Raw genomic sequence first — 121896 nt, forward strand, 5'->3', positions numbered from 1 at the left:
GGCAATTGAGATGGTAGATTCTTAGAGTCAGCCCAAAGATAGTGGTCCTGGATCTGGGAAACCCCTTTCATTTTCATCTGTTTTCCTGAAGCCTGGAGGGTGCTTGTCCCCCCCGTCCCTCACGCATATACTTCTTTGAGCCTGGAGACCTACATTCCTCATCAGGGAAGGCTTGTGGCCTTGGTGTGACAAGCTACCCTTCCTCTCATTTCCCAGGCCTATGCAGAGGAGAATGGACCAACCCAAACCCAGTGTCTGGTGAGGAGAAGGAGAGGCTCATTGGTTCTGCCAAGTCCTGCAGCATATTTCCCTTGATACCTTTGCCTTGTCACTTCTGGCCTCACTATGCCCTTTAGTTCCAAGGCCCTGGAGATGCATCTGCAGAGAGAGCCTGCAACCCAGCCTGGTTTGTCTGCCTGAACTTGGCACTCATCCACTGTCGGAATAAGGCCCCGCAGCCTGGGGTTTGTGGGGTGTGTGTCTGTGTTGGCTTGAGGCTGGAATCAGTACTCAGGATTCTTGCAGCCAACCTTACAGAGTCCCCTTGTGTCCTGGTCTCCACCTTTTTTGACGCGGGCCTCATGCTGGAGTCTCGGTGAAACTCCTGGCTAGGAACAGGATGAATTTCAAGTTCTTGCTTTTATAAAACAGTAGCAGCAGAGCAGTTGGGTCACTTCTGCTCAGGGCTGAGGTAGGAAGTGAGACACTTTGGTAGCAAGAGGAAACCGCGTGCTCAGAGCCGTGCAGGAGGCGGGGCAGGGGGTTGGTAACTGAGGTTTATTCCCATTGCAGCTGGAAGGGAGGAGGCTGGCAGTGAGAGGAGGGAGCAGACGACCCAGAATAGCAAAGGAGACAGAAGCTAAGCACACCCAGAGCTGCTTTTAGCTGGTAATGGTAAGCCTGGCTCTAGGAGCCTTACTTCTGACCTCCCCTACACACATTTTCCCCAGAGGCCGGGCCTCTGACTGTTATCATCAAAGAAAAAAGTAAAAAGGTCTTCATCAGAAATCCTCTCTAAATACCTTTCAGTTTAGGGTGGCCCCAGACTACACGGGTTTACACGAATGTTTAGACAAGTGCACTGACTTGGAGAAACATTCATTTACTACAGATTTATTAAGGATCTGTTCTGGGTTGGGCATTGTGTGAAGCTTGGAGGATACAGAGGTAAAGAAAGGATTCACAGTGTGGTCTGGAAGGTGTATGGGCAGTTGAACCAATTTTAATAGAACCTGTGCTAGATCATAAGCTTCAGGTGAGCACATCTGTGTGTGTCGTGTTCACTGCTGTGGCCCCGGTGTGGGGTCCTGTGCTCGGCACATGGCAGGCACACACACGTTTAATTGGCTGACCCATCCCTGTTTGGTGTGTGTCCTGGAAATGTGCAGGAGGGATCTGAGGAGGTAAGTGGAGCAAGAGAGGAGCTCACGGCAGCGTGTGTGACAAATGTGGGCAAGGATGGACATACCTGGACGGACTGGTTATGCGAGTGCTGTTAAGGAGAAAGGATGTAGACGGGTTGACCGTGTGGGAATGAGAGATACCGTTGGCCTTAGGACAGTGAGAAAGGAGGAGAATGACCTGGTACAAGGAGGTGGGTAACCAGCCCCACATCACTGGATAAAGCCAGGGGCTGGGGAAGAAAGAAGAACCAGCCAGTGGCAGGGAAGGTAAGATTGAGTCGGGAGAGTAGAAACCAGCATGAGAGGAAGCCTGGAGGCGTCTCAGGCCCAGGGTGGAAGCAGAGCTGAAGCAGGTGAGTCCCAGGTGAAGATGATGACAGTGACTGTCAGCTCTGTCCTGCAGGTCTCCTCCGAAATGACCATGTCCAGGTATGACCCAGAATACCACATTTCCCCGCACTGGGGCAGACACAAGGAAATTAACTGAAGTTTGAGATTATGGTTATTCTCCTTTCTAAAATTCTTAGTATGGAAATTTTCACATATCTATGACGGTAGAGAGAGTATAAGAAACTTCAGTGTTCCCGTCACTCAGTTTTATCTTGTAATCAACACATGGCCCCTTTTGTTTCATTTGTACATTCATCGACCTTATTCCTTACTCCCTTCTTGGATTATTTTACAGCAGATCCCAGACATCATATTTCATCCATAAATACTTCATGATGAGTCTCTAAAAACGTAATACATTTTAAAAAACATAACCCCAGTAGTAGTATCACCCCCTGCAAAAGCACCGTTATTCTTAATGTCACCAATCATCCATTCAGTTACGTTTCCCTTGCTTGTTGCCATTTTTTTTTAAAATACTTGGTTTTGTTTGAATCAGCTTCCAAACAAGATCCACATGTTTCATTTAGTTCATGATTGATCTCAACGTCTCTGTTAATAAAGATTATGCTCATTCTGAAAAGAATGATGCTTTGCAATTCTGCCTTTTAGATTTACTTAGCTGCCCCTGCTCTATCTCCAGTCAGCTGCCATCAAAAGCTTTCCTGAGTTTTGTTGAACCATTTGGTGATTTTTGAGCATTCTTCATTATTCCTCATCTTTGTGGTTTAATGTAACTAGTTTTTACCTTCCTTCAATAAATATTTCTCGGGAGCCTCCTGTGTGTCAGGCACTGTACCAGGCACCGGGCATACTGCTGTGAAAAGACAGGCTGGGCCCTGCTCTCAAGGAGCTTACAGTCTGACCACGTGAGAGCTGTTGTGGGTCTGCTTGTTGTCCCCCACCCCATGTTCATCCCAGCCAAGTTGGGTGACCATGACCATCACTTCTGTGCTGACACATTTGCCACGTCCTAGGGCTTGGTATTCATGTTCTCATGCTGTCCTTTCATGTGGTTGATAAGTGGTGTCCCCAGTACTGATGGAGAAGCCAAGTGTGGTTTCTGTGGCAGGTCCCTGTTTCATAGCCATGCCCATGGATTCTAGCAGTGTCACCAACTGACTTTGCGTGTGTCCATGTGACACTCTTGGGCTTGAGCCTTTATAACTAGGCGAGTTCACGTGGAGAGCTTGCTTAACTGGCGGATTGTACAGGGGTTGAGTAAAAACATCTGGAAGGTGCTCAGAACTGTTAAAGAGCTCAGCGCATGCCGCGGTGCTGGTATGTTCTTTGAGCAGGTCGGATGTTTCTGTGTCTTTGTGGACTTCCGGTTGCTTTGGGGCTTTTGCCCATAATGATTAGGCTACCTGCCTAATTAGGCCTGATTTCTCGACCTGCTGTTTTTTTGCCAAGCAGTACGGTATTGGGTGACTGTGCCACCTCAGTAGCAGAATCTAATGGTACAATTCAGGCCTGTCTTGTTAATAAGACATTTCACTGATTTGCATTTCTCTGTGAATAAATAATCAGACTTATTTGGACACTGTGACTTGATTTTGAGAGTGGTCCATGATTCTTATTGTATTTTTCCAGTTCAAATGCAGCTATATTGCAGTTCCTGGATTATAGTGTCTGAGCCTTTTAACAAAAAATCTTAGTTAATAAAAATGAGTATATTCCCAGATACAAAGACTAGTATTCTTTCACCTTTCCTAGGTCTTTTATTCTATAGTTAAAATAATAATACAGAATATATGAATATGCCATGATATACATGTCCTGTTACTGAAGGCTACATAGTTTAGAGTTTGGTGTTATGTTTTTATTTTCTTCTAATTAAGTAATCTTTAATTATTTTGATTATGCACCGGTGTTGGCTAAAACTTTTGAACAAGTTTCCTTGCGCGTGTGTGTGTGCGCCTGTATGTATACAGCATCGCTGTGCTAATACATTATATACATTATAAAACACAGAAAGTTAAAAATGGCTGGATATATTGTATTTCTGTCTGAACTACTTACGGTCCTGTGGGAGCCCCTCTTCTTTGCACTAAATTTCAACCTGAGACGTATTCAGGACGTCGCTCCAGCACCTCCCTCTCCTTCTTGCATCACCATTTCCCCCCTCTCTCCTGGATCATTTCCATATGCTGCTGTTTTTCTCATCTTAAAAAAGGCCTTCTTTGACCTCACCTCTTCTAGCTACTGCCTGTTTCTCTGCCCCAAAGAGTTTCCAGTCCTTGCTCCCTTCACTTCCTCTGTCAGATCCCTCCAGTCAAGCTAGTCCCAACCACTCTGGACAGCAGCGGTCTTGCCAAGGCCAGCGGTGACCTCCATGTTACTAAGTCTAGTGGCCCCTTCCTGGTCTTCATCGAAGTAGCTTCAGCAGTATTGACACAGCTGGTCATACCCTTTTTCTTGAAGCTCGTTCTTCACTTGACTTCCAGGGCATATATTTCTGGTTTTCCACCCGTCTCATTGGCCGTCCCTTCTCAGCATCTCGTCTCCCTGACTTCTAAATGTTAGAAGGCCCGGGGCACCTGCTGTCCATCTTCTTTCTCTTCGTGATCCTCTCCCAACTCATGACTTTACGTACCACCTGTATGGATGTTGTCTAGAATTTACTTCAGAGTAATCCCACGAGATAAACAAGACTGACCATGAGTTGATATTGGTTGAAGCTGGGTGGTGGGTACCTGGGGGTTTATTCTGCTGTTCTCTCTAGTTTTGTTTATGTTTGAAATTTTCCATAATGAAAAGTTAAAAAAAAATCTACATGCTGATGACCCCCAATTATTTTTCTCAAGCCCAGCTCAAGGTCCTGAAGTACAGTCCTATGTGCCTATCTGCCTACTTAACATTTCAACTTGAATGTTAATAGACATTTCATACTTAACATGCCCAAAACTGAACTTCTGATTTTTCCATGCAAATATATTCTTCCTGCAGTCTCCCATCTTGGTTATGAGAATGCCAACCTTCCCGTTACTCATACAAAATGCCTATGGTCATGCTTCACTTCTCTCTTTTATGCCCTTCATTCAGTCCATCAGAAAATCTTGTTGACTCTACCTGCAAAATATACGTAGACTATGACCAGTCAGAACTGCTTCCACTGCCATCACCACGGTCCAAGCCACCATCATCTCTCACCTGCTTCTCCTTTGCCCCTTACAGGCTGTAGTCCTCACCGTAGTCAGAAGGATCCCACGAGACATAAGGGGATGCCTGCCATGCTCAAAACCCTGCTGTGGCTTCTTTCGGCACTCAGTGAAAGCCATGGTTGGAGTGGTCTGCAAAGACCCTGCAGCTTATGAACACTGTCCAATAGAAATATAATGAATTACACAGGAGCGCCACATGTGTAATTTAACAATTTCTGGTAGCTAAATTTAAAAGGAAAAGGAAGTAGGTGAAATTAATTTTAATAATCTAACCCAGTATGTCAAAACTGTTTTCATTTTTGATGTGTATTTCGTTGTTCTTTTTGTACTACGTCACACCCATAGCACATGTCAGTTTGGACCAGCTACATTTCATGTGCTCCGCAGCCTCATGTGCCTAGTGGCTGCCTTATTGGGACTGCAGGCCTACCTAGTCTGGCCCCACTTGGTTTCTGTGTCCTTCCCTCCTACTACTCTTCCCTTCTTTCACTCTGCTCCAGCCACACTGGCCTCCGTGCTGTTCCTCAGATAAACCAGGCATTTCCTGTGTTAGGGCCTTTACACCTCCTATTCCCTCTGTTTGGCATACTTTTCCCCAGGGAGCCCCGTAGCTGACTCTCGCTTCCTTTGGGTCTGTGCTCAGATACCACCTTCTCAGTGCCCTGCCTACCCACACACGCTTGCTAGCACTTCCTGCGTCTCTTCCCTGCAATGTTTTTTCTCCATAGCACCATCACCGTTTAACATAACCGTGCACTTCTGTTACTTCATAGATTTTCTCTCTCTCTCCCCACTGGAATGTGAGCTCCATGAGGGCAGGGGTTTTTGTCTGTGTTCCCTGCTATATTTCCAGAGCGTGGAACAGCGCCTGGCACATATAAGAGGTGGATTGATGTTTCTGAGGAATTAAATGAAACGTATTATTGAGAATGATTCTTTTTTAGTAAGAACCATGCAATTGAGTGTATTTTATTATTTCAGAATATCATGGGTCATATTTTGCAATATGGCAGTTTGAAGGTCTGGTTCAAGTCACGGTGTTTTGAAAGAGTCCTCTCTATAAAGATGTTATTATGGGTTCAACTTATAATTTAAATGGATTTAAGACTCCTGAAATACTGTATTTCGTTCACTTCATTGAGAGATTTGAAAACAAGTTGGTGTATCCTGTCTTATGGGTGTTCACAGGTACAAGGTTTTAGAAACAACGCCTTTCCGTCAAATTTGGTAATATCATCATGGAATGGTGGAAATGATTTCCAAATACCAGTTTTTGAAATGCTCTTTCCGTGACGTAAGTCTCTTTCAAAAAGTAAAGGCTTTCTTACGCATTTTTAAAATGTCACTTTACCTTAAAGGGACAGATTAAAATGTCACTTTACCTTAAAGGGACAGATTAAATATTTATTTGTTTGTTTAAAAAATAGTCATTAATCGGCATTCTCCTGATAGGCACTCATTACAGAAGAAGTCAGCAAATTTTGGAACCTTGTTTTCCAGTTTAAAAGAAATACAATTTCTGTTTAAGTTGAGCCACTCTTTCAGGTCTTCCACCATGAGATGATCATGGCAGTGTGGTCCAGTGCTTTGCAGATCCCACCCTCTCATTGCAAAGGAGTCATTTATTGTATTGAAGAGGATATCCTTAAAGTTGCTTGACTGGGCACATGTAAACCGTACTCAAGTACACAGACAACTGGGCTGCCCTTGTCCACCCTTTGGTGTTTTGTGTCTCCTACCTGGACCCAGGATGCAAAGGTGGTGGCACCAGCGTGTTGTGAGTTAGGAGGTAGGTGGTTGTGCTCAGAAGCTGCTCTGGAGGTGAGCATAGCAGGGATTGCTGGAAGAGATGGCCAAGGTAGCTAGGGTAGCTGGCTGTCTTCTTCTTCTTTTTTTTTTTTAATTGAAGTATAGTTGATTTACAGTGTTGTGTTAATTTCTGCTGTACAGCAAAGTGATTCAGTTATACATACATTCTTTTTTATATTCTTTTCCATTATGGTTCATCTCAGGATATTGAATATACTTCCCTGTGCTATACAGTAGACCTTGTTGTTTATCCATTCTATATGTGATAGTTTGCATCTGCTAACCCCAAACTCCCAGTCCATCCCTCCCACACCCCCCCTCCCCCTTGGCAACCATAAGTCTGTTCTCTATGTCTGTGAGTCTGTTTCTCTTTTAGAGATAGGTTCATTTGCGTCATATTTTAGATTCCACATATAAGTAATATCGTATGGTATTTGTCTTTCTCTTTCTGACTTAACTTCCCTTAGTATGATAATCTCTAGTTGCATCCATGTTGCTGCAAATGGCATTATTTCCTTCTTTTTTATGGCTGAGTAGTATTCCATTGTACATATGTACCACATCTTCATTTTCCATTCATCTGTCGAGGACATTTAGGTTGTTTCCATGTCTGGGCTATGGTGAATAGTGCCAGTTATCTTCTTAGAGAGAGAGGTGGTATGCCTTTGAAGCATTGTGCCACGTCTTCCATCCATTCACCTATATATGGAAAATGCTTGTGCAAGTACGCTTTCCTTCCATTTTGACAGTCTAGGAGGTATGTCAGCTGGATATGTGCACGTGGAGTTGTTTTTCCAGCTGCTGTGACCAGAAGTGCGATTTAAAAGATGAGCAGCTGGATTGAGAACTGCAGCTCCGGCTGGGAACAGAGGCCCTGGTTACTTTCTGCTGCACTAGAGATCATCTCCCGCGTGCCCTGGACCCGGCATCGATGAGCAAGGCTTGTCTCCAGTGGGCTGGCCTTTGCTACTTAGACCACCTGCCAACCCGTCAGCTTCTCTTCTTGCCACACGTTTGTACAGGGCCTCCTGTGGAAAAGGCTCTGTGTTTCTGGATGAAGTGGGGTGGGCACAGGAAAGGAAGGAATGTGCAGTGTGAATGAGACCTGGTCTCTGTCCTCAGGGAGCTAATGCTTAATGAGGGAGATAGACACCCATGCTAAATACAAGACAAAGCATAAAAGGGACACGGATGGAGTGTGAGAAAGTGTTCTATTAGCCAGAAGTGGGAATTGGAGGGGTGGTGAGGAACATGAGCAAGGAGATTTCATCCATCTGTTCGTGGCTGAATCCTCAGAGCCTAGCACAGTGCTGCATCCCTATCGGGTACTCAGTAAATGTGTATTTGTTAATAGCTGGGTGTTGAAGGAATGGGGCTTCACCCCCAGGGACGAAGGAGGAAATGTCTTGTTGGGAGGAGGTGGCCATGTGGCCTGAGTGGGTGTGTGTGGCAGGAGAGGGGCTGTGTTCTGGGAGGGCCAGCCTCAGGGCAGGGCACCTGGACCAGCTTTTTCCAAGAATTTGATTTCGGTGGTTCTTAACCTCTTTTTGTGCCAGTTCTTATTAGGAATTGCATGGAAACTGTAGTCTCTTGCTCTAAGAAAAAAAAAATCATGACAGCACATGATTTGACATATACCATCAGAGGACTCACAAATCCCAAGGTATAAAACCCTGCCATAGGCTGGGGAGCCGTCAGTGCTTATTGAGCTCTTTAAACACGGATAAGACACTTTTTTTTCCTGGATTCTTTGGGAATTGACGCAGATGAGTATATACCATGTAGGCATTCTGGGTTTTAAGGACATTGGTAAGTGACAGCCACAATAGTGGCCCTGATGAGCTTAAGGAAGCAGTGGGGAATTGGAGCCGGGTGGCGGTTGGCGGGCTCTGTGTACTGATATGGAGAGATCCAATGTTTGCTCCACTGAGCAGGGGATGAAAAAATTTACCTGAGAGAAGATAGAAAAAAATTACCTTTAAAACTTACTAATTCAGGGACTTCTTTGGCGGTCCAGTGGTTAAGACTCTATGATTCCAATGCAGGGCGCATGGGTTTGATCCCCGGTCTGGGAACTAAGATCCCATATGCTGCTGCATGGTGCGGCCAAAAAATAAATAAATAATTTTTTTTTAAGATTAAAAAAAAAAATTAAACTTACTAATTCAGAGTATGGAATGCTTATGCTAGTTTTTTTCTGTTACATGTTTTCCAGCTCAGATACCCAGCCAAGCAGTAATTACAGACACAGAGAGGCAGCGTGTTGCATTTCTGGGAACAGGGAGAGTGGAAGGGAGTTATTAGAGTTTTATATCACCAAGGTATTGGGTTCAGAGAACTCCTTAGCAATCCTGACCCATCAGGGAAGGCTGCCTGGAGGAGGAATGTGGCAAGATTTCATGGGCCCCTTGGAAAAGCAGAAAGACTGGGCTGAGGACTGGGCTTATTTTAAAATTATATGGTTTTTGTTTCTGTTGTCATAAAAATTCCTATAGAGTATCTGTATACCTTCAGTTAAAAAATAAATTAAAAAACCAAACTTTCTGTCCTCTAGGAGTTTGTAGTGTATCTGCTGTACAGATAGGCTGTCTGGAGAGTTAAAAAACCCAGTATGGGCGGCACAGTGTTGCCATTTCTTCCTTTGTGTGTCATAGGTAAGTTCATTCATGGAGGGGTGAGGTTGAGGGGTGGTGAGGCCATGCTTTGTCCCAGGGGACAATGTTGATTGAACACTGGCCCTGTGCCAGGCTGGGTTAGTCGCTGGCCGGCACCGGAAGGCACCGCTGCAGTGGGAGGGGAGAGCGCTTGCGCTCCTGCACCCGAGTGTAGCAGGGGACAGACTCGGGGGTCTTGGGAGTCGCATTGTCCGAAGCATATGGCGGGGAGAGGACTTGGTGGTTGCTGTGCAGGCTCTTCCACCCCTCTGCTGACGTTCCCCACTCATGGGATTTTGCTTTGTGGGAAGGTTAGTCTGTGACAGAGTTTTAAAAGTTCTTTCGAAAAGAAGAACCCCTCCTGTTTTCCCCAGAGAGGTGTTCAGACTGCAAGACCAGACACCTTAACGGGTGGTGAAATCAATTTAGTGGGTTGGGACCAATGTGGAAAAAAAAAAGACTGTAACAGAAAATATTAGATTGCATAGTGTGTAGTAAAGATGAGTATGATTTCATGAAAGTCTCAGTCATATATATATATATATATATCTATCTACAGATATATGTATCTGTATACACACAAGTGCACATGTATGTAAGTGCCAGGCCACCTTGTAAACTTTCTTTCTTACTGTGGGTTAGGGTCCAGAAAGTTTGAGAAACAAGCACTTGAAGGGTTTCTTTGCTCTTAGTGTAGAGAACGGGTTCCAGCCGCTTCCCCAGAGGCCATCTCTGTGGAGACTTTTTTTTTTAAGAGCAGCAGAGTCAGGCTGTCACAGCATGATCTGAGGTTTGTCTGCGGCTGCTTACCCACTCCTGCCCCCACTTCCCTGTGCCTGGTGTTTCCTGCTGTGGCGAGCTGGGGAGAGAGGCCAGGCAGACCTCACCGGGGTGGGAACAGAGGTCGCCTCCCCTCCCAAGTCACCAGGTGTGACCCCCTGGAGTGCAGCATCTCCAGCCCCATGCCTCTTCTCTGGCTTCTTGACTTGATTAGCTATTTCCATACCAAGGGCAGGGAGAGGAAGGCCATCCTGACTTACTACATTGCCCCGTCGTTCTCTGTTTCTCAGGGGCGTTGGGTGGGGAGGTTAGAGTTCACACTATCTGGGAGGTGGATTCCTGGTAGGCTGAAGTGAGCCAGCTCCCCCCTCAGAATGACCACTTAGCTCGGTAATTCTCTGGCTCCATCTTTCCCACAGAGGAGAGGAGCCTTTCTCGGATCGTAGTTACTTCTTCCATCAACTGTGCTGACCGGCCTGCAGAGCGCTGACCCACTTGTGGTACCTCAAATAGAGGTTTAAATTAGGACCTTTAATCTGTAAGAGGCTTACAGCCTGTTGGGTGGCCAGCTGCTCTGGACTTCTCTGTGGGCAGAGCTGGGCTTTGCCAGGCTCTTGTTGGGTTGAGGGAATCATGGGGGTCGGTGGCTTCCTTGCAGGAGTGACCATACGTGTGGCCTCACTCATGGAGGCTTGGGAACAGCAGGAGTCCCAGGGAAGCAGAGTTGTTTGCCCAACACTCCTTTCGCTGTCGGCACTTACACACACAGTCCCTGGGAGTGGGTGGGTACTGTCTCTGGTTATGGGACAGGGTGGTGGTCTGTCCTTGTAGTGATGGAGTGGAAAGCCCAGAATTCCATGGGCCTTGGGTGCTGGTGCTGCTTCTTCTGGGCACTGAGCCTGGCTCCTTGCCGATGTGCAGTTAGCTCTGCTGGCTCAGTGTGTGTTTCCATCCCAGAGATGCCTATTAACAAAGAGCTGTGTGTCCAGTACGGTGCTGGGTGCCATAGGGGCACACAGAAACATGAGACTTGGGGCCTCCCCCAAATCGCTCATTGTCTTTTTGAGGAGACCCGACTAGTATACATCAAAGCATTCATTTGTCCCACAGACACATACTTACTTGGCTGGTAGCTGTTCACAGTAGCAAATTATAAAGTTCCAAAGTAATAGGCTTGGGGGGACGTTCTGTGGGAGGCCTGGGAAGGGAGAGAGCTATGGGGTCGTGAGAGCTGGGCCTGAGTGGTGGGATTTAGCAGGATGGGGAGAGGGGAGGTCGTTGAAGGTGGGAGGAACAGTGTGAACAGAGGCCAGGAGAGTGCGTGGTCCTCCTCTAAGTGCAGGTCGGTGGAGCCTCTTCCTCCCCTCCCGCTTCTTGAAATAGTCCCAGTTTCAGTCCTAGAGACTCTTACTCCTTCAATAAAGTAGAGACGGATCTCAGGTTCCCTCTTTTTACTCCTGTTTATCATTATAACAACAATAATGACTCCTGACTTTTATTGAGCGCTTACTGCATACCACTGTTCTGTGTGCTTTACGTGGATGGTCTTATTAAGTCTTCCCAGCAATGCTCTGATATCACTGTTACATATTATTATGTGCATTTTACAGTTGATGAAACTGAGGCATAGAAAGGTTAAATGACTTGCCCACGGTCACATAGCAAGGTTGTGGTTGGGTCAGAAGTCCACCTGAGGCAACCTGAAAGCACAGGCCATGCTCTTAACCCGCTGGTTCCCAAACTTGTCTGAACATTGAAATGACCAGGGAATCTTGTAAAATTTCCAAAGCCCCAACCAATTACATTACATGCAGACCAGTTACATCACAGTGTCGGGGGCGAGGGGGTGGGGAACTCTGGTATGAGTAGTTTTTGAAGTTTCCCAGGTGATTGCAATGTGCCAGGTTTAGAAACCACTATCTTAACCTCTGAGTTTTAGGGCCTGTGAGTATTTGATTGAATACATTTTTTTTTAAATTTTTATTTAATTTTTATTTTATTTATTTATTTATTTATTTATTTATTTATTTATTTATTTATTTATTTATTTATTTATTTATGGCTGTGTTGGGTCTTCGTTTCTGTGCAAGGGCTTTCTCTAGTTGCGGCAAGCGGGGTCCACTCTTCATCGCGGTGCGCGGGCCTCTCACTATGGCGGCCTCTCCCGTTGCGGAGCACAGGCTCCAGACGCGCAGGCTCAGTAATTGTGGCTCATGGGCCTAGTTGCTCCGCGGCATGTGGGATCTTCCCAGACCAGGGCTCGAACCCGTGTCCCCTGCATTGGCAGGCGGATTCTCAACCACTGCGCCACCAGGGAAACCCTGATTGAATACATTTTTATTCTCAAGGCAGAGGGGCCTTCCCCCAGGCCTGTATCACCCACCATTCCATAGGGAGTAACTCCAGCTTCTTGTCTGAGGGAGCAGGACCCCTGTCACCCCACAGCATCTGGGACTCCCCAAGAGTGAAGCCTGGGTGGGCTGGAGTGGGCAGAGGGAAGACTGGTCGCTTGGCATCAGTGCCCCCTTCCCCCTCTGAGTGCCGCCTTGGGGCAGAGACTGCTTTCAGAGCCCTGGAGACCTCCGACCGTGGTTTCTCACGTCTTCTGCTCCCCTGGGCCCCTGACTTCACTGGGGAAGGGAGAGGGTCACATGAGGGCACATCGCTTCTCGACAAGTCTCGCTCCTCTCTGCCTGTCCCCGGGTGAACCTGAAATGGACACGAAGTGCAGAGTCCTTTGGGTGACTGGGAACAGCACTAAATTTAGCAAAACTGTAGCTGGTGGGTGGCCGGCCTGTAGTGAGCCAAACCCAGCCCCAAGTGGACTAGATTTTATAGTCAGCAACGCAGCCAATGTAGTCTGTGCTTGGGCAAGTCTGTGGTTACACGGGGGGATCTTTCCATTTCTAAGGCCCGGCAACTTGTCTGCCATCCTGCAGGATCCCAGGCTCTGCCTGTGCGAGACTTGGGTCCACCCCCACCCCCCCTTGGGACTGGTCTTACATCCGTCCCTCCCTCATGTGTCTGGAAGTCCCACTCCAGTACCTTTGCCTTGGCCTACACGTTCTTCTAGGCCTCTTGGCCAGTGTTGCCAGCCTTCATTCCCAAGGCCCTGGAGAGCAGGACCTGAGCTTCGGTCAATTTTTCATAGGATATCTGGCATCTTAGGACACTTTTCGGTCGGGGTTGTTGAGTGGAGGTAAGGAAAGAGCTGGGATGGTTAGTTGAACAAGGTTGTGAGGGACTGAGATGTTCCTTCCTCCCGGAAGCTCAGTCAAGTACATGACCCAGAGTGAATTACGATGTGGAGTGGCTGTGGGTGGGCTTTGATGCTCTTTGATGCTTTGGGCTCTCTTTGCTTGGCTCAGTCTTCTGCCGTGTTGTGGACCATATCTGGGAGGAGGTGGGTTTTGTGGAGTTGGGGAGTGGAGGTCTGCTGGTGACAGAGCATCTTCCCCTTCTGGGCCTCCTCCTCCCCTGTCTCAGATCTGACAGTGGTGGCTTGCCTGGCGGTGCCTCTGTTGCCTTCACGTCCTAAGAAATAATGAGCAGGCTACGTTTGCTCAGCCCTTTCCAAGGCGGACCATTACACTTTGGCCAGGGCTGGGGTCTTGTCTTTGTGACATGATTTGTTAGTATAAGGCAGCGGTTCTCAACCAGGGGCAGTTTTGCCTCCAGGGGACATTTGGCAGTGTCCGGAGGCATTTTTGGTTGTCACGGCTGAGGAGCAGGAGGGGTGGTATTGGTGTCTAGTGGGTAGAGGCCAGAGATACAGCGAAGTACTGTATAATGTACAGGGCAGCCCTCCCCACAACAAAGAATTATCCAGTCCAAAACGTTGATAGGGCCGAGGTTGAAAAACCCTGGTGTAGGGGGACGGTCTTGTAGAAATGGCCCGAAGAGGTCATTTCATCCAGATCCCTGCTTCCATTGGAAATGACTTGAGACCAGGAGCTGTGTAGACATTGCCTTCCCCCTTTGCCCCCCATCTCCCTCTCTCCTCAGCATGTACAGTGCCCTCTAACAATTGTGTTCAGGAGGTTGTTTCCAGGGAGTCGCTTAAACCGCATAATGGCCCAGTTTCCCATAGAATCCCACCGTTAAGCACCCACGTGCTCCAGGTGGTCATCTGGGAGGCTTGGTGCAGCTGTACCCTTGGTGCGCTTGCACGAGCTCTGAGATGAACTTCAAGCACACCAGGGAAGCCATTCCATGCAGACATCACGTGTGAGTGATAGGAGTCTATCCTGGAGCTGTTTTCCTTCACTCTTCTATCGCTCTCCTTCACTCTCTGCCTTGCAGAACCAAGTTCCACTTGCTAAAGTTCTCTTAAATGCAGGAAACACATACTCATTGCCCTGGAGAACATGATGTTGCTTCCCAGATAAAACATCCAATCTGTTGCCAGATACCTCAGCAGCCCAGTGATGGCTCATCTGCCAGCACCATCCTCCTGTAGCTGGCAAGGCTGCCTTAAGGCCAGAACGGGGAAGTGAGACATCCCCCAACGTGAGGACCTTAGCTCACTCTACATGATGCAGGGAGGGCAGCTGTGGGTGGATATGCTGGCTTTTTACATTTCAGGACAAGCCTCAGGGTTCTTCCCATGTGACTTCACTGCCTGGACTCTTTAGTTGTGACCCCAGAGAGTGAAGGTATGATGTGGGGGAAGAAGTGGCGGAGGAGATGGGAAGGGCAGAAGCCAAGATAAGGCCAAGCAACCAGGGAGATGTACAGATGCTCTCCTGAGTGCATTTGACATCCTTGCCCCAGTCACTTCTCAGTGTTGTTCCCCTGCCCCTGACACAGTCCCTCAGTTTCCATGAGTTCAAGGGAGACCAGCATATTTTTGGACGGGCTCAAGCGAAACAGTGAGGAAAGTAATGCTACTTAGTGGACTAAATACCAATGATGTTGGAGTCACCTGCTTTTGGTTGTTGTTTTTTTGTTTGTTTTGAGTTTTCTGTCTCCTTTTGTTCATAGAAGTCACTTGGGGGATGGATTATCTGATAAATCCTGGTGTTCTTGGAGTTCACGTTCACTGCTTCCCTTATCCTCATATGAAGGACTAGGATGATGATTGTGGGCTCCGGAAACATGTTCTAGATTATTGCTGTCTGAGCCAGCAGCCAGGACAGTTGAAACCAAAAGCCTCTGAAGTCCTGTTCAACGATGGTAAACATTTGAAATGGATTGAACGGATGACTGTGTGTATATTTAGAGAGTCACACCCAGTAGAGAAAGAACCTCCGGGTAAGCCCAGCTTGCTCATCCCAGCTGCAGGTCTGAGCACACCCAGGGTCACATCCTTTTATTCCATGATGGGCTGAGGTCACTTCCTTATGTACCCAGGGCTGCCCACACCCAGCCACTGTTTCCTGCACTGGGTCAGGGCGTGCACTTCATTCTCCTCATAACCTCTTCAGTGGCTTATCGTCACCTACCAGCCTTCTTTGGCCTCAGTCCCTGAGTGTCCTTTCAACTTAGTTGCCATCTTGCTCTAGGTCCTGAGCATGGCTTTGAGTCTCTGGCTTCTGTGTGGACTTCCTGGCTCCTGGGCCCAGAGCTACCTCAGTGCTCTGGCAGCCACTGGACACGTACGCCCTGGGTTGCTGATTTGGAGCCCAGCTCCAAAATCAGTCTCAAAATCAAAATCCTCAGTCGTCTTGGTCTTCACTCTGTCAACCCTGGCCTCCACCACTTCTGTCTCATTAGAAAATCTTGTTTCTCATAAAAATTACTCCATATTTCAATATGCATCTAAAAAACCCAAATGCATTTTCAAACTCAGTCTCAGAACATGAAACTTGACAAATTAATTTGGAGTTTTGAAAACGTGTTTATTTAGTATGGTTTTGAAGTGTTGTAGAGTAACATTTCTGTAATTTATTAAAAGGCAATAGGAAAGTGATCAGAAACGTATATGTATCTTTTAGATTTCATGAGCAGAGATGGCAGGCACTGAAATCTGTTGGTGTTGGGGTGACCCCCCATTTGGATAAAAGTCCATTGTTCTTAATTTTTTTTTCTCATTAGCTATTTTTTAAGGAAATTTTTAATTGACATGTAACACACATACAGAAAAGTGAGCGTATCCTAAGTATTAGGCACAAAGTGCCCCCAGCCTGTAACCAGCACCCACGTCAAGCAAAGGAGCAGAATGTACCACACCCCGTTCCAGAATATGCCTTGTGCTTCTTTCCAGCTGCTGACCGTGCTTCTGAGGGTAACCACTATTTTGACTGCTAAAATTACAGATTAGTTTTGCCTGCTTTTCAGCTTTATATGTATGGAATCACACAGTATGTTCTCTCTTGTATTTGCCCTCTTTCACTTGTCATTTTATCTGTGATGTTCATCCTTGCAGTGTGCCGTTGTAGTTTCCTGTTCTTGTGGCTGTATAGTATTCCGTTTTATTAATAGAACACAGTCTATTATTTATTGTATGGTTGATGCATGTTTGGGCTGTGTGCAGAGTTTGGCTGTTTCAAACAGTGCTACTATGAATATGTTTGAATATATCTTTTGGTGAATGAATGTATGCACATACACACATATGTCTGAGTGTATGTATGCATAATTTATGTGTGTGTTTCTGTTGGGTATGTACCTAGGAGTGGAACTGCTAGATCATAGTTTTAGCAGATAGTGCTAAACAGTGATACCAGTTATACTTCCGCTAGCAAAGTAGGAAAGTTCTGGTTGCTCCATGCCCTTGCCTGTATTTGGCATTATCTTCTTTCTTCATTGTACTCATTCTAGTGGGTATGAAGTAATATTGTACTGTGGTCTGAATTTGCCCTTCCATGATATTGACCATTTGGGTATGCTCTTTTGTGAAGTGCCTGTTCAGGTCTTTTACTCGTTTTTCTATTGAATTGCCTCTCTTTTTCTTATCGGTTTGCAGGAAGCTGTTCATACATTGTTGAATATATGCATTGCACATATTTTCTCCCTTCCATAGCTTTTGATGTCCATACCTTTAGTGATATCCCCGAGGTTAATCCACATGAAAGCAGTAGGATTATATGTAATACTTTGCATGGGGATCTTTTGTTCTTTGTTAGTGATATTGAAGTTGGGGCTGCATTCTTTCAGTACTTGTCTACAAAGGCACTATTGCGGTATTAGCTGTGTAGAGTGGGACAGGGACTCTTGAAGTTCTTGGTGTATGTAGGTGTTGGCACCTTTGAGATCACATAAAAATAAAAATTGTTCATATCCAAGTGCTTGCTGTCCTCCATATACTGTTCTAAGCTTTTACATGGACAATCTCACTTATTCCTCATACATGCTTATCAGTTGTCACTCTTTTTTTTTTTTTTTTTAGAGAAAGTCTTTTATTTATTTATTTATTTATTTTTATGGCTGTGTTGGGTCTTCGTTTCTGTGCGAGGGCTTTCTCTACTTGTGGCAAGTGGGGGCCACTCTTCATCGCGGTGCGCGGGCCTCTCACTATCGCGGCCTTTCTTGTTTCGGAGCACAGGCTCCAGACGCGCAGGCTCAGCAATTGTGGCTCACGGGCCTAGTTGCTCCGCGGCATGTGGGATCTTCCCAGACCAGGGCTCGAACCCGTGTCCCCTGCATTGGCAGGCAGATTCTCCACTGCGCCACCAGGGAAGCCCCAGTTGTCACTCTTATTAGACCCATTTTCAAGTGAGGAAACTGAGGCTCAGAGAGGTTTTGTAATTACTGAAGGTCACATAACTGGGATTTTGGCTGCAAAACTCATGCTCTGTAATCAATTGTATTGCATAGAAAATTGCATTTCCTAAAATTGGTGTTTTATTAGAATGCCTGGCATAGTGCCTGGCACATAACAAGTGCTCAGTAAATACCTGTTGAGTGAAAGGATTTGACAGTGGTGAGTTGGATGATGTCTTCATTGAGTAGGGAAGTTTGTTCTGGCAGTGGGATATGTTGGTATGAGAAACAGTTGTTTTCCATCCTGATGGATCTCTTCACTGATGTATCTCGTGATGATGTCACAAGTAGACATCATAGTGGACATTTGTGGAGTGAATGACTCAATCTCAGACAGGTTGTAAACCCTGCTTAGCGGAAGGGGTACATTCAGAGGACGCTGCAGGGAGGGCCTAGGGCCAAGACAGGCACATGAGTAGGGGCCATGGCCATGGCCCAGGGAGAATTCAGAATCCAGCTAGCAGCATCCTGGTTGTATAGCCACAGGGTAGCCCAGTTTGTGGAAGCAGAACAGGGTCCAGTGTCAGCAGGCAAGGCTGTCCCAGTTACAGGCTGTCGGGTCAGAAGAGGTCCCAGCAGCAGTGCAGGGCTGGCAGTCTCCAAAGTCAGGTAATCCAGAGTCACAAGGTTGCAAGCAGTAAAAGTTCAGGCAGGCAGGAAAGAGAGCCAAGGAGCGCTTGCAGGGAGCCATTTCCCGGTCGGCAGGTATTTATTGCAGGGAGCCATTTCCTCCTGAATGAGGCCTTTCTTCTCAGGCCACTGAGGGCCTGTGAGGAATACATCAGACCTCAGGCCGGGCCGGGTGGGGTGACCCAGAGACCAGCCTGTGCTGGAGCCAGAAGGAGCTGTCATGAATGTCTTGTCAAACTCTTCATTTAACGGGCGAGGAAATTAAAGCTGAAGTGTGAGATTACTCAGAGCCAGGGGGAGAGCCAGCCTTGGAACCAGGCACTGCAGAGTGTTTCCTGCTTCCTCATGTTTTCCATCAAAAATTAAGAGGTGGAAGGAAGAAGGACCATGGTGAAAGCCCTAAAGAAGAAAGATGGAGAGTCCTTGGATATGGGGGGAGAAGGAGGAATCAAGTGACTACAGTACAGAGCTTGGGCGAATGGCAGTTCCAGTGATGGGAAAGTGGGAAGGAAGCTGGCTGGATGATGATTGCGATCTCAAGTCTAGAATGTAAGTTCCAGGAAGACAGAGGTTTTTTCATTGTTATTGAAGCATAACATACAGAAAAGTACACAGAGAGCAAGGACTTTTTTTTTCTATTTTTTTTATTGTGGAAAATACATATAAAATTTACCATTGTAACCATTTTTAAGTGTACAGTTCATTGGTATTAAGTACATTCATATTCTTGTGCAACCATCACCACCATCAGAATTCTTTTCATCTTGCAAAATTGAAACTGTACCCGTTAAATAGTAACTTTCTATTCCCCCTCCCCCCAACCCCTGGCAAACACCCATCTACTTTCTGCTACTCTAGGCACCTTATAAAGTGGAATCATACAGTATTTGCCTTTTTGTGACTGGCTTATTTCACTTAACATAATGTCTTTAGGTTTATCCGTGCTACAGCATGTGTCAGAATTTCCTTCCTTTTAAAGGCTGAATAATATCCCATTGTATGGATATACCACATTTCATTTATCCATTCATCTGTTGATGGACACTTGGGGCAAGAACTTTTATATGGTTTGCTTACCAATGAATGGAGTAGATCCTGGCCTTAGTATGTGCTCAACAAATAATTGTTGAATGAATTTTAGTTATGTTGAATGTGAGCTGACAGTGGGCTACCCAGGTGGGCTGTCCAACAGGTGTTCCAAGATGACTCAGGACTAAAGGTGAGGTGAGGGATGAGGCCAGCGGTGAGAAGGTACTCCCAGGGCACCGGGGCCGAGATGGGAGCAGGGGCCTGGGCTCAGTACAGGTGGGAGCAGAGCAATGAAAGATGCAGGAAAGGTGGTCTCAGGGAAGGGCCATGTACTTTAAAACAGGAGAGAGGTTTTAAGAAGGGGCTGCTGAGCACCGTCCGAGTCAAGAAGGATGGGGTCTGAGGAAGGAACATTAGAGCTGGCAAATAGTGATGGAGCCAAGATGAACTCGGCTCTGTCTGATGTCATTGTTGGCCTCGGAAGGAAATTTCTGTAGCGTGGTGGTGGAGGTACAGGCCAGAACATGAGATAGGGGGAACACATGTGAAATAGCCAGAGCTATTAAATGCTGGGCACTAGGTAAGGCACCAGGATGAGCAGCAGGTGAAGCAGCAGCAGGGGAAGATGCATGAAGCACAGAGCGTTCTTAGGCTTCATGGAAGTCTTGAACTTGAGTGTGGCCTTGGACTTGGGCTCTGTGCAATAAAGAGGAGCGAGAAGGGCATGCCAAGTAGATAAGCAATGAGGAAAAGAGCTTGATGGAAAGAATGGGGGCATGCATGGGGACAACAAGGAAGCCAGATCGATGAGGCAGAGGATATGTGGGGAAAAGTGGGAAATGTGGTTGGCACTTCTACCCTTTCCTCCCTTTTAAAGTTAATTAAGAGATAGCCATTGGGAAGCTTGAGTAATCTACATCTAAACACTACATCTAGCGTAACTTAGCAGTCACACTTACAATTACTGGACACTAATCCCCAGGACAACCCCGTTACCCTGTAAGTATAATAGAAGATTTCATCATGGACACTGGTAGTTGTAAAGAATTGGTTGCATGTGACAGATACACCTGGCTCAAATATGAGTGTAGCTGTTTCTGAGTTGTGTACTAGAAAATCAGAGCCTCCATTCAGTGTAACTACTGTTCACTAAGCTCCAGCTGACAGCCGTGCCTGATACTAGATGCTCAGATGTAAAGACAAAAAGGTTGAGATCTAAAAAGTAAGACTTGAGCCTGAACTGTGGCTAGACTTAACCTGAGTCTTAAAGGCTTTCCTTTCCGCAGAACCTGGGGAGATGTTGAGCTGAAGACTGAGAAAGTAGATGCCACATCTGCCACCATCTCACTCTTCAGCAGTTCCACACAAATGCTGAGCGGCCACTACTCTTCCCTGGGACCAGGCAAAAGCCTGTACTCTCATACAGAGCCCCCTCTGAAAAAGCAGTTTGGTAAATTCTTATGTACACCCAAAAGGTTGCCCCAGATCTCAAGGAAATATTTAGAAATGGTTTTTAAAGGTAATATCCAGCTAACTCCCCCAAATCCAGGATCCCTGGAAGCTATTTATCTCAAGGAAAATGCCTAGAGCATTCCCATAGGAGATAAATGAAGGATCCAAGTGTGTGGGAACACATATCCTCTGTACAGGGTACCAGTCAGATGCCACCCCCGCCCCCCGCCCCCAGTGCAGGAGCCGAGGCAGAGGGCGTGAGGCAGGAGAGGCCAGAGTCCTTACCTGTTTCTGAGTACCAGAGTTTTCCTGGCAGAGCTGGGAAGCACGAAGCATCTCCCTACCTGCCTCCAGCTCTGAGTTGCTGAAAGGGAAACCAGGACCCTAAAGGAGGTTTTTGGATCTCTGCACGCTTGGCCTGCATTATCTGTGGCACCACTGCTTACTCCAGCCCCATAGCAGGTTCCCTTAGCACCCAGCCTAGTCTGGCCTGACATGGGTTTTAGGGAAAGTGGGAAACAATAAAATAATAATGATAGCTAAATTTACTGTGTCCAGATGTGGTTCTGTTTTCTATGTATTAGCTCATTTAAACCTTATAGTGACTCTGTGGGATAATTGCTATGTTTGACAGATGAGGAAACTGAGTCACAGAGAGGCATGGTCTCTTTCCTGAAATCACTCAGCTAGTAACAGGTGGAGGTCTAAATTGAACCCGTGTGCCTCCCGAGCCTGTGCTCCTCAGGGAAGACGGCCCCTGTGGGATGTGTAGGAGCCACCAGAGGTCAGAGCAGAGAGGTCAGCTGCTGACCAGTCAGACTCCGAGATCCGGTTTCTCCCTGTTGGAGCTGACTGCCTCTGCTGCTTCAGGGAGGGGACTGCCCTGTTGTATTACCCAAGTTTGCCAGGAGGATTAGCCTCTTCCTCGTGTCAAAACAAGCCAAGCAGGAAAAAAATCAACAAACAACTCATGACTTCCAGCAGAAAAAGCTCTGCAGCTTCTCCAGCAGGAGGGAGATCTCTGCTGCGGAGGCTCAAATGTCCCAGGTTACGTCCTAGCTGTAGGCGTGTGCCGAGAGGGACTGAGACCCTTGGTTTTACAGGTCAGTGCCCTGAGGCCCGGCCCACTTGGTGCTCAGTCCCTGCCAGCAGCCCTCCTCCTCTGCTCCCCGTCACGCTGCGTGATTTGCTGGTGTCCTGTCGCTGAGCCTGACTGGTTCTGTTTCCATGCTTTTCTGCACATCATTCCTTGCCCCTTGGGTTGCCTTTGCTCCTCCATTTTTATTGGAAGTTTTGGATTCTTCAGAGCCCCCTTTAGCTTCTGCCTCCTCCATGGAGCCTCTTTGCCTCCAGTGAATCCTGCCCCCTCCAGGTTCCTGTTGCATTTATTAACTCTTTTAATCATTGGGATCCCCAATACTGCCTAGTGGTGGCTTCAAAAAATTTATGTGTGTATGACATTTGCATATTTGTGTATGCACACATCATATATTTGCATACACATTTGCATGTATGTATATATATATATGCATATTTCTTATTTATAAGGTGGGTGATGGTAATGCATGCCTTCCACAAGTAATATTTATTGAGTGCCTGCTATATTGCAGGCACTATTCTAGGCTCCAGGGATTTAGCAGTTTACAAAGCAGACAGAAGTCCCTGTTCTCATGGAGCTGACACTCCAGCCAGTTTCAGGAAGAGCCCCCGCCCCCTCCAGAGTTGCTGGGAGAAGAGGAGGAGGCAGAGGGTCCCTGCTGATTGGTCAGAGGTGGAACCACAACCTGGGTGGGACTGCAGCAGGATGGAGGCTGCTCTGGTGGCCTGCACGGGGCACAGGGACTCCCAGGGTGAGATTTCTGCCGTGAAAGAAGAGGAGGAGGAGGAAGGGCCACCTGGGTTGCCCTGAAGGGGCAACATATCTCTTTCCCCCTCCCCAGTCATAACCCGTGCCTGACACTCCCACCCGCTCACACAGCCCCAGTGGGCAGGAGGAGCGGCACCAGGTAGAGGCACCCTGGTCTCAGGGCTGCAGCCCCAGAGCCCTGTGCCTCAGAGTTGTGCCACCTTCCCCGCTCCAGCCCTCCCATGTGGTGGTGAAGGCTTACCTGGCACAGAGGCAGCCTGGCTGGCAGGGGCACATGGAGTCCTCCTGGCCACGCAAGGCCACTGAAAGAAGAGGTCATTCGACAGACCCCAGAGACCCCCCTCCCCAGCTTGTGCCAGAGGCAGGACTCTGGAGTCACTGAGCCCCCAGCAGATCTGGGGTCAAGTTTCCCCACCTAGTGGCCTGGGGTAAATGTAGATGTTGAGTGGATTTGCCGTGGATTTGGGCTTCTCATCACCTCATGCTGTGACCATTGGCTATTGCTCATGCATAACATCCCTTCCTGCTTTCTGCTTTCTTCCTAGGATGAGGGAGGGCAACCTTGAGTGATGTTTTATCCCTCCATGCATCTCTTTTCCATGTGGGAAGTACCCATTTCCAAGGTATCTTTGGGAAGTAGAGAGAGGGGGCCATGGCTTTGGCCATCCCTGCATTTGGCTCTACCCATGGCTCTGGTCACCTCTGACTGCCCTGCTGGGCCTCAGAGCCCACACCAGCCTCTCTGTGAGGGGGAGGGTGATTTTGAGTAAGTTTTACTTGACCTTTGCTTTGCTTCAGTTTCCTCATCCATAATATGGGACTGGTAATAACTGCACGTACCTCATGGAGTTATTGAAGGGATTAAATGAGCCTATAAATGAGCTTAAAATAGAGTCTGGCTCACAGTAAGTGCTCTATGTCTGTTAATCCTAGCTTACTCACCAGTTTGTGAAGTGGTGGTGGGCTTGTTTGCTTAGCTCTGTGACCACCAGCTCACTGTGGGCAGGACATGTCTTATGTGTTCCTGTAGTCTCAGTGCCTAGAGCACCCAGTGCCTGGCACATGGTAGGCATTCAGCAAACATGTGTTAAGAGAACAGTGACCTCTGGATTTGGGCCAAGGTGAAGGGCAGACTCAGCATATGTGGAGGCATACAGGAGGGAGGCCTATGGAAGGGCAATTAAGCAGGATCAGAGGGTGCAGAATGGGAGAATGTGAGAACAGGTTGGAGGGATGGATTGGGACCAGATGCGAGGGGGCCTGGAACGCTAGGAGAAAGCCCCGGCAAGGCACTGGGGAACTGTGGAAGGTTTCAGAGCAGGAGAGGGACATGCAGGTCCAGGATTTCAGGGAAGATCCTGGTAGAAGAATCTAGACTACACTGGAGAAGAGAGAGCCTGGAGCTAGCAGGGCGACCAGTTAGGAGGTGCTGGGGACACACGGCTGAGAGTCACAAGCCATGTGGGCTGGCGGCATGCTATCTGCTCCCCTGCCCCCCTGGCCCCCGGCGCCACGAGGAACCAGGCCAGCCTGTTGTGACCTTCTCCATCCAGCCCTGACTGTTCCAGCCCTGGTGCTTGTCTATTTGCAGCCTCCTCTCTCTGACACACCTTGCGCAGGTTGCCAGGTTACGGCAGCCCGTGCTGCGCAAGTCCTTGTGCCCCAGCTCCGATGCCACTTGCTTCCCCCTCACTCTCCAGCCTCTGGATATCGGTGTTTATTGTTTTAATCTTAAAGTGAGAAACAGTGAGGTTGCTGGAAATAGGCCATGTGCTTTTATTTGTTCTTCTAACCAAGGACAGGCATGTTTCCCAATCCCAGGAGCAGGACCTGGAGCCCAGGATGGAGATGCAGGCAGAGTGCGGAGGATTCACCAGGGAGGGCCGAGTGCTCTGGGGGTCTGGACCAGGCAGTGACTATTTGGTCCTGTGGTGGGAGCCTGTGTCTGCCTGCTTGCTGGTCCCAGAACAGGTCCATCAGGGCAGATGATGCTGTTCAGAGCCACCATGGCAGGGCTGGGTCCCAGCCTGTCCGGCGGGAAGGCACAGGTCTTGGCCATTGAGGACACTGGCTTATCCTTGCGACCTGTGCCCTTGAATCTGGGCCACACTCTTATGAGGTGCTGGCTTGTGTAAGGAAGTTGCTTGTAGCCAACCTGTGTTAATAAGCACCTGCTGCATAAGGTGTTGTATCTGGTCTCTGCTGTAACAGCCACCTGGGAAGCCAGGGGACACTGCAGGCCTGCCTGGGCAGTGGAGTGCAGTGACAGTCCCTGCCATCTAATGAGCGTTTACTACGTGTTGGCCATTGCGCTGAGCACTCCGCATACATTATCTCATTTAATCCTGAGGTAACCACATGTCACAGTTGTTATTAGCACTGTTTTTTGGATGAAGAAACTGAGACAAGAGGAGGTTAATTAACTTGCCCTGGGTCACACAGCCAGTAAATTTGAGTTTCCCTGAATCAGAGCCCCTGCGGTCGGTCCTGATGCTCATGCGATGGGCACCTAGAACTTGGGGCTTATCGTTGGGAAGACCTAGGGTCAGTATTTTGCTCTGCCTCTCCGTTACTGGCTGGACGATCTTGGCCAGCTCCCCTCACTTTTCTCATTTGCCCATCTGTAAAATGGGAATAACTGTGTATACTTCACAAGGCTTCGAGGGGGGATAAAAATGGCATAATTTGTCATAAAACTTGTTTGTGCACAAGAAGGAGTTATACGTACATTACACCTCACTTAAATGAGTCGATAGTAAAAACTTAAAACTACTTACAGAAAAAGGTACATGTTCACGTGCCTTTTTTTTTTTTTTTTTTTAAGGAAATGTGGTTGGTCCCACCTTTGTCCCTGGAGTTGTCAAGCATGAAAATGGGGAGGAGTTCATCAGGGAAGGACAGAGTTCGGAGGAAGTCTCCTAAGAGGAGGATGTCACTAGCTTGCCTAGCACAGTGGTTGGGAGTCTGGTACTGGCTGCATCCCCTGCACAGGCTCCTCAGCCCCTAACCTGTAAAGTGGAGGTGATGGTCATCCCAGCTTCCAAGCGCTGTCGTGAGGACCGACGGAGCTGTGGTACACGCATGGGGCCGGCACTAGGCCTGATGCGTGGTGAGCGATTAGTGGATATTGAGGTCCACGTTCATGATGAGGCGGATGCTGTTTGGACAGGTAAGAGGGAAGGGACGTCCTGGTTTGGGGGCTTAGCCTTATTTGAAGGCTCTCTCGAAGGGGGACGGGGAGCACTCATGTCTGGTGGGAATGAGGACCCAGGCCCCAGAGCAACCTTGAGAGGAGGCCAGACCCTTGATAAGGGCTCTAAGCCAAATGGAGGCTCTACGTCTCCTACCCCTCATCCCCCAAAGCTGGGGTCAGTGGGGGTCAGGGCTGTGGGAGAGCAGGTCGCAGTCCTGCAGGCAGCGGGGAGATGGCCATGTCCTAGAGGTCCCCTGGCCGGCTTCCAGCTTGGGCCTGAGCAGGTTACCAATCAGCGGGAGGAGGGATGCATTCCACGGTGTAGCTTGGCTTTGTCGTCTCAGCCGAAGAACAAAGTTTATTCACAAAGGGTTCCTGCCATTTTTAAACTTGTTACTTGGTTCTGTGTGTGAGAGAGTGAAAGGAGACGGGAGGGTAAGAGTTGGGGTAGGAGTGAGAGGGAGGTTAACGTTGGAAGTGACCCGCTGAGGCCCCTTTATCTCTTTCTTGCATGAAGGTGATGTAGTAACTTTGGGTGTAGCCTAAAGGTACACAGTGGTCAGTTAGTATCTGGGCATTTTATGATTTAGAAAATGAGAGGTAAACACTGATATTTCAGGTATCTAGAAGTAGGCCCCGAAGAAGTTGTACTGTGTTTCCACTCTTGCGTTCACTTGTTCGTTCGGCCAGCAGACGGTTACTGGAAGTGGGTGTGCCATCCGTGGTGGTGTGAAGAGCTGTGAGAGGCAGTCCAGGTCCACAAGAAGCTTCCTTGCAGTCAGACTGTTTTATAACTGTTCCCAAATCATGTTAGCTCTGGAATCTATTTTAGGAACTCCTTTGGTTATGAACCATATCTTATATTTAATTTTGATTCTCTTTCTCCTCCTGTCCTGGATTCAGTAGCCTCATCCACGAACACTGTGTGCCTGGCGTTATCATAGGTATTGGAAGTATTTAGGAGAAGCAGAGATACTTGGTAGGAACGCGTTAACTAACTAGAGCTGCTGCCTAGAATGGCCTCCCGAGGACTTTAGGCCTTCTCTGTGCAGTCACCACTTCTATGTCGCAGAGGACCCTGAAGCCCACCAGTATTTGTGAGATGCCTGGAGCTGGGCATCAAGGCAGAGGGCGTTGCTCCCCTTTTCTTTGGTTGGTGAGTGTTCATAATGATAGTAGGAATTCCAGCCCACCCCAGGGGGCGCCTGAAGGTAGGTGAGGCTCTTGAGATCTTTCTGCCTACCTCTGAGGGCTGCGATGGCCCTCCTTTGCTCCTTTCTCTTCATTTGTTCCTGTATCTGGTGAGGATGGCGTTCTGCTCAGGTCTACAGTGAGTAGCCACGGGGAGCTGTTAGAGTCTCTGGTCTTTGATTCTCTGGGAGGGGGTGGGTTTGACAGTGCCTTCCCACCTCTGAGATGAGGACAGCTGGATTCTATCTCCTCCGTCCTCGGCATCACATGGGGCCACACCGAAAAGAAAACCTCATGACTGATCCCAAGGTCCAGAGTTGACACTGCACTGATTTCAGCCCAGAGCAAGCCACCCTTAGCATCCTCCGGCCAGAGGGTGTTTGTGAAAGCACAGGTCGGGTGTCCCTTTGACATTTGCTTGGGGAGCCTTTCCAGAAGCTGGAGTAAGAGGAGTAAATTCATGTTTGACAAGCCTAGATCACGGGAAGGAGAGAGCAGCAGGAGCCTCACAGGACCAGCGTGTGCAGGGAAGGGGCGCAGACCAAGTGAACCCGTTTCCGGTGTGTTTGTCAGGGACTTAGGGTGGTGATGTTGACAGGGAGCCTGATCAGCCAGTCAACAAGCATAGATTGGGTGCCTCTGGGAGTTTCGATTGGAGAGAATGAAAGAGAATTCTAAACCTGGCACAGGCCTTTGAAAAGTTCAGACTCTAGTGGGAGGCACAGATGAGCACACGTGACAAGACATGACAGTGCATTATGAGGCTCTGGACTGTAACACAGGGTTACACATGCTGTTGGCATTTGGAGAAGGGAGGACAATCATGGCCATCTCTCCTGCCTGGGAAAGACTGGAGAATAAAGGTAGATCCAATGCTTCGTCTAGTAGAGACCGTGGGTCTCTGGTCCTAGCCCACATCAGCAGTGTCAGCACGCCTTCTCATTGAAGGAGCTTGGTCAGGTGGAAAGGATCCAGCCAGGGAGCACTCAGGACAGGGGCAGGGAGCTCTGGGGTCAGAGAACAGGGTTCTATTCCCAGCTAAGGAAAATTGAGCAGATTAGTGGACATAATATATGTGAAAGCATCTGGCTGAGTGTTTTTCATGTAGAAATAATTTAGCAAAGGTTTGTTGATATATTCCTAAGATCACGACTGAGAGATTCCCAAGGAAGGTACCACAGCAAGGTTTAAAAAAGAGTGTAGGGGGTGAGGGTGGGAGTGGAGGGGTGGGCCAGCTGTACTGGTGGAGAAAGCAGGAGGGAGGGAGGGAGAGGTCCTGTGGGAAGAAGGTTCTGCTGGAGGTCAGTCTGCTGTCCCTCCTGCTCGGGCCACTTTTGGAGGGTTGTTCAGTTCTTGATGCCAATGAGAAGGGAAATGTCAAAGTAGAACGAGTGCAGAGGAGGGCTGCTGGCATGTGAGGAATGGTTAAAGCATGGGCATATATACCCCAGAGAGGGGAAGATTTCAGCAGAACGAGTTTGCTGGGCAGAGTTTTGTGTATTGAAAGGACTGTGACGTGATGTGGGTGTCAGGCTTACTCTGTGGCAGTGACAGGGAGGCCGATGTTGATGCAGGGAGCTGGGTCATTGTCCCTCCCTTTGAGCTGCGAAGCACTCAAAGGAGGAAAGATGGGTGGCCCTCTGAGGTAGTGAGCCCCTTCAGCGGCGCTCTTGGTGTTTACAGGTAAGCTGAATGGCCACGATGCAGGGATGCTAATAATAAAAAGCCGTAATAGTTGCCACTTCCTGAATGCTTGTTGTGTACCAGGCAGTGTGACCCAGTGCTTTACTTGTATGGACTCACTTAATCTCCTACAACACTGGGCAGGGGTATGAGTAGCTTATTAGCCCTACTTTATAGATGAGAAAACTTAGCCTGAGAAATGAAGTAACCCACCCAAGGTCCCATACGTTGGCCTCCAGCCCAAGGCCAGTCTTCTTGTACTGGTGAAGGCTGAGGCCGGATGACCTGTAGGGTGCCTTGCAACACCAGGTTTCTAAGTCTCCATCTGGTGGGTCATCCCAGCCATTTGGATGGGGTTGGGCAGCTCTCTTGGGTCCAGGGCAGGAATGGCGGTTACTGCTCTCCTGGTGACCTCACTGGGACTGGGAGGTCAGCAGGGGTATTCTGTTGGCTGTTAGGAACTGGCCTTGCTGGGGAAGTGGATGGGGAGCCCCCAGGCTTATCTGAGCATCCCAGCTCCTTGCATCCGGTGTCCTCTAACCCTCTGGCGACTCTGGGCTCTCGGAAGCACCAGTGGTCCTTTTTTGTGTCAGCTTCCCCAGAAGCTTCTTGACTGTGTTGTCAGCACAGTCAGCCTGCGGGTGTCCCCCCACCCCTTTAGCTCTGTCACTGCAGAAGGGCACAGAGTGATGTCCAGGGGCCAAGACCTACCTTGTTTTGGGGGGCCAGAGTGGGATTAAGGAGCCAACTGTCCTCCTACTGTCCTAGTTCTCCAGGCTCTGGCAATCAGGGAAGCCCTTGCTTCCATGGGCAGAGTTCCCAGAAGAGGGCCTAGCACCAAGCCTGACACATAGTCAGCCCCAGGCATGTTTTTTTTGGAATAACAAATGTGTAGGACTCACCTGCCTTCTCAGTGCTCCCCCTAGGCCCTGAGGACTTTGGAGATTTTAGAGGGAGGGTGTTGGACGGTGGTTGGCTGCTCCTCTCACTCCACATTAAATGGCACTGGGAGAAGCTTCTCAGCATCATCCTTTGTGTTTTAAGGCTGTTACTGTTTCTCTGCTTCTGGGGCAAGAACACTGACCTTCCAGGCCTGAACCAGATCCTAACCTGAGAATAACGGCTGCCCGCCAGGCCCAGAGGCCTTCAGAGAGCTGAACCTTCATGTGTTGTTCCAACACCTTCCCTCTGTAAATAAAACACTCACAGGACTGCCCTTTATCCCACGGTTCTGGTCATCAGCCCCTCCCTACTCTTGAGCTCTCTGTATGCATAGGATGTACTCACATCATCAAAAATTTTGTGGGACCTTACTTTTGTTAAGGCTTAATATTATGAAAATAATGGAAAACGCATCCCCGATATCACCCCCAAATATGACATTAAATATTATGTTTTAGACTGCCTCAACCCCTCGCCCACCCGTCAGATGAGAGCCTTGTCCCCGCTCCAGCTCTCCTGACAAGGCCGGCACTTCGCTGAAAGTCCAGACCTGTGCCCTGGTGTGCACGATGGCTCCGAGGTCTTTCCTGTCCTTCTCAGGCTGTGGGCAAGGTCATGGGCATGGGCATGACCCCTGTGTGGGGGAGAAGGCAGTATGGAAATTAAAGCGCAAGTCAGAGTTGTTTGGGGAACCCCCATCCTACTTGTGTTTGTGACAACTGCTCTCTAGTTCTGACTCAGCTGAGTGAAGCAATAGTTGGTTCCGGGGCAGGAAAGAAACTCCATTTTTGAGACACATGGCACTCATGTGGTCATGCAGAGGTCAGTACAGACCCGTGAAACGTCAGTTGCCTAGGTTCTCCATACCCTAGATATGTCTGCTCTTGCTTAGCACTTCCCTCTTTGATCAAGAACCCCAGGAGCAGCAGTAACATCTAAGGGTCCTAGCCTGTGCCTGGAGGGCATCTGGCCAAGACCCCTCATTTCCCAAGTTGCATCTGGCCGGTGGCACAGACGGCAGGGTCCGCCGTGTAGGGATGGGGTAGAGCTCCCTTCAGTCCAACTCACGTGGCCCGGCCACACTCCATCTCTCTGGAAATTATTTCCATCCGTTGACGGCCAGGATTTCAAGAACAGCCAGCCAAGAGTTGCGTTGGGTTACTCCCTGAGTCCCAAGAAGACTTTGCCCCCTGCATTTCGGGCAACCCTAGAAGCCCCTGGTTCAGGGGCTTTGGCTAGTGGAATGACCATGTTTACTGAGCCCCAGCCCATTGTCAGAATAGTAGGTGCTCATCCCATTGCCAGCCTGGGTTTTGCCTGAGGCTGAGCCATGAGCCCTCTGGGGCAGTAGCTTAGATTTAATGATCAGTGGCCTAGGGTAAGGCAGACATTTTGGCCTTACCCATTTTCCCAGGAGGTGGTGGGAGCCAGCTTGGGCAGGACACTTTGGAGCCTGGATTTTTGGCCTGAGAGGCAGACTGACTCAGTCTGCCCAGAAGAAAGCATCTACTTATGAATAGGGCATACTGGTCACAATATCTGCCACCCTAGGCCTGACCTGCCCCCTAAACAAACATGCCCTGTCACTACACTGCCCTTGGTGTATTCCACGCGGGAGGCTCTGTCGGTGCTGGGGCTCACTTCTGCTTGTTAAGGAGCTGACTTGGCCCTCACTCATCTTCTTTCACCCTGTAGTCAGGGGATTCCTGTGTTCTCAGGGCCAGCATCTGGCAGGCCACTTACTGTCTGCTGCCTGGTTCCAGCTCCCCGCCCGTGGCGGCATTCTGTGTCTGCATCTGCACCTCACCTCTGCCAGGACCTCCCCTCCAGCACAGGCTGTCCCTAGCCCTTGTCTCTCGGATTTTCACTTGGCACGTGGTGCTGCATTGTGTCCTTGGAGTGTTTGTTTTCACTGCTGGGGCCTTGTTTCACTTCAGCTCAGCAACCTGGGCAGAAGTGCCATGGCCCTTTGGGTTGGGAATTTGATGGGAAAAACTCCTCAGTGGTTCTGGGGTAGCTGTTTCTGGAGACTGACAAGATGCGGTCTTTAAGGCTGTTAGACGGACCACATCATGGTCATTATTGTTGATCGAAGCTATTAACGGCACGGTTCTTTCAGGAACCTTTTCCCCATGGATAACATCAGACGTCTAATCTACAAGTACCATTTCTGACACCCCCCCCCGCCTCGACTTGGCACATTTTCAGACTTTTTCTAATTACATACATTTATAGATTGTGTGGTTTTATTTCTTCTTAAGGTTCCCTGAGATTAGAATTTCCTTACCAGGTAGTTAACTGTCCCAGCAATTTGGCTTTTACTTGGCTCTCAACCTTTTTCCTCGAAGCCCCTCCTCTGTCATCAGCCTATCACCTCAGCATACTCCACCTTGTCTACTTGGTCTTGTCAGTATGAAGCGAGGTGTGGTTGTGCCTGATTAGTACTTGGTTGAAAGACTGAGATTGCCAGGTACTATAGGTCTCTTGAGGTGTTACCAGGCCTTTTCTTCCAGTGCCTGGTATGGTACCAACCACAAAATCATCACTGTCCATCATCACCATCATCATCATAGTGATACTGGTACCAGTTGAACATTAACTCTGTGTTGGGCATTGTGCTGAACGCTCCTGTATCTCATACCATCCTCACCAAGAAAACCCCTAGGAAGTATGGATGAAGCTGAAAATAGGAACTTAGGAAGGTCAAATAAGTTGTTCAAGTCTGTATAACTAGTAGAGGCTGTATTAGGATGCACATTCAAACCTGTCTCACTTTAGAGTCTGCGTTTTTCACCACTATCTGTATTATCCTTGTTTAGTAGTATGTACTCATGAAATGTTTGTTGAATGGCAAGATTGTTCCCACAGTCTGGCTGGTCTCTGAGGTATCACTAACCATGATGAGGATAGCACCCAATATTTTTGAATACTTAGATTGCTAGGCTCTGTAATAATGTGATGTAAGTGACATACATCAGGTTAATCTATGTAATCTGCAGAGCTCAATGAGGAAGATTTCCCCTGTTTTGCAGATTAGGAAACCGAGGCTCAGAAAGGCTGAGTTAACTTGCTCAAGATCACACAGCTAAAGAGTATATAAGTTGGGATTTGGCTGCCAGTTATCTCTTGAACAGTGTGAGTCTCTTCTCTTGATCACCATGTTATTGTCTACAAAAAAAAGATTAATTTCTTCCTCTGTCCCTTTCTTCTTGCTGCCCCCTTCCTTAGCTTGGGATGCTTTTTCTGTGCCTGTTTCTTTTCATCCTACTCTTTCTGAGAGGCCCAGGCTGGGCTCAGACTATGTCTGTCCACATTGAACGTTGCAAAATTAGTTCTTCGATTTATATTTTCTTAAACTTTACTTGTAGACATATCCTCACGTTAAAAATCACCTGATTTAAGATTGGTGCTCCATACTATAAGAGTAGATCTATTTGTCTATCTTATTTCTGACCAAAGGAATGGAACAAAGAGCCTAGTTATAGACCCCTGTATATCTGGACACCTGATTTATGACAAAGGGGACACTGCTGGGCAGTAGGGAATGAACGGTCATTTTAATAAAAAACAGTGCTGGGTCAGTTGGATGTCCACAAGGAAAGAAATAATCTTGACCACTACCTCACGTCATACACAAAAATAAATTCCAGAGAGATCATCAATCTCAATGTGAAAGTTAAGACAAAATAAAACTTCATTTACAAGGTCACATAGAGTATCTTCATAACCTTGAGGTAGCCATACACTTTTTTAAAGAAGACACCAAGAGCACCAAAAATAAAGGAAAAGATTGATAAGTTGGGTGACATTAAAATGAGGAACTTCTCATCATCAAAAGACATCAATAAAAGAGAGAAAAGGCAAGCAGAGTGGAAAGGATACATGTAATACCTACAACTGGCAAGTGGATTTGTATCCAGAATACGTAAAGAATCCAACAGACACGTAAGAAAAAGAGCCCCTCTCCTCCCAAAAAATGGGCAAAAGAATATTCCATACTTATAAACTGAGTTGTATACAGTTTTCTTCTCCCAATTCCAGGTTTTAACCAATTTGTCCTGGGTCATTGGCACAGCCTGGTGGCTGGCCTTGGGAACTGTCTAATCCCCTGGCTCATCTTGACATTTTCTTTTATGTCTGGACTATGGACCCTTCCTTTTGCATGTCCTGTGTCACTCAGCTGTTTTTCTGCCACAAGTGCCTCCTTTCTCATGAATACATAATACATAGGTCTCTTCCTCTTTTCCTTTGGCTTGTTAACTTTTGACCAGCTATTTTAAGGCTCTTTCTCTCCGGCTTCTCCCTCACCATCCCTTCTGCCTCCACCCCCACCCCTATTTCGTTTCCCTTTTTGTACCTCCTTGTTTAGCCTAAAGACTTGTTGTTGTAATGGTTATCCTAAAATATCTGAAAGCCTTTGGGGAAGCAGGCTCGTACCGTGGGCTCCAGAGGCAGAGCGAAGACTTAAGGCGGGTAATTAGCTACCTTGAGAGTGATGTCATCTCAGTTATGTTCCATTGTCTGAGTCCTCCAGAGGTGGGCCGGGGGGGTTACTGAACGAAGTAGAGGCTGGGCAGTGCCTTGGTCTTAGTGTTGTTTATGGAGGGCCCTGTGCCTTGGATGGGCAGCTGGATTACGATAATCCTTTCCAATCTTATCAACAAAGCCCCAAATAGAGCCTTTGAGGATGCCCAGAGCAGCACCTCTCATCTGGGAGAAAGGGCTTGTGTATTGGAATGATTCTTTTGTCCTTCTGGTGGGTCAGGATGGGGCACAAATACTAGCACTCTAATGGTATCATTCATAGTTAAAAATAATTCTGATGTACCCCTCCACCTGCAGCCCTCAACATGGGGCTGGTTGACAACCGCTGACCTGAAGGGTAGGATTTCCCTTATTTCCTTCTGTGCCATTCTTTTCCTCCAATAGCAGCATCTGTGAGGTGAATCTTTTCGGTTATCTTCTTCTTTGTTTCTTTATTTTATTTAAATCCTCACTTGGGCAGTGCCTGCTCCTATAGCATATTTTGGACACATTACCACAGAGAAAACACAATGGAAACTCTGCAGGTATGTTTGGACTTTAAAAATTGGGGAACAATGTTTAAAAATCAAGAGTTTAATGTAGTAAATGTAGATTTTTGCCTTCTCCTGAAAAATTGGACGATCTGGGTCTCTACTCCCAGATGGCCCCAAGTGGGCAGAGTGGGGGAGGGGCTTGTCCCTGCTCCTGACACACTCCCTGCCCGTGGCTTGCATCCTTTGCTACCTGCCGAGTCCCCCAAGGCATTGGGGTTTGTCTCTTCCTGAAGTGGGTAAAATAGGCTTTTGTGGGCTAGCCTGGGAACCCAACCAGTACATTTAATATTGTTTCAGTGAAAAAATGAGTTCCAACTTTTAAAGAGCAGACTTTGGAAACGTCAGAAATGCCAATTTGGGAATGCTTGTAGGGTCCTCTAACAGAACCTGTATGTCTTGAGGTGATGGCCTGTGTCTCGTACTTCTCCTGTGCTGAATGTGGCCTTAGCATCTAGTAGGTACTTAATTGGTGATTTACCTCCTGGGGTTACTGAGTGCCCTTTGTCTGCTCCCTTCCAGGCGGTAAACAGAAACACCTCCCGGTGGACCCGAACCTGTCAGCGCTGCCTGAGACCAGACCGCTGCCTGATTTATCTAGAACACCCACTCGAGCCCTTGATACTCGTGTAGAGTTTGGGATCAGTCCCCTGCACAGAGCTCCCTGTCTTGAGAGAAATGACTTCTTTCCTGATGAAAGATCCAGCCCCTGTTCAGGAGGCCCTAATGAGGAAATGGGAGGACAGAGAGGCCCGCACTAAGCCTGCACTCTTGGCTGATGCCCACCGAACTGGAGTTTGTGGCAATTACACAGTGCTTGCGTTCCAAACCCAGGGCAAGGGCTGGGTAAAAGTCCAGCTCATCCCCTTTAAAGAAAAAAATTCTTCCTCTTTGACATTTCGAGGTTTTGACCCAGATCAGTCAGAGGCCACAGAGAGCTCGCAATGTCTGGAGAGTGTGTTTAGTTCCTGAGGCCTGGAGCTGCAGAGAAGCCAGAGCAAGGCAGTGACCTGCTGGGCTTGAGTTGAAGCCCTGCCTTTTCAAGTGTGCCCTGGCCCAGCCTCCCCAGACCTCACAGGGTGGACGGAAGGAGCCAGCACCTTCCCCTCACTCCAAAGTTATCTTTACCCCCTGAAATCAAACATCGCATGCAGCACCCTGTAAAACTGCTTCCTTGTAGGCTTGAGCGTGCTTGCTGAGTAAACATCCTCCCATGTTTTTGGAACTGAATCCATTTCTGCTTCCTGGTCATCCCACGTGGGTTTTTCTGTTCTGGGTGCCATGCAGAATCAGGTTAATAGAAGGCAGACCTAGAGTTGGGCAGGGGCACCTAAAACGACAGTTTCAACCTTAGTAAATTGTAAGGAGAGTAACAGGGTCATGGGAAGAAAGAGAAAAGACTTAGATGAAAAATGAAATGAAACAGTGCCTCCCAAACATAGTGCTGCCATAATGCTTTGCAAGTCAGAGTTGGTTCCTGCTGAGCCCTGAGATGGGGACCTTCCTTTGCATGGGCTCAAGCTCCGTTGTGCTGTGGTTGAACCACAGTCAGCCTCCGTCTGTAGGTTCTGTGGCTGCACATGGCCCTCTTGACCCTAACTTGCTCTTGCTCCGTCTCTCGTGACTTATTTGCCTCTTCTCTCTCACTTCCACCCACCCGTGACATCTCCATCGCCATGGCATTGAGCAGCCACGTCATTCACCAAGTTCACGGGGTGATGGGCCAACTCTGTGCTGAGCCCTACTTCCTTCTAGTTCTCCCTCCTGAAGCAGGAGGCTCCCTGGCAGAGCTCAAAGCCCTTTGTTTATTTGATCCTGGGCGTCTTGGATAAATCAGGAATGTCCTGACATGAACTTAGGCATGTTTTTCTTCCATGGAAAAGGAAACTACGGCAAATGGTATTTAAGTAGGCAGAGGACCATTCCGGGGGACTTGCGTTGGTGCCATCAAGGCCACATTCCTTTGGTCATCAGACCAGTAGGTGACTTCTTTATTGGCATGCTCTACCCTGGAGCCCAGAAGGTGTGAATTTGAAGCACTTTCTCCCCTGCTGAGAGCTTGGCACAGATGCTCTGGACTTCTTTTAAAGCCATGGAGTACCATGGTTGTCTTCCAAGTGGTCTTCGTTCTGCTGGATGAAACCTTGGCCCAGAGTAGTTGCTTGAAGAAGGCTGCTTGGGAGTTGGGGTACAGGATAAGGTTGCTGCCTGGCCTCTCATTCTCAAGCCATCTTGAAGTTGCAGTGATCTCGATGTGATATACTTTGAGTCAGCTGCCCCAGGACCTAAGTACATCTCTCACTTCCGATCAGGGCTAGGCTCTTGTGGTACAACTGGTCGCCAGAAACCTTTGCGGGTCTGCATTCTTTGGATGTGGCGTTGTGGGAACCCAAGACTTCCTGAGTCTGTCTAGGTATATGGGGTCCAGTGAGTTAGCATCTGAGTTGTTCTGGAACTTTTTTTGGGTCTGGGGGCAGGAAAATGTTGGGAGCTATGTGCTTTGCTGCAGTGGAGACCTGTCAGTATCCAAAAACAATCCCAGTCAGTCTCCGGAGCATTGGTAGGAAACCCCCCCCTCCCTGTGAGAGTTTCCAGGTGTGAATGCCCATGTGTTACCATGGCAGGGGCAGTGCAGGGTGGGCTTATGGGTGCTCATCTCACTTGGCCACCTGCCCTGGAGAGAAGAAGCCAGTCATTGGCCACTGCAGGTCCAGGCTTGGCTGCTGCTCTGTTTTGCTGCTTTTCATGTTGTCAGAGGATCTTCTTGGGAACAAATGACTCAGCAACCTGAATCTCTGGGACTGAGTAGCCCAAGTGCCTTTTGAGAAGTGATTGGACCTATCTACACAGGCCCTAAAATTCTGAGCCCAGGAAGAGTGGAGATCCGGACTGGTTTTACTCTAGATTCTTCAGGCTGCCATTCAATTTGGTTTCTCCAATTCCTGCCCCAATAGAAGGATCTAACTCATGGGGTAAGCAGGCAATGTTTTAATTATGCTTTTTGTCCTTAGGAAATTCCAGGAAGAAAAAAGATCCTGGTTTGTGGCCAAAAAAGCAGAAAACAACAAAAATCAGCTACAGCTGTAATTCTGGACTTGTCTGTGGCAGAAAGAGTTAATAGGACGGTGGTCTCAGGGTGGGGGCCATTATATTCTCGGGTCCAGGAGAAGCTCATATGGTTCAAGAAAAGATGACGCCACATTTAGTGTGGGACAGCCCTGTCTGGGTTCTGGGCGCTGTCACTCAAAGAGTTAAGCTAGTCTTATGGCTGGGGAGCCCTCAGGGAAGGCCTGAGCCTGTAGGGACCAGGCCCTCTATGCCCCAGAGCAGTGAGGTCTGGGGTAAAAGAGGGGCTGAGAAGTGTGGCCAGGAAAGCAGAGTGTAGGCCCAACTTTTTTTTGCCTTGTTTGACCAGCCTTGGCACTGCCCTCTGGCTCTCCAGGGGAAAAGCTGCAGTTCTGCTCTTGCAACACAAGGAGCAGACTGGAGAATTTAGATCTGCGTCACAGAGCTCAGAGAGAGAGAGAGAGGAGAGAGGGGAGAGAGAGAGGGAGAGAGAGAGAGAGAGCGCGAGCGCTCCGTCGATAGGTCTGCTAGCAACAGCCGTGCTGCAGCAGAGAGAGAGAGAGAAATCAAGAAACAAGTCATAGCAACACCGGGCACCAGGTTCTGCCAGCTCACTTGCCAAGCGTTCAGAAATCTGTCAGGGGCCGGAGGCCTCTGGGTAGCCTAGGCTAAGGAGATGACACGCAAGGTGGCACGGGCGGTTCCCGCGGGGAGGAGGTAGGGTGGCGGTGGGGGGCAGGGGTGGGAGCAAGAGGTTTCGGGGCGATGGTGGAAGGTTTAATGGGACCAGTTTCTGGAACATTCGGGACTGCGGCACCTTACGGCCAACCGAGATTTGGGTCTGCGCAGGCGACGATGGGTGGTCCGATGGGCTTCAGGACTTGATGGCGTAACCCCCGTCTTCCCCCACGTACGTATTTGCTGGGATCGGGGGCGATGTCTCTGCGTATGTGGGTGCTCTGTCTTTCTCACCTTCTTTCTTGCTTTTTGCTATTTTTTTTTTTTCTGAGGGAGGGGTTTTTTCCACTTTAATTTCTTTTCCCTTAGTGTCAGCTGCTCAAGCCCGACCGAGGTAGAGGAAAGAGGAGCAAGCCGTCCCTGGTGTCCCACCTGACCTCCCAGCCTTTGCCCCCATTTCCTTCTATCGGGCAGACAAACAGGCTGGTTTTCCAAGTTGTTTGGGTATCAGTGTCCGTCCGTATGGTTCTCAGGTAGAAGGTACGGAGTGAGGAGGAGAAGTGTTGAGAGGAAGGCGAGAGGGGCAGCTTTCTAGGGGTTGCCTTGTTGAAACATTCGGCCCTGGGAATCTGGGGCTGTTGGGGAGCAGGTGGGCAGGATGGGGCGTGGGCTGCGAGAAGTGGGGTAAAGCTGGTAGGTTTGTCACTGCGTAGTTGGGGAAAGTGGGGAATGGTGACGCAGTCACTCTTGGATCTTGTTAGGGGCTCTGGGGGGACAGGTAGTGAGGGTCCCAGGATCTGTAGGGTCAGCTGAGAGGGGTTGACGATGAGCTGAGAAGGGAAGCTAGCATTTAGAGATTAAATGTCATCCTTTTGGCTTTGGAAAGTTGTTTACCTTGTGCTCTCTGTGTCTCCATGTTGGCACCCTTCCAGTTCACATGTGATGGCCTTCCTTGTACTGCTGCATCATTAACTAAGTGACTGAGCTGGCCTTCCATTGGCCAGGGGAGGGCTCTCACTCCAGACACTTCCTCTGATTGGTGGGTGGACCAATGGCAGGTGAAAACCTGTTTTTGATTGGCTGAGGGAAGGGTATCAAATCTGAATTTGCATTTCACTTGCTTAAAGGGGAGGGGGGAGAAACCCAGCAGCTTTCTAAAATCTGTTTAGGGGTGTGCGTATGCTCCTGTGTGCCTGCTTCTGACTGACCAGTTAAAGCCTCTTCCTGTGCCTTTTTAACTTTATGCACTATAAGGAAGAGGAGCTGAGGGCTCCCCAAACTTTTGTTTTGGAGGGGCAGGGGTTGGGGAGATGGGCACGCAGAGGGTTGACCAAACTGGAAGAAAAGACTTGTTCTTTAGTGGGAATTTTCCGATCAGCCACACCTCAGCGTTGCGGCAAAATAAATCTTGGCTCCCCTGGAAACGCATGGGCAAGGTAGGGCAGAGCTGCTGCTGCTGTTGCCGCCACCCTGGGCTTCCTGCTGACTCCGGGCTCCTCCCCGGGGACACGAGATTTGCATTGACGTCCCAGACTGTCCAGAGCTGAGCCCATTATGGGAAGGACCTGCCTTCTGGAAGCTGCCGCTCCCCGGTGCTTGGAAAGGTGAGGACGGGAGCGGACCCCAGGACGCTGCTCAGAAACTGCGTATTTGGTGGGATTTCCGGAAAGCCACGGGGCCACAAGAGGCTTGGAGGTCCCAGGTTAGAAGGGTTTGTCATCCTGGGGAGTGAAGAGAGTAAGAGCAAAACTAGGGCAGCAGGCTGCTCGCCTCTGGTTGGGGGAGGAGGACTTGGAAAAATCAGGGTCCCAGCTCCCCGTCTGGTCCTTGTTGCAGGCCCCATGTCTGTGGGGAGGGGGTTTCCAAGCCCTGCACCTTGCGCAGTGGCCCCCGCCCATGACTGCGCATCTGGGAACGCAATGCGCTCTGGGTCTCTGGCCTAGGACAGCACCGCCCTTCTTATTACATAACGGAGGGCACGGCTGTGCCTTCTCGGCCCTTTCTTGCAACCCTATCTCCTGGCTCCCCAGGGCCCACGGAGCTGGGGAGGGTCTGGTGGGTGAGCTGTGAAAGACTTCACTCCCTTGGAGGGCTAGCTCTTGTCCAGTCAGCGATAGGGGCTGGGTTTGAAGACAGAAATGGACTGCTGACCCCCATCTTGGGATATGAAACGCAGAATGTCCTTCTGAATGCCCTATGTCACCTATGGCCCCCAGGACCTCTCAGGAGGATGGGATGATGCCCTTCTTTCTCTCTTATGCTTTCTGCTTTTTGAGAGGAAGTTTCTGAAGGGAAAGATGTGACAATTGTGAGAGTAAGGGTTTTGCGGGGGAGGGGGGCAGTTGGGAGGTGGTTGACAGTTCCCTCCCCTTGTCTCTGGCTTCCCTTTCCCTGGGTGGGTTGATAATATTTTTGGACTCCTTTTTATCATAAGGCTGCCATTTTGGAGGCATTTCTGCTGGTCTCCGACATGGTGGCGTTGGTTTTTCTGGTCCTGCTGTGCCAGTTCCGCAGAGTGGGCGGGGGGCGGGGGCTATGACGGAGGCGGCGGCGGCGAGGGGGGTGCGGGGGGGGCAGAAGCGCAGCAGAGGCGGGCACAGCGGTGGCTGCCGCAGTGAAGGTGGCCCCAGGGGCAGGACCGCCCAGTCCCACCCTCGGACACAGCCCTGGCTTTGCCAGAGCGTGGGCATTGCTCACTGAAGGCCTGGGTCTCCCATGCCTTCATCGGCCTGAGGCTTAGAGCAGTCCGGGGAAAAGCCGAGTTTGGGGCGGGAGGGTGGAGGCAGAGATACGGCAGCTCATCTCAGACGTGTCGGACCTGTGGTTTGTGTTCCCCAAATAGGTTCTGTCTCTGGCAGTCTCCCCGTGGGGACAGGGGGTGGGGTCCATGGCAGCTTTGAGGATTTGTTTGGATGGCCCTGCCTTTTTCCCGTTTTTTCCTCTCTGTTCCTCCGCACGCCCCCTGCCAGTGCCATGGTTCCAGCTGTCGTCCTCCAGTGAGGCTCCCTGCTGCCCGTCCCTCTCCTCTCCAGGCCCTTCTGCGTGCAGTGGCCATCTTGTCTTTCTTGCTCAGAAATTTAAAATGGTTTCTCATCGTTTCCAGAAGGAGATTCCTTCCCTTTAGCAGGATGCTGGAGGCTGTCTGTAACTAGTCTTGTCTTAGCTTTCCTAAACTCGGTCTCACCTCTCTGAGTTTCCCTACGTGGACCACGTATTCCAGAAAAACCAGGCGACTTACTTTTTCTTGCTTTTCCTATCTCTCTGTTCTCACTAGTGATATTCTCCACGCCTCCTCTCCACTGCACCCACCTGCGGCAGTCCCACCGTCTTCCGTGGACCTCTCCTGATTACCTGCAGAAGAAGCAGTCCTCCCATCCGGCCAGACTCCCATACGCTTCATGCCTCTTTTGTGCTACTGTAGATGTGCTGTGGTTCTTCGTGTATAAGTCTTATGTCTGTCACCTATTAGATTGTGAGCCCCAGGAAGCTCGGGAAGAGAAGGGAAACATGTACCTGTGTGGTGCTTTCTGTTTGCCAGGTACCACATCCATCTGGTTCACGACGGTTATTTCATTTATTTCTCACCGCAACCCTGCGAGGAGTGTCCCATGGCCGGTAAGTGTTCTGATCGTGATTAGAACCCTGGTCTGTGAAAGCCTTTGCATTTTTCTTTTCTCAGCCGTCAGTGTCTGCAAAATGCCGCTTACGAGGTAGATCCCCAAAATGTGTCTATTTAAGGAGTTTTGTAAGTCCCTGATGTTCTGTGAGAGTTTGGGTGGCTCATCTTCCTGCGCCCAAGGTCTGGGTCACTTGGCTCTTCCATGCCACCCTCCCTGCTGCCTCATTAACTTTCTCCTCTTTCTTTGAGGCTAGGTTCACCCAAGACAATGGGGAGTTTTTTGTAGCTGAAATTGATGGGCTAACAAACCTCAGTTTTCCTGGTCTCCTTCCCCTCGAAAGAGGAGGCAGAGGTGGGATAGGTTGTAGCATCTTCAGAGCAGGATAAGCTCCGGAATCCAGAGATCAGTGGAGACCATAGAAGCAGAGACATGGCGCTTGGGCAGACCTAGGTTTGCATCTTGACTCTGCCTCATCTTAGGTGGGTGGTTTTAGACAAGTTACTTGATTTTTCTAAGTCTTAGTGTCCTCCTCGGTCAGTGAGATGGAGCCTCTATACCTACTACACAGAAATGCCTGATATATTGCCAAGCAAATAGGTTCCCAAGAGAAAGTGATGCAGCTCCATTCCCCCTGCCCAGTTGTCTAGTGGGGACTTAAGAAAGGACCACAGCAGGTGGCTCGAGAAGAACTGGGGGAGAAGGAAGCTTATGTGCGTTCAGTGGTATCATAAGCAGGGGCAGGGGAGGAGGTAACCAGGCAGTATGCACCTGAAGCCTGTGAGGTAGTGCCTTTCCCCCACCTGGAGTAAATACCCTCTATTGCATTAGGAACTTCGGCATCAGGAAAACACCATGGAAACGCCATGAGCATTGGTGGTGGCGGAGTGAGGGTTAAACAGTGAGCCTTCCTGGGATCCTTTTGATGCCAGGTTAGTTTCCCTTCTTTCCGAACGCAGCAGTGGCTGCCTGTTTCCTGATGCTGTTGCATCCCGTGGGAGGGGAGTTGGGCACCCCGAAGCCCCCTGTCACCAGTTCCGGGGCTGCAGAGCAGAGAGTGACGACAGCCCGTGAGTCGTCAGCCGACGGCAGCGGGGACCCTGGTGACGGCTGCTTTGTTGTTTTTTTCCTCTTCGGATGATGACTCAGTGTGTCGGGAGCTGGGAGATGGAGCACTCAGCCGAGTGGCCAGGACGTTCTGTCAACATGAAAGCAGCAAAAACAGTTTGTCGGGGCTCAGCGCTGACCCTGGGCTGGGGTCATTTTCAGGAAGGGCTTGGCACACGAAAGACCACTGCCAGGCACGGGGGCGACGTCGGATAACTCAGTAGGACCCTGTAGACCCTTGAATTTTAGAATCTGAAAAGAAAATCAGCTGTTTATGTTTTATTAGATGAGCTTGGCAAACAGGATCACTTCTTGAATTCCTCTCACCGGTCCCCAACAAGAGACATCTTCCCAGGTTCAGAAAACCCTTTGGGATTTCTCAGTTGTGGCTTATTGCCTTGGATGGAGGGCAGGTCCCTTCTAGGGGGCAGGGGTGGGCCTGGCAGTCCTAGTGCCCGTTATGGGGATTTGGAGTCGTAGGTTCCCTCTGCTGGCATCACGTGAAGATGGTGGATCCACATCACAGGCCTTGAGCTGAAGACCGGCTCTTGGGCAGCCCACTTCAGCCTCTCCTTTCCTTATTATCCCAAATCAAAGCCTTATCTGCTCCCCTTCATCTTCCTCATTTCCTTCTTAGGCGCAGTAGTGGGCCTGAAGTCCTTGACCTTTGCGTCTGTGTGTGCGTCATCATGGCGGCTCAGGGTTCTAGGCTTTTCTTGAATCTGCAGCATTGCGCTTTGTGCGCGTGACACCCCCTGCCCCGCCCCGCCCGCCCGGCCGGCCCCGCCCCGCCATGCCTTCTTCGGAGCAAGAGAGAACATGGGCCTCCATTGCCACTGAATCTCAGCCAAACCGTTATCCCCAGCATCTGGCCTCCCTTCTCTCCTCCCCCGCTTTCGGCCAGTGTCTGGGGGTGGAGGAGCAAACAACTTGTGGGAGGGGATGGAGGGACAGCCTGGCCTGGGGCTCTCTGCCTCCTTTCCTCGTGTGCCGTTTTTCAGCCTCACGCTTTCCTGCGGATGGATGATGCCAGTACTGACATTTGTCGCCGCGCACCTCCTCTCCCCAAGGACTTCCCTGCGCGACTTTTTTGGGATCTGGAAAGAGTGGCTCTGGGGCCTTGGGAGCCAGAGGGGACAGGGAGACCCGGCCCAGGTCACAGCGGACTGTGCGACGGGCGAAGGGTGGGAGTTGGCCGACCCCACCCAAGCGCAAAGGCAGCCCCGGCCCCTTTGCGTCATATCTTTTTCAGCCTGAGTAGAGAGCAACTTGACCTAAAAAAATTGTATATATGTGGGTGTCGGATCCTTTGTGTCTCTTCGTCCAGAAGCTGTGCATGTGATGAGAGCCCAGGTTCTGTACTTCAGGGAACTGTTGTCCTTCAGGTTTGTTTTCAGAAAGATGTGATGGATGGGCCCTCCTTGATGACACTGTGTGCCCTCTGGGACTGGCCTTTCTCCAGGATGCTGGGCCCGGCGTGGTGTTTCTTCTGTCAGTGGATGGTGAGCCGCAGCGGAGGGCCATGTCTGGGGGCCCAGAAGGGACCCGGATTGGGGCCTGCATGTGCATTGCTTGGTTGGCCCTGGGAACTGAGCCCACCTTTCGCTTCTTCCCCACAGAGGACTCAGAGGAGTACAGCTCCATGAGTAGGTGACAAACTCCTGGAGACTCAGCTGATGGTTGTGCTGGTGTGCAGAAGACAGTTGTCATCCTGTGGGATAAGTGTGTGCCCGTTTGCATTTATTTGGAACAAAAAAAGGAGCTGCCTGGCAGCCTGGCTTTCTGCAGTAAGTATTTTTTTGCATTCTTTTATCTCTTCAAACGTCGGAAGTGGATAGATGTTTATTGAACCTAGCCAGCTGCTGTGCCTTCTCCATTCTTTCCTGCACACTGCCGCCCTTGGTCCTCCAGAAGAGAGGACTGGATCGATTTCCTCATGCTGCTGGAGAGCTGCAGAGAGGCTAGAACTCAGTGTTCAGCCCCCGCACATCCCCCTCACATTCAGGAGAAGTGGATTCTCCCTAACACAGAGCCAAAAGGCCGGGGCCCTCAGAGCAGGGTGTTCATGGGCTGAATGGAAGGGCCCTGCCTGTGCTCACTGCCCCCAGCAGGGAGGTGAGGCTCTCAGTTGGCTGGCTGGAGGAGCTGGGGGAGGGGGGTGGGCCTTGCCAGCATCTAGCATGGTTCTCTGCCAAGTTCTAGCTCCAGATCTCTAGGCCGCTAGGAACCTAGACTATATATAGCGTTGTGCTAAGCAATTCTTATCAGACGTGTCTGCCCTCCCCTGTGGGAGAGGAGCGCTTCTATCAGAGAACCAGAACCTGGAGAGTGTGAGCCATCTCCATGGGGCCTTTTATACTGGGGAGGGTGTGTGTGTGTGTGTGTGTGTGTGTGTGTGCGTGTGCATGCACACACACGCGTGCATATGTGTATCTGTGTATACGTGTCTGTGTCTGGTTCAGGGCTGCCAAGCTTTCTCTCCTTCCCCCTATTTCAGATGCTAGTAGATTCAAAATCTTGTGGAGGAGGGCGCTGATGTAGGCTGAGGGCCAGGAGGGGCTGGTGCTTCTTGAAGGATCCTGGATCCTGGGTTTGGAGGAGAGGCTGGGCACATGATGTGGCTGAAAGCACAGTGTGGCCTCCGGTGTGTCTTCCTGGTTTCCGGTTTGCCTTGCTTTGCCCGAGGATGTCTTTTGACCTCTCTCTTCCTTCTTTTGAACCTGCTGCCTTTCCTGCCTTCCTCCAGCCCTCCCTCGTCCTTTGATTTTCTTTGGGATATATGAGGCAGACCCAGCTATGGGCATCCGGGAGCTTGTCTGCTCCCCGCCCTCACCCTCGTTTGGGGCTTCCGGAAGTCTGACTTGACCGGCACAAGGGGCCAGCTGTCCTCAGAGGAGGTGGTGGTGAAAGAGCATGAGCGTGTCATGCTGGGAGGTACAGGGCAGAGTGGGCTGGGTCTTTGCCTCCTCCCTTTCAGAGGTGCTGTTGAGCCCCCAGTTTGTGTGGTTCTGTGACCACAAGTGCTGATGGATGTGACGCCATCCCAGTCTTGTCGGTGAACCATTACCAGGCTGCTTATTGGAAACCAGGTGCAGCAAGGAAGATAGGATTCAACGCCCTCCTTCCCTGCCTCCCAGGTAAGTCAGGTGTGGGCCACCCGTTCCGGGCCCTCCCCCACCCCCTGCTCTTCCCACAAGGGCGTTTCCCTTACTCAGTGGAGAAGCCTCAAACTTCTCCATTCAGAATCTCCCAGACAATTGCTCCCTTCTTTCTATTCTCCTCCTCCTGGCTTTTCTGTGAATGGGGTTAGTAACCAGCGAAGGCTCGGGGGCAGGGCAGCCAGCCTAAGCGATCAGGCACTGGCCATGTGGGAGATGGCTGGGTGTGGTAGTTGGCAAAACAGCTGGGCCTCCCGCAGTAACTGACCAGCCGCTCTCCCTGACCCCCTACGAATAGCATAAGATTCTGAGTGCTGATCCCTCAGAGGGGCTGGAGCCCGCCTGGGAACTGGGCCTTCTCTTCCTGTGTCGTCTGGACACCTTTAGCCTCGCTTAGTCTAGGGCTGTGGTCTGGAGCTTATAGACTGTGGGCTGGGCAGTGGACTTTGGGGCTCTTTCCCCCTACTTTGGGTTTTTCTTGTTTTGTTTTGTTTTGTTTTGTTTTTTTGAGTGAATAACTTTTTTCCTCTAGGCCCTCATTGCCTTTACTTTTAAGAAAAATCCTGGCTCAGTAAACCATTGCAAAGATCTCCAGGCAGTTTGACGTAGAAATGTTTTTTTCTCTGTGTCACCTGTTGCTGGTCACAATAATAGCGATCGTGATTAAAAACGATGAGGGCCTGCAGAACTGGGGAGGTCCGTCACATTACAGAGATGGTTTAGAAGGCAGACTGGAGGCACTTGCCACATTACCAGGAAATCTTTCTCCTATCAAGTAGATTCCTGCCACATTCTGGGCCAATAGGCCCGGTTGGAATGAGCTGACAGCAGATTGTCTGGGGTCTAAAGATAAAAGGGATGGTGCTGGGTAATTTTATGACGCTCTCGGCTAATGTCAGGGGGCACCTGCGGGATGCCAGCTCTCTGCCGTTGCCTCGTGGATGTGGCTGTTGTTTCCTCCCCACTCCCCCCGCCCACCCCTACCCAGGGAAGTCTGATGTACCCTGCTTCCCAGTGTTTCATCTTCTCCTCTTCCCATCTGAGATGAGTCTCTGAGTTGGCTGTGAGCAGCCTGAGATCCTCGCTGAGTGAGGAATCCAGGGCTGTTTGGAAGAGTCCGATGTCTCTTCCTTCAAGGAATTTGACAAGTCTCAGCCCCTCCAGCAGTAACGAAGGGAGGGATGGCTAGGGGTGTTGGACCTGGAACATGAATAAAGCAGACAGATCAGCCTTGGTGCAGCTGGGGAGATGAAGAGGAGCTGGCCAAGTCCCTCAAGATGTGTCAGCTAGAGTCTGGCCAGCACTGGCTGTCAGGCTGGAGCCAGATGGAGCTGCTGGCCATGCTCGGGAGCCTTTGCTGTCCTGTGTGCAGTGCGTCCCCGGGCCTGGCTCCAGGTGACCGCTGCCTCCATTCACAGCCCTGCCCTCGGCTAGATTGATATCACCAGGGTGGGGAAGTTGGTTTTGCTCCTTGAGATGTAGTAGCCTCTGTGGCCTCTGGTGTTCCCAGAATTGGGGTTGGTGCTCGCCTGCTGATTCTCCTACTTTTGTCCCTCATCTAGTTCTCTCCTTCCTGTTCACCAGCCTGGCTTCTCCAGACATGACATGGAACGTTATGTGTCAGAAGCCAGGCTGGCAGAATAGTTGGCATCCCCTGAGAGGGGTGCCAGGCGTAGCCGGCACTTCTTTCTCGACCTTTGAATCCCTGCAGTCTGGGAGCCAGGAGGCAGCGTGGCCTTTCCAGCTGGGGTCCGGCAGCGGTTAACAGAGCTGGTGGCACTGGAGCCGTGGTGGTGTGGCTTGGTCAGGAGGCATGGGGGAGGGGCCCTGCCAGAGGATGCGATTGGTCAGCACCTTCCTATTCCATTGAATCCTGGTGTGGTCAGGGCTGTGAATTGTTTAATGCATATCTTAGCTCTATCCCCTGGCACGAGTGCCCCCGAGGCTGCAGCTGCAGCTTTAGAGAGGATCTGTACCTCATGCTGGTCACTTTTTTGGACACGTTGCCTCCCTCTGAAATATGCGAGAGAGAGTGCCTTTTCCACTAGCCGGCTGTCTGTGGGAGGCCCGCATCTTGCGTTGCTTTTCTGGGACTTGGAGTGTCTGTGAGGAAAGCAGAGACTGGGTTTGGTTCCTTGGTAGCTCCTTCCACAGGAGCTGCTCGTGGGCTGGTAAGGCCAGAGAACGCCTCCAGGCCCCGGGCCTTTGCGGAGCCTGATGCAACAGTGTGGAGCCTGGGCAGGGGAGGAGCAGGGGGACAAGGATGGAGAGGGCCATGCGGGGAGGTGGTTGTACAGCGTCTGACCACAAGATCAAGGCCAGGAGGGGGTTGGAGGAGGTGTCCAGCATTCAGCCAGGGCTGCCTGCTGTGGCCTGAGTGAACACGTGTGTGCATGGAGCCCAGAGATAGGCATCAGAGTTCTTGGTCTCAGCATGCAGGCCAGGGAAAGGGAAACTGACCTTTGTTAGGGCCTCCTTTTGCTTATTTGATTTCATGCTCAGAACAACCATATGCAGTAGGTGTTACTTCCCTTTTATGGTTAAAGACACTGTGATTGTTAAGTGACTTAACCAAGGTCACACACTTGGTAGGTGGCACTACTGAGATTTAAACTCAGGCACTTCTGAGTCCAAAGCCTGTACTTTTTCTTCACCCCCTTAGGCTGAAGCCAGACATTTTTGGGAGCTAAGACCTTCAGAGGATAGGCAAATGATGTGACCCAGAGTGAAAGGCCAGATACCCAGGGGACTCTGCTGTCACAGGGATGACTGCATTACATCCCTTTTGAGGGAGGCAGGGCAGGGGCAGATACCCTTTGGTATCCGTGGATAGGCAGGCAAATACATTCCTTCTACAAATATGTCTTCAGCCTCTGCTGTATATATGCCAGGCACTGTGCTAGGTGCTAGGGATGCAGAATTCAACGAAACCAAGTTTCTGCTCTTGTTGGGTGTATATTCTAGCGTGGGGAGAGATCATTAATAATAATAAATAGAATTTAAAAATAAAGTAGACATATATGGAAAAGAAGGACACTCCTACATAAGAAGAGGCATCCAGATGTTGGTCAAGGAGGGAATTTGAGAGACAGAAGGACCTCGGCCACCTGGGGAAGCCGTATTGATTGAGCCTCCAAAGAGAATTGATACACAGACTAACCCCTCTCTTTTCCTAACAGCTGGGAAAATCCATCCAAGGTCCACAGAGCTCACAGGAACTTGGAGTGAGTCAGGAATCAAGGTGGCAGTAGTCTGTAGTTTCGTCACCAGCAGACTAGGGTTTTTTTCCATTAGCCGTGGCTGCTCCTGACCTTCCATCTCCCACCCTCACCAGGCGCCAGCTGGCATCTCCACCTCAGCCTGGTCACCATGGCCACCTCTGGTCCACGCAGCACAGGGGGACACTCGGGTTCAGTCTTTGCCGAGTCACTGGTAAAACATATGTCTGCAGGAGGCAGACTTCAGCTGAGCCTCTCCTGCCAGAACACGTGGTTGCGAGATTTCGCAGTAGGGAAGTGACAGGCAGAGGCTAAGGGAGGGGAGTCCCCTTGTATCAGATGCTTGGACGAGCTCTGTGTCTTGAGAGATCGGTGGCTGGGGACGGGGGAGGAGACATTTCCTGTGTGCAACTTCAGGGCTCAGGACTTGTTTACATGGTAGGAGTGCAGTGTCTGCTGGGCCCAGGGTGAGTCGGGCCACGAGATTCTCCCTCTTTGGTGCCATGGTTCTTGCCGCCTGGCCCACCCTGACCATGGAGACTGCCACCTGCTGGCAGGGGGCCGTGTGGGTCTTGGTGGCGTATGGTTGTGGGGGCCCAGGGAGCCTGTAGACGAGTCACCAGGCCTGGGTTCTGGCTCCCTTGGTAAAAACTCACTCACCCCCTTCACCTCTTTGGGCCTCAGTTTCATTATCTGTAAAATGAGAGGGTTGAATCAGAATCTTTTTGGAGGTTCCTGCCAACTCCCATTTGGGGGCTCCCTGGATGTTCATGGAGGTATTTCTTAGCCCGAAACTCAGGATCTGCATCACAAGAGAGGGGTGGGACCTTGAAGACCCGTCTGAGAGCAGCTGTAATCGTGTTTTCTGAAGGGACACTGTTGGCATGAATTAGGGCGGGTGGGTGGAGACAGTTTTCGAAAGCCCCCCGAAAGCAAGTGCGAAGGGTGAAGATTGCACGAAGGTGGCTGATGAGCACCCTCCAGGTGACCAAGGACGTGGACTCTGGCTCCCACCAAGAGGCTTGTCTGGAGATGGGCCATGTGGGAGCTGCTGGGGGCTTGCTGTGCTGCAGGGGGTGACTTGACATGCCGTGCCCCAGGAAAGATGTGCCATCCTTTCTGGCCCTAAATCCTGGAGAGAAAATGGGACTGCAGGGCCCTTGTGTCCTGTGCATTCCCTGAGACTTATCCTCAAGGTCTGTGCCCCTTTGCTGTCAGGAAGTTTCCCTTTATATTTAGCTTTCTTTTCTCATGTGGTTGTTTAAGCCCTTCTATTTAAAAAAACAAAAACAAAACGATAAAAAGACAAGACAAAAGAAAACAAAAACAGAAGTATCTCAGAGCTACCAGTTCCATTTTGGCTTTTTAGTCTTGAGTCACTCTTTAAAAGACAGCAAAAATGAAACACATACAGCAAAGCCCAGGGTCCCAGGCCCTTCCGGGCTTTTGTGCAAAGCCAGGCTGTGGCCAGGAGTGGCCGGGTCCTGGCCTCACTTCTCCATGACAGCCTGAGTCCCTGACGTCCACCATGTTTCCTGGGCTGCGTGGGTAGGAGCCCTGAGGCGGAGGCACACATCGTGCAACCCGCTAGACAGAATGCAGAGCTTTACAAATAGCTACATTTCTCCAAGATGCCGTCTGCTTGCCACTCTGCAGGACACTTACCTGGGATTTGTAACTCTGAGCCCAGCCTCCCCAGCTCCCACGAGGGTGGTGGGAAGAGGGATTTGGGCTAGGATGCAGGCAGGAGAGGAATTGACTAGTAACCATTGTCTCACATGCACCGTGCGATGTTTCACAGTTCTTTTCACGTTTGCGAGCTCTTTTGGCCTCACACAGCCCTGTGAGGGCAAGTGGGTGGTATTAGCCCTGTAGTTGATGACACTGAACCAGAGAGAATCCTGCCAGGGTCTAAGTGCTTGTATACGCTTAATTTTGGACACCCACCCAGGCCCCCTGACTCTGGTTGTCATTTCCTTGGGTTCTAGTTGTGGGACCCATGGAGCGGGGCAGGGATCGGGGTGGGTCTTGGGCAGTTGACTTGATCTCTCTAGGTCTTGATCCCTTCTCTATATATTGAAGGGGCAGGAAACCTCAGAATATCTGGGTTCTCCCGTTCTCTGTTCTTTCAACTTCTTGGCGCTCTTGTGAAGACTGGCTTGCACTCCTTGGCTGGGAAGCCAAGCATGCATCATGTGTTTCTGGTGAGGTTTCTTACATTTGGAAGCTTCTGGAATATGCAGTGCTTCAGACAGTTCTGACACGTCTATGGCACTTCATGCTTGTGCCTATGGTCATGCTTCTGCTAAGTAGCTCTCTTAGAAATGAGGCCTCACTGTGGGGTCTTTGAGATTTTACCATCGGATTTATAAGGTACACACGGAGCTTTGCCCGGGATGCACACTGTGTGTACGTTACCTGTTTGTTAGCTACTTAGTGTACAGCACCTGCTGGAAGAATTGGCTGATGTACAATGGTAAAGTAAGATACTGGAAACGCTGGCTTCAGCTCTGATTGTTTGAATCACTATTGACTTGACCAAGTAGCCCTTTCCCACGGAGGAGAAGGTGGTCAGAGAATTCTTGGTGGCAGTGTTTTCTGAATACTGAGCACAACCCTCACCCTTTAGAAGGGTGCTGAGGCAGAGTGAGAGCTGCGCATCTTCTTGGCCATGTGGCCCTCTGTGTGTGATCTTCATTCAAATAGGCCAGAACCTCTTTGAAGGGGAAAGAAGTGTTTATTTACAACACATTTAGCTACGGTGGCTTAGGCTTTATCCCGGGGTGTTCCTTGAAGAAGGATTGGGATTGGACGTTTGTCCATTTGTATCCCCTGAATGCAGCCTCGGCTTGTAGAGAAACCCCGTGATGGGGAAGCTACCGGGGGATTGTTTTGGTGGATGCAGGCTTCAGTAACTTTACGTGTGAAGATTTGTCATATCAGACCCTGTTTGCCTGGAGGTTGGGAAAGAGGATGGCTGAACCTGTAGCAGGGAGGGTGGCTTAGGCTAGACTTTGGGAAGGACTGTGGCATCCCCTTTGCTGAGGGTTCCCAAGGAAAGATGAGGCTTCTTTATCTGAGAGGGGGAAGCTGGAGGTCCTGGACAGGGGCCTTTGGGCCTGAGTCTGTGAACTCTGAGGCCACCCCAGAACAGCATGAGTGTGGGTATCAGGATCCGTTGCAGGCTTCATCTTTCCTTTCTGCCTCTGAGGCACGCCTGAGCCTGGGGCGGGGTCGGGGGGTGGGGAGGGACGGACACATGAGCATTGTTTCTCCTTGCAGAGAGAGCTCCTGCCACTGACCGTATAGGACTGATAATATTTGAAAATAAAAAAGGGAGAAAGGCACATTTCCCCTTATCCCTGGCAGGAAAGAGCCCTGAGCTGCTCTAATCCTGATTTGTATCACCCCTCCGCCCCCGCCAATTCCTCCTAGCCCTAGGGATCTTTGATAGGCATCAGAGATGTGAAGGAGCGTGCGCGCGCGTGCGTGCGTGTGTGAAAGAGAGAGAGGGGTGCATGAGGCAGGGCCATGCATAGTCGTTGGAGAAAGACAGGAGATGGAAGAGGAATATCGCAGGGCAGGTCCACAGCTCTGGGACCACCAGCATTGCCTGCTGTTCTAAAGGCACGGGTGTGTGTTGAAGTGAGCATACTACTTAGAGGTGACCAAAGTCCAAAGTCAACCAGTTAACGTCTAAATGAGGGTTGTATTAAATATGGAGAATCATATATCCTTTTGTATTGTTACTGCCTGCAGATTTAGCATCGAAAGGCCTGACAGGTCAGGAACCTTTCACTGGTTCCCCCTCTTTGTAAGATCATGCTTATTTTATATCAGCTTTCTATCTCCCTTCTTTTCTGTTTCTCACCCTCACTCACTCCTTAGGTATATGGGAATTTTTGTCCATGCGTTAGTGTTACCATTTCCTTGGGGTCCAGTTCTTCCCGTGTCTCTGACATCATAGAATGTATCACTTTTATTTCACATGTGAACACAGCACAGGCTCACTGCAGAGATGAACCGTTTCTGAAATGGGGCAGCTCCCCGTCTGGTCCTGGAGAAGGTCATCCAAAGCCCTGAGGAGATGAGAATCCAGGGTCTCCTTGCCAGGACCAGCTCGGCCCCATGTCGTGCTTCCTATCTGGGGTGGGAGTTGCTCAGGCATGAATCCCCCCCCAGCCCTGTTAGCTGTTTCTTCTTTTCAGCTTGAACCCTGAGTAGTGGCCTGGAAAGTCTGAGACCACATGTCACCTTGCTAGGTGAGGAGGGGGCAGAGAGAAGAGAGCGACAGGGACAGAGAGGAAGGGAACATGGGCTCCTGGCCACTGGCCTCTCTCCAAGACAGGTGAACTCTGCGTTCAGAAAGGAACTCATTTAATCTTTTGGCCCTAATAGCAGTTATTTGTGTTTTCTCTCCCTCTCTCTTTTCCCTCCTCCCTCTCCCTAACCTCCCCCCCACTGCCCCCGCCAACCCGCCTCCAAAAGAATTTAATCTGCTGGACAACAAACAATACTGTTATAAAACTTTGAAAACAAGAGGGCGCGGCCTCCCTGACAAGGAGAAGGGCATGCCGGGTAATGGGCGAGGGAGCCTGCCAGGCCCGAGATGGAGCCAGGCAAGAGCCCAGTTGGCTGGGCACCTGGGTGCCCGCCCCTGCCCAGCCCACCAGCCGTGCCATCCCCAGTCCAGAGGGGAAGGAACCGAAACGAAAGTGGGGGCAGCGGAGCTCTTGAAAAGGGGAAGTTGTACGTGTTCCCCTCTCCGATCTGATGGGAATGCACTGGACTGTGAAAGTACCTCCTCCCCCTCCCTCCCTTCCCCCTCCTCCTCCTCCCTCCCTCCTCCTCCTCCCTCCCCTCCCTCCTCTTCCTGCCTCCTCCCACTACGCACTGTTCCAGGTCCTGAGACTGGCAGACAGAGGTCCTGATAACAGAATGAGGCTGGCATAGCCGTGAAGGTACAGCCACCAGCCGGGCCAGCTGCAGGGGAAGCAGGAGAGAAAGGTGCTCCAAGCTGGCTTTGGACTCCAGACCTACCCTCTGTCTGCCCAGCCTCCCACCCCCCACCTAGGGAAGTGGAACCAGGTCATGGGCATGACCCGGTCCAAGTGCTCCGCCAGGTGTGTGCCCAGGTACTGGGTAGAACCGCCACTCGGAGGTTAGTGGGTACGCCCCGGGCTTCCTGGTGCCTGCCGGGACTGTGCTCCTGGGAGGATGTCTGACTTGGGGAGATGCTCTGCTCTCCTTCCAGGAGGAGTGGGGGCAGTACTGCAGAGGCTGGGCAGGCCTCTGGAAAGGTTCCTGGGGACAGAAACGTGCTTCACCCAGCAGGCAGGCATGCGGTCCTCTGAATGGGGCTCCTGGCGGCATACTGTGCCTACTAGTTACTCCTGGTGGCTGCAGGAGGGGGTGACCCAGCTCCTCCTTGGGAGGTGGGGAAGCCGGGCTCTGGGTGTCTCTCGCCCGACCTCCAGAGTTAGATTTCACCTGAGCCTGAAGTTTCACGTCTGAGTCCATCTTCACTGGGTCAAGTAGATGATTTGGGAGTGACAAGGGAGCACTGTTGGTGGTTTTTCTTTGGATCTGCGTTGGCTTGGACCTGTGAACTCTGGTGGACATTGCGTGTGTGTAATAGACCAAAGGCACACTCGCTTTTCCTCTTGTGGAAAGCACCAGCTTCCCTGAAAGCAGTTCAGGGCTGTGCCCATCCTCTGCCCAGCCTAAGTCACTCTCTGGGAAACAGGGAGGCGTCCTTGATCCCGTCTTCACGCCACCCCTCCTTCTCCCCTTTGCTGCCCACTGTCTCCTGCTACCCCCCAGGCCCCATGGCATCCCCAGGGCAGGATAGCCATGTGCATCCTCCCGGCCAGCCAGTCATCCCGATTAGGGCCTCCATGCCCTGTCCTGAGTCTGGGAGGTTGGGCGATTTCCAGACCCAAGTGGTGTTGAGGAAGGGACAGAGGCCTGGGAACCTAGGCCTCCATACCCCTGCCCCAAGAGAAACCAGAACTGCTGATGCTGGGCCCACACAAGCTGAGAACGTGGTGATTTTTTTACCTCAGGGGTCATCTGGGGGGGTTTAGTGGGTCTGGAGTATGTCATCCCCACCTTGGGATCTAGGGCCTGTGAAGTGTGGTGGTTCCTGGATGCTGAGCCCTCCTGGGGGCCAAGCTGCCAGAGAGAGAGAGGAAGAGAGAGAGAGCCAGCTCCACGTTCCCCTCCTCCACGGCCCCCTGTATATATACCTTTCATTTTATCACCCTTTCCTCTGATTCATTAACCACAGCTAGTTGGCAACAGGTCCCACCCTGACAGCTTAAGACAAAATGTCCAGGACACTGGGCCAGGGCTAGAGCCGAGGGTGACAGGAAGCTGGGCTGGGCCTCTCTGTTCAGACGTACAATGGTCTGGGACTAACTCAAGGGCAGACTGTTCCCCTTTTTCAAAAGGGCCTTTTCTAGGCCCCCTCTCTCACCAACATGACTCTTCCTCACTGCCAGGAGCCCTGAAACCAGCATTCCCAGCGGCAGGAAGATGGATGATCTGGGCTCCACTTCCGGCGCTCCTCCCCCACCCTGGCTGGAACTTGCGTCAGTCATGTAAGTAGCTGTGACTCAGCACCCAGCTGGGTTGGGAGGGAGGGAGAAGCTGCTGCCTCGCAGGAACCTTCCCAAGCGTTCTGGATTTGAACACGCTGTGGTAGCGCAGAACAAGCCAGCAGCATTCGGTTCCTGGAGGCAAATATCTGTTTGTTCCGTGGGTTTGCTTACGGATTTCATAAACAAGGATTCCTCTCCTTCCTGTTTTCCTCCCGTATTATTTTTTGGACACCGTGCTGGGCATAGGATTTTTAGGACTTTAAATGACACGGCATCATTTATAGAATGCAGTAGAAGCTCTCTTTGCAATCTCCAGACTATTCTTTAAGCAACGGCCCATGAACTGTATTTAACACTCAGGTGTTTTTGTTTGGCCTGTGCAGAGTTTTTGTTTCTTTTTTTTTTTTTTTTCGGCTGTATCTGATTCTGCATGCCTTTAGACTAAACACGGCCCCTCCGGGTCCCCATACTTCTGCTGCACACTGTCTCTGCTTCTCTGTCTTAAGTTTCCTGCCTGACCCCTCCGCACATTTGAATGTGCAGTGACCAGTCTGCACCAGCCCCTCTCTTTTCGGATGGACATTCCGAGGCCTATTCCAGGAAAGTGCAGGCCCCAGTTCTCAGAGCTTGGCTGAGCAGGAATTAAAGCCACTGTGTTCTGATTCACTGTATGGTGACCTTTCCTCCACCCTCGGGTCCCTGCCCAGGCAGAGGAGTTTCGTAGGCATGAGGGGGTGGAAAAACCTCCAAATAGAATGTGGGCACAGACTGGACTGGTGCGGCATTGTGGCCCCCAAACCCTCTTCCTGCGCTGTGGCACCTCCCAGGGCTGACATACCCGCTCCTCAGGGGCTGATTCTCCTTCCCGGCAGCCCTCTAAGCCCTTCTCCACTGGTCAGCTTGCGTGGGGCCGCTAGGCTGAGGTGGGAGGATCCAGCGTCCCGCCTTTGACGACAGAGCCCTTAGCAGGCTGGGGTTTTACCAGGCTGCCTTCTTCCAGATCAAGGAGGCCCTCAGGTTGGGTGCCAGGGAGAGCAAGCTGCTTCCAGCCACGTGAAATCACCTGGCTACATGCAACTAGGGGACAAAATCAGCAGCTGGTTTCAGGTAAGTGAGTCGTTCATTGCTCGGCTGACTTCAAGAGAGAAGCCTGGTTCTGTTGGGAGGTCTGAGACCTCAGCAGACCCTTTTATCTGGCGGGATTGGAAGGGTGAAAGGTTTGGCTACTAAGATGACTTTTACGCCCTCTACTCTTAGAGTGTTTACAGCAATGCATTGCTAATGATTTCTTGTCTCTTCTTCCAGAACACTGAGAGTATTTTAGAACTCAAGAGTTGGAGCCCACACTCAGGTTCATGTCCCTTAGTTCCCTCGGTGACAGTTGCTCCTCTGCTGTGTGCATCCCCTCCTCTGCACTCAGAGCTGACGCTTCCTGGGTAGCAGGAGAGACATGGATTAATCACCCTCATGACTAGATGACCTGAGTGTGTTCTGAAGGACAAGAGCTTGATGGTGTGAGAGGGGAGCTTAACCCAAAGCCAGGCTAGACTGGGGAGCTTTCCTGCGGACGGGGTGGCCCAGCTGAGACCTGAAGGAGGACTTCAGACCACCAGGCTTACTTGGCGGGGAGGGCAGTGATTGAGGGTTGGTAGTTATGGGAGAGTAGATGCAGAGTGTTCCAGAAAGAAGGAACAGCCTGTGCAGAGGCCTTCTGGTGGAGAAAGAGGCAGTCTGGATCACCAAAGGACTCCTGTGACGACACCTTAGGAAGGGGTTTGTGGAGAGTGGCAGTTGGAAGTTACAAAGGAAGAAGAGTTTGGCTGAAGTACAGAGCGGCAAAGCTGAGAATTAGCAAATGTAGGTCTCCAAACCCCATGTTTTATAGGGTTCATATTCTACTGGAATGACTATCATTAACGCTCAGTGGTGACCTTAAAGCCTTAGATTCACCCCCCGCCCCCCTGCACACCGACCTTCCCTCCGCTGTTGACTGCAGGTGTCCTTACTTAGAGCCCTTGCAGGCAGCGCTGATCCCCAGCCCTGGCTCTCCCATCTGTGGCCGAGGCCCCGCAGAGCCCCACGGGCTGCAGAGCCTAGTGCTGCCTGCTGTCAGGATTGCTCAGGCGTCCAGCACAGGAACTGCAGGGCAGTTCATCCCCAGCGTCTTCCCCTCCCACAGCCGTGCAGTGGAGACCACAGAGGCACCAGGGTGCTGGAGAACAAAGCAAGTATTGAAGCACCGGCTCCTTGCAGAACCAGGTGTGCTCTCATCTCCACCCAAGTTTAACATGTACAGTCAGTAATACCCCCCCATCTATGCAGAAATATTGCCTAGGACTTCGCTAACCCTCAGTCTTGCTCATAATTAAGTTCAAGAACAGAATGAGACGATAGTCAAACTACAAAGCAGGCAGCAATGGGTAGAGGGGTAGGAGCACAGACTCTGGAGTCAGACCTGGAATCGACACCATTCACTAGTCATGGGACTGTGGACAAGTTTTTGAACCACATTGAGGATCAGTTTCTTCTCCTGCAAGAAAGGGAATAATACCTACTTCACAAGACTGTTGTGAGAATTCAAGAGCACAACTTGGTGTTCAAATTTTATTTCCTTCTCTTCCCTAGAGCAACACATGGTGTTATTTCCAGGAGGCAATAAAAAATATAAGGGTTTATCTAGAGTCCTGAAGAATTGGTAGGGAACCTGAGAGATACAGATTCTTCTTTCTCTTGGTTATGGTATCAGAGGAAATACAGACATATTTTCTTAGCTTCAAACAACCAAAAAAGATGGTGCCATTAGGAGATGGGAAATCTAATTTGAACACCATTTGCAAACCTAATTTTCAGGCAGAATTTGAAAACAACACAAAACTCCATTCTTTTATTAGAGGATTATCTACTTAGTACAATTATAAGACACTGATCTTTTTGTGTCACAGTAGAGAATAAATAAGATTGGCAATTAACGGGGTCATATTTGAATGTCCTGACCACTCACCTATGGCTGGGAAGGAGGAGCCCATGATCTTCCTGACTAGGGTACATGGAAGAGTTGCCCTGGCTCAGGTGAAACCCACCTTTGTGTAGTGGCTAGAGCCTCACAGGCAGAAAGGGTGCTTGTTTCCTGATGACGTGAGATAATATCGGAAAATGCTTTGCATACTGTGAAATAGTTTACAAAGCAGGGCAATACTAATGTAAATGTTAACCCAGTTTAGTAACAGCTTTGGCTATTTTATTTTGTCATATATATAATAATAGGTAGGGACTGGTTATGGAATTAAATAACCTAGAAATCATGAGTTGTGAATTGCGATTGTCTATGTAATTTATCAACTTTGACTTTCATGTTCTTTGAGCATCACTTTGTAACTCTTCTCTGTGCCTTTCTAATGGATCCATATATTATGTCCTGTCACAAGTGGAACTGCAAGAAGACACCTCTGCTCGGGGCAGAGGCTGGGTCTTCCGATCGCATCTCCCTTCTTTCTTCAGTGAGATCCTCTTCTTCTGGAAGCTGGTTTCACATGGTGGCTTAGATTTTTCCATCTTTGTATCTAGCACCATTTGAAATCAGTGTTTTAGGAGTAAGAATTGCAGCACAGCAAAAGGCCAACCGCAGAGGAGCTGCTGTTGGTGGGATCAGCTCCCCTCCTCCTGCCACCTGAGCCAGTTCAAGAAAGGAAGAACTTGAGAAGCAAAGTACACTCTTGAGTGTGTTGGGCTGCGGAGGGGGACAGGGCAGGGATGAGGTTGTGTTCAGTAGAAACTCAGAGGCTTGAGCAGAGCCAGAGGTTGTGATAGTCTTTCTGTTGACAGGGAGCGGCAGCCACCAGCAGTAGCCTGTTGGTAGGGCCTTTGAGCACATGCTTGGGCAATGCTGGGTTGGGTACTTGATTGCAATAGGCAAGGGGAGGGCTGTGTCCCAGGAGGACTATCTCATCACTTCAGCACTGTTCACCTGCTCCTAGATGCCATGGAGCATTCAGCAACAGTTGCCGAGCAGCTGAAATCAAACTTGCCACCTGCACTGTCAAGGTGCCGGACCCCACCCAGCACCACTGGACCCATCTCTTACACAGGCTGACCGATTTCTCCTGGTGTTCAGAGTCTGTTTTTGTCTAGCACCATTTGAAATCGGTTATGATGTAGGGGGAAAAGCAGCAGCCTCGAGGCCTCATGCCAAGTCTGGTCAGCAACAGCCTGTGGCTTCCTGGAAGATGGATGGGCAGAGAGAGGGGGAGGAAGGTTATGCTTTTTCCTACTAGCTTCTTTAACTATATCTACAATACTTTATGCACGGATAATAGATCAGTTAATGGATTTTTAAAAACAAATCACTATAATTTACCTAATGTCCTCCATTTGCTGAAATGTGGTAGTGATGTAAACTATAAATTGGTTGCTGTTAAATTATCTTTCTGTCATGCATCCTGACCTTAATAAATGCTTTACTGTATACAATTTATCATGTCTTCGTTTTTCATAGATTATTTTCCATTCATAATTGTATGATGATGATAAGTGGGGTCCTGAAAAGTTAATTTGCTGTGCAGATCTTACCTATTTCGTAAAGAATTTGAAGTCGGTTACAGCAAACATATTAAAAATGTAGCCTATGAAGACAGGAATGAAATTCTATGAGCCAAGAAATAAAATGAGAAAAAAGGATTACAGAAGAGAGACATGTTGCAGACCTGGGCTGAAGGATGCTGCTTATTGAACGGGAAACTGACCTCGGTTCCCAGTGGGCTGCAGCCCTGGAGCCTCTGCAGTCAGTGTTCCCTCAGAAATATTGGCATAACTGAGCCTGTACTCACATGGCCCTTGGAGGAGCACTGATGAATTCAGCTGCGTTAAAAGAGATTCAGGAGTGTTGTTACTTTTGGTTCTTAGTTTCTATCAATCAACTCTTGAAGACAGAGTGAACCAGTTCTGTAAAGGTATTCAGGGATGAGCCAGGCTTGATTTCACAGGGGATTAAACTTGGGGATTCTTCAGGTAGGAGGGCTGTGTCCCCTTGATTGACCATTTTGCACAGGAGATGCAAGGCCAGACCTGACCTACCTGCAGGACTTTTGTTTCACGCCAGTGGTTCTCCATAAGTGGTGGCATCTCAACCACCTGGGAAGCCTTTCTAAGTCCACCTCCTGCCCGTCCTCCCCCAGCTGGCTGCCCTGCCCAATCGGGTGGAGGTGGGACAGGTGAAGCATCTGTTGGGAAAACTTCCCCGTGAATGGAATGCACCCTTTCACTGCAGCTGCAGTGATGTTTCAGGCTGTTGACTGGAGAATTCATGTTCTAATCCCCAGGATGTGGTGGTGGGAACAGTTAAGACCCTGAATTGTTTTATTCACTTCTTTGCTGAGGTAGCTACAATAGACCTATGGGCATAACAGCTTTGGGTCAGTTGTAACAAACTGAACAACTTTTGATTCACCTACTGTGTCCCTAGCTCCAGCCTATGTGTTCCAAATAAAACAAGTAACTCATGGATTCTGCCAGCAGGTTGCTGTGATTCCAGTCCCCAAATAAGAAAGTGCCAAAAGATGGAGTTTAGCATCAAAGCACAAAAACAATGACTTGAGACATCTTTTACATAAAAGTACTTTCTGGTGCTCCCATGAATACTTAAATAGTGCTTATGGCTGGGTTATGAGATGCACAATGCACACCCCAAGTAATTAACATGCCCCTCATTTAGGATTATTTTGCTTTATTCTTCTGGAGGCTGACAGGTCTTTACCTAAAGTTGGCATTCCAGGGTGGTCTTTCTTTATAAATTGCTAAGCAGAATGTTTCTTTTGGAGACATCTTGAGTCTGGTTTTTGAGGCCATGCTTTCCACCCAGATATAGAAAATGCTTTGTCAGGCATGGAGCTCGCTTCCCTGAGTTTTGCCACCCATTTACTGTAAGCGTGTCAGTGGAGAGCGAGTTGGACTGAAGGCACCTCCAGCCTCATGCAAGTTGTACTGGCAAAGAATTCCCACCTGTGGAACTAAGTGCTGGTGAATCTTAATAACTATGAGACAAGTCAAGTCTTTTACCAGCTTAGGGTGAACAACGTGTTAAATCTCCAACCTGGTAAGTCTTCATGTAAGATGTTGGCACAGCCCTGCGCTTTGAGAAGCTGGTGTATAGTTTCATGGAATTGCCTAGCAGACTGGTGTGTCTACATTTTAGGGCAGTTTAAGAGTTTTCCTTGAACACAAGGAAAGCGATGTTTTGTGTTTATTCTAATGTGATACAGCTCCACCCACCTTCTGATTACATTCACCCAAGGAGCCATTAGAATAGTGATTTTCAGATCCCATCCCTACAGGTTCTGGTTATACTGCTGTAGAAATGGGGTCTGGACATGTGTTTTTTGAAAGTTTCCCAGGGGATTCTACTGCGCAGTCAGGGTTGAGAGCTCCCCCTCTGGGTCTTGCTTCTACACAAAATGTGACCTGAGGACTCGTGGCGTCGGTGTATTAGTTTCCTGTGGCCACTTTCACAAGTTACAACAAACTTGGTGTCTTAGTCTCTTCGGGCTGCTATAACAAAACACTACAGACAAGGCAGCTTATAAACAACAGATTTACTTCTCATGGTTTGGAGGCTGGGAAGGCCAAGATCAAGGTGCTGGCAGATTCAGTGCCTGGTGAGAGCCAGCTTTCTGGTTTGTAGACAGTGCCATGTAACTTCCTGGGGCAGGGGGGTGAAGGGATTTGGGGTCTCTTTTTATCAGGACACTAATCCCATTCATGAAGTCTCCACCTTCATGACCTAATCACTTCGCAGTGGCCCCACCTCCTAATACGGTCACCTTCGGGTTAGGATTTTAAGGTAGGACTTTTTGGTGGGACACAAACATTTACACCATAACTTGTCTAAAACAACACACCTGTATTCTTTTAGTTCTGGAGGTCAGAATCTGAAATCAAGTTATAGGCAGGGCCATGCTCCCTCCAGATGTACTGTCTGAGAATCAGTTTCCTTGCCTTTTCCAGCTTCCATAGCTGCATTCTTTGGCTTGTGGCCCCTTCTTCCACCCTCAAAGTCAACACCATAGCATGCTGCATCAGTGGTCACATTGCCTTCTGCTGTAGTCAAGGCTTCCTGTGCCTTCTTCTCCTGAGGATTAAATATGATTACACTCAGGGCCCCACCTGGGGGGGATAATCTCCCCGCCCAAAATCTCATCTGCAAAGAAAGACCCTTTGCATACAAGGCCACATTCACAGGTTCCAGGTACTGCTTTCCCCTGGTATCTGAAAGTAGAGTGTTCCTATGCAAGCTTTCATAAGCAGATTTGGCATAAAGCATTGAAGCAAATGCCTAAGGGCATACCTCGCAAAAGGATGCACAAAATAAATGGAGATAAAGCACAGATACTTTTAGACCTATGGCAACTTGATGCTGAGATGCTGAGTCTAGTTCCCAGGAAGGAGCTTGGGGGTGCCACTCTCATCTCCTGTGTGGGCTGCCTGTATAACACAGCTCGCTGCAAAATAAATGCTGAACGATATTTTCGCTTTTCACTTTTTTTTTTTTTTTAATTATTATTTATTTATTTATTTTGGCTGTGTTGGGTCTTCGCTTCTGTGCGAGGGCTTCCTTCACTTTTTTTTTCATAAAAGCAAAAATCCTCTTCGGATTTCTTTTGATTAATGGAAGCAGGTACCAATGCAGGTCTTTTGTAAAAGCACTAAGTGGCATAAAGTGGATTTTAAAAAGTAGGGTGATACTTGTATTATGACTCCAGTATCTCTGGAGGCCATTATACAGCCTCCACAAACAGCAGTATGTGGAACACATACAAATGCAGAACCTCGGGCCCCACGCGAGGCCTACTGCTTCAAGAATCTGCATTTTAGCAAGATCATCGTGTGATTCACCTGCACACAAAAATTTGAGAAGCGTGGTTGTATGGGATCCTACCCTAGGATTCTCCAATAATTGAGTCCACGTCAAAGACAGATTGAAAGGAATATTTTGCCTTGGATCCTTTTCAGGTGGCAGTGGGTGATCAGAAGACCAGTCATCTTCCTGAACACCATGAATAGTGCTCATATAAATGATAGTAGTCTCCAGAATTCTCAACGATGCCACAAACCCTAAGCACCAGGATGCCAGGTGCCCTGATTCTTTCTGCTAGTTTTGCACAAGGCCTGCCATTGTGTCATACGTACGTACCATAGTTGCTTCTAAAAGCTACGTAAAGGTGGTGAACGATAGAAACTTAAGTGACTGCCTGGCAAATATGAGTTTTACTATCCCAAACAAGTTTTCTTGGGCTGATAAGTCAGGAATCAGGGTGGGTAGCTTTCTCAATGTGATGCATCCTTAAGGCAATTTTGGTCACTTTCTGCTGGTATTTAAGCCGGAGGGAAGGAAAAATAGTTACTGACCGCAGACCCCAATATTATGCTCCTCCATATGTATGCCATAAGGGACAGAGGTTAGCGCTTTTTCAAAAGTTAATTTCCTAGAAGGCAAGCAGAAAAGAGCTAGTTAATTAAAATGAAATTAAAAACGGTTTCTGGGACTCAGCAATGACTAAAATCTCTGAATAATGACAAAGTTTGAAAAACTAAGAAAGGCATGGTCAAATGCCCTAACAGGCCACAGGAGGGCAGCAGTGCTAATACTATAAAGGTGGACCACTTCATTCTAGGGTAACCTTTTCTGGATGGATGAGCCTGGAAATGACGAAAGCAATGCAGCTTAGAAGACAAAAAAAATATGTGTACGCTCTCTCTATTTTGCATTGTTTCTGAAAGTCAATAGACTATGTTAAATCCTACTCTTGAGTACAAATATATAAAATGTTTAATATGCAAAAATATTCATTCTTGGTTACAATATCGTCAGCAATTACTAAGTTTTAGAATACCAGAGTTGCCTATTTTCCTTAAACCTAGAACATTCTTGAACAATTTAAACTCCTGCCTACCTCAGCTGTCTTCAGAATTCTTGTAGAGGACTTTTATTGTTAGTCACCTTAAAAGCTCTCCCTGTTTATTTTATGCCAATTTAAAAAATATACTATAGTCTCAAGTTAGAAGACAAAATTTGATAAAATGCATTCTTTAGTTATAGTCAAACTAATTTTCATCCAGTGTTGATATTAGAAAGATTGCTTTTTGTTTGTTTTTGTTTTGTTTTTAAACCACAGATAGCCTCTTTTGGTGAGGCAGGCAATAAGACCTTAACTCAAGTTTTAGATATTTTCTGATTTCTTTATAGGCTGAATTACAAAACCATGATTTTATTCTGTAAGTGTAAGCATTCACCTTATGTCTTTATAAGTTCATGTGTAGAAGTGGACTCTGAGACTGGAGGACCACTAATGCAGAGGTTCTCACACTTAGCTGCATATTAGAATTACTTGCCCAGGCCACACCCCAGGTCAATGACATGACAAATTTTGGGGGCGTGGGACCCAGGCATCAGTAAAAGTCTCCAGGGGATTCCAGTGTGCAGCCATGGTTCAGAAACATGTTATGCTTTCATGGTTGGGACTTGGGTTTTTCATTAGCCACACCCACGCATTAAAGTGATGTGGAAGATATGTCTTCTCCCACACACATGGATACAGATACTTGAATGTGGTGAACTCAAGGCCAGGAAATAATGAAGGCTGAGAGCTGGGCAGAAATCAGGAAGTTCTGCACAGAATGGGCTCTGTGAGCTGGGCCCTGGAAGATGCCCAGGATCAGACAAGACCAGAGGCGCTTCAGCCAATAGTGAACCAGGAATACAGCAGAGAGCACAGGACAGATTGTCTGGCTTGACTGAGAGCAGGTTATCTGAAGTGTTGCAGAAAGAGAAGGCTTGGGAAGAAAAGTTGGGAATTAACTGTAGAAAGCTTTCAAGTATCTATCATGAAATGGACTTTATGCTGTGGGTAACAGAGGTAGGACTGAGCACCTTTGAGCAGGGGAGGCACGTGACCGCTGCGGAGGGGAGAAGCCTGGGCATGTTTAAGTTAAGGCTCTGAGATGGGAGGGGCAGGAGTGGTGATTGTTGGAGGGGAATGCTTACAGAAGGTGGGCCCCGATTAGAAGCGTACTCCGATTTGAGATAAAACACACTGGAAATAAATGCATTATCACAAATGAAACTTCTCCATAATGACATTTTATTTTTTTAATAGATCTGAAGGTCCAATTCTCAAAATGCAGTTTTAAGAAACCTTTAAATTCAAATACACTTTTCCCTCTCTCATTTAGGTAAACATTTCTAGAGAAAAATGGTATCCCCATATATTTAATTGACAAATTATTTGACAAACAGAACATAATTTATATGTACACACATATTTCAATCTTACATATAAATATATTAAATTAGAAAAACTAATTTTGAAGTGGAAACTATACTATGAAAGTCAATTTATTTTGGTAAGCATAATAATCTTTGGTTGAAAACACTTCTTTGAGGGTTTTAAAAATATGTACTAGAGCCACCCCCTTGCTTCTAAGCAAGTGCTAGATTCTCGAAAATTATGTGGAAAAGGGTACAGCAAAACTTCAACTCTATATTTATCTCAGAATTCCTGAATTTATTCTCCTCAAATTTATCTTCCTAAAGTGCCTCATCAGAGACTACAAAGGGAAGGACCACTTACATGGCCTTACAAATATGTCCTTAGGGAGTAAAACAATATTTACTCTGGTTCACTCTTGATTCTTTATTCATATATTTCTAAGGCAACGTTTCTTTGGCCCAATTTGTGCTACTAACTATAAAAGTGTGAAACAAAACATGTAAAAATGTAATTGGAGTTAGAGAGACAGTCCCTCCTCTTTGGCCGCTGGCTCATTTGAAGGAGGCGCTGCCTGGTGTGAGGACAGAGAAGAGGGCTGGGATCTGTCCCACCTGAGCGTCAACAGCTACCTTTGCTGTTTCCTCTTCCTGTCCCTTTGCATGACCTACAGCAAATCCACAGAGTTAAGTTTGCTTTTCTGAAATATGGGGCTTCATTTTTACTCTGCCCTTTGCAGATGAGGTGAGACTCAGATTCTGATGCAACTTGAGGTTATCTGATGAATTTATTCCCTACAAAACTGCCTACATTCAGATGACATGTTTAAAGTAAGACAGCTCTTTATTCAGGTGGGGAGAGAAAAACAGAATTTAGAGTGGATTCTAATTCTCTTAAAGAGTGGAATTCTTTTTAAGAAAACTACAAGCCCACAGTGTTCACTTTGTCCTGAGCTGGCATTCCTGCTATGGGTGTTAGAGCCCTCTAACTTTGTACAGAAGCATGCAACTGATGCTGAATTCTTCTGGATTTCTTAGACTGGTTTATTGTTATTAAAAGGGGCGAAGAACAAATGCCAGAAATAAACTTTATAGCGTCTCTAAATCACCAAGAGGTTACAAATTTTTAAAAATAGTATTTTAACCTATTAACTGTAAGAGTATTTTCCGGTAATATTCTTAGTTAAGGAAATCAAACTTTTATAATAAACAATATATAATGCATATTTTGGGACTGTTGAAGAATGAATCTTAAGAGTTGGCAATCATCTTTGAACAGAAAAGATTTCAAAATCACTTTCTTTACAAATGAAATGTAATGTCATTTTGAATTATATTTCTCTGAGTTTGGAGATTTTATAGAAAAACTATTTCCCCACCTTAACACTAGTGGGGATACTGTGTTGACTTGCCCTATAAATACAAGTGTTATTTAAGGAAAAACAAGCAAGATATTCAAACACAAATTCATACACATTTCAAAGAAGCATTAAAGGATGGTGACTATACTTAAGCCACATTAAAATGTTAGCACTATGGCTTAACAGTTCCATTCCTGACAATGTAAGAAACTAGCAAATAATTTTTATAGATTTTTTTTCTTTCAGTATTGAGATATAACTGACATATAACACTGCATAAGTTTAAGGTGTACAGCATGATTTGATCATGTATATATCGCAAAATGATTACACGGTAAATTTAGTTAACATCCATCACTTCACGAACCTACAAAAAATTTTTTTTCTTCCGTGTGATTAGAAGTTTTAAGATCCACTTTCTTAGCAACTTGCCAATATACAATACAGTGTTACTAACTGTAGTCGCTACGCTGTACATTACATCCCAGTACCTTTTTATCTTATAATTGGAAGTTTATATTTTCTGACCACCTTTACTCAACCACCACCCCCAGCCCACCACCTCTGATGAAGGCAAATCTGATTTCTTTTTCTATAAGCTTGGTTATTTGGATTACACATATAAGTGAGATCATACAGTACTTGTCTTTCTTTATATGACTTATTCACCCAGCATAATGCCCTCAAGGTCCATCTGTATTGTCTCAAATGGCAGGATTTCCTTCATTTTCATGGCTGAATGATACATGGGTTTGTGGAAACCATTTAGTTCATCTACTCTGCTGGAGTGGTTGCCTTATCCTGGTAAGCACTGTATGTAGCAATACCTTCTTTCCTACGAAGCAAGGTAAGAAAATAGGGTCAGAGGTGAACATAATTAAGTACATAAATTAAATTCCAGAAGCCCATTTAGAACATGGACAAATAAAAAAAAAAACTATATACTAGTAAGAGTCACTGAACTAGGAATTAAATGATTCTTTTAAAATAATTCCAATGTTCAGCCAGTCTCACTCTAGAAACCCTTCTTCTATTGCTGTATTATAGTTTTGATTCCCTCCAAGACAAGAAATAGAGCAGTTGCATATATTTAGTAAATATTCCCTTATCTTAATTTAGGGCTAATGGGGAAGACTACAGAGAAACACACATTTTCCTAATATTGCAATTTAAAATCTAACTCTGAGATGAAACCTTTAAACAGCTAATGATTCCAGCAGCGTTCAAGATCAGTGAGTAATGCCTCATTTACCCCTCACAGTCAAGGAAAATCATGTGTTCTGGTTGGAGAGTCTCCTAAGTAACTAAAACTCACATAACACTTTTTTTTTTTTGGTAACAACAGACATCTTTCTAAACTCTGCTATTCAAGTCCAGTGTTTTCCAAAGAAACATAATGCGAGTCACACAGGTAATTTTGAATTTTCTAGAAGCCACATCAAAAAAAGGATAAGCAGGAAACTTAGTTTTAACATATTTTACTTAACCTGATATCCACGGATTGTACATTTCTTTGCACTAAGTCTTTGAATCTGGTGTGTAGTGTGCACTGAAGCTCACCTTAAGTAGGATGAGCCACTTTTGACGTCCTCGGCAGCCACTCAGGGCTACTGACTCTGGAGCTGGAAAACGCAGTTCCAGTCCCTGCTTAGGAAACTGACTACAGTAGACAGACTACAACCAAATGGGGACCAGTCGGTTGTTTACAGTATGCCTGCCCCATGAAAGAGCTAACCGTGTTAATTCTGGAGACTTTCATATTTCTCTTGGTGGGGGAGGCTTCACGATGAACCAGCACTGTCACAGCACAATACTTGTTATATAGCAGTTTCCTCAGGACTATTCTGGAGAGTGATTCAATACTTAGGCCTATCCTGAATCCTCTAAGACCACTATATTTTACTAGTTTTTGAGGTCAGTACTTTTTTTTTTTTTTTCTGTAGTAGTGAAATGTTTTTCTTTAAGTAGAATTTTAAATAGAAATCCAATATATGAGAAGGATAAATAAGCATTAATATAAAATTTTTCTTTTTTTTTTTCAGCAACACCCCTCAGGTTTCGGGACCTTGGTTACCCGACGAGGGACTGAACCCATGCCCCCTGCAATGGAAGTGCGGAGTCCTAACTACTGGACCACCAGGGAAGTCCCTGCATTAATGTAAACTTAAAGAAACATTAATTTGATATAACAACAAAGCTATTTGAAGATGATTAAAATGTGAAAGTGAATTATTGTACTAATTACAGTTATGTCATACTACCTTCAGCATTCATTAAGTTAACTTCAAGCGTTTACAGACAACTTGAAGCTCACGGCCCATCTGAAAACTACTTTCCTGGTTGGCTTTAGCCTCAAAGGAATCCTAAGAGAACCAAGCAGATACATAGGGCTGGGTAGGCCCACAGTGCCATTCTAGTTGGTATGTTTTGTCTTCCCCTTTGCCCCTGTGATCAAAGTCACCACTTTGCTTTAACTAAGAAATTGCCCTTCTTATTGGCCATTGTAGAATCTGCTCCCAAACTCATGACTGTAACCTAGGGTAGCGCCTCACATTATAAGTGGTGGGAAACATAACTCCTCTTTTCCTGGCCATGCAGACACACATTCTGGCACAAAAGGAGGAACTTCCAATTCATTTCATTCAGAGACAGAAGGTAGAGGGGGTTAAATGACTTAAGGCAATGCATTTCATAATTTTCCAAAATCTGAGGATTTTTTGTTGTTGGTGGTTTCTCTTTTATATGTTAAAAATATCCTGGCCAAGGGAAACAGATAAATGCCTTTAAAGAATTAATATTTACAAGTGGAAATTGAATTTCTTTACAAAATTAAGTGAAATGTATTTTGGTTTCTGTCGAAAAACCAAAATGAACTTAAAATGAACACATTCTGTGATTATTTCCCATTGGGCTAAAAAATTGCCCCAGCTTTGGATTCATAGCTGCTAGAAGGTAGAGCAGCTAGACAGTCTGATGAAAGGACAAGAGGGACGTTACTCTGTTGGCGCCTATATCAAAGCAAGAGCCTGTCAATGCACGTTCTTTTACATTAAAACAGGGAAGGTAGGAGAAAACATCAATAATCTAGCAAAGGGAACAGGAATTCAAATGTTCTTTTGGATGTCTACTGCCCACTTATCTTAGTTCAGTTTATCAATATCTAAATATTCATTGAATATTTTTCAGAAGAAAGGACATCTCTAAAAAGAAATGCAACAGAAAGCAGATACGTTTTAATGATAAAAGCAAACCTTTCTCTCATCTTTTCTCAGAGAGAAATAAAATTTACTTGTCTGTGGCTCTCACCAGTTAGGGTGTGCTGAACAAAGGAAGGGAACAGGGATGAATAAAATAGTGACGTCAAACCAAAAGGAAGCAAGAGTGGCATAAAAATGGGATAAAATCAATGATAGAGGAGAAGGGAAGTAAAGCTGACAATTAGGTTCATAAATTATGGCTCTCCTGATTCTCATTAGGAACTTGAAACGGGAATTTGGTGCAAGAAGCTACTTTACCTTTGAAGTCTTACAGATCATGCAGCAGATAAACAGATTCTAAATTTGTGTGCAATCTGTTTACCTCTGAAACCTCTTCGCCTGAAGTGAATAATGTAAACTCTCTTTCACAGAATAAGATTATATGAGGAGAAATGGTCCTGGTCTCTAGCACCTTAGATTTTGAGGCAATACACAGAGCATGTATTAATTCCATGTAATACTGTCTCAGAAATCGATTTTATGACATCATACATTTTCAGATGGATCTTTTGCATCGAGGACAGTTTCTTCCTGTGGCACAATTGTTTTCACCTGAGGGAAGATCTCTGTAAAACTTATTACATGACTTCCCATTTTTCTAGGATGGCTCTAAATTTTTTAAATATGCTCTCTCAACTGTTACAACATCTTTGTTATTTACTAGTTTTTGTTTAAAATTTTTTAAAGCCTTTGTTCAATGCTCAAGAATTTGAGAACCAGGTAGAAAAATGTTCAAGTTAATTTGACCATTCAAGTTTTTACCCATGTCATTGTACTCCCCACCACCTGAACTGGATTCACCATTTATATTATATCCAAAAAAGCTTCAGTAATATTAACTTAAGCAGACAGCTTAAAAATTACAGTTACTGGATCAGTCATTATTAATATAACATGAAAATATTTTAAAATTACAACAAATAATAAATATCCTTAATGGAAAAAAAGAAAAAGTATTCAGTCACTGTTACTAAAATACATAAATTATTGCAATAATTCTAATGAACTTAAAAAACTCTCACTTATCCAGTGATGATTTAACCCGAGTAGAGAAAATCATGCATTTATGAAAAAAATATTCACAACAAATAATTGAAAACATTAATGTAAACAAAAGGTATCTGTTTTTTGGAACCACACAGTCAGGACATGCAAGACAGGACTCAAGCAATAACAAAGGAGAGGCAAGGGCTATGGATTCCAAGGCTGGAAAGTTTGGCTGAAGAGTTAGTTAAGAAAGGAGACTGCAAGGGAAAAGGAAGGAGGGTGTAGATGGAGCCCATCAGACCAACTGGGATCCTATTCTATTCTTAGTTGAGAGCTAAGAAACAGGAATCTATAACAGAGTACTTTAACCCTGTGGCCATATTTCATCATAATTTAATGGTCTTAAAAATGACTACTTATACTATTTTCATGCTTTGGTATAAATATTGTAGCAGGGTAATTGTGTTCCCAAATTATCATAAATACAAGTTTATATCAAATCCATTTTGTATCAAGTTTTAACAGCAAATGTGTGTTTTTTTATTTTAGTTTTGGCCACGCCACGAGGCTTGCAGGTTCTTAGTTCCCCAACCAGGGATTGAACTCCAGCCCACAGCAGTGAAAGTGCTGAGTCCTATCCACTGGACCACCAGGGAACTCCCATTAACAGCAATTCTGGATTATTGTGCCTGGTATCCTGCTTCCAGAGTTATCCCTAGGAATAGAGAAGCAACTGCATATATTTTACAGTCTTGTAAAGGAGTTTCGAAAGCAACAAAAGCAATTTGGGGGGGAAAATATGGACATTAAACAATGCAAAGAATATAATAAAAATATTTACCTTTTTAAAAGAAAGGCAAACTAAAGCTAGGTATTACTTCACATTCTTTTAAAGAAGCATACACATAAATGAGGAGTCTTTAAAAAATCCAATAATCTTAAACAGGTAAAACACTTCCCAATAAGCTTGATGGTGTTTCTTCAAGTTAAAGAGCACGGGCACATCAGGAATGGTCTACACCCTGGTTTCTCAAAGTGTAGTCCAGGCCCAGCAGCATCATCACTTGGGAACGCATTAGAAATGGGATCTCAGATCTCTAACGCTACTGAAACTTTAAGCTGGGGGATACGATGCTCAGATAATTGTTTGGCTTTAAAAGACTCATTAACTGGTAGCTAGAGAGAGTTTTTGGTTAATACTTGTTAGGGAACCTTATTTTGGTGTAGTGATGTTTTAAACAAAGAAGGAGAGTGAGGAGCAGAAAGCTATTTTGTTTTGCTTTCTTTAGAGGTTATTTCTAGATAAACCTTTTAGACTTGTCAAATATTTCACTGATAGTACTTCCTTCTCAGATTGCTGTATACATGTAATTTAAAAAATATACTGCTGATAGAGAAATCAAATATGCATACTATGTGTTCTACAAATATAAGATTTAAGATTCAAATGAAGGCACTGTGGATATTTTTAAAAGATAACCAAGAAATATAAAAAAAGTTTTAGCTCTTTATGAGTGACGAATGTACTTTTATTATGTAGTCCAAACCCAGTGATTAATATAAAAGGAATATATATCATAAAGCCATGAATACCAATTGTTTTTAATTATTAGTTTGATTTCAAAGCTATTTCCAAAGTAATAGGGGGAAAAAAATCACTAAAAGTCAGAAATATCAAAGCACCTAATCTTGCTCTATGCTCCAGTTTTATTCTAAGTCTTTCATTAGATTTTAAATTATTTCATTAAAATTTAAGATGATGTTTAAAAACTCTATTCTCCTTAGAAGATATGTATTTGTACCTTTTTTTTCAATTTTAAGTCCCCCCCTTATTTCATTTTTATAGATAAAAAGACAGAGTTCATAAAGTGCCTTATAAATCTTACCCTCTCAGCAACTTTTAGTTTAACCCAATCAGTTTTACCGCGACCTAGTAAATTAAGAGAACATAAGAGGGAAATCAAATAGTGTTGCTTAAAATTCCCCAGTTTAACTTGTATAAATAACAAATCTAAAAGAAAGCAAACTGGGTATCTGAATGAGCCATCTATGTAGCTTCTTACTACTACCTAAGTTATACAGACAACTGAAAACTTTCACCATAAAAATTACAGTGGCTACAGCTGTCAAAGTCTCCACAGTGAACCATTTTATAATATTTAATCTTGGCCATTAGTCCAATCTAGGAAGTTGGGTACACCTAGGATAGAGAAAGCCCCAAAACAGTCCATGATTTACTACAGCACTTAAACCTCAAATCCCACAGAAATTTTTCTTACATCATAATTAGCTGAAGCAACCTGCACAGATTACTCTTGTTGCAATGATATTGAAAGCAGCTGAAAACATTTTTAGTAAAGAAATGTAATTCAGACAACACACTCATGCAGGTGCATTTTTTGAAAAAACAACATGCAATACAGACTACAAACAAAAACTGCACAAAACTATGTCAACTGTGAGAAGGACCAATAAATTAAAAAACATGGTTTAATTTACCCTTTCTTCTTTTTGCAAAAACAGAAGCAGATGCCGCAGACAACTACTCCAACGCCAAAAACTACAAGAAATCAGGAAACAAATGATATGTAACTGTGAAAAATCATTGCCAAGATTCAAAATCTAGCAGAAGAAATAAATGATGGTCAGATTTCCATGGCTAGAAAATGTTATCTTATTTAAGCACATATACATTTACATTCCCTCTGGACTCTTCAGTATCAATCCAGTTCTTCGCATTAAACAGTACAGAGTAAGTCAGAGAAGAGTCCTTGATTAATTGAGAAAATTACCCAAAGCATATTTGGGATGCAAACTCATATGAGCAATGATCTTGAAACAACTTGTATTATTTAAGGTTTGTTAGTAACTGGACATGTAGAATACAAAGGAATAGACAAACACTAATACAAGGTAGTGTATTATCTAAAAGGTCAGGTTTTTCCTGTTTTACTTAATTTCAAGGTATAAAGCCACAGAAATTGAAAAATCTTTTAAAAAATGATTGCACTTCTTCAGAGTAATGTCTTGATTTAATTGGTATCAAAGTTTGGGATACGTACGTGCACCAATGACAATTGCAACAATGATTCCTGCACCTGAGAAAAAATGAAAACAGTTTGGGAGATAAGTACCTAGGGGTCTCCAGGTAGCAGCTGCATTTTAATTTGATCAGATCATCTATAACTACAAAGAAAAAATTATCAATCTAGTTTTAGCATGACTGCTAGTGCTTCCAGGTTATTTTCATCACAGAACCCTTCTAATCACATTCCAGGGTTAGGACACACCTTGTGAAACTCCTAACAGGAACTTCACTTTTCATTGTTGTATGCTGTAGCTATACCACACCAGGTTATTTAGTAAAGGTAACTAAGACAATTAGAATTTACTAGTTTAGAGGAAAATCACTTTAGAAATGTAGTAGCCCACTATAGTTCGTTTAGTTCAACATTCAGTCTTTTATTACTTATGATTTTGTTAGAAATTTAACATATATATTTTTTCCCTAAGTGGGTCTGTAGAATAAGTCATAGAGTGCTATTAATCTATCATATAGACGTTATTTGCAGAGTCTTCACAAACAATACATCATTGTATCATCACAGCTCCTATTCCCCTTTCCCCCCAGATTAAGACTACAAGGAGATTTGCTCTAAGAATGTAAAGGGAACACCAGGGCACATGGATAAAACCTATGCACAGAAACGTAAACATGCATTTTTGACTATCCAGAGAGCAATAAATAATACTACCAAATCTTAATTCTTAGAAATGTTTGTCAGTAGTACCTCTGCTTCTAAACTGCCATTACTTTTATTATCTATAACTCATAGCATAAAATGTCATGTTCAGCTCTGTTCTTTTTATTTCATAAATATTATCAAGTGTAAGCATCTTGAGATGGTACTGGATTCACTTGACACAGTGGCAATTTGACCAGTTTTCAGAGGGAAAACATAACAAGCCTAAAGTACATTTTATAAAAAGATTAACCTTACTAGTCTAAAGTAAAGTAATAGCTATTTTTCTTCATTTCCTTATCAGTAAATCTTTATATTTCATTTAACTGTCACAACTATACTTCATCAAGTTCTTTAACACATATGTGTGAACTATGTGAGCCAACATTAAGTGTGCTACCCCAGCTTGATATAGAAAAACTAACCCAACTAGTAGTACTTTAAGGCTTGTACATACAAGGTACCAGTAGAAGGAAAATTTATCTAAAAATTGCCATTACATAGTAACACTATCACATGGAAAACAAGCTATGTTTTATATATATTAAACTACATATAACTGTATTATTTAAGAAAGTAAACTTATCATGCTAGGAAGCCTAAATTGGGGAACCTCTTAAAAACTGTATTACCCACATGTACCTATACATAGTACCTTATATTTGTCATGGTATCTTCACCTTTAAAATTACTTAAAATGTACAATTTTACAATTACACATTGAACAATTATCACCAATTTGTGACATGTTATCTCTTTTCTAACTACAGATAACGGTAATATTTCCATGTTGAAAACTAGGGCCTCATGATGCAGGGTTATTAACAACCAAAATAATACCTAAACTCTCAGCATCTTTAGGTGGTGTTTCATCACTGGGACTGGGATATCCTAGAAAAAAAGAAAAAAATGGAAGTAAAAAAAAGAAGGAGAAAAAACAATAAAGCTTAAAGTCCTCTAAATTCATAGGTTTTGATTTTTTTTGACTTTGTACAAAAACCCTTATAATTTCATTTTCCTTATGTAAACTATATTAACGTTTCTCATTAAAAGTAGTATCAAAATATTATAAATTTATATTCAGTATCAAAGCATTCTTCTTCCTGTCCAGTAACATTTCCTGGGACAATATTCTGTGGTACAGCAAACAAATTAATCATTAGTGCGTTGTCAGAATTATCCTATGGATTCAATGTGATTATACTTAAAACTAAAATTAAGAAAACAATCCCTGGGCTTCCCTGGTGGCGCAGTGGTTGAGAATCTGCCTGCTAATGCAGGGGACACGGGTTTGAGCCCTGGTCTGGGAAGATCCCACATGCCGCGGAGCAACTAGGCCCGTGAGCCACAACTACTGAGCCTGCACGTCTGGAGCCTGTGCTCCACAACAAGAGAGGCCACGATAGTGAGAGGCCCGTGCACCGCGATGAAGAGTAGCCCCCACTTGCCGCAACTAGAGAAAGCCCTCGCACAGAAACGAAGACCCAACACAGCCAAAAATAAATAAATAAATAAACCAAAAAAAAAAAAAAAAGAACCATTATCCTGTGGTAACATCCTATTGATTATTAAAAAAAAAGAAAAGAAAAAAAAAAAAAAAAAGAGAGAACAATCCCATTTACAATCAAATCAAAAAGAACAAAATACCAAGAAATAAGTAGGTAAAAGACCTATATTCAGAAAACTATAAGACACTGATGAAAGAAATTGAAGGCAACACAGATGGAAAGATATACTGTGCTTGGACTGGAAGAATTAATATTGTTAAAATGACCATACACCCCAAGGTAATCTACATATCCAATGCAATCCCTATCAAAATACCAGAAAAAATAATTCTAAAATTTGTATGGAAACAAAAAGACCCCGAATAGCCAAAACAATCTTAAGAAAGAATAACAAAGCTAGAGGTATCACACATCCTGACTTAAAACTATGCTACAAAGCTAAAATAATCAAAACAGTATGGTCCTAGCACAAAAACAGACACATAGAACAATGGAACAGAAGAGAGAGCACAGAAGTAAACCCACACCTATATGGAAAATTATCTACAACAAAGGAGACAAGAAAACATAATGGGGAAGAGACAGCCTCTTCAATAAATGGTGTTGGGAAAATTGTACAGCAACATGAAAAAGAATCAAACTGAACTACTTGCTCACAAAATATACAAAAATAAACTCAAAATGGATTAAAGATTTAAATTTAAGACCTGAAACCATAAAACTTGTAGAAGAAAACATAGCAAATACCCTTTTTTTACTTTAGCCTTAGCAATATTTTTTTGGATGTCTCCTCAGGCAAGGGAAACAAAAGTAAAAAAACCAAATGGGACTACATCAAGCTAAAAAACTTTTACACAGCAAAGAAAACTATCAACAAAAAGAAAGGCTACCTATGAATAGGAGAAGATATTTGCAAACAATATATCTGACAAGGGGTTAATATCCAAAATATACAAAGAACACATACAACTCAACATCAAAAAAAAACAAAGAACCCAGTTTAAAAATAGGTAGAAGACCTGAATAGACATTTTTCCAAAGAAGTCATACAGATTGCCAACAGGCACATGAAAGATGCTCAACATCACTACTCATCAGGAAGTACAAATCAAAAGCACAATGATATATCACCTCACACCTGTCAGAATGGCTATCATCAAAAAGACAACAAATAACAAATACCAGTAGGGATGTAGAGAAAAGGGAACCCCCGTGTACTGTTAGTGGGAATGTAAATTGGTGCAGCCACTATTGAAAACAGTATGGAGATTCCTCAAAAAATTAAAAATGGAACTACCATACAAGCCAACACTGGGTATTTACCCTAAGAAAATGAAAACACTTATTCGAAAAGCATACGCACCCCTATGTTCACTGGCACATTATTTACAATAGCCAAGATATGGAAGCAAACTAAGTGCCCATCCATAGATGAATGTTACTTTGTTAAAGTTTCCTTCTATTACAAATTGGATCCTAAATTGGTTTTAAGCCCTCCTGTACACACGCACTACATCTTCTTTATCCATAAATATATATATATACACACACACATTCACACATACAATGGAATAAAAAAAGAATGAAATCTTGCCAACTGCGACAACATGGATAGACCTAGAGGGTATTATGCTAAGTGAAGCAAGTCAGACAGAGAAAGACAAATATTATATGATTTCACTCATATGTGGAATCTAACAAAACAAATAAACATAACTAAACAGAAAGAGAGTCATACATAGAACAAACAGGTGGCTGCCAGGAGGAGAGGATTCGAGGTACAGGGAGGAGAGAAATAGATGAGGGAGATTAGGAGGTAAAAACTTTCAGTTACTGAATAAATGAGTCATGGGTATGAAATGTAAGGTATGGGGAATATAGTCAATAGTTATGTAATATCTTTGTATGGTGACAGATGGTAACTAGACTTACCATGGTGATCATTTTGAAATGTATGAAAATATTAATTATGTTGTATACCAGGAACTAACATAGTGCTGTAGATCAATTATACTTCAAAAACAAACAAACAAACTCATAGAAAGAGATCAGATTTGTGGTTAAGAGAGTCAGAGGGTGGGAGGAAAGGGGAATTGCATGAAGGCAGTCAAAAGGTGCAATCTTCTAGTTATAAGATAAATAAGTACTAGGGATGTAATGTACAACATGATAAATATAACTAACACTGTTGTATGTTATGTAAGAAAGTTGTTAAGAGAGTAAACTCTACGAGTTCTCATCACAAGGAAAAATTTTTTTTTCTATTTCCTCAATTTTGTATTATATAAGATGACAGATGTTCACTGAACTTACTGTGGTAATCATTTCATGATGTATGCAAGCCAAATCATTATGATGTAAAATGTAAACTTTATACAGTGCCCTATGTCAGTTATATCTCAACAGAACAAAAAAACTAAAAGGTACAGGAGGGCTTAAAAACAATTTAGAATCTGATTTGTAATAGAAGGAAACTTTAACATAATAAAGACCATTTATAAAAAATTCATAGCTAACATCATATTCAATGGTGAAAAACTGTAAGTTTTTCCCTTAAGATAAGAAACAACCCAGGATGCCTGCATTTGCCATTTCTATTCAACATAACACTGGAAGTTCTAGACAGAGCAATTAGGCAAGTAAAAGAAATAAAAAGCGTCCAAATTGGGTAAGAAGAAATAAATGATCTCTGTTCCAGATGACATGATCTTATAAAAGGACAACTCTAAACATTACACACACATACACACACACACACACACATAAACACACACACACACACACACACCTGATAGAATAAAAGAATTCAGCAAAGTTGGCTGCAGGTTACAAAATCAACAAACAAGAATCAGTTGCATTTCTATACATGAGCAATGAACAATCCAAAAAGGAAATTAAGGAAACAATTCCATTTACAATAGTATCAAAAAGAATAAAATACTTGGGAATAAACTAACCAAGGAAGTGCAACATTCATACAGTGAAAACTACAAAACATTGCTGAAAAGAAATTAAAGACATAAATAAATGGAAAGACATCCTGTGTTCATGGATTGGAAGACTTAATATTATTAAGATGTTAACACTACACAAAGCAATCTACATATTAAATGCAACCCCATCACCATCTTGAGAATCCATTTTGCAGAAATAGAAAAATCAAACCTATAATTCATATAGAATCAAGGGACTAGCAATAGCCAAGAAAAATCTTGAAAAAGAAGAGCAAAGTTGAGAGGGCTCATACTTCCTGGTTCCAAAACATACTAAAAAGCTACAATAATCAAAACAGAGTGGTACTGGCATAGAAACAAACACACAGACTAATGGAATAGAGTAGAAAGCCCAGAAATAAACCCTTGCTTATATAGTTAAATGACTGTCAACAGGGTGCTAAGAACATTCAATGGGGAAAAATGGGGAAAGGACAATCTCTTCAACAAATGGTTCTTGGAAAACTGATATCCACATGCAAAATAGTGAAGCTGGACACTTACATCATATACAAAAATTAATTCAAAAAGGATCATAGAACTAAACTTAAGAGCTAAAACTGTAAGATGCTTAGAAGAAAACATAGAGGACAATCTTCATGATATTGGATCTGGCAATGATTTCTTGGATGTCACACCAAAAACACAGGCAACAAAAGAACAAATAGATAAATTGGACTTTACCAAAATTAAAAACCTTTGTGCTTCAAATGACACTACCAACAGAGTGAAAAGGCAATACACAGAATGTGAGAAAACATCTTCAAATAATGTATCTGATAAGAGATTAATATCCAAAATACATAATGAACTCCTAAAACTCAACAACAACAAAAAACCAGTTCAAAAATAGGCAACGGACTTGAGCAGACATTTCTCCAAAGAAGATCTATAAGAGACCAATAAGCACATGAAAAGATGATCAATTACTAATCATTAGGGAAATTAAAAAAAAAGAAAACCACAATGAGATACTACTTTACATGTATAAGGATGGCTATTATCAAAAAACAGAAAAATAAGTGTTGACAAAGATGTGGAGAAATTAGAACCTATGTGTATCACTGGTTAGAATGTAAAATGGTGCAGCCACTGAGGAAGACACTAAGTTTGTTCCTCAAAAAGGGAAACACAGAATTACCATATAAGCCAATGTGTTATTCAGAATAGCCAAAAGGTGGAAACAACCCAAGTGGCTATCAACAAGTGAATGGATAAACAAAATATGGTATATACAAATAATGCAATATTATTCAGCCATAAAAGGGAATACAGTTCTGCTACATGTTACAAGAGGGACAAACCTTGAAAACATCATGCTAAGTGAAATAAGTCAGAAGTGATTCTACTTCTTGACCTGGAATAGTCAAATCCATAGAGATAGAAAGTAGAATATTGGTTACCAGGGCTGAGGGGAGGGAGAATGGAGGGTTATTATTAAATGGATATAATCTTTCATTTTGAGATGATGAAAGAGTTGTGATGATAGCTAGTAGTGATGTACTTAATGCCACTGAAATGTACACTTAAAATGGCTGAAATAGTCAAAAAAAAATTTTATCTAGAAAAATTAACATAGAAAATAGTCTGAACATTTCTGAAAAGGATGTCTTCTGCCAGATATTAAAACATATCATAGTACCGCCATCAAAAAATCGACTTAGTGGGGGCACAGGAATGGACAGAGATCAAGGGAACAGAGAGAAGACTAGAACACCTATGACTTTACTTAATGTATGATAAAAATTGGCACTTCAAAACAGCTGTAGAGAAGACAACTTATTCAACAAATAGTTCTACTTAGCCATTAGATGGGGTGGGTGGAATGGAGATGAACCTAATCTCATTCCACATACCACAATGAATTTCAGATAAAACAACGATGTAATGCAAATAATGCAATCAGGATGTATGGTTAAGATGTTCATATAATTTCAGCATGGGGAAGTCCTGAAGCTTTTATAAGAAGGATACAGAGTCATAGCCATTAGGGAAAAGATCAGTACGCCCAGCTAGCTACCTATCAATGTAAAATGCACATGTAAATGAGAAAATAGGAGAATAGTCAAATATGGTATATATTAAAGTCATCATTAAAAAGGATGGGAGTAAATCTAAAAACAACCCCAATTCAAGACATTAAATGGAAAAAGTGAAAGTTTCAGAAAAATATGAGCAGCCTAATGCCATTTTTGGTTACGAAAAAAAAAAAGCCAAAATATGTATAAGTACACATATAAAGATGTTGATGTACAGAAATAAAAAGATACCCTAGGCTTCCCTGGTGGCGCAGTGGTTGAGAATCTGCCTGCCAATGCAGGGGACACGGGTTCGAGCCCTGGTCTGGGAAGATCCCACATGCCGCGGAGCAACTAGGCCCGTGAGCCACAATTGCTGAGCCTGCACGTCTGGAGCCTGTGCTCTCGTCTGGAGCCTGTGCTCTGCAACAAGAGAGGCCGCGACAGTGAGAGGCCCGCGCACCGCGATGAAGAGTGGCCCCCACTTGCCGCAACTGGAGAAAGCCCTCGCACAGAAACGAAGACCCAACACAGCCATAAATATAAATAAATAAATAATAAAAGATACCCTAAACTATTAAGTGATGATTCAGGAAATGGACTAGAGAAAGAGGAGGAGAAGTAATCTTTTACTCTGTATGCTTTCATAATGTTTGAAATTTTACAAATTCATATTCATATACTATTTATGTAATTAAAAGTTATAAAAAGCAATATATATACCCAATAATATAAAATTTTAAAAGAAAACTGACTAGTAAATATAAGGCAAAAAAAAAAAAAAAACCTAGAAAAAAAAGTTCATTTTAAACAGGCTTTGATGAGTTCTGACAAATCAACAAGAAATATTTTAGAAACCAAATAGAAAAATGAAAAAAGGACATGAATAAATAACTGTAGATGAAAAAAGCTCAGCTTCACTGATAATTAAATAAATGCAAATTAATATGTGACATCATTTTTCACTCATCACCCTAAAAAGTTCTAAGCAATATATGTAGAATAAAGAACTGCTGAACCTGGATGACTTGATCCCAGAGTCGTAGTTGGATGAGTAGGCTTGGAATCTGGAAAAAGAAATTTGATTCAATTCTCCAGACTTATCAATACAAAATTATGGATTTACTTTTGATTTTTTAAAAAGATTATTTCTCAAATTGAATTATTTCTCAAAATGAAAAATACACATACTTCCTAAAATTTGCAATTCTGCTTCTGTGAAGTTAACCTAAAATATATATTTACACAAGTACATACGAATGTATCCATAAGAATGTTCACTATGGGATGTTCACTATGGCTTTGTATTATATAATGGAAATCCTAGAAGTTAACTAATAATAAACCATAAAAATATGTGTTCAGAATAAAGATATGAATCTTTAAAAAAATACCATCCACATAGTATCCTATTACATAATTTGTATCCTTTTCTTTTCCACTTAGTATTTTGCCCACATTTTTTCATATTTGCATAATCAGATCTACCTTATCACCATTATATGTCACTAATGATCCTTTTCATACTCTCTAACTGATGATAAAAAATGATTGACAGTCTCATGAGGAATTTGGATTTTTGATATTTAAAAAAAACTCCCTGTAGTTTACCTTCTTTATAAATTTGTCCTCACAATTCTCTCTTCTTCAAACACTAAACTGTATCAGTGTTTTATAAATCCTTTATAAAATGCTTATGGTCAATTCTTTCAAAAGAGCCTATCAACAAACATAGTATACCACAGTGCATAGTCCCAATAGGACCATGTGAGTAAACAAGGATGGGTCAATATCATCCACCAAAAAAAACATCTTTTCCCCCCCCAAAACTTCACAGCCCTCACCAAGGTACTCAAGGAGATTACTGGATACCAGGTTTACAGGAATTATAAAAAGGTGTTCTAATTACCATGTTAACATGAAAAATTACCCTCAGTCCTTAAAATATTAGGACAATAGGAAGTAAACAAATTAAAAGCCAGTAGATGACATTTGTTTGAGTCATTAAACAATGGGACACTGGAACCTATAGAAATGATGTTACTTTAGTGAGCAGAGCCACACTGGGACCCTGAGTGAAGTCTGCCCAGGCTAATGCTCTTCCTCTCTTCCTCTTGTCTCTTGCTTCTGCTGCAACCAAAGAGAAGAAGCCAGAGATAGCAGCCCTGAAATCAGGAAGATAATTCCTTCCACCATATCAAAATAGTCTCTCAAGTCTTAGGCAGAGCAGCTAATCAGTAGTCCCTGCAGAACCAAACTGGTCACGGTCTGGGAAAAGAAACATAGTCCTAGACCCAGAAGATACCCTGTAAAGGTGTCAACAGATCACTTTTAAAATGAATAAATTATCAATGTCGATGACACAGAAAACATACATGTTAAAAAACAGACGCCATGGACCTTCCTCTGCATTAATATTAATTTGAGTTATGCTGTAATGCATACAAGCTACCTTTAAGAGCTTTCTAGATACCAGGCACTGTGCTAAGTGCTTTAAATGGATCCCATTTTAAATTTACTATCACTCAGTAAGGAAGGTTTTAAATCATCCACCAAAAAAACCATCTTTTAATCATTTTACATGTAAGTAAACATGTTTAAAGTTTACTTAACTTGCCACCTGCTTACATCTGCAGACTACTGCAAATAATTTTAAAGTCACTAAACGTAACAACTAAAATGGCTGTTAATATGGTCTTCTTCCTTTCATTCCTAAAATTGATGAGTGTAAATCATAGGAATTTAAAAGATTTTGAAAAAAATCACAAGGAATGTAAACGATTTTGAAATATATAAGCAGGAAGTTACTAGACCTGAGACACTGGGAATTGGAGGTTGGGAACTGGGAGGAGTTGACACTGGAAAACAAAAAAAATGTAGATTGGATCAAACACTTGGGAGTTACTGCTGGCATTTTCACCAGGAATTTAAAAGACTTTTGAAAAAATATATGCAGGTAGTTACTAAACCTGAGGCACTGGAAATTGGAGGCTGGGTACTAGGAGTAGTTGACTCTGGAAAACAAAATAATGTAGACTGAATAAAAAACTTGGGCATTATTATTTTCTTTTCATTAATATGAATTATGCCTTTCACTCTTATTTAGGTAAAACTTTCTATGCTTCAATTTACTCTGAAAAACGATTGCTATTCATTTTTACATGTAAAAAATGCCAAACAAGAGAAATTTATATATGTGTGTGATGTACATGAAATGCTAAGACCCTATAAAGACATCCAAAATTGCAACAGCAGATTTCTTTGTGAATGTGAAGTCGTACAACTATCATAGAAATGAATACAAGACAGTTAAATACGAAAATTGTTTCTTTTTTATTATTCTCTATCATTGATATTTAATGTCAATGATATTTAAAGAAAAAAAAAACAAAGGAAAACGACAATATTTATACCTTTAATACATGTTGGTATCTCAGGCTCCCAAGTACTGTTCGCACTACAGACAATTTTGTTGCTGCCATTAAGCTTAAAACCCTCGTTGCATCTATATACAATCGTCGCTTTGTAGTAAAATTTTGGTCGAAGTCCTGAGACTATCACTCCATTTTCAACATATGGATATACACATTTGACCACTGAAAAACGGAGAAATTCCAGAATTAATGGAAAGCTGCTTTCACATAGGACCAGAAAAACTAGTGCAAAGTAATAATTTCCAGTGGAAAGAAAGAGGAATGAAAAGATGTTTATTGAAAAAAAAAAAAAAAAAAGACTTTGTGCATTTGAATTCCAGGTGAACAGATCTGGAGAAATCTAATAACCTTTTCCCACCTAAAACAGGCTGTCATTATAGTTTATTTGCTTTCCTACATTTTCTTTCCATTATTGACAAGTTTTGAGAAAGGTCTGAGTACCAGACACAAATTCAGGGTAAGTTCAAAAGAAACTTTCAATGCTCTTTAGCTCTAGGATTTTTTTTAAGATCATGCTGACACTAACTGCGGTACCCTGCTCTTTTAGAAAGGCAGCAAAAACTTTTCTTAGAAGGTAATATTTGAGCTCAAATTTAAAAGTTGAAAAGAAGCTAGCCATGCCAAGATATGAAAAAGAATGTTCTCAGGTGACAACAACACACAGGAACTGGGATGTTCAAGAAGTACAAAGGCCAGTGGAGTTAGGGCAGTGTTTTCCAAACATTCTGGACTGTAACCCAGAGATCAAGAAATACATTTTGGGCTTCCCTGGTGGCACAGAGGTTGAGAATCTGCCTGCCAATGCAGGGGACACAGGTTCGGGCCCTGGTCTGGGAAGATCCCACATGCCGCGGAGCAACTAGGCCCGTGAGCCACAACTACTGAGCCTGCGCGTCTGGAGCTTGTGCTCTGCAACAAGAGAGGCCGCGACAGTGAGAGGCCCGCGCACCGCGATGAAGAGTGGCCCCCGCTTGCCGCAACTAGAGAAAGCCCTCGCACAGAAACACAGCCAAAAAAAAAAATATATATATATATATAAATAAAAAATTTTTAAAAATTAAAAAAAAAAAAGAAATACATTTTACATTGTAAACCAGGATATAAACAAACAGGCCTGAGATAACGTTAAAAATTACTACTTAGCCCTCAGACCAGTGTACTCTGATATTTCCCATTCTACTCTACTTCTTAAAAAGTAAAATACTCATCCTGACCCTCTAGGATTCAGGATCCTAGATCCTAATGGGTTTGGCAGAATTTAGGAAAAAACAAAATCAAGAAACACTGGGCTGGGCAGTGAGTTCAAGAGAATATCTTATGAGATTAAATCTGAGTAATAGATGAGGGCCAGATAATACACTGCCTTTTAAACCAGAAGAGTGTCCTTTCTCCTTTCTTTTGGGTCTGAATTTCCATCAGGTATTATTTCTCTTCAGCCAGGAGAACTTCCTTATCAATTCTTATAGTCCAGGTTGGCTAATGACAAATTCTCTTAGCTTTTGTTTATCTGAAACTGTTTTTATTTCACCTTCAGTTCTGAAAGATTTCTCTTTGACAGAGAATTCTAGGCTGTTTTTTCTTTCAGCACATTAGCAGAAATTATTGCCTTGTAGTTTCAACAGTTCCTTAACAAAAGTCAGCTGTCATGTCATTCTTACTTTGGGTGAGGAGAGGGAGGATGTAATATGTTTGTGTTTTGTTTTTTGTTTTTCCCTCTCACTGGCTACTTTTTCTTTTGTTCTCAGTAGTTTTACCATGTTGTGTTTAGTTTAGTGGGGGTTTCTTGGTAAATTTTTGAAATTTATTCTGCTAGGGTCAGTGAATTTCCCAGACCTGTGGGGTTGTTGTTTTGGATCAAATTTAGATAATTTTTGGCCAGTATTTATTGAAATGATTTTCTACATTTTTCTCTCTCCTCTCTTCTGAAACTCCAGTTACATGTATGTTTGACTCTTTGCTTTTTCTCCCAAAGGTCTTTCTCTCTGTTTCTTATTTTAATCTTTCTTTTCAAATCATGGTGGATTTCTATTGCTCTGTCACTGATATTTTTCACTGTTGGGCCAATATGCTCTTAATTGTACCTAATGATTTTCTTCTAAGTTAGGTTTACTAGATAACAAAGTACATACAGTAAATCTCACCCTTTTAAGTGTACAGCTGTATTAGTTTTGATCAATTCAAATAATCATGTAATTACCTGCACAATAACAAAAGTTCCATTATCTCCAAATACTTCCTCATGCCACTTTGTAATCAACCCTCCCCACCTCTCGACCACCTTATCCAACCAGCCAACCACTAATCTGTTTTCTGTTCCTATAACATTGCTTTTCCAGAATGTCATAATGGGATCACAGCCTCTGAGTATGGCTTATTTCACTTAGCATAATGCATTTGAGATTCATTCCTGCTGTTGCATGATTCAGGAGTTCATTTCTTTTTATTGCAGAGTATTACTCTATTGTATGGATGTGGTATAGGCTGTTCATCCATTACCAGATGAAGGACATGTGGACTAATTCCAGTGTGGAACGATTATGACTAATGCTGCTGTGAATATTCTCATGCAGCTTTCTATATAAACATACCTTTTTATTTATGTTGCTGAGTTGTATGGTAAATGTATATTTAACCTTATAAGGAATTGCCAAACTGTGTTCCATAATGTTCATACCACTTTGCATTCTTACGAGCAATGTATTAGAGCTCCAATTGCTCCATATAGTTGCCAGTTAATGGTATTGTTAGTTTTTAGGTTTTTTTTTTTTTAATTTCAGCCATTCTAATAGCTGTTTAGTGATACCTCACTATGGTATTAAATTCCATTCTGTAATACTAATGATATCAAGCAACTTTTCATGTACTTTTTTGGCATACATATGTCTTCTTTGGTGAAATAGATCTATTCAAATATGTTGCCCATCTAAAAAAAAATTGGGTTCTTTTCTTATTGTGTTTTGAGAGTTATTTATATATTGTATACAAGTCCATTAGCAGATATGTATTTTGCAAACATTTTCTCCCAGTCTGTGGCTCATTTTATTCATTCTTTGAACAGTGTAATTGAAGCAGAAGTTTTGAGTTTTTAATAAGTCCAATTAATATTTTTTCTTTAAAGAAGAAGGATCATGCTTTTAGCATTGATTTAAGAAATCTTTGGCTAAGGCAGTAATATTTTCTACGTTTTCTAGTAAAAGCCTTATGGTTTTAGGTTTTAGGTTTTACATTTAAGTCTTTGGTTCATTGTGAGTAAATGTTTGTCTATGGTGCTAACATAGGTTGAGGTGCTTTCTTCTTTCTGTGCATAATGTATATCAAATTGAGCCTGTAATTTTACCATTTTTCCAATGAATTGTTTGTATATCTGTGATGAAATCAAGTGCACATATTTGAAAGGGTCTATTTCTGGACACTATTCTGTTCCACTGCTCTACATGGCTATCCTTTCACCAATACCACACTGTCTTGATTATATTCCTTAGAGCATGGTTTATAAGAAGTCTTGACATCAGGTAGAATGAAACGTCTATAATTTTTTTTTCAAATTTATATTGACTATTCTAGTTCTTTTATCTTTCTAAATAAATTGTAGAACCTATTTGTCAAGTTCTGCTGGGATTTTATGGGATTGTGCTGAATTTACAGATCAATTACTGACATCTTTATTATATTGTGTCTTCCAATCCATGACCACTGAATTTTCTCTATTTATTAAGGTTTTCTTTAATTTCTTTTATAAGTGTTTAGTTGTTTTTACCATTTAAATATTTCACATACGTGGCTAGATTTATATGCAAGTATTTCATGTTTTGGAGCTGGTATAAACAGTACTTGAAAAATTTCAATTTCTAATGGTGTTTTAGTAGTATATAGATATACAGTTGATTTCTGTATGTTGATCTTGTATCTTGCAACCTTGCTAAAACTTCAGCCATTCAAGTTTTCTACAAAAACAATCATCATAAGTGAATGAAGTCTATTTTATTTTTTACTCTCCAATATGTATGCCTTATTGTACAGTCTAGGAACTCCAATACAATGCCGAACAGCATGGTTAACAGTAGACATCCTTGTCTTGTTCCATTTTAAGTAAAAATAAACTATTCTTTTACTATTAAGTATAATGTTAGCTGGGGAATTTTTATAGGTACCTTTTGTCAGCTTCAGGTAGTTCCCTTATATCCTTATTTGCTGAGTTTTATAATGAAAAGATGATAAATTCTGTCATACACTCTTTTTTTTTTACATCTATTAAGGTGATCATGTGTGGTTTTATTTTATTTTTGTTTTTTTGGCACATGATAGAAGATGTAATCTTTAAAATAAACATTACATTAGGCATTCTATTTGCAGCAGAAACTGACATTCAAAGAAGTTAAACAACTTACAGAGCTAATGAGAAGTGGAGACAGAATTGTCCAATATATTCAAGGGAAGGTTTGTCTAAGCAAATGGCTCTGGGCTCAAATAAGGGAGGATATGCAGCATACTCTAAGCTCTCATTAGTTCTCTCTCTTTTTTTTAAATTATATATATATATTTTATACAGCAGGTTCTTATTACTTACTATTTTATACATATTAGTGTACACATGTCAATCCCAATCTCCCAATTCATCACACCACACCGCCCGCCTCCCCCCCACTTTCCCCCTTTTGGGTCCATACTTTTGTTCTCTACATCTGTCTCTATTTCTGCCTTGCAAACCAGTTCATCTGTACCATTTTTCTAGATTCCACATATATGCGTTAATATATGATATTTGTTTGTCTCTTTCTGACTTACTCCACTCTGTATGACAGACTCTAGGTCCATCCAGCTCACTACAAGTAACTCAATTTCATTCCTTTTTATGGCTGAGTAATATTCCATTGTATATATGTACCACATCTTTATCCATTCGTCTATCGATGGGCATTTAGGTTGCTTCCATGACCTGGCTATTGTAAATAGTGCTGCAATGAACATTGGGGTGCATGCGTCTTTTTGAATTATGGTTTTCTCTGGGTACATGTCCAGTAGTGGGATTGCTGGGTCATATGGTAATTCTATTTTTAGCTTTTTAAGGAACCTCCATACTGTTCTCCATAGTGGCTGTATCAATTTACATTCCCACCAACAGTGCAAGAGGGTTCCCTTTTCTCCACACCCTCTCCAGCATTTGTTGTTTGTAGATTTTCTGATGATGCCCATTCTAACTGGTGTGAGGTGATATCTCATTGTAGTTTTGATTTGCATTTCTCTAATAATTAGTAATGTTGAGCATCTTTTCATATGCTTCTTGGCCATCTGTATGTCCTCTCTGGAGAAATGTCTATTTAGGTCTTCTGCCCATTTTTTGATTGGGTTGTTTGTTTTTTTAATATTGAGCTGCATGAGCTGTGTATATATTTTGGAGCTTAACCCTTTGTCCGTTGATTCATTTGCAAATACTTTCTCCTATTCTGAGGGTTGTCTTTTCATCTGTTTATAGTTTCCTTTGCTGTGCAAAAAGCTTTTAAGTTTCATTAGGTCCCATTTGTTTATTTTTGGTTTTATTTCCATTTCCCTAGGAGGTGGTCAAAAAAGATCTTGCTATGATTTATGTCAAAGAGTGTTCTTCCTATGTTTTCCTCTAAGAGTTTTATAGTGCCTGGTCATACATTTAGGTCTTTAATCCATTTTGAGTTTATTTTGTGTACGTGTTAGGGAGTGCTCTAATTTCATTCTTTTACATGTAGGTGGCCAGTTTTCCTAGCACAACTTATTGAAGAGACTGTCTTTTCTCCATTGTATATCCTTGCCTCCTTTGTCATAGATTAGTTGACCATAGATGTGTGAGTTTATCTCAGGGCTTTTTATCCTGTTCCATTGATCTATATTTCTGGGTTTTTTGCCAGTACCATATTGTCTTGATTACTGTAGCTTTGTAGTATAGTCTGAAGTCAGGGAGTCTGATTCCTCCAGGTCCATTTTTTTCCCTCAAGATTGCTTTGGCTATTCGGGGACTTTTGTGTCTCCATACAAATTTTAAGATTTTTTGTTCTAGTTCTGTAAAAAATGTCATTGGTAATTTGATAGGGATTGCATTGAATCTGTAGATGGCTTTGGGTAGTATAGTAATTTTCACAATTTGATTCTTCCAATCCAAGAACATGGTGTATCTCTCCATCTGTGTCATCTTTGATTTCTTTCATCAGTGTCTTATAGTTTTCTGAGTACAGGTCTTTTACCTCCTTAGGTAGGTTTATTCCTAGTTATTTTATTCTTTTTGTTGCATTTGTGAATGGGATTGTTTCCTTAATTTCTCTTTCTGATCTTTTGTTGTTAGTGTATAGGAATGCAAGAGTGTTTTTTTTTTCTTCTTCAAAGTTTCTTGATATGGTAAATTGCACTGATTAATTTTTAAATTTGAATCATCCATGCATTCATGGAATAAATCCTACTTAATTATGATGTATTCTTATTTTTTTATAGGCGAGGATTTGATTTCTTAATATTTTGTTAAGAAGTTTTAGTTCTATGCCCATTTTGGATATTGTCTGTAATTTTCTTGCAATGTTTCTGTCTGTTTTTGGTATCAGAGCAGTGCTGTCCTCATGAAATGAGTTAAGAAGTATTCCTATCTCTTTAGTTTTCTTGAAAACTTTGTGTAGGGTTAATACTATTTATTCCTTAAACGTTTGGTATAATTCCCCAGTGAGGACATGGGGCCTGCAGTACGCTTCATGAGAAGGTTTTTTATAATTTTTTATTGAAGTATAGGTGATTTACAATATTGTGTTAGTTTCAGGTGTACAGCATAGTGATTTGTTGTTTGGTTTTTCTTTAGATTATATTCCATTACAGTTTATTACAAGATATTAGATATAATTCCTTGTGCTATATAGCAAATATTTGTTGCTTTTTTATTTTACGTATAGTAGTTTGTATCTGTTAATCCCATGCCCCTAATTTGTTGCCCCCCTCCCTTTTTCCTTTGGTAATCATAAGTTTGTTTTCTACATCTGTGAGTCTGTTTCTGTTTTGTATATAGAATCATTTGTATTATTTTTTTGACTCCACATACAGCTGATATCATATAGTATTTGTCTTTCTGACTTACTTACTTCACTAAGCATAATATTCTCTAAGTCCATCCATGTTGCTACAATGTAACTATTTTATTCTTTTTTAACGCTAAGTAATATGCCAATACACACACATACAGACACACAGACACACACAGACACACACGCAAAACATCTTCTTAATCCAATCACCTGTTGATGGGCACATGGGTTACTTCTATGTCTTGGCTATTGTAAATAGTGTTGCTATGAACACTGGGAGTGCATGTACCTTTTTGAATTAGAGTTTTCACTTTTTCCAGACATACACCCAGGAGTGTGATTACTGGATCATAGCTCTATTTTTAGTTTTTAAAGTAACCTCCAGACTGTCTTCTTTACTGGCTGCATCACTTTACATTCCCACCAACAGTGCAAGAGGGTGCCCTTTTCTCCACACCCTCTCCAACGTTTATTATTTATAGACTTTTTGATGACAGCCATTCTGACCAGTGGCAACACCTTGTGGTTGTGATTTGCATTTCTCTAATAATTAGTGATGTTGAGCATCTTTTCATATACACGTAGGCAATCTGTATGTCTTCTTTAGAGAAACATCTATGTAGGTCTTCGGCCCATTTTTTGATTGTGTTGTTCATTTTTTTTAATATTGAGTTGTATGAGCTCTTTGTGTACTCTGGATATTAACCTCTTGTCATTTGCATCATTTGCAAATATTTTCTCTCATTCTGTAGGTTGTCTTTTGGTTTTTTGATGGTTTCCTTTGCTGTGCAAAAGCTTTTAAGTTTGATTAGGTCCCATTTGTTTATTTTTGCTTTTGTTTCTTTTGCTTTGGGACACTGACCTAAGAAAATATTGCTACAACTTTTGTCAGAGTGTTTTGCCTATGTTTTATGGTGTCATGTCTTACATTTAGGCCTTTACACAATTTGAGTTTATTTTTGTATATGGTGTGAGGGAATGTTCTAATTTCATTGTATTACATGCAGCTGTCCAGCTTTCATAGGACCATTTGTTGAAGAGACTGTCTTTTCTCCATTGTATATTCTTGCCTCCTTTGTTGTAGATTAATTGACCATAGGTGCATGGGTTTATTTCTGGGTTCTCTACTCTGTTCCATTGAACTACAATGGAGTATGTTCTCTACTCCATTGATCTACATGTCTGTTTTTGTGCCAATACCATGCTGCTTTGATTACTGTACCTTTGTAGTATAGTCTAAAGTCAAAGAAGGGTTATACCTTCAGCTTTCTTCTTCTTTCTCAGTATTGCTTTGGCAATTCTGGGTCTTTTATGGTTCCATATAAATTTTAGGATTATTTGTTCTAGTTCTGTGAGCAATGTCACAGGTATTTTTATAGGGATTGCATTAAATCTGTAGATTGCTTTGGGTAGTATGGCCATTTTAACAATAGTAATTCTTCCAATCCAAGGGCACAGTATATTTTTCCATTTCTTTGAATCACGTTCAGATTCCTTTACCAATGTTTTATAGTTTTCAGTGTATAGGTCTTTCACTTCATTGGTTAAGTCTATCCCTAGGGTTTTTTTGTTTGTTTTTAGACGCAATTTTAAATGGAATTGTTTTTTTAACTTACTTTTCCTGAACTTTCATTATTAGGGTAAAGAAACACAACAGATTTCTGTATATTCATCGTGTATCCTCCTACCTTGATGGATTCATATATTAGTTCCAATAGTTTTTGTATAGAGTGCATTCTCTATATAGAGAATTATGTCATCTGTAAATAGTGACAGTTTTACTTATTCCTTTTTATTTTGGATAGCTTTTATTTCTTTTTCTTTTCTGACTTCCAATACTATGTTGAATAGAAGTCGTGAGAGTGGGCATCCTTGTCTTGTTCCTGAATTTCAGGAAGGCTTTCAGCTTCTCACCTTTGAGTATTATGTTAGCTGTGGGTTTGTCATAAATCACCTTTATTATGTTGAGATATGTTCCTGCTATACCCACCTTCATGAGGGTTTTTATCATGAATGGATGTTGAATTTTGTCAAATGCTATTTATGCATTTGACAAAATTTCCTTCTGCACAAGGATGGTTCAACATATGGAAATCAATCAATGTGATACACCACAATAACAAAAGGAAAGACAAAATCTACATGCAAGAAGATTTAAGTTGTCAAATTTACAGGCATAAAGCTGTTTGTTTTATTCCCTTACTGTTCTTTAAATGTCTGCAGTATATTTAGTGATCTCCTTTTTTTCACTCTTTTTTTTTTTTTTTGGCTGTGTTGGGCCTTCGTTTCTGTGTGAGGGCTTTCTGTAGTTGTGGCAAGCGGGGGCCACTCTTCATCGCGGTGCATGGGCCTCTCACTATCGCTGCCTCTCTTGTTGTGGAGCACAGGCTCCAGACGCGCAGGCTCAGTAGTTGTGGCTCACGGGCCTAGCTGCTCTGCAGCATGTGGGATCTTCCCAGACCAGGGCTCGAACCCGTGTCCCCTGCATTAGCAGGCAGATTCTCAACCACTGCACCACCAGGGAAGCCCTCTTTTTCACTCTTGATACTGGTAATTTGTATCTTCTGTTTTCCTGTCAAACTACCTATAGGTTTATCCATTTTATCAATCTTCTCCAAGAAGCAGATGTTGATTTGATTCTCTCTATGTTATTTCTCTTTTCAATTTCATTGGTTTTTTTTCTCTGTCTTTATTATTTCCTATTGGGGTTTAAGTTGCTCTTTTTTTTTAGTTCCTTATGGTAGAAGTTCAATTATTGATTTGAGACTTTTCTTTTTCCAATATAAGTATTTCATGGTTTAAATATCCTTCTAAGCAATGCTTTTGCTGTATCCCACAAGTTCTGATATTTTGATATGCTGTGTTTCATTTTTATTATATTCGAAGCACTTTCTAATTTCCCTTGTTAATACTTTGTCTTTGATTCATTTATTAGTTGTAAGTGTCTGCATAATTTTCAAATATTTGGGGATATTCTAGATTTATGTTTTGATTTCTACATTCATCTCAGTTTAATCAGATAATGTACTCTGAATGATTTCAATTATGTGAAATTTGTTAAAAATTATCTTATTGCCTAGAATATGGTATTAGAGAATGTTCCATGTTCACTTGAGAAGAGTAAATATTTTGCCATTATTCAGTGGACCCTTTCTTTCAAGAGAAAAAATCCCTCCAGTGTCTCCCTGCTTTTGATCATGCTCTAATGCCTTAAACATTGTTTTTAAGTTAGATTTGCCCAGAGTTTATAAATCATATCTGTAAGACAATTAATCTTTTACAATGTACACTATGATTTCCTGTAGCCAAAACTGTCAGACTTCTTGTAATACAAGATAACACTTTCTTATGTTTAAGAAAGTGTGTGTTGAATTTTTTGATGCTTTTCATGGAAAAAAGTCCTAACTCATGCATATACACAGTAGTTCACAATATATAAATTGGAATGCCAAGAACCTGTGGGGTGAGAGGGGGGAAGCTCTACAAGTAGAAGTATTTTTTACTTGATTTGACCGATATTAAATTAAATTAGAAACCAATTTAACAGGAGGATCAAGCACATATGGCTGTTTTTACTTGTACATAAAACAATTTACAAAGCGTTTCTACAGTATTTACAAATTAAGAAGGAAATAAATGGAAATATTATTACCTTTACATTGAGGAGGGTCACGACTCCATTTGTCATTTCCAATACAAACAAGCTTGCTCTCTCCAACAAGTGAATATGGATCTGTTCCATTTGAAGCATCACAACTATAAGTTACTACTTCATTGTATTCAAATACATCCTTGTGGCTATTTGTGTATTTTCCATTTAGAATTTTTTCAGGTGGTTTACACAAAATTTCTTAGAAAGGGAAAAAAAAGAAGACATAAAAGGCAAAAGGAAAGGTAAAAGATTAAACACCAATCAGTAAAGGTCTATGAATTGCCTTCAATAAATTCATTAACATATGATTTCTACAAGCTAGTTGTGAACCCAATATCCATTTAGAAGGTTTCTATGAGAAAGAGTATTATCCTAAATTCAAACTATTAATTTAGAAGTGAATTATTTAAAATAAAACTAATTTTCTTAAATAACGACATTAAAAATCTATATGAAACACATTTATTTATCTGCAAGGCCATACTAAGTTTTGTTCTCATCATAAGAGATGATGACAATTTAATGGTATAATATAATTATGATTAAAAACAGAACTCAGTGCTGGTTGAGAAACACTTCATAATTTATAAATATATCTATTCACTAAATCAGTTCTTCACATTAATACCAAGTATTATCGTCATTTTTCACTTTCATCCTTACAAGTGTATGGTGAAATTTTCCAGAGGCTATATAAATTGTGTGATTTTGCAAGAGACTGAATCCAGATGTCTTCCTTTAAGCCAGATATGGAAGAAATTTGCAAAATTGTAAAACAATGCCACTATTTGTTTCGGAAATTTTTGATTTTTCATAAAAGTATGTTGTATATACTAACAGGTATTGTGCTTACTCTTCTTAAAAATGAATAATAACTATTTTAAAAACTGTTCAGTTTTAATTCCAATATAATAATAGCAATAGACATAACCCACATAAAGAAAAGTCCATTGGTGTCTATGTTAATTTAAAAGCATAAAGGGGTCCTGAGGCCCAAAGTTTGAGAACTGCTGCTCTATATTCTAAAGAGAGAATACACTTACTTTCACATATTGGAGGATTATCACTCCAGTTCACAGTACTTCCAGAAATCTCACAGTATAGAATACTTGGTCCAATTAAGAAATAACTAAATGAGAAAAGAAAAGTTACTATGTTCCTTAGTAGTTACAAGATGGACATAATAATGAAAACAATTTTATATGGTTGTTTTCCTGCACTATAGTAATTTGAAGGAGAAGTTCCTTAAACAAAATATAATGTAAGTGCTAACTAAATATGCAACTTAATTAAATAGAGTTTCTGCATGTGAGCACACATTGGCCCACAGCAAAATGTCTAAATTACTCTGTCATGTTGTCAGTGTAGCCCCTCTGCTATCTCTGGCAAATGCATCACACGTTCACTTCTCTACCCTTTTGCTCACACCATTCTGCTCAGTAAGGACTGAGCAGAGAGATCAGGGCCTAGAGCTTGCCTGCCTGGATTCAAGTTCCAGCTCTAAGACTGACTTATTTGAGCTTGGGCAAGCCCCTTACGCAAGGTTCTCTTGCTCAGTGTCCTCATCTATGAAAAGGGGAGTAACAGTACATACCTCATGGGACTGTTTTGAGGATTGGATGAGTTAGCATCTGGCATGTAGTGAGTACTAGGTAAGTTGTAGCTTTTTTTAACATTCTTTAGATTCTTTATTAATATTCAGAATACACGCATACCTCATCTTACTGCTCTTCACTTTATTGAGTTTTTAACAAATTGAAGGTGTATGGCAACCCTGCATCAAACAAGTCTATTTGTGCCATTTTCCCAAAAATGTTTGCTCACTTCATGTCTCTGTGTCACATTTTGGTAAATTTCACATATTTCAAACTTTATTACTATTATTATACTTGTTATGGTGATCTGTGATCAATGTCTTTAATGTTACTACTATGACTCTGAGGCTCAGATTATGGTTAGCAATTTTTGGTAATATAGTATTTTTAAATTAAGGTATACACATTTTTTTTAGACATAATTCTATTGCACACTTAGCAGACTACAGTATAGTAGAAATGTATGTAAAAAACTCATTTGATTTGCTTTATTGCAGTGGTCTGCAAATGAACCTGTGAGATCTCCAAGGTATGCCTGTACCTTTCTAGTAGTAGTTCAGGAATACTACACGATGAAATATTCTCCAATGATTTAAATTCATAATACACTCTTCTCCTTCTGGACTCTCATTGTAATGATCATGAATGATTCTATCTATTTGGTACTTTTCATTTACTATTTTACTCTGATGCCTTTCTATATATACTCTGTTTCTCAAAGAGGGCTACAACTTCCTTGACTCTACATCTTAAATGTTTGGTGCCTAATAGCCTCTTCTATATGTTCCAGTGGAACATTCACTGGATATTCCGCTATTTTTACTTGATCAAGTTAAAAAATACTCAGTGTAACTGCCTTTCCCCCTTCCAGAGGACTTTTCCCCAAAGGCTAATTCATTGATTCTAGATTATAATGCGTTAGGAGAGGATTCTGGGATGATGGCAAAATAAGTGGCAACAGGAATCTGTCTCCCCACCTTCATGACGACACTGACAGAATCTGCCTGATATCACTATTTTGGAAGTCTAGAATCTGTTCATGGCTTGCAATTACCAGGAGAAGACTTAGGTAAATTAGCTTGATTTCAGTCAATTTTAGCTCTTAGCACAGTGGCAGCTACCTATCCCCCCACCCCAGCTGGCATCTGTACACGTGTTGCTAGAGCAGCTTATAAGTAGCCTGTGGCAGCTAGGGTGGGCAAAAAGGAATCTGCCCTCCAAGTATCAGGGATTTGTGCTCTTATCACTGCTGCTTCTGATCACAGAGAAGCAGAAAAAGAGGTGGGCAGCCTTTGTTGTCACACCTCCCCCAACTTTTTCAAGCTCCTTCAACACTGGACAAATGATATCCAAGGGATTTAAAATCCAGCATCCTTTGCCCCTCTCCTTCACTTTTACTTTTTTCCACTAACAGGAGCCAGACATTAAACACTAGGACATTCAAAAATAACTGCTATGTGGAAAAAAATTAGAAAATGATTCCGCCTGCCAAGAGAAAGGCTCAGGAAAAAACTGAGACGACCTTCAAGTTTATATGTCAGGCTGCTCCTCAGCACAGAGACACCATACAACAATCAAAAAACCAAACCAAAACAAAAAAACCCATAAAACAGTAAGCTCTAGGTAGGGGGCAGAATCTGATTTCCAGAGTTAACACATTATTAGATTCAAATATTGATTCAACAAAAAAGTTGTAAGACATACAAAGAAACGGGAAAGGAAAAGTATGGCTCATACAGTGGAAAAATACATGAACAGAATTTTTTTCTGAAGGAGACCTCATGACAAATCTAGCAAACAAAGACTTTAAAATAAAGGTCTTGTGAAGGCACTCTCAATGGAAATTAATGGATGCCAGTTCTGCCACCCCATTTTTCTTCAATGAAGCAGCCAAACAGCAGACACAGAGATGCAGATCTTTGTGAAGACCCTGATGGGCAAGACCGTCACTCTTGAGGTCAAGCTCAGTGTCACCATTGAGAATGTCAAAGCCAAATCAAAGACACTGAGGACATCCTGCCTCACCAACAGAGTCTGAATTTTGCAGACAAACAGCTGAGGTTGGCCGTACTCTCTCAGACTATAATATCCAGAAAGAATCCACTCTACACTTGGTGCTTCACCTGCAGGGTGGTATCATCAAGTCTTCCCACTGCCAGCTTTCCCAGAAGTACAACTGTGACAAAATGATCTGCTGCAAGTGTTATGCTCACCTGCACACCAGTGCTGTCAACTGCCACAAGAAGAAGTGTGGCCAAACCAACAAACTGTGCCCCAAGAAGGTCAGATACATCCTCTCCACTGGCTCTTCTTCTGCCCACAGGGTTGCCCCCTACCTAAGCCCAACCCTGGAGCCTCAGTAAAATTTGAAAGAAATAACTGGATAAAGATGCACAAAGAACTAAAGGAAAAAATGTAGAAAGTCAAGAGAACAATATGTGAACAAAATGGAAATATCAGTAGGAGCTAGAAAATCTAAAAAGAATCCAAAAGTAAATGCTGGAGTTGAAAAGTACATTAATGGAAATGAAAAAGTCACTGGAAGAATGAAAGGCATATTTGAGAAGAAAAAAGAATTAGTGAAATTGAGATAGGGTAATGGAAATTATTGACTCTAAGAAACAGAAAGAAAAAAGATTGAAGAAAAGTGAACAAAGCCTAAGGGATCTGTGGGACACCAACAAGCAGACCAACATATACACTGTTGGACTCTTAGAAGGAGAAGATAGAGCAAAAGGGACAGATAGAATACTTGAAGAAATAATGGCTGAAAACTTCCCAAATTTGATAAAAGAAACAAATATGCCAAAAGCTCAAAATTCTAAGTGCGGGTCTCTTTGTATTCATCTTACTAAGATACATGATAATCAGACTTCCAAAAGGCAAAGAATGCTGAAAGCTGCATGACAGAAGTGAATCATCACATACAAGGGATACTAATTAAGATTTGTCATTAGAAACTCAGAGACCAGAAGACCGTGGATTGATATAGTCAAAGTGCTAAAAGAAAAAAAACAAAAACAAAAAAACTGTCAACCAAAAATCCTCTATCCCAGCAAAACTGAGCGTCAAAAGTGAGGGAGAAATTAAGACATTCCCAGAATCCCAGAATTAAAAGCTTAGCAAGTCTGTGACCACTATGCTTCTCAAGAAGAAATACTCAAGGGAGTAATGAAAAAGGAATGAAGGGACTCAAAGCCCTATGTATAAATAAATATCTCAGTAAAAGTAAATACAAAGGCAATGATAAAAGCTAGCATTACTGAAACAGTGGTTTGCAACTACAATTTTTGTTTTCTATATGTGATTTAAAAGACTAAATTTTAAAATAAATAAATAAATTATTAAAGTAGAAGCTAGTATGCAATTATTTGTGTAGAGGGTAGTATGATATCAACAACCAAAAGGCATGAGGATGGAGCTGTAAAGGACTGTTTTTGTAATTTATTGAATTTAAGCTGGTATAAATTTAAACTGGAGTGTTATAACTGTACAATTTTGTTTGTTGGTTTTGTTTTGTTTTTTTTGGCCTCCCTGTGAGGCTTGTGGGATCTTAGTTCCCCAACCAGGGACTGAACCCGTGCCCCCTACAGTAGAAGCGCAGAGTCCTAACCACTGGACCGCCAGGGAATTCCCATGTACAATGTTAAATGTATAATAATTCCCATGGTAACCACAAACAATATAACTATAGAATATACACAAAAGGAAATGAGAAAGGAATTTAAACATTTCACTACAAAAATCAACTACACACAAAAGAAAACAGTAATGCAGGAAATGAGGGACTAGAAAAAAGCTATAAAGCATATAGAAAACAAGTAGCACAATGATAGATATAAATCCCTCCTCGTCAATAATTATATTAAGTGTAGATGGAATAAACTCTCCAATCAAAAGACAGAGATTGGCAGAATGGATAAAAACACATGGTCCAACTATATGTTGTCTACAAGAGACTCACTTGACATTCAAAGACACAAATGGGGTGAAAATGAAAGGCTGGAAAAAGATATTTCACACAAATAGTAACCAAAAGACAGTAGAGTAGCTATACTAAAATCTGACAAAATAGACTTTAAATGAAAAAGGTTACAAGGAACAAAAAAGGAAATTTTATATTAATAAGGATTCAGTACTAAAGATATAACAGTGATAAACATTTATGCACCTAATGACAGGCTATCAAAATATATGAAGCAAAGAATGACAGAATTGAAGGGAGAAATATGCATTTCTACATAATATTCATTTCTGCATAATAGTTGGAGACTGCAATACCTCACTCACAATAATGGATAGAACAACTAGACAGAAGATAAATAAGGAAACAGAGGACTTCAACAGCACAGTAAAACAACCTGATCTCACAGATATATACAAAGCACTCTACCCAACAACAACAGAATACACAGTCTTTTCAAGAGCATGTGGGACATTTTCCAGGATAGACCATATGTTAGGTGACAAATTAGAAAACAAATTAATGTTACTCAAAACATAATTAATTATTTAATAAATAATTAATAATATAATTGTTTTATGCCACAAATTAATGTTAATAAATAGATTTTAAAAGACAGATATCATAAAAAGTATATTCTCTGACCACAATAGGAAGAATTTAAAAATCAACATCAAAAGGAAAACTGGAAAATTCAAAAAATTGTGAAAATTAAACAATATGCTTTTAAACAACCAATGGCTAAAAGAAGAAATCAGGGCAATTAGAACGTACTTTGACATGAATGGAAATGAAAACATAACATACTAAAACTTATGGGATTCAGCAAAAGCAGTGCTAAGGGGGAAATTTATAGCTATAAATGTTTACATTAAGAAACGATAGCTCTGAAAAAACAAACTAAGCTTACAGTTTAAGGAATCAGAAAAAGACAAACCCAAAGTTAGCAGAAGGAAGCAAATAATAAAGATTAGAACAGAGATAAACAACAACAACAAAAAGAGCGAAACAAGAGAGAATATCAATGAAACTAAAAGTTGGTTCTTCAAAAAACGTGACAAAATTGACAAACCCTTAGATTGACTAAAACAAAGAGATTAGACTCGAATTACTAAAATCAGAAATGAAAGCAGGAACATCACTATAGATTTGACAGAAATAAAAACTATGAGGAGAGTACTATGAACAATTTTATGCCACAAATCGATAAACTAGATATAATGGACAAATTCCTAGAAACACAAAACCTACCAAGACTTAATCACAAAAACAGATAATCTGAATAGATCTGTAACTAGTAAGGAGATTGAATCAGTAATCAAAATTCTCCCAATTAAGAAAAATCCTGGATCTGATGGTTTCACTGGTGATTTCTACCCAACATTTAAAGGAGTAATACCAATCCTTCTCAAACTTTTCCAAAAAACTGAAAAGGAGGGAAGTCTTCCAAACTCATTCTATGAGACAAACATTACCATGATGGCAAAATTCAATAAAGGTACTACAAGAAAAGAAAGCTAGAGACCACTATCCCTTAAGAACACTGATGCAAACAACCTCAACACAATACTAGCAAACAATTTAGCAGCATTTTAAAAGGATTAAACATCATGACCAAGTGGGAATTATTCCTAGAATGCAAGAGATGGCTCAACACATAAAAATCAATCAACGTAATATGCAACATCAAAAGAATGAAAGGAAAAAAAAAGCACATGGTCACCTCAATTGAGGCAGAAAAAGCATTTGATAAAATTCAATACTTTTCATAATAAAAATACTTAACAAACTAGAAACAGAAGGAAACTGCCTTAAGATAATAAACTCCATACATGAAAATCCAACAGCAAACATCATGCTCAATGGTGAAAATCTGGAAGTTTTCCTCTAAGATCAGAACAGGCATGAACAACTGCTTTTACCACTTTTATTCAACATGGTACTAGAAGTTCTAGTCAGAGTAATTAAGCAAGAAAAAGAAATATATTTCTAACTTGGAAAGAAAGAAGTAAAATTATCACAGTTTGCAGAGGATATGATCTTCTACACAAAAAACCCTAAAGATTACACACATACACACACACACACACACACACACACAATGTAAGAACTAATAAATAAACTCAGTAAACTACCAGGATACGTAGACAATATTAAAAAACCAGTTGTGTTTCCATAGCATATTACATTTACCTTTTAAATTCACATTTTTTATAAATGCTCAGTATCCCTAACATATGCTATTAAAAGAGCCCTGTAAAACAAAGGCTATTATTAAATCCTCAGTACCTCTTTTTGAGATGCTTCACTCCTTTGTAGTAGTTTCAAAAATAAGGTTTTCCAACTAAGAGATCTTGATCAATATTATTGTCTAAGCTTACCAGGTCACTTTTGGTCTCGTGACATCTTACAGATTACTTTGATATAAGAATATCTCCAGTTGGCAACTCTACCTCCCAGTTCCATAAACCTATTTCACCTCTGAGAATTGGGCATTTTAAATAGGGTGCATTGTGTTGTCAAGGATAAAGTCACCATGATTAACACATTTTTAATGCTTATGAGAGGTTTATTAATACATATACTAAGTATTATACAATTTTACTTCCCTTCAATTTAAATTTCTTTCTACTAGTTACACATCTTTTCAGTCTCCATAAAAAGCCCAAGAGTTATTTGGCTACAGTATGACTTGTCACACAGAAAGCAAAATGAAATCAACTTTGTGGGAATGCTTAAGAAGAGAGGCAAAATGAAAACGGATTTAGTAACATATAACATTATTTCCTCTAAGGAGCATCCTACTTACCCATCATTACAAACATAGTGAACCTGTGAGCCAAACAGAATACTTCCATTTGGGTACTGTACTTGGCCATTTGTGGGATCCCCTAGGTTAGGACACTGTTTTCCTAAAAGGAAAATTTCAAATTCATTGTTTTATACCAGTATCAAAACCGATTTGAATCAAATTCAAAATTCTACATTGCTCACTTGAATTCATGGGAATATTATTATCTTTTATTATTTTCTTTCTTTAACTATTATAACATCCAAGAAGATTCACATTTACCCAGGCAACCAATTGTGAAAATAAAGGTTCCCTGGAGATTTTTCAAAGCCTGAATGCACTGCTATCTAAAACCTACACTCACATGAGAAAACCATCATTTCAGTTGTAAAATATGAACCCTAAAATGTGTGAAAAATCTCTAGAGCAATAAAAAAGTTTTTTGAATTAAAAAAAAAAAGTTTTGTTTACTTACTTGTACAGGCCTCCTGGAGAAGTGACCACATATTATCAGCCTGACAAACAGCAGAGGTGGGAAGAGAAGGATGCTTGGGCTGGTAACCTGGGCGACACTCATAATCTATCCTGTCCCCAGGGTTATAACTGGGTTTAGGAACATCCCGGAGCTGCATAGTTTCAAACCTTGGTGGCTCACCACAGGCATCTAGGTATAAGAGAATAAGAGCATAAAAATATTTTATCTCATTCACCAGCCAGGGACTATGGCCTGGTATCAGGTAGGTAGTACAGAATAAATGGAAAGGTTCTTAGCAAGATTTTAAAAGACTGTGCCATGCTTTTACCCAACTGGTGGTAGTAGTGGAGTATGTGCCTCACTTACATTAAATAACAACCTATTAGCTTTTGGTTTGTTAGGGAATAAGATGAATTTTTATTCAACAGTAAATTGAAGAGATAGCATCAATGTTTTTAGTTTTGAAATATAAATACATTTTAGGTATGTATCCTTCCCCATTTTTTTCTAAATTCATTTCAAAACTCACCTCTCCTCTAAGAAGTCTCCTACAGTATACAGCACTCTGCTCAGATTACTCTTCCACAGTTTGAAACACAAGCATATGATCACTTGTCATTTCAGGCTGTTTCCTCTCAGAAGGCAAGGTCCTAGAGGGCAGGGATCATATGCCTTCTTTTTCTACTACACTCTATACTCAGTTGATACTCAAGACATGCTATGGTAAGAGATGAATATAAAATGTGCCTTGTGGGATTCATAAATCAAAATAATTATGGACCGAAGTATTTCAAAAAATAATACTTCGTTTCATTTGTTTCCTATTAGTGAATTGAGCATTTTAAAAGTGATGAATAGACACCATGTAAATATCAAAATGTACTATCTGAAAAGCATTACATGAAAAAACAACTTGCTGTCTTTGACATTACTTTAAATAAAATTTAACTTTCCTTCACAGATCAATGGATTGCTCATTCCTCAGAAGCTCCCTGAGGTAGCTGTTTGGGTTGTTTATCCAATATATCCCAACAGTAAAGCTATTATATTGCTATGCTTTTAGAATTTTTTACTTCTGGGATTTTTTTGGGGGGTGTTGAGGGAAGGAGTTTTTTACTCCCTAGAATAATGTCATTTCTACCTCAGCAAGTCCTCTTGCTTTTAACTATCTGGGCACTTTGATAATCTAACAAATCTGTTAGAAAAATTATGTAAAATAATGTGAGGGAGACATATTAAGTCCTAAAGGACTAAAGGAATTCAGAGGCCTCTCTTATAAAGTTAAGAACCTAAGGAGGTGATGAGTGTGAGCTACGGTTATCAGTGCAGAGAGCAGAGAGGGGCATGAAATGCTAAGGCTGCTGCTGCCACCACCAGGAAGCCTGTGTGCAAGCACAGGTCACTATCCACACCTCCCCTCCTGGGAGCCTGTGCAGCCCACCACTGCCAGGGTCCTGAGATCCAGGGACAACTTCCCGGGGAGAACACACGGCACACCTCAGGCTGTTGCCATGTCACGCTGTCCTCTACCGCCACAGGCTTGCCCCACATTCCATACCCCTTCCTCTCCCCACACCAGCCTGAGCGAGCAAGAGCCCCCGAATCAGCTGCTACTTTAACCCCGTCCTGGCTGAGCAAAGAACAGATGCCCTCAGGCGACCTACATGCAGAGGCGGGGCCAAATCCAAAGCTGAACCCCACGAGCGGTTTGAACAAAGAAGAGAAAGGGACATTTCTCCCAGCAGCCTCAGGAACAGCAGATTAAATCTCCACAATCAACTTGATGTACCCTGTATCTCTGAAATACCTGAATAGACAACGAATCATACCAAAATTAAGGCGGTGGACTTTGGGAGCAACTGTAGACTTGGGGTTTGCTTTCTGCATCTGATTTGTTTCTGGTTTCATGTTTATCTTAGTTTAGTATTTAGGGTTTATTATCATTGGTAGATTTGTTTATACATTTGGTTGCTCTCTTCCCTTTTTTTATAAAAAAATATATATATTTTTTCCTCCTTTTTATCTTTTTCTGAGTGTGTATGTGTATGCTTCTTTGTGTGATTTTGTCTATATAGCTTTGCTTTTACAATTTATCCTAGGGTTGTGTTTGTCCATTTTTTTTTTTTTTTTAGTATAGTTTATAGCACTTGTTATCATTGGTGGATTAGTTTTTTGGTTTGGTTGCTCTCTTCTTTCTTTCTTTCTCTTTTTTTTCTTTCTTTTATTACTTTAAAATTTTTTAAATTTTTAATAAATTTTTTTTTTATTTTAATAACTTTATTTTATTTTATTTTATTTATTTATTTATTTATTTATTTTGTCCCTTTTCTTCTGAGCCGTGTGGCTGACAGGGTCTTGGTGTTCCGGCCAGGTGTCAGGCCTGTGCCTCTACGGTGGGAGAGCCGAGTTCAGGACATTGGTCTACCAGAGACCTCCCAGTGCCACGTAATATCAAACAGTGAAAGCTCTCCCAGAGATGTCCACCTCAACCCTAAGACCCAGCTCCACTCAATCACCAGCAAGCTACAGTGCTGGACACCATATGCCAAACAACTAGCAAGACAGCAACACAACCCCACCCATTAGCACAGAGGCTGCCTAAAATAATAATAAGGCAACAGACACCCCAAAACACACCACTGGATGCGGTCCTGCCCACCAGAAAGACAAGATCCAGCCTCATCAACCAAAACACAGGCACTAGTCCCCTCCACCAGGAAGCCTACACAACCCACTGAACCAACCTCACCCACTGGGGTCAGACACCAAAAACAATGGGAACTACGAACCTGCAGCCTGTGAAAAGGAGACCCAAAACACAGTAAGTTAAGCAAAATGAGAAAACAGAGAAACACAGCAGATGAAGGAGCAAGGTAAAGACCCATCAGACCAAACAAATGAAGAGGAAATACGCAGTCTACCTGGAAAAGAATTCAGAGTAATGATAGTAAAGATGATCCAAAATCTTGGAAATAGAATGGAGAAAATACAAGAAACGTTTAACAAGGACCTAGAAGAACTAAAGAGCAAACAGACAATGATGAACAACACAATAAATGAAATTAATAATTCTCTAGAAGGAAACATTAGCTGAATAACTGAGGCAGAAGAACGGGTAATTGACCTGGAAGATAAAATAGTGGAAATAACTACTACAGAGCAGAATAAAGAAAAAAGAATGAAAAGAGTTGAGGACAGTCTCAGAGACCTCTGGGACAACATTAAACGCACAAACATTTGAATTATAGGGGTCCCAGAAGAAGAAGAGAGAAAGAAAGGGACTGAGAAAATATTTGAAGAGATTATAGTTGAAAACTTCCCTAATGTAGGAAAGGAAATGGTCAATCAAGTCCAGGAAGCGCAGAGAGTCGCATACATGATAAATCCAAGGAGAAAGATGCCAAGACACATATTAATCAAACTATCAAAAGTTACATACAAGGAAAAAATATTAAAAGCAGCAAGTGAAAAACAACAAATAACATACAAGGAATCCCCATAAGGGTAAAAGCTGATCTTTCAGCAGAAACTCTACAAGCCAGAAGGGAGTGGCAGGACATATTTAAAGTGATTAAAGGGAAGAACCTACAACCAAGATTATTCAATCCAGCAAGGATCTCATTCAGGTTCAATGGAGAAATTAAAACCTTTACAGACAAGCAAAAGCTACGAGAATTCAGCACCACCAAATCAGCTTTACAACAAATGCTAAAGGAACTTCTCTAGGCAGGAAACACAAGAGAAGGCAAAGAACTACAATAACAAATGAAAACAATTAAGAAAATGGTAATAGGAACATACATATCGATAATTACCTAAATGTGAATGGATTAAATGCTCCAACCAAAAGACACAGGCTCGCTGAATGGATACAAAAACAAGACCCATATACATGCTGTCTACAAGAGACCCACTTCAGACCTAGGGACACATACAGACTGAAAGTGAGGGGATGGAAAAAGATATTCCATGCAAATGGATATCCAAAGAAAGCTGGAGTAGCAATTCTCATGTCAGACAAAATAGACTTTAAAATAAAGAATGTTATAAGAGACAAGGACGGACACTACATAATGATCAAGGGATCAATCCAAGAAGATATAACAATTGTAAATATTTATGCACCCAACAGAGGAGCACCTCAGTATATAAGGCAAATGCTAATAGCCATAAATGGGGAAATCGAGAGTAACACAATCATAGTAGGGGACTTTAACATCCCACTTTACCAATGGACAGAGAATCCAAAATGAAAATAAATAAGGAAACACAAGCTTTAAATGATACATTAAACAAGATGGACTTCGTTGATATTTATTGGACATTCCATCCAAAAACAACAAAATACACTTTCTTCTCAAGTGCTCCTGGAACATTCTCCAGGATACATCATATCTTGGGTCACAAATCAAGCCTTGGTAAATTTAAGAAAATTGAAATCGTATCAAGTATCTTTTCTGACCACAACGCTATGAGACTAGATATCAATTACAGTAAAAAAATCTGTAAAAAATACAAACACATGGTGGCTAAACAATATACTACTAACTAACCAAGAGATCACTGAAGAAATCAAAGAGGAAATCAAAAAATACTTAGAAAAAAATCACAATGAAAACACGACGACCCAAAACCTATGGGATGCAGCAAAAGCAGAGCTGAGAGAAGTTTATAGCAATACAATCCGACCTCAAGAAACAAGAAACATCTCAAATAAACAACCTCACCTTACACCTAAAGCAATTAGAGAAAGAAGAACATAAAAACCCCAAAGTTAGCAGAAGGAAAGAAATCATAAAGATCAGATCAGAAATAGATGAAAAAGAAATGAAGGAAACAATAGCAAAGATCAATAAAACTAAAAGCTGGTTCTTTGAGAAGATAAAAAAATTGATAAACCATTAGACATACTCATCAAGAAAAAAAGGGAGAAGACTCAAATCAATAGAATTAGAAATGAAAAAGGAGAAGTAACAACTGACACTGGAGAAATACAAAGAATCATGAGAGATTACTACAAACAACTCTATGCCAATAAAATGGACCACCTGGAAGAAATGCACAAATTCTTAGAAATGCACAACCTGCTGAGACTAAACCAGGAAGAAATCGAAAATATGAACAGACCAATCACAAGCACTGAAATTCAAACTGTGATTAAAAACCTTCCAACAAACAAAAGCCCAGGACCACATGGCTTCACAGGTGAATTCTATCAAACATTTAGAGAAGAGCTAACACCTATCCTTCTCAAACTCTTCCAAAATATAGCAGCAGGAGGAACACTCCCAAACTCATTCTATGAGGCCACCATCACCCTGATACCAAAATCAGACAAAGATGTCACAAAGAAAGAAAACTACAGGCCAATATCACTGATGAACATAGATGCAAAAATCCTCAACAAAATACTAGCAAACAGAATCCAACAGCACATTAAAAGGATCATACACCATGATCAAGTGGAGTTTATTCCAGGAATGCAAAGATTCTTCAATATATGCAAATCAATCAACGTGATACACCATATTAACAAATTGAAGGAGAAAAACCATATGATCATCTCAAACGATGCAAAGAAAGCTTTCGACAAAATTCAGCACCCATTTATGATAAAAACCCTGCAGAAAGTAAGCATAGACAGAACTTTCCTCAACATAATAAAGGCCATATAAGACAAACCCACAGTCAACATCATCCTCAATAGCGAAATACTGAAACCATTTCCACTAAGATCAGGAACAAGACAAGGATGCCCACTCTCACCACTATTATTCAACATAGTTTTGGAAGTTTTAGCCACAGCAATCAGAGAAGAAAAAGAAATAAAAGGAATCCAAATTGAAAAAGAAGAAGTAAAGCTGTCACTGTTTGCAGATGACATGATACTAAACACAGAGAATCCTAAAGATGCGACCAGAAAAGTACTAGAGCTAATCAATGAATTTGGTAAAGTTGCAGGATATAAAATTAATGCACAGAAATCTCTGGCATTCCTATACACTAATGATGAAAAATCTGAAAGTGAAATTAAGAAAACACTCCCATTTACCATTGCAACAAAATGAATAAAATATCTAGGAATAAACCTAACTAAGGAGATAAAAGACCTGTATGCAGAAAATTATAAGATACTGATGAAAGAAATTAAAGATGATACAAACAGATGGAGAGATATACCATGTTCTTGGATTGGAAGAATCAACATTGTGAAAATGACTCTACTACCCAAAGCAATCTACAGATTTAATGCAATCCCTATCAAACTACCACTGGCATTTTTCACAGAACTAGAACAAAAAAATTCACAATTTGTATGGAAACACAAAAGACCCCGAATAGCCAAAGCAATCTTGAGAACGAAAAATGGAGCCGGAGGAATCAGTCTCCCTGACTTCAGACTATACTACAAAGCTACAGTAATCAAGACAGTATGGTACTGGCACAAAAACAGAAATATAGATCAATGGAACAGGATAGAAAGCCCAGAGATAAACCCATGCACATATGGTCACCTTATCTTTGATAAAGGAGGCAAGACTAAACAATGGAGGAAAGACACCCTCTTCAATAAGTCGTGCTGGGAAAACTGGACCACTACATGGAAAAGAATGAAATTAGATCACTCGCTAACACCATACACAAAAATAAACACAAAATGGATTAAAGACCTAAATGTAAGGCCACACACTATCAAACTCTTAGAGGAAAACATAGGCAGAACACTCTATGACATAAATCACAGCAAGATCCTTTCTGACCCACCTCCTAGAGTAAGGAAATAAAAACAAAAATAAACAAATGGGACCTAATTAAACTTAAAAGCTTTTCCACAGCAAAGGAAACCATAAAGAAGACGAAAAGACAACCCTAAGAATGGGAGAAAATATTTGCAAATGAAGCAACTGACAAAGGATTAATCTCCAAAATTTACAAGCAGCTCATGCAGCTCAATATAAAAAAAACAAACAACCCAATCCAAAAATGGGCAGAAGACCTAAATACACATTTCCCCAAAGAAGATATACAGATTGCCAACAAACACATGAAAGGATGCTCAACGTCACTAATCATTAGAGAAATGCAAATCAAAACTACACCTCACACCAGTCAGAATGGCCATCAACAAAAAATCTACAAACAATAAATGCTGGAGAGGGTGTGGAGAAAAGGGAACCCTCTTGCACTGTTGGTGGGAATGTAAATTGATACAGCCACTATGGAGAACAGTATGGAGGTTCCTTAAAAAACTAAAAATAGAACTACCATACAACCCAGCAATCCCACTACTGGGCATATACCCTGAGAAAACCATAATTCAAAAAGAGTCATATACCACATGTTCATTGCAGCACTATTTACAATAGCCAGGACATGGAAGCAACCTAAGTGCCCATTGACAGATGAATGGATAAAAAAGATGTGGCACATATATACAATGGAATATTACTCAGCCATAAAAAGAAACAAAATTGAGTTACTTGTACTGAGCTGGATGGACCTAGAGACTGTCATACAGAGTGAAGTAAGTCAGAAAGAGAAAAACAAATACCGTATGCTAACACATATATATGGAATCTAGAGAAAAAAAATGGTTCTGAAGAACCTAGGGGCAGGACAGGAATAAAGACGCAGATGTAGAGAATGGCTTTGAGGACACGGGGAGGGGGAAGGGTAAGCTGGGATGAAGTGAGAGAGTGGCATGGACATATATACACTACCAAATGTAAAATAGATAGCTAGTGGGAAGCAGCCGCATAGCACAGGGAGATTAGCTCGGTGCTTTGTGACCATCTATAGGGGTGGGATAGGGAGGGTGGGAGAGAGACGCAAGAGGGAGGAGATATGGGGATATATGTATATGTACAGCTGATTCACTTTGTTATAAAGCAGAAAGTAACACACCATTGTAAAGCAATTATACTCTAATAAAGTTGTTAAAAAAATAAAAAATAAGAAGAACCTAAGGAGAAAGGAGAGAGACTTATTCTGGTCCCTGAGGAACTTTTTCTTTCTCACTCCCTGGATCTTGGTCTTCAGATTGAGACTGGTCAAGAGAGAAATCTAAACAAGTGAAATATTTTACATCTTATTCTAAATTCTAAACTCCTGTCTCAATACACTGTCCAAAATTTCATTTACATCATGTGCTGAAATTGTTTCAGCATTTAGCAAATGTTTTGAACATTTCCACTATGCTGATCTTGTTACCTGAATGCTCCTCAGTCAACTGCCCAAAACAAGGCAAAAGCAAAAAACAAACAAAAAGCCATAGTTATTAAAAGCATTTTTAAGAAGATTAGTAAAGAGTTGAATTTTATTAATAACATTAAATTTACTGAATACCCTGAGCCATACATTCTCATTTTACATTAGGAAAAAAATGGGCTAGAAATGCTATATAATTCCATTTTAGATAAAAACACATATTATTCTAGAATATCCTGGAAGCACCAAGAAAGAAATCAAGTAACAGCATGCATGTGATTAAATTATACAAGTGTTCTCTGTTTTATGCATTCAAATTCAGTAACTGTCTTTTTTTTTTAATAAATTTATTTACTTTATTTATTATTTTTATTTTTGGCTGTTTTGGGTCTTCATGGCTGCGCGCAGGCTTTCTCTAGTTGCAGTGAGTGGGGGCTACTCTTTGTTGCAGTGCACAGGCTTCTCATTGCGGTCGCTTCTCTTGTTGCAGACCACAGGCTCTAAGTGTGCTGGCTTCAGTAGTTGTGGCACGTGGGCTCAGTAGCTGTGGTTCATGGGCTCTAGAGCGCAGGTTCAGTAGTTGTGGCGCAGGGGCTTAGTTGCTCCACGGCACGTGGGATCTTCCTGGACCAGGGCTCGAACCCATGTCCCCTGCAATGGCAGGCGGATTCTTAACCACTGCACCACCAGGGAAGCCCTCAGTAACTATCTTGAAGGCATAAAAAGAAGAGAGAATTCCTAATATGACTCTCACATACAGTGCTGTGTATGAAAAAGAAATGTCAACTGGATGGTTCAATCTATTCAACTAACTTGAAGTATTTCTTCCCAATAACATGCATCACGAAATACATGCCTTCAACAATGTGCAGTTTAGAACATTTGCTTTGGAAATTAGTTGATTACAAGCTTTATATACTGTAATAACTGGGTCCAATATAACACTTGTTTTATAATCAAATATCTTCTTCTCTTGCTCAGAATACTGAATTCTTTTTTCCTATGAGGATTTTCAAACTAAACATTCCCAGCATCAGAAAAATAGTATCTGGATTGAGTTTTTTTCTAGAGAGTTTACAATGTAATTATTATTAGGCTGCAATGCTATACTTTAATATCAGATGCCATTATATCATATGATAGGCTGCATTCAGAAAATTCCCATTTTCCAGATGAGATTCAGGAAGGTGAAATAGTCTCTAATATGGATCAAGAAAACTGTTCACCTTCTCTACACTTACAAAAATTATGCAAGCACTCTCTACCTGCTTGCAAAAATTAAAAATAACTCTCTGACGTAAGCACACACCCACACCCCTGCCCAGGTGGTACCTTTAGAAAATCATGGACCCAAACCGGAACCTCAGTGAAACCTGACGAATCTTCCCCTTTTCTCACTCTACAGAACCTATTTTTAAATTTTCTTTGCTTCCTCAAAATGGAGGCTCTAATATCTATACCTGTCAATTTTATTTCTCACGTTCCACTCATTTCTAGGCCTATAAAAAAATCACATAAATCATGTTCGAAGTAATTAAGTAGCCTCCTTCTAAGTAAATTCATCCTGACACTCTCTCCCTCAGTAATTTTAATTACCCTGTCTATAACATCTGGAGCTATTGATCATTCTCTCTTTGCTCTTTTGTACCTAAAAGGCTCTTTTCCTTGGTTTCCAGGTAGCAAACCAGCGTGGTTTTCAGCCTGTCCTCTGGCTGCTCTTCCTTCTCTGTCTGATTGCATAATGTGACGTTCCTCATGGGTTATTCTACAAGCTCTCCTTATTTTCATTCTGCAAATCCCCCTGGGTCAGAATGTATACTCTCATGACATCATTACAACTGATGAGAGCTGCCTCCCAAATCCCTCTCTCCATCCTAGATCTTAGCTGGGGTGCCAAGTCTATGTGTTCAATTTCCTCCCCACAGCTCCACTTGGAATGTGTCACCCTATCTCAAATAACATAATGAAGCCAGCAAACAAGATACGTGGTTTCCACAACTGAAATGCCTGTTCCCTCGCTCTGTTTCCACCTTTACTTCTAATTCAAGCCACTATCATTTCTTATCTGGATTGCTACAAGAGTTTCTGAATAGGTCTCCTTACTGGTCTTGCCACCTTTCATTCGGTTCATTTTCACATTGCCACCAGAGTAATACTGATATGATACTAGGACCAAGGCCCTTCCAAGTCAGATACGTTTCAATGGCTCCCTGTTTCCCTCATGATAATGTCTAAGGCTCCATGACATGGCTAACAGAGCTTTAATATCTGCTCACTCTTGCACACTCTTCTAAGCCACATTCAATTCCACTAGTAGTGCCCATTAAATTACTCAACTTACTGTAGCGCTCTAGACCTCCATGCATCATATTACTTCAGCTTTGACCAGAGACCCTGCCATTCCTCCCACCCACTCATCCTTCAGTTTTATCTCAGATTCCACTTCTTCCTGGAGGCTCTTAACATCTCTCACCCAAAAAATTCAGTTAAGTGTCCTCATGAGCCCCAATTTACTTCTTTCGTAGCAATTTTCATACTGTGATTGTTCATTGTTTACACTCCCTAGGAGACTGTAACCGTAAGGACCATGTCTCATTCTTCACTGCATTTCTAGTTCCTAGTGCCAGAGCTGAAGGAGCACTGTTATCAGTTCCATAAACTCTTGGATCAAAATTCAAACTCTTTGTACTGTTCAGCCAACCTGTTCCAGAGATATCTGCAAATCATCATTTTTCTTTGCTTTTGTATGCCTTTCCTCAAATTTTTTCCATTGGTTTAGTTACAGATGTTTCCCTTTATCAGAGTTTTTTTTTAAGTCAAAATATTTGTGCTTTATTTATTTGAACCCATTCTCCACTACTGCTATGACTAGAAATGGCATTTTAATATTCTCAAAGGAGAACTCCAAATACTGTGGGTTACATTTTTTTCCTAAAGTATGGTATGAAAGATCCCAGAACTTGTTTCTAACAACAAAAGAGATGATATTAATTATTTTGGAAATAGCACATTTAAGCACTACCTGTACCAACTATATTTTAAGTCCTTTTTAACTAACTTACTTTTCATAAACATCCTATGAGTTAGGTACTATTTCACCCTCTTTAAGATGAGCAATCTGAGCCATGAAGTAACTTGCTTAAGAATACATTCCCAGAAAGTACCAGACCCAGGAGTGAAGCCAGGCAGCCTAGTTCTACTGCCAACACCATTTCCCATCACTGTCTCTAACCTGGAACCCTTGCATGGTTACACCAATACACTCTGTCTGCAATTTAGTCCTCAAGAAATGGTCTTATACTGAGCCTAGGGAAATTAAAGCAACCCTAGTTTAGATTTGCATTCTGCTAAGTCAAGTCAAGGTGCCCAAAAACAACAGGTGATTTTTATTATGATGGTTGTTCATTGCTACCTATCCTGTTCTTTTCACAATGATTCACTCTGTGATCTGCACCGCTGCCTTCCTCTTGCCTCCTTTGCTCTACTGCTGCCACACAGGGTAACTAGGCAGTCCATGACTGCCCTGAGCCGTGCCACATCTCTGAGCCTTTGCTCACAATGCTCCCTCTGCTCTGAACACCCTTCCTCCTGCTCAGGAGCAACTCCTGTTCAACTCTTGTCTTCCTTGACTTAATCCACTCAACATCTCCTCTGGGAAGTACTTTCTGCTTCTCCTGGGGAGGCAGTGACCAGTCTCCTTCTCTTGGACTCTCCTCTGCATGGATCTCTAAGCTCACCAGTGGACTCCAGCCATCCATGTGGCCACAACACCTCACACAGTATGTCCCTCATAGCTGCTATTCAAAAAACTTTGGTTCTCAAAGAACCACTGCTGTCAAACAAACCAATGGTAAAGAATATAGTATAATGAATCTAATATTGAAAATAATCATCTTAAAGCATTATGCACTGGAGAAATATTTGACCACCTAATTTCTTTTGTCTCATATCTCCCAGTATATGTAACCTAGCAACTGACCAGATAAAGACTGTTCTCCCTGCACTGTAATATGTAGAGTAAGAAACTAAGAAACTACTGTGTAAACACTTATTGATCTTGGCTTCTTTCATTAGGAACAAAGAAAAGACCTAAAACAGGCAGAAGAGACCACCCATAAAAGGAAATTGTAGGTTTTGTTCCAAAAAGCAGACCCATTCTGGAGGAATGAGACTGGTCCCTTCTGTGATCCCCTACCATTTGGCAACTACCTCTGAGATGGCAAGCCTCCCAAGCACACACTGCCCACTTACAAAACCTTCTCCTCATGAGCTGCTTCAGTGAAATATTTATTTTATCCACATACTTTCCCTGCCCAGTATAGTAAGTTCTCATTTGTACCTCATCTATGTTTCCCACCTATACTGATTTTACCTTTCAGCCTTAAACGTCACCTTGTTTTTCCTCCATTTCTAGTTTTGTTACCTTCCACAATACGTCCTATTCATTTTATTTATCTATTTTCCTCTATTTTATTTTTTTAAATTTTATTTTATTTTCGTTTATTTTTGGTTGCACTGGGTCTTCGTTGCTGCGCACAGCCTTTCTCTAGTTGCAGCGAGCAGAAGCTACTCTTCATTGCAGTGTGTGGGCTTCTCATTGCGGTGGCTTCTCTTGCTGAGGAGCACAGGCTCTAGGTGCACGCACTTCAGTAGTTGTGGCACACGGGCTCAGTAGTTGTGGCTCACGGGCTTAGTTGCTCTGTGGCATGTGGGATCTTCCCAGACCAGGGATTGAACCCATGTCCCAGATTCTTAACCATTGCACCACCAGGGAAGTCCCTCTATTTTCCTCTATTTTAAATAGTTCTCATCATATCCTTCAACTTCTAGCTTTAAGCCTATTGTAAACATTATTATTCTTTTAAAAAATTCCTTTTAATTTCTTGTTAGCACTGCTGTTCCATTCCCCACACCTCTCCGGCACAGAAATAAACTCTTAAAATGATCCGTAATAAGCAAGACGAGTATGGTGAGACCTGAGGAGTCTACTATCAGGAGAAGATAGATTGACCCCCAGCTGCTCCTGACTTAGCTGTTTTAGGCACCAAAGAAAGGCCATCCTAAGCATGGCTCTCTTGCTTCCTCCTGGAAGCAAGAGAAGTTTTTCCTGGGCTCTGAGCCCCAGCAGAATGTTACCTTTAATTTTCTGGTACTTGAGAGTTATACAAGAGTGTTGACACTTAGGCAAAAAATTGGGCACTTGGAACCACAAGTGTGACAAGACAGCCAGGATCTCTGCATTCTAGTGAGGAGAGAACAGAAAACAGTTTGGGAGAGTGACTACCAGTTAGGGGGGGAATTGAGCTGGAACATGTGTGTCTACTGGAAATCGTGGATCAGAGAAGGTCCCTCTGAGAAGGTAATATCACAAGTGAATTTGAAGAATAAGAAGGAGCCAACTATGCTAGAGGCAGGAGAATGTCCCAAGGCCAAGGGAACAGCAAGTACAGAAGGCAAAGTGGCAGAGTTTGGCCTGTTTGATGAGCAGAAAAGTCTTCCCTTCCACCAGTCATTTGTTAAACGCTGTCAGAGAATCATGCTCCTTTCCTCCTGGGTACTTCTCTTGGGTTATAACATATTCATTAGTATTATGTTTTGGCTACTGTCTACCACTCCCAATAAATTGTAGCAAATATTTGATTTCCTGATGTGTGCCTGGCACTGGGGGTATAACAGTGAGCAACACACAGTCCCTGCATATACTCAGGTGTGTAGGCAGACAGACAAATAGTGAAATAACGATCATGAAAATAGGAATGGTGTGTTATTGCTCACCAGTGCATCCTCAGGACCAGTACAGGACCTGGCATATAGAAGGCAAGTATTTGTTGAATGAATGCTGCTAATGAAACCATATATGTAATAGGATCCTAAAATTAACTTGGGCATGAAAACATATGTACATATAAAGACAAAAGGAAATCTACCAAAGTATTAAAAATGGTTGTCCTAAGTTTTATACAATAAGCATGCCTTTTTTAGAATATATGTACTTCAAAGTGCTTTCTGTGAAACATGAAACAAACTTAGTGGTTGGGCCTTCAGGTTTAGTTTATGAGCTATAGGAGAAAACCAGATTACCACCATTTCTGGTTCATTTCTTAGGATACTCATTTTTCGGTAGATTTGGCTACCAGTGTTTTTTAGGTTGCTTCGGATATCCCCTCAAACATGACCCAACCTTCAGAAAGAAGGAAAGCAATGCCAAAAAGCCATTCGGTAATAGAACTGAATACTGTCTATTGGATGAGAACAGGAAGATAACTTTTTTGCAAAAAAAAAAAAAAAGAAGAAGAAGAACCTGCAAATCAATATCAATATGATCTCCAGTACCAAGTTTCCTGTTAACTTTATTTACAAAAAGCACCTTGTCCGCTTCCAAACCCTCTAAACTCCAGGCTCCCAGAGCCTGCTCTCACCGGAGTGCTACAGGCACAACATCTGCTCCGCAGGCCCACTTAAAGCAAGTAGTAAGCTTCCCTGTCCCACACTCGGCTCGGCTGCGCTGGCCATTTCCTCAAAGCACACATTTGCGTACACCTGGCCTGGGCTCCCCTAACCACGCCCAGCAGGGCACAAGGCATCATCCCGCCCAGGGAACACAGGGCAAACTCTCCCCACGAGCACAGCACCAGCCTAGCAACATCCCCAGGCACCCGGGCTACTCAAGAGCAAGCCGTCACCACCAGCCCCGGGTTGGCGCTCCCTTATCGACTTGATCAGTCCCGGAAACACCCTGCAAGCTTTTGCTAGAGACCCAGCTTGGCCCCGGGTAAACTCCAGCCACGCCACCAAGCAAGACTTCTCTGCGGCCACTACGTGCTCCCCACCCCCCGCGGTCACTACGTGTTCCCCACCCCCCGGGGTCCCCTCACGGTACGAGCCGGGGACACTCTGGCCACGCCTTCTACCCTAACTCCTTACGACCCCGGGTGGACTCAGCCCCGCGCCTCCGCCCCGAGCCACCAAGCAAAGCTCCCCCGACCCTCGGCTCCAGTGGGCCTGCCCCCCGACCCGGCCTGCCCCCCCCTCACCCGCTCCAGTTCGCCGCCTGTGCGGACACCCTCTCCAGGCTCCTACCGGAAGATATGGGAAGCAGGAGCAGTAGCGCCACCAAAAGAATCCCAAAGAAGCACCTAGAAGAAAAGGGACTCTCGCAGCGGTAGCGGGGTGCCTTGCGACAGGAGCAAGACGCCGTCATTTTCGGGAGATCAGCGAGAAACCTGAAACAGCTCAGCAGAGATCTTCCTGAGTCCAGTTACCAGAGATAAGAATCCGCACACTCACAAACCGTCAACCGCGGTCACGCAGCTGGGCATGGCCTGGGCCGTGCCCAGGGCGGAAGTGACTCTTTGGACGGGGCCTGCCGAGCCAATAGGCGGGCTGTAAGGCGGGGCCTCGGTGTTGGGGGTGGCCCTTAGGCCTGGAGAGGCGGGGCGTGGCGCTTGCCAGGGTCTAACAGTCCCTGTGCGCGGGCCGCTTTACGCCTCACTCTTGGACCCTGGCTGTAGCTGGCTCCTCCTTCTGCAGACCTACACGGAAGCACAGCTGCGGTTTGCGAGAAACGGCTTGTTCACCGCCTGTTCGTAAAGACTGTTACCACCCTATGCAGGAAGGGTGGAAAGGAAGCAAGGGTTGGCGAGGTCAGCATTGTCAGTTTTCCGGAACGCTAGATTAAAGAATAAAACGCATCGAGCTGAAGATAGAAACCTAGAGCCCAGGCAGTGGGTCACTGTTGGGCAGACACCCCTCAGGACTCCAGTCTGGACCTGGGGCACTCCAGACTGTCCGGATACCTGGGCCCTTGCTCAGTCTTTGGCATTAGTCAGGCATAATTCGGGACAATAGTTGAGATTTCCGTGGTTGAGCCTCTGCTACTGAAGCCTCTCATGGCTTGATAGATTTCAAAAACATGGAAGGTTTGGCTGTTGCTCTCCCAACTGCTAAAGTCAATTAGTGTCACCTGTATTCCCAGGAGAGCACCCCTGGGAAGGTAAATTATTAAACAACACCGGGCCATTAGCATGTTGGGCCTCAACTCTACGGCCTTGCCTTCGAACGACTAAATGTTTTCTTGAAGATGACATATACATGCATGAAAAGGGTAAGGACAAGGGTGCATTAAGTGCCATATTTCTGGAAGCAATGAATGTCGTTAGAGTTGGGATGGGTAGGAATTGATGAGTGACAACTTTTCTGGTGAACCAATCTC

General features: G+C 43.5%; 1 protein-coding gene, 1 long non-coding RNA gene and 1 pseudogene across 4 annotated transcripts; 2 read left to right on the forward strand and 1 right to left on the reverse strand.

Moving 5' to 3' along the window:
- Positions 1-38813: 38813 nt before the first annotated feature.
- Positions 38814-43265, forward strand: LOC132353340 (uncharacterized). Its single transcript, XR_009499011.1, has 3 exons — positions 38814-38942; positions 42249-42325; positions 43159-43265. It is a non-coding gene; the product is annotated as an uncharacterized LOC132353340 (long non-coding RNA).
- Positions 43266-66509: 23244 nt separating this feature from the next.
- Positions 66510-121041, reverse strand: LOC132374815 (membrane cofactor protein-like). 3 transcript variants are annotated; one of them, XM_059939064.1, is made up of 14 exons: positions 120765-121041; positions 105477-105665; positions 105020-105122; positions 97695-97780; positions 96652-96849; positions 85948-86130; positions 85504-85548; positions 85348-85392; positions 83554-83601; positions 76856-76906; positions 75335-75370; positions 74772-74832; positions 74159-74202; positions 66510-68863 (listed from the first exon to the last, which is right to left on the reverse strand). In XM_059939064.1, exons 1-13 carry the CDS (start codon positions 120883-120885, stop codon positions 74193-74195), a joined length of 1176 nt encoding a protein of 391 aa, XP_059795047.1. In that variant the 5' UTR covers positions 120886-121041; the 3' UTR covers positions 66510-68863; positions 74159-74192. The 3 variants fall into 3 exon arrangements, with proteins under 3 accessions (XP_059795047.1, XP_059795038.1, XP_059795054.1); XM_059939055.1 differs by lacking the exon at positions 74159-74202 and having other exon boundaries at positions 120765-121040; XM_059939071.1 differs by lacking the exons at positions 74159-74202; positions 85348-85392; positions 85504-85548 and having other exon boundaries at positions 120765-121040.
- On the forward strand, positions 100141-100609 carry LOC132347339 (ubiquitin-ribosomal protein eL40 fusion protein-like; annotated as a pseudogene).
- Positions 121042-121896: the final 855 nt, after the last annotated feature.

The sequence above is a fragment of the Balaenoptera ricei genome, chromosome 1 (genome assembly GCF_028023285.1).
Source record: "Balaenoptera ricei isolate mBalRic1 chromosome 1, mBalRic1.hap2, whole genome shotgun sequence".
Classification (NCBI taxonomy): Eukaryota; Metazoa; Chordata; class Mammalia; order Artiodactyla; family Balaenopteridae; genus Balaenoptera; species Balaenoptera ricei.

Bases quoted from the DNA above. Each gene is read 5' to 3' on its own strand.
- LOC132374815 (XM_059939055.1), bottom strand. From the start codon at position 120,885: ATGACGGCGTCTTGCTCCTGTCGCAAGGCACCCCGCTACCGCTGCGAG. The intron at 105,666-120,764 runs GTAGGAGCCTGG...TCTTATACCTAG, and splicing joins CCTGCTTCCCATATCTTCCG to ATGCCTGTGGTGAGCCACCA. The intron at 85,549-85,947 runs GTATAAATATTG...TTTGTTTTCCAG, and splicing joins GATACCAACATGTATTAAAG to AGTCAACTACTCCTAGTACC.